Raw genomic sequence first — 140,351 nt, 5'->3', positions numbered from 1 at the left:
TTATTTTTTGGAAGAAACTTCTCCTTGCATTTTATAGATGTTCTTTAACTAAAGTATGATTTTTTAAATGGTTTGGTTTTTTTAATCGTGGCTTTCTTGGCCACTTGGTATTTGAAGAATGATTAATCCGTGGGGTTTATTTTTGTTGTTCTGCAGCGGATATAATTTCTACAGTAGAATTTAACCATTCTGGAGAGTTGTTAGCAACAGGAGACAAGGGAGGGAGAGTTGTCATCTTTCAACAGGAGCAGGAGGTGAGTGCTGTCTAATTTTGTCTAATTACATGTTCTTTCTATTCCCTTTTTAAAGACAAGGAGCGTGTTTTTATAGATTCTACACAAAGTGCATGCCTGTGTGGTGTGATTACAATATTGAAATTTAATGAGAACTTTGTGACACTGATAGAAATCATTTGAAACACTCTTTGGCTATGGTCTGAGGAATGTTGACAGTGAAAACCAAAAAGGGGTAGGACACAAATGACTCTTGAGGGAGCTGAAGTTTATTTTTTTACAATGGCTCTGCCTGGCTGTGATGGTGATTGCAGATTTCACTGTAGCTGGGGATATTAAAAGTTGCCCTTAAGCAAATGTGTGACTGTGACCTCAGATGTCCTTTTGCACTCTGGTATCAGTCAGGTCAAACACAGAATCCTCATACAGAGGTGACTGTTCTCCTGTGTCCCCCCGTTGTCCCCCCGTTGTCCCCCTCTCCTGTTCTCCTCGGTTTTTGGTCTTTAGGCTCTCCCCCCGTGTCAGCTGAGCTGCAGTCCCTGATCTGAACTGAGGCCGTAGCTGGAAGTTGCTGTGGTTAGAATGTGTTTCAGGGAGGTGTCCCCTCACTACCTGGAGATATCACTAATTTTTATTTATTCTTTACTTCAATTTCCATTTTAAAACTCCCAAAGCTCAGGAATTCTGGTTCCCAGAGCAGGGGCAGGTCCGTGGGCGAGGCACTGTCCCTGTGCCAGCAGCTCCCCTCGGTCAGTGGGGACATCTAGTGGGGCTACCTGGCACCACCTCCTTGTGGCTTTTTATTGTTTTCTTCTTATTTCTTTATTACTTTAAATTCTTGCGTTGTAGCTTGATGCTTGTAAGAATCCTCTTGTGAAGTTTAAAGTTGCAGCAGTTCTTTGCCTGCTCTCAGCTGAGCTGTGTTTAAATGGCTCCTTGGTTTTTGGAGCATAATCCAAGCTGACATCCTCGGGAGCTGGGATCCAGGGGCAGGAGGAACCACCTGGGCTGTCAGATGAAATTCCACAGAATTGTTTTGGGCATTTTTTTGGCTTCTCTGTTTTTAGAGAATGATTTGTGTTTAGGGACTTAATTCCCTGATGCACTGGTAGTTGGTTGTTCCAACAGAGCAGGTTTTATACGTGAAAAGTGTATAAAATAGGAGTTTTATTTGGAATTCTGTGCCCCCTTGTGCCACACTGCACTGGAGAGTTTTACAGGAAGAGAAACACCGAGAGGGGCTGTGTGAGGAGCTGTGCAAGCCTGGGTGGCTTCACCCACTGCCAAACTGCTGCCACCTCCGGGCTGGGATGTGGCAGCCGGTGACATCAGCTCAGTGCCAGGCAGGAAGTGAATCCTGCAGCTCACAGAAACTGAGGAGGAATTTGCGTAGGCACGGTGCAATTACCTAAATTGGAATTTAACATCAGGCACTGGGGCCAACACCTCTCCTTGTTTGGAATATATTTTTTTTTTCCTTTGAGCACCATGAAGCTGAGAGTTTAAATTTTGATTTTATCCCGAGGATGGATTTCACATATTACTGGGTTTGTGTATTATTCTGGTCCTGTGGAGTTTTGCTAGAATGCACACATAGAATATTTAAACCTCAGTCGTTATGGTAAGTCTGGAATTGAAGGAAAATTCCCTGGATTTCCTAAGGCATTGCCTACAGCAGAATAAATTTCCTTTCCAACCTGTTCCATGCAGTGATTTCTTAGTCCTGACTGAGGCTTAGAGCAAAGTCCCTTCCACTCTCCAGGGTGGGAAAAGCAGTGCAAAGAAAGGAACAGTGTGGTACAGAATTCTGGTGCCAAATGGGATTTCTAAGCCTTTTTGCCCCCTTATCCCTTCCCCGCCCCCAGCTTATTTTCAAGTGGCAGAATTCCTGCCAGCTCTCAGGGTATGAAGCACAAGAAAATGATGCAAGGAATGTGACAAATGTGGGCCAGCAGGGCTTGGATCAGATGTGTTTTGGTGAGGTCCTGGGGGATGAAATGAGCCCGTGGACATGAGGCAGCAGAGAAGGAAGCAGCAGAGTCCCCAGCCAGGAACTTATCACACCAAAGGCATCTGATGGTGCAATCTCTGGGGTGGGTGGGACAGGAATAAACCACAAAATTCACCTTGAAACCTCTTCAGGTGAACGTTTGCACTTCAGGTAAACAGTTTTGTGCACTCAGTGGATGAAATTCAAGGTTCAGTCCATGCAGTGCAGTATTTTGGTGCCTTAGACACAGCTTTCACAAGGAGGAGCTGTGCAGGTTTTCCAGTTTTGCAAACATTTCCACCTGGCCAGGTAACTGCAGGGGTGACTCTAATGCCAGAGCTGTGTTCAGCAGAGGTGAGGAGATTTTTGCCCTTGTAGAATGAAGAGGAAAAAGCTGCTTAAGCACTTCAGAAGCTCTCAGGGGACTTGGAGATTATAAGGCACAATAGTGGAGCTGCTGGTGTAAATTTAGAGGTGCCATGTGGGATTTCCATGGTGTGCCTGGAAAGCTGAATGTACTCACAGAGTAGATTTGCCATTTGTGTGTCTGTGTTGGAGGGAAAGGAATATTCTCTTTAAACAGCAAAGGTGGAAAAATTAATGATGAAAGAAGTTGTGGGTTGGGTTTTTTTGATAAAATATTTAGGTGAAATACTAGTTTGCTCATCAGTAATATTAAATCTTGTTGGAGATGTTACTCACATTCAGAGGAGAGTTTCTGGAAACTTCAGCTGCTGCATAAACTGTCACTTCTCTGATGTTTTCTTAGCCAAAAGAGTAGAAACTAATAAATTTCTTACAACAGAGATGATGCTCATCTCATTTGGTTGACAGGCTCATGAAAATCAAGCAGGTTGTACCTCAATGTACATTGATCATTTAATTCTCTTTTCAGAACAAAACCCAGTCTCACAGTAGAGGAGAATACAATGTTTACAGTACCTTTCAAAGCCATGAACCAGAGTTTGACTACTTGAAAAGTTTAGAAATTGAAGAGAAGATCAACAAAATTAGGTGGTTACCCCAGAAAAATGCTGCTCAGTTTTTATTGTCTACAAATGGTAAGTTTATTTTATAAGTTTATTGTTATGTAGGATTGCTATTAGGATTTGGTGTAATCCTCTCCAAAAGGCTGGAATCAAGCAGGGTTTAACTGCAGGGATCTGGGGACGTGGTTCTGGTGGCTTTCTTGGGCACAGGGTGGTTTATTTGAGATTTAGTTACTTTATAGCCCAGAGACCTTCATGTGTGTGAGTCCTGTCTTAGAGCTCACATTAATCATTCATAGCAATCTCTGTCCTAACTGAAACTTGCTCCAAGTCTTATAAAAAGAACAAACTGTGGAGGAGGTTTTTTAATGCTTTTTATCTCGTCTTGTTTCCCCCCAGCAGCATTTTTGTCTTTTTTGGTGCACGTGGGCGGCCTTGTCTTGTTCGAAGGCATCAGCAGCGATGACTGGTGTCTCTCCACAGCTCCCATTTTAAACCGTGCCTGTTTCATTGCAGATAAAACAATAAAATTATGGAAAATCAGCGAAAGGGACAAAAGACCCGAGGGTTATAACTTAAAGGAGGAGGATGGACGGTATAGGGATCCTACTACAGTTACAACACTACGGGTGAGTAGCTCCCAATCTCAATTTCTCCTCTCCAAGCCCATGGCTCCAGGAGGAGCTGCCCCATCACATCTTTAATTTCACGTTCCCTGCGATGCCCCTTGGCAGAAACGCTGATTTTGAAGCTGTTCCTTGCAGCACAGGCGTTAAAAGGCTGTGCTGAGCCACTGATTTTGAAGCTGTTCCATCCAGCCCAGATGCTGAAGGGTTTGTGGCACTCTGCCCCTCACTCCTGTGTGTGCTGCAGGTGCCAGTGTTCAGGCCCATGGACCTGATGGTGGAGGCCAGCCCACGGAGGATATTTGCCAACGCCCACACGTATCACATCAACTCCATCTCCATCAACAGCGACTACGAGACCTACCTGTCTGCAGACGACCTGCGCATCAACCTGTGGCACCTGGAGATCACAGACAGGAGCTTCAGTATCCTTCTGCCATCGTTCCCTGGGCTGGGGACAGGGAAAGTGGAGGGTTTGATTTCCTTTCTTCAGAAATCTTTATATATATATAAAGAGAATTAATCTCCATCAATCCTGGTTAATAGTAATTAGTAATTACTAGTCTGCCTAGTAATTGTAAGGGCTGTTACTTCTGAAGAAGGAGTGGTCTGGAAAGGAAATAAAAGCTCGTCCAGGTGGGCAGGATACCTTCCACTACCCCAGATTGCTCCAGCCTGGCCTTGGACACTTCCAGGGATGGAGCAGCTACAGCTCCTTAATGTGTCAAATTTTTAATACAAAATAGCATTTTATAATATAGCAATATAATTAAAATTGAGGAAAAACAAAGTTCTATATAGAAAACTTGGGCGATAATTTGTGGGATAGAATTAATTTCTGCTGGAGTGGAGCAAAAGTGAAGCAGGTTTTTTGCTGATATGAAACTGATACAGAATGTGATGTCACCACCTTGCTTTGTAGACAAATTGTGTGGCTTAGTTTTAACTCTTACCTGGGTCATGCCTGGGTCCCACAAGCCTGGAGCAGCATTTCTGAAAGCGTCTAAAACTGCAAAAAAACTGCAAAAAAACAAACCCCACTTCCCTGGAGGCGATTCCCTAACGAGCTGCTGCAGATATTGTAGATATCAAGCCTGCCAACATGGAGGAGCTGACAGAGGTGATCACGGCTGCAGAGTTCCACCCCAACAGCTGCAGCACGTTCGTGTACAGCAGCAGCAAGGGCACCATCCGCCTGTGCGACATGCGCGCCTCTGCCCTGTGTGACAGACACTCAAAGTGTGAGTGCTGCACCCCTGGGCCACTGCTTGCTGTTGGCTTCCATCAAACACTGAATTTGAGCAGGATTCCGTTGGTATAATGAAAGATCTAAAGCAAAAAATCTAAATAAACCTTGAAATTATAGTTATTTTCTGGAGTAAAAATAGTGATTAAAGTGAGCAGCTTCTGTTTTGACACCAGGAATGGCCTTTTGCAGACTTCAGGTGGTTGAAGGCCATTTGGTCTGTTCTTGGTGCTGGAAATCTTGCATGTGTGAACCAAAACTTCACATATTAGCAAATAATTCATTTATTAAGAAGCTGGCCTTGGCTTGCTACAACAACAAGAGAGTATGGCAACTGTACTGCAATTGTTTCTCCTTTAAAGTTATTTTATGTAACACATGGAGGAAAGCTTATTGAGACAATGTTGAAGCAATTCAGGTGTATCCTTGTATCAGAGACACAAACTTACCTCTTGAAATTCCTGTGTGATTTTCCCGCAGTGTTTGAAGAACCAGAAGATCCTAGCAACAGATCGTTTTTCTCTGAAATCATCTCTTCCATATCTGATGTCAAATTTAGCCATAGTGGTCGATATATGATGACTAGAGATTATCTGTCAGTGAAGATCTGGGATTTAAATATGGAAAATAGACCTGTGGAAACATACCAGGTACTGAGGGTTGGAAATCAAAAAAACCTGGGCAGAGGCTGAGTTTTAGTGATGCTCTTGATGTGGCAGTTCCAGTTTTGTCTGTAAATTCAGGCAGAGCATCCCTGGGGTTTGGGGATTCCTCACTCCTGCTGAAAGATCATGGTGTTTGCAGGGTGGTGGCAGAACCCAAACCCTCATTTGGGGCTGAAAATCCTCCCTCTTAGCCAGTGGGAATTTGGGAGGTGCAGAGGTGATCTCCAGCCACGAGAACCCTGACAAGCCTTTCTTTGGCTGTCTTTATGTTCTCTGTTATTTCCTGAGGAAAACAGGAGGTGAAACATTTCCTTGCCATGAAATATTTTTAACTGCCACTGAAAATTGCTGTTTTCTTTCTAAGAAAGAGCCTTGTGAGGTTCCCTGCTTTTGGAGCAGTCAGGGGAGGCTGTTTCACAGGGGTGTGGGTCTAATGCTCACTCAGTTTCTTGATCCCTCTTTTCCAGGTGCACGAATACCTCAGAAGTAAACTCTGCTCGCTGTATGAGAACGATTGCATTTTTGACAAGTTCGAATGCTGTTGGAATGGGTCAGACAGGCAAGTGGAGTTCTTATCCCTATGCACTTCAGAGCTTTCCAAGTTATTCTGAAAATAAGCAGGCCTCAAATACCTGGTTTTGGACAACTTTGCAGTACTTCAGTAGACTTTAATGTGCATTATTAGCTCTGTAATTTCAAATTTGTAATTAAAATCTGCACCAGAGCTCTGGGGGAAACCTTCCAGGAATGTTCCTTTTTCCAGTGATTTGCCATGGTAGTGACCTGCCAGCAACACCACCTAGGACAGCTTTTGCTCCTGCACTAATTATGTCATTAATTGCTTATTTGCTGCATTTAAAGCAGCCCATTGGTTCCCTGTCAGTACTCTGACATGTGCTTTTTTATTTATTTTTTTTTTACTTTGGCATCTGTCTGTTCAAATATTTTTTGAGGCAAAGGAAGGGCAGGGAAACTTTGTGTTTTTCTTACTGAACAGCTGGTGCAGAATCAGGAGCTATAAGGGATTTTCACAAACCAGATGTGCTGCTTAGTACCTAAACTCACACAATTTGTGTGTCACTAAAATCACATTGCTAAAAATCCGGAGTGTTTGGGGTTTATTGGATCTCTCCTGTGTGTGTGTGTGTGAAAAGCAAATTAAATAACGACATTCGAGGTGCTTGGATAACAAAATACCTCAAAGGGAAAGAAAGAAAGAAAGGGTATTTTGGGGAGGTTTTAAATGGATAAAAATCGCAGGACCTGCTTCCCTGTAGCTGTAGCAGGTGTGGGTGAAGCCACCTCCTCTCCACGTGCCTGACCTGACTCAGGCCCCTCCGAAGGAACAGAAACCCCTCACTGACACTTCTCTCCCTCCCCCTGTGCGCAGCATTGTCATGACAGGATCCTACAACAACTTCTTCAGGATGTTTGACAGGAACAGCAAGCGGGACATCACCCTGGAGGCGTCGCGGGAGAACAACAAACCGCGCACGGTGCTGAAGCCGCGCAAGGTCTGCGCCAGCGGCAAGAGGAAGAAGGACGAGATCAGCGTCGACAGCTTGGACTTCAACAAGAAGATCCTGCACACGGCCTGGCACCCCAAGGAGAACATCATCGCTGTAGCCACCACAAACAACTTGTATATATTTCAAGACAAGATGAATTAGGGTTTGGCATTCCTAAGCGAAGAAGTCACTTCCTGCATAGTTGAAATAGTTGAATCTAGCATTTGTACCTGTAACGAAAAGCGAGTGAGAGGTCCATTATGGCACCCCTTTCCAGTGTTTAAAAATGTGCCATATGACAACACACTTTTATAGCTCCATGGAGAAGGCTCTGTGGCTCTGTTGTCTCCATGCCTGCTAGCCATTTAGGTGAGGATAGGGCACTTTTTAATTTAAATGACTACTTGCACCATCTTGCCTAATGGACTAGACTGGACTGTCTCAACATCAGTTTACTCCACTTTTTATGCCTTCCATTGTGATGACGTCAGACACAGGGAAAGCCTTCAATCATGCTATGGGATTTAATTGTGTAACCTCATTACTGTATCATTCGTGGCCCCCTTTTTTTATTAAATACAGCTCATTCTTGCTGTGGCTTGTAGCATTCCTCCTCCTTCTGGCCTCCTGGACTCCCCCTTCCCCCTTCGTCCCCCTCCACCTCGCCTCGGTGGTGGTGTATGGAAAAAGAATAAACAAAATAAAGCACATAAAATGGGTCCGTTTGGGGTCAGTGGTAAAGGGGGTCTGTGTTGCAACAAATGTTTTAATAAACAGTTGACTTGTAATCACTCCTTGCCATGTCTGGCACCAAAAAAAAAAGAGAAAATAAGGAAAAAAAAACAAACTACTGAATAAAAGTGACAAAGAATGGAGAATCTGTTTTCTTTTTTTTTTTTTTTAAATCTACCTCTTTATACAAATACTCTGTGTTTTACCTTAGATGCATGAAAATAAAATGATGTTTTTTGTAATGATTTTAACCAGTATTAATTATTTTTCACGGGAATGATGAGGGAGGGATTTCACAGGTACCTGCATTCACTCCAGCCATGTGTGACCACTTCCACCTCGGCACCACGACTTGTTCAGGTTTTGAGCAGTCACTGCCCGTGTCCTTGAATGCTCCTCTTTTTAACCTGTTGCTTTCAATCAGAAAGGGAATAGAATCTCCAGGTTTTAAATTCCATTTTATGGGACTGATGTCTTAATGTTTGGTTTCATCCTGGTTTTTCCAATGCCTTGTTTTAGGATAAAATGCCTTGAATGCCTTGTTTAGAGCACCGAGTCCCCGTGGCTTTGTGAGAAGTTGTCTGAGCTCCTGTGTGGTGTTCTGTAGTAGCAGCACCATGGTTCCATAGCTATGACTGCACTGCATCCTGCTGCTCTATTTCCTGTATTTATTGCTAACTGGAAATGTAGTTTTGAACCATGCAAGTGTTTTCTTCTGGCTTTTGGCTTTGCAAAAGTTCCTGCACCTACAGAAATGTTCACTGGGTGCAAGGAGCCAAACGTGTGGAGTACAGAAGCTGCATGAAATAAATGTTCATAGTGACGTGAGAGATTTCAACTCTTCAGCACATAAGGCTTATCCAAAGATGAACTAGATACTGATGCTTTATAAGGCTCATGAGTTTTTACTTCCAGATATTTTTGCTAAGTGTGCTTTTAGGTTTTGCTCTTCCTTCATGGAAATGTTCAGTGAAGTTTGAATTCATGGTGAATTTACCTTGACTGGGAGAATTTTCACTTTTGAGTTGCCTGTATTTAATGATTTCTGTGGCTTAGAGGTAGTTATTAAAATGGCATTATGATTTGATCAACTGAGATACTGTTTCTGCTGTAAAATTTGGGCTGAGTTAGAGGTTGTTAACAAGACTACTCTTGCAATCACTCTTCCGTTTTTTTAAGTCCTTGTGCAGTGGTTTGAAATTGTAAAAAATTCTAATATTTATTAATCCACTTCTCTCAAATACAGTATTTGTCTTGTACTGTGCATGCCTGACCATGAGCCTTTGTAAGGATTTTACCTTTTTTATTTTTTCACCTGTTAGCCTTGTAAAACAAACGAACTGCCCCGGGGACAGCAGCTCTTTTCCAGTGGGTGAATAAACCAGCGGGCCCTACTCCTGCTAGCAGCATGTGACTGATTTTACTGCAGCACCCAGGCTTTCCACCGGTTCAAGAAACAACTCGTTGAGTAACGTTAATCACATGTACAGCTCTTTCCAGGGCCGAGGTTATTCTTTACTCGCCGCGAGGGCACAGAGGTGATGAAATGCTTGTTTTGTGTAGGTTTGCCGATGCTGCGTGGGGGAGATGAGGGGCAGGGCGCTGAGGCTGCTGCTCCTGTGCCCCCCAAATCCCAGGGATGCGCTGGAGGTGCTGGGCACAGCCACAGCCAGAGCTGAGCACAGGAAGGTGGCACAGAGCGAGCGGTGCAATCCCCCAGAGCAATACTCCAGCACAGCCTCGGATCTCAGCTGGGCCTGCTGGGATGGCCTAGAGCTCGCCTTGGGAGAGGGTTTGGGGTTTTTGGGATCCTTGAGATGTCATCTGAAGTTTGACTTGTCCTCACCAAACCCAGCTCCTGCCTGTGCTGTCACACTGTCCATTAGAGAACTCTCTAAGCACACTGTTCACTGATACATGCTGTAAATCGTCTATTTTATTAATAAAAGTCCGCAGAGAATATGCTTTGTCAGGATGCTTTTTATGCTCTTTCCTGCCCCTCCCCTCTTGTGCTTTTGCAGGGATTTTTGGATGGGTGCTCTCTTCCCTGTGCCTGGGGAGCAGCGTCCCAGCAGGATCGTGCTGGTCACTGCCTTCAGCTGCTCCACTCACGCAGCCTCCTCCCAGTAAAACCAGTACAGATCTGCCTTTCCCAGTCCCTGAATGCCAGGCTAAACACCGGGAGAGCGTTCTGTTCCCTGCACTGCTGTCCCAAAGCCACTGAGGGGGACTGAAATGCCCCCAGCCGCCACTTAGGCAGGTTGTGTCTGCGATGTGCCAACTGCGGTGTCACTCCTGCCACCAGTCCGTGCTCAGGGTGAGGTGTTCATCCAGCTGCCAGTGCCTGGGGCAGGAGAGCCCTGTGCTCCAGTCTTTGTCACCTCCCTGTGCTCCAGTCTTTGTCACCTCCCTGTGCTCCAGTCCTTTGTCACCTCCCTGTGCTCCAGTCCTTTGTCACTCCCCTGCTAGGGCCTGGCTGCTGCCCGGAAAACGCGCTGGATATGCAGCAGCACCTGCTCCCCTACTGCTCCTCTGTTCAGGGAGGACAGGATCATTTCTTGCTGATAACAGATCCTTTTATTATCAGCCTGATTGGGAAAAGCTCAGGAAGTGCTGACACACAGAAACCTGTGGGGTTTCCCCTCCTGGAGAGGGGCTGTGGATGATGGAATACCAATATTTTAACAGAGATTTTTTATTGTCGTCTTCTTGGGCACAGCAGAGCTGGGAAGCAATTTCCTTTGTGCTGCTCTTCCCCTCGGGCTGTGGAGGTGTAAAACATCCTGGCTGACATCAAAACCTCCTTTTATTGAATAAAAGGTGCCTCCTTTTGCCCTTTCCCACGGAATTGGCTGTTGTAAAGGACTTGGATCGAGAAGCACTGGGAGTGAGGCTGCTCTGTCTGGAGCTGTTTGTTTGCCCGCAGCAAACATCTCATTTAACTCGGTTTGGGCTTGTAAAGAGAAGCGACGGTATAAAAACAAAATTAAGCGTTTGTTTCACAGCTGAGAGAATAAAAACTGTGAATTCCATTTCTCTACGCAGTGAATTTTACCCTCCGATTTTAACGATCTCAACCTTTGCAAACAGGAGAACCTGGCTGGTTTCAATAATGCTGTTCCGAGCCGGGGCTCTCCACTAGGAGGCAAAACGCAGCTGGAAAGAGGTGGAGGCTTGGGAACCACGAGGGGTCACGGCAGGTGCGGTCACTGTCCCTCGAAGTCACCTCCGGAACGAACAGCAAGCGGCTGTTGCTAAATATGAAACCACACAAGCGTTTCCAGGGTGGATTATTGCAGGACAAGGAGTTCAGGGTGGGGTGCTGGGGGTGCTGGGTGTGTCCAGCTCAGGAAAGGGCTCTTTTTCAGCTCTGGGGGACAGAAATACTAAACAAAGAAAATAAAAGTAATCGTGGCTGGATTTAGACTTGGGAATCGCGGGATGGTTTGGGTTGGAAGGGACCTTAAAGCCCGTCCAGTGCCACCCCTGCCATGGCAGGGACACCTCCACTGTCCCTGGGTGCCCCAAGCCCTGTCCAACCCAGCCTGGGACACTTCAGGGCAAACCCAGCTCTTCTGAACTTGTTTCAAACGTTTAGAACACCTCAGAACCATGAGATAAACCACTGGGATTATCTTGGCACAGGTCTTGTTAATTGTTTGATTTCAATTGACTTAAAGGCATTGTTGTTGTTGTTGTTGTTGTTGGGGTTTTTTTGGTTTTTTTTTCCTAGAAGAAAAACCTTTGTATGGCACTCCAGCCCAAAAAGCTTTTCCCAGGAATTTGTGGCCATTGTTTCTCTTCTATTAACATGTGGTTTTGTGTCTGTCCAACCCCGCCATTGTCACAGCATTTTCCATGCCGGGATTCAAATTACAAACATTAATTACATCATTCAAATGCCTTAAGGAACCTGTGTAGTGGTTGGAGCACGGGGCTCAAAGTCAGCCCTTGTGAATGCTATTTCTGGCTCTGCATTGACTCACTCTATAATCTTGATCAATTTATTTCTGACTCAGAAATGTTAATTGTCCCACTTGACTGATAAATATTCATGCCACAAGTGTTGTGGCAAGCGCTTCCTGAATGAGGGTGGTGACAAATGCTCACGTTAGGCTGTGATTTGAGGGTTGCAAAGGAGGATTGGGTTACCCAGGCGGGGTTTTTTATTCAGAATCACAAGTAGCTCATTGTTCTGACTCCAATCTCCAATGTTTCTGCAGCCCCTCCACCTGTAAACAGATGTTTTATCAAATTAATTAAATTGCTGCTTTCTTTTTACTAATGTGGCTAATTCTCTTCCGGAATCCAGATTTTCCACAGGGTTCGATGTTTGGTCATGCAAGGCCTGCAGTCAAACTGAGGAGAAATGTTGGTGTTACAATTTGGATCTCAAATATCCAATATTAGTATAGATGAATAGAAAACAAAAAATATTTAAAACAGGCATTGTAGTATGTAGGGATGATTGTGCCACTTGTGCATGCAAGCTTTTTTTTCTAGCTTAAAATAGTTCTGGCACAGAAATTAAGTGATTTCTTCACATTTGTCATGGGGAGTAAACAGAACACACTGCAGTTGTGTCTGTGTGGTTTCACTCTGCTGGTGTTGCTGGTACTGAGCTCCTACGGCGAGCACAGTAATGAAAAAACACAATTTATATTCTCATGGCTGTTGATGGGAGGGCCTCATGGTGTAAAAGGCTCCTTTACAGCTTTTGGGAAGCAAAATGCTCATAAAAATAGATTTATGTGTGACGGAGATGAGGCTGAAGTCACAAAACTCCACCAAAAAGAGTCCAGGCCTCCAGATAAACCCTAAAGTTGAAGCGATGTCCAAACAGAACGAAGGTAACAAGATGAGAAGGAGCTCAGGGGGACCCTGTGGCTCTGCACAGTCCCTGACAGGAGGGGACAGCCGGGGGGATTTGGGATCTGCTCCAGGAACAGGGACAGGAGGAGAGGGAACGGCCCCAGGCTGGGCCAGGGGAGGGGCAGGGGGGACAGCAGCAGGAATTTCTCCATGGAAAGGGAGCTCAGGGATGGGAACTGCCGAGGGAGGTTTCGATCCCCATCCCTGGAGGTGTCCAAGCGATTCCTGGAGGTGTCCAAGGGATTCCTGGAGGTGTCCAAGGAGTTCTGAGCTGGGGACAAGGCGGGCATCGCTCGCCGGTGGGGCTCGGTGGTCTGGGGGGGCTTTCCCAGCGTGACCGACCCTGACCCTGCCATTCCCATTCCCATTCCCATTCCCATTCCCATTCCCATTCCCATTCCCATTCCCATTCCCATTCCCATTCCCTTTCCCTGTCCCCGCTCCCCTCACGCCGCCGCCGCTCCCTCTGCGCCCGCCCTGCGCACGCGCGGGACGTGCGCGAGCGCGGGTCGCGCCATGGAGGCGGAGGGCGGGAGCGGCGCGCGCCGCGCCTGCGCAGCGCCGGGGGTGGGGTTTGGGGGGGGACGCGGGGCGGGGCGGCCGGGCCCGAAACGGAGTCCGGGTTTGTTGTTGTTGCCCCAGCGGCTCCTCAGTCGCCTCAGCCGCGCCGCCGCCGCCATGTCCAGCCCTCAGGAGCTGCCGCAGCACAACAACAACAACAACCCGCCGGCGGACGGGACGCACGGCGAGCCCGGCCTCAACAGTGAGTGCGGCCGCGGGGGCGCGGGCGGGGAATGGCGCGGGGGGCCCTGAGGGGCCCTGAGGGCCGCGACCCCCGCGCGCCGTTCCGGGCCGCCATTGGCGGAGGACGCGCCGCGCGAGCCGCCGGGGGCCAATGGGCGGCGGCGGAGCGGGTATAAATGGCCCGGCAGCGGCTGTGGGGGGCACAGGGCCCGCGGCGGAGCTCGGGAGGGGCCGGGACCGGACAACAGCGCGGCCCCGGGCAGCGGCGGGGACCGGGGAACAGCGCGGCCCCGGAGCCCCGGGCAGCGGCGGGGACCGGGGAACAGCGCGGCCCCGGAGCCCCGGGCAGCGGCGGGGACCGGGGAACAGCGCGGCCCCGGGCAGCGGCGGGGACCGGGGAACAGCGCGGCCCCGGGCAGCGGCGGGGACCGGAGAACAGCGCGGCCCCGGGCAGCGGCGGGGACCGAGGAACAGCGCGGCCCCGGAGCCCCGGGCAGCGGCGGGGACCGGGGAACAGCGCGGCCCCGGGCAGCGGCGGGGACCGGAGAACAGCGCGGCCCCGGAGCCCCGGGCAGCGGCCCGGCACCGCCGGGGTGGATAAAACGGGCTCCGGCTGCTGTGCCCGGCGGGACCCGCCCCGCCGCCTCTCGCGGGGGCTGAGGGCCGTCGGGTCCCCCGAGGAGCGGCCCGAGCGCGTTGCGTGGTTACACGGAGTTTACCCGAGCAGCGACGATGGGGATACAGCGGGGTAGGGGGAGGAGCGTGGCTGTGGGAATGAGTTTATTCAGTGGCTGAGTCAATAGCACTGACGTGAGCTATTTCCCTCTATATCCGGCATCTCTGTCAGCTGCTTTGCTGCATCCTTTTGTTCGTGGGATAACACTAGTGAGGCACATCATGTAGGCTCTGGTACTTACTTGGCAAATGCTTTCCCTTCGGTATAAACACCTCCTTCGGTGTGTCCTTTCATCTCTAAATTTTAAGGCTAGAAGAGGTGAATAAATTGCATCAATGATTAACTGTAACCCCCGTGGTTTACGATGAAGTTTTGCTGACCACAAAATCAACTCTTCGTTGTTTTTCCACAACTCCATGGGAATTGTATGAAAGAAAGAATAAACTGTGCCCATTTCATCACGCTGCTATTGTGTTGTGGTAACATCGTGTGATAACCGTGGCACCTTAAACAATGCTACCTGAGCCAATAATTCTGACAAATTATTCAGGCCTGTTACACTTAAATAACAATTAGGCTGTCGAAGTTGCGACACGCCGGGCGCCTGGCTCGGTGCTCACTTCAGAAACGACCACATTTGCTGCCTGTGTGTTTTATTTCTCATTTTTTCGGTGTGGTCACCCTGTGGGGCTCTTTAATCTGCTGAGAGCTCTAAGCCGGGCATGGCTCTGCCCACGTACAGAGGCTCACCCAGCTCAGAGATTGCTGCAGGAGCTGAGCACAAGGCAGGAGAGGAAATGTTGGACACTCTGCGAACAAAACAAATGCACCCCGTCAGCTCCACGCATTCAGATGTTCAGCCCCTGCACAATGCTTTGGTGCATTTTCTGCCGCTCTCTCAGCTTTTCACTGAGCTTTTCAGGCTAATGAGCTCAGACACCCATTCATGGTGCTCTGTGGGTCGTTTGTGCGTGTTTAGGGCCTTTTATTCAAAGATCCCTTAGCACTTGGAGGGCAGAAGAGCTGGGAATAAAACTGGTAACCTGTGCTTTGTTGCGTTCACAGAGATAAAAAACCCCCAAGTTGCTTGCTTTGGGAATTCTAGATGTTTCCTGTATTTTAATTATTATAGAGCTCTGTTACATATTGACAAAAAGAAATCCCATCTTAGGCAAGAGCCCATCTAGCTCTGTCATGGAAAATCTGCTTAATAATTACCATTGTGGGAATCTGCTTGGCTTTCTTTTCCTTTCTTTTTTTTTTTTTTTTTCTTTTTTTAAATTAATATTGTACTTCATTGTAAAAGTGATATTTATTAGTTTATTCAGGTTGATCATGCCTCAGACTACTTCTGAGCTACTACTTTGGAGTATTTTTATATCTATAAAGTGCATACAGGTATTTTTATTTATGTATTGCCTTTGACATCTTCACTTCATGCACCCAGCTGAAATCAGAGGGAATAAACAAAGTGAGACCCATCTTCCCCAACATGTTTAGCTCCTGTTAAAACAGCCCACCAAGTTATGGAAAAACAGATTTAAAGTCAGTGCATATAAATTCATAGTGAAATAATTAGCCATAGAGCAAAGCCAAAATTCAGACAATTTTGGGACAAAACACCATTCATATGAACAGTTGTTTGGGGTTCTTTTCTTTTTGTTTTATGTGATTTGTGAAGGGAGGAGATGCTGCCACATTTCTCAATTCTACCACTCTTAATTCCACCACTCTTCATTCCGCCACATTTCCTATTTTACTGTCAAGTAGAAACATGGTACAAGTAAAAGTTTTCAGGCAGGTGATTAATGTAACTTCCTTAGTTCTCAGAAAAGCTCAGGGCAAACCCCACTCTCTGTCATTTGGGCAGTTTATTCCATCCATTCCTGTCCATCTCTTTAAAGCAGCAGAGATTTGTGTCCCAGGCTGGCTGTGGGAGTGGGAGCGTGCTGGAGCCTGAGCAGGTTCTGCTCCCTCGAATTTTGAGTCACTCCCCGTGAGCTCAGCTGGGAACGTGCTGCTCCTCATGTCAGCTCCTGCTCGGCTCCCGGGGACTCTTTACTCACAGCACAGTTTGGGATTTCCTCTTGCCACGGCCACAGCATGTTTTAGATAAACACGGAGTTTGGCAACCTGAGGGGAATCAATCAAAATTAAACCAAAATTGGATTTGTGGCAGTGGGTTTAGAGCTGTGTCACACTGAGGGGGTCTGGTCACCCTCTGGGTGTTGCAGTATCACAGGAACACACAAATCCCCTCACACCTTTGCCCTCTGCTGATGTTTTGAATCATAGGTGGCTTTGCAAATCCTGGTTTTCCAATAGCCACAAGTGGTTGTTGGGGAATATAAAGCTTTTTTTACCTAACTTTTCACCACTTGCTAACTGCATTTGCCACCTGCTTTTTTGCAGGTGTGGCCTGTTGCTGCTGCAAGGCAGAACAACCTCCCTGCTGAAGCTCTTGGAGTTTGGCACTTTTATTTAGGCATTCAGACACCAGCAATCATCACCAGTCTAGAATAACACGGCCTCTGTCTGATGCTGACTGAGCAAAGCTGCCTCTCCCCAGTTAACACTTGATTATCTGAGTGTGCAGTGCTGAGCTGGTGCCTGGGCACTCCCAAAATTCCCTCTGTGAATTCCCTGTTTGTCTGGGAATCATCAGACATCACTGCCGTGGCATCATGAATAATTGGTGCTGAAGGTGAATTCTTCACCAAATCAAACTTGAAAAGAGGCTCATTATCAAACTTCCCTTCCTGTGTCACTGATGGGGCTCCCAGAGACAGAACCATGCTACAAAAAATAAGTGCAAGCCCTCCCAGGTGCATTTCAGAAATCAAAAATCAATGTTAAAATGTAGAATTCGGACAAATAATGCTCAAAAAGTAGTGTCAGATGTGGTGTTTGTAGCTTCAGGCTTGCTTTTCTTACTTGGATATTTTTACCTCAGGGGGGAACATATCCAAACTTTAAAAAATAGTCAGCTAAATACAAAAAAAATCCTGAAAACTTCAGCCTTCTGCAGGTGGAATAAACTAAATTACACAGGAATTGTGGTGCCAAATACCTCTAAAACCTGTTTGTTTCCAATTGAAACATATCACTAAAGAATGTATCAGTACATACACTCTCATATTTATTTAATCTACACATAAAATACAAGAGAAATACCTTTAAAAATAAAAATCCTCACTTTAACTACCCAGTGTGTGAACTTTTTAGCAGCTGCTCTTGTCATCCATGCTACACTCTTTGTTGAATCTTAGTGCAATGGGTAAAACTACCAAAAATGGGGAAAAAGCAATAAATTGGAACTTGATGGGAAATGTTTGTGAATGGGAGCTGAGAATGGCAGCCTGCCTGATTTATAGAAAAATCAGGGCTTGATCCAAGGCCTTTGGAAGCAAAGGAAAGGAGAATATAAAGAATAAAGGGGGGAGTTTTGTAGTAAGGGGCAGCGGGATGAAAATTCTGTTTGAGAAAGGAAAGTAGAACACAGAGTGACATTTAATGGAATGATCCATCGTTAATTAAATCTCCAAACTGCAGAAAGAGATGAAAGCATTAATAACTGGGGAGAAAGGGGACATTTTCTTGACCAGCTCCAGAGTGAGGGGGAGCAGCAGCGCAGCTTCCAGGGGTGTTGTGATGGAAGAGGAACCCCGCTGCTGTCTGTGCCGTGTTTGTGCCTCCCCAGGGCAGCGGGTGTTATCCGTGTTATCTGCACCCAGCACTGTCGGGGCTCCCCTCTGCTCCCCTCGATAACCGGGGGTGTGTTCTGTGTCCCCAGGCTGTGTTCTGTGTCCCCAGGCTGTGTTCCATGTCCCCAGGCTGTGTTCCGTGTCCCCTGGACATGTGTTCCGTGTCCCCAGGCTGTGTTCCGTGTCCCCTGGACATGTGTTCCGTGTCCCCAGGCTGTGTTCCGTGTCCCCTGGACATGTGTTCCGTGTCCCCAGGCTGTGTTCCGTGTCCCCTGGACATGTGTTCTGTGTCCCCAGGGATGTGTTCCATGTCCCGGGGCTGTGTTCCGTGTCCCCAGGCTGTGTTCCGTGTCCCCGGGGCTGTGTTCCGTGTCCTGGAGTGTGTGTTCCGTGTCCCCTGGACATGTGTTCCGTGTCCCCAGGGCTGTGTTCCGTGTCCCCAGGCTGTGTTCCGTGTCCCCAGGGCTGTGTTCTGTGTCCCCAGGGCTGTGTTCCGTGTCCCCAGGCTGTGTTCTGTGTCCCCAGGGCTGTGTTCCGTGTCCCCCGGGATGTGTTCTGTGTCCCTGGGCGTGTGTTCCGTGTCCCCCGGGATGTGTTCTGTGTCCCTGGGCGTGTGTTCCGTGTCCCCCGGGATGTGTTCTGTGTCCCTGGGCGTGTGTTCTGTGTCCCGGGGGTGTGTTCCGTGTCCCCGGGGGTGACATCTGGGCTGCCCCGCAGGTTCCTGGGTGGAGCTGCAGATGAACGGCAACGGCAACGGGAACGGCAACGACGGCGGCAAGAACGGCGGGCTGGAGCACGTCCCGTCCTCGTCCTCCATCCACAACGGGGACATGGAGAAAATCCTGCTGGACGCCCAGCACGAGTCGGGACAGAGCAGCTCCAGAGGCAGCTCCCACTGTGACAGGTACGGAGTGCTGGATGTTCTGCCCCTTTTTTGGGAAGCTCCAGAGGGAGCTCCCACTGCGACAGGTAAAGCAAAGCAGTGCTGCCTGCTCTGCCCCTTTTTTTGGGAAGCTCCCACTGTGACAGGTAAAGCAGTGCTGGCTGCTCTGCCCCTTTTTTTGGAAGCTTTTTCTCGGGGGAGCAGAGTCTGCTGTGCTCCGGTGTTTGGAGCTGTGTGATGCTTCCACTTGTAACAATCCAAAACCACACGTAATTCACAATACTGGCAGTGTTCCCTGCAAGAGCAAAGGGATTTGCAGCTTTTCTGCAGCAGATGAACTCTTGGGCAGTGCTTTCGTTGCTTTAGGGAGCAACTGTCAACACTGTCGAGAAAGGTAGGATTATAAATTTTAAAAAAATGAAAAGATGAGGGGGTTGGGAAGACTTTCTGCTGCTGGTATTTGGGATTTGAAGGGTGGTGCAGTCTGTAACTCGGCTGAATAATGTCTAGAAATGCATGAGTAAATGATTCAGCTGAGATTTATCTACACTGATGATTCTTTATCTGACAGAATGACCTAATGAAATCAATTTTTCTTCAGCCCGTCACCTCAAGATGATGGACAGATAACTTTTGATGTGGAAATGCACACAAGTAAAGACAGTAGTTCTCAGGTATTTTCTTCCTTAACTTTTAAAATTTGTAACTTGTGGATATTTGATCTAGGCTTGAGGAGTGTCAAAAGGCTTCAATTCTGTATTAATTGAAATTTGATTTAGAGATGAGTAGTTTTGGAGTGAGTCTCTGTGTGTACAGCTGAGAAATGCCTCTTCTTTAGCAGTCCTGTTCCTGTGTCACCCTGCTGGCTCTGGGCTCAAAGCTGGGTGTGAAATGTTGATATTTCTCAGGAGATCTCAGTGATTGCTGTGCAGACACTCACACGACTGAGGAATCTCCAAACACCAACTGAGAGGAGACCAATGCTCAGCTCTTAATTCCATCATCCCGTAGAATTTGCTGTCTTCAGCAGTACAAATAACAAGCATTCGTGGAAGAGTGAAAGTTTTAATTTAATTTTGTCAAAGACCTGGAACTGTTGCAGTTGTGCCCTGAGAGCCAGAGGGGTCTGAATGAAGGTGTTGGTGAGCTCTGCACCTCATTTGTGACTGAGCTCTTTGATCTTTCTGTGCTTCTCAAGGTTGGAAGTGGTTTATCTTATTTTCATAAGAGTTACTCAGGAGACTCTTGTATTGTTTTAATACAAAGTAGGAATTAAAGTCAGTGGTGTTCTCTTCCTAATTTATTTCTTTTCTTACATGGCAACATTTGCATCTATTGATGTGAAGTTAAATCTTTATATTCAATTAGAGTGAGTGCTTGCCTTTCCCTCCTGCATCTGGGATTCACCCAGTAGAAGCTACTGGTTGCAAGTAATAAAAATTTTAAATAACTAATAACACCTTTAAAAAGTCAAAATACTGGTTTTGGAACCTTTTTATTTGACTTCCCACGTTTTTAGTCATGTTCTGTGGGCTTTAAATGGAATGCCATCAACCTAATGGGGTTTTTTTTCCATTTGTAAATATTTTTTTGCACAGTTCTGGTTTATTACATTTAGGATTAAAATAATCCTTTGTTTTAGTTATTTAAAAAAAACAAACAGCATGCAATGATGTGGAAATCCTGGATATAGTCATAGAATTTGTGGTTTCCTGACTTCTGCTGGCAAAATCAAATCTCTTTGAAATAATCAGCAGTCCAAGAACACTTGCTGGTTTATCAGGTGCCACCATTTGGTGCTTATCGTGTCACCACTGTTGTCACTCTCAATTTAACACCCTGAGCAGTTGCTAATTGAGTGTTACAAGGTTTGTCCCCTGTGTGTTCCAGTCCGAAGAAGAAGCAGCAGAAGGAGAGAAAGAATTGGAAATTTTGAAGAAAAGTGCAGACTGGGTGTCAGACTGGTCAAGTAGGCCTGAAAACATTCCTCCCAAGTGAGTCCAACTCTGCTTTTTTTAATGAATATTAATGTATTTTAATGACTAGATGAAGGAAAGGATCACAATCTCACAATCAAAATAAGCTCATCTTGGGAAGAGATTGATTTCTCTGTGGGGAGGCTAAAAAGGTCAAAACAACGAAGGTATGAAAATCCAAATAGCAACAGAATGACTTGAAGTGATACAAAGGCACAGCAAGCTGATTGCAAGATTTCTTGACAAAATTAATGGGAGAGCTGGGTTTGTGGAGCTGGGATTTACGGGATTTAGTCTTGGCTTAGTGAATGGAACAGTGCTGAGCAAGTCTCCTAAATTCTCTGTCCCTTTTTTCTTTCTATGTAAAATATGTAATGTTCATCCACAGAAGGGGAAACCTCGAGATCCTTGAGTGCAAAGCATTTTTATTAAAGCAGAGGATGCTGTCTAAATGTGGCAGACTTCTGTATCTGTGTTTGGAACAGAAAAATGAGGCCTCTTGCTAACAAATCCTGAAATTCCCTCTCTCTGCAGCTCCTGCTCGCTTTGTGTCTGTTCTGTCTAAGTGGTCTCTCCACAATCCCTCCTCTTATCACCTTTGGTTCCTTACTCTGTGTAAGGGATCTTGGACTTTGATCTCTAGCTCTTTCTACTTAAAAAAAAAAATAAAATGTTCCTACAGAGATCTGTGTGTTTGTATGCAAAAAAAAAAAAAGAAAAAACGGCAAAGAAACAAAAAAGTCTTGTTGAATTTTTCCCCCTCCCTCCCCCTCTTCTTGCAGGGAATTCCATTTCAGACATCCCAAACGTTCAGTGTCTCTAAGTATGAGAAAAAGTGGAGCAATGAAAAAAGGTGGCATTTTCTCAGCAGAGTTTCTAAAGGTTTTCATTCCATCTCTGTTCATATCTCATGTTTTGGCTCTGGGACTAGGGTAAGTATTAACCTAATTCTCACTTCAGCTTTTGCTTTTGCGCTTTGCTTGAATGTCAGGGCCTGCTGAAAAGAGCTTTTTGTAGAAAAATGATTTTTGTCCCTCACCCAAATTTGGTATATTTTTACAAAAGCATGAAAACTTTGCAACAATTAAAACTTTACAGTCTTTAATGTGCTTTATTTCTAGAATGAATCAAGTTATATTGAATATCCATGCATGAGTTTGCAAATAACCTTTGCAGTTGTAACATGTGCAGTTTGATCAGGTTCCTTCTATTTAAATTCTTTAGGTTCTAAAGGGGAAAATTAGAATAGATGAAAAATAACTTTTACTGACCAGTATGAAACTCCACTGTACAGATGATGATGCTGAGGGGGTGTGTGTGGCACAGACTGTCATTTCCAGTTGAATGCTGCATTGTGATGTATTGAAAGTCAAGGTTTGAGTATTTAGAGAAATGAAATATTGGATATGTCCTGAAGGATCAGCTGTGCCTGTGCTCAGCAGTGTTTTCATTGCCTCTGTAATCCCACATAATCTCTCATTTTGCCTAAATCCTTACATTCTGTTTATCCACCTGATGTTCTTCTGGGATGGGGCATGGGCTCAAAACATGGTTTTATTGAGCTTTGTGTTTGCTTTTGTGGATACAATTCGAATATCTCTTTAAATTTCTGCAGACCATCTGATAAATTAGGATAGATGTGCTCAAAACACAATTTTATTTAGTTTTGTGTTTGATTTTGTGGTGCACTTCGAGTGTCTCTTTAAATTCCTGCAAACCATCTGATAAATTAGGATAGATGTGCTCACAACATGGTTTTATTTACCTTTGTGTTTGGTTTTGTGGGTGCACTTCAAGTGTCTCTTTTAAATTCCTGCAAACCATCTGATAAATTAGGATAGAATATGTGAGGATGCACCGTGAGATGTTCGTACCACAGGGAGATCCTGCATTCCTGCAGTGATTTAAATCTTGCTGTGCTCAGTGTTTGCACAGATCCTCGATGCTCAGGGGTTTAGGGCTCCCTGTCCATGGGTGTTTGTTTTACCCCAGGTTTCTGCAGTGTTGCTCCTCAGATGTCACAATCCAGGACATCCCTGGAGGGTTTGGGGACAGGACAGGGGGTCTGGGGTCTGTCCCAGGGGCTCAGGCAGCCTCACACAGAGCCCAGGAGGGCACTGCCTCTGATCCCTGCCATGGCAGTGAATGCCCACAGGGTGTGAAGAATCACAAGCTGAGAGAATTCAAAATAAGCAGGAGTTAGTTTATCACAGAGTGTAAATGGAGAATTTAGGATTTTTAGTGTATGGGCTTGAAGAGGCAGGATGGAGGAATTGGGGAGTGGTCCTGCCCTCCTTGTTCTTGTTCTCATCCCCATTTTCTGCTGAGCTGTGTCACAAGGATTGGTTTAAAGTAGAAATGCCAGGTTAACACAGGCAGTGAGGATTGGTAAGATTCTGTAAATACTCAAAACACAAAAGCTTTAGGACTGGGGTTTTCAGGTGAGCCTGGGACTGCAGGAAAACCCAATTTGGGTGAGCACTGATCCCTCCAGCCTCACCCAAACCTCCCTGGACGTGATTTTACAGCAGAGAAGTGAAGCCTGTGGATGGATTCAGCCTTGAGAGAGGGGTGGGGGCAGCGGGAAGCAGGGAGTGCTCTGTGCCATCCCACACCCTTCTCCTTTTTATTTCAGCATCTACATCGGGAAACGCCTGACCACACCCTCAGCCAGCACCTACTGAGGCTCGGAGTGCAAACCTGGACCCCTGACCCGTGCAGGTGTTGCTGTCTCATCCAGTACATTTGACTTGAGACCATTTTAAGCATGACCCTGACTCCACCCTCCCCTTCCGTCTCCAGGTTTTTGCTAACTCTGGAATTCAGTATTGTGTTGGAACTCTGGTGAGGTGTTTGGCTATCCACATTCTTTCCCTCTCTCCCATTTTCCCCCGTCTCCTGGGCCTGCAAGACACGGCAGAGTTGCTGGGTGGAGTTTACAACTTGTCTCTATGTTGCAAGGGCTTCTCTCAATGCAAAATGCCACCAGCAAGTTTAATTTTAGCAGTGATGCTGTTGCCTCCTTAGTGCAACCTGACTTCAGTTGCAGTTCAGTGCATGGTGTAAGTGTTGACTGCATGGTGGTGATAAAACAGTGTCTTGAAAAGGAAATCGCTGGAGTGGAAGAGAGTTTTTCTTTTGTAAAAATTTTTTAAAAATTCCATTTATTTATGGAATAAACTAAGAAATCGCTGGCAATAAAGATCCAGTTTAAATCAGCTTTTGGGGGGAATTTGCTCGGCCCCTTTCATTGGCTAACAAACACCATTTGAATTACAGGACGCAAAGACTGCATAAATTTTAAAGTAGGATAACTAAATCCATCAGCATATTTTAATACTAGGCAATTGTTGTAATCTTGTCTTTTCTATGAAGTCAGCTCCTTATTCCTTGTAGGAAAACCTGTCTGATACTTAGGAAACATTAGAAAAATCGCATTGTTTGCATGTGAAGAAGCTTTTTTTTTTTCTTTACCCATTTTCTTAAGGGAAAATTTTCGACGTGAAATTTTCCTTTTGAAAGTAGTTCTGAATTAAGGAAAAAACCCCAACAGCTGTAGTGTAGGTAGGCTGTGTGTAAAAGGAGATTATTCTGTTTGTGGTGGAACCATTGACAGCTCCAAGGATCCGGCAGGAAAAGCGTTTTTCTCATCCTCGGGGGGGACAATCTTGCAGGTGCAAAAAGGTTCAGGAGTTTTAAAAGCTCTGCAAAAATGAATTTTCAATATTCCTCTCTCTTATTGTTTACTGTACAATCTCCTTTTTGGGGATACTTGGAACCTGCAAGTCACTTGTGATGTCTCATGTTAGGGGTAGATTTCTCACTGATGTTGTTGAATTTTATCTTAGGGAACATTAAAGCCTTGTCCTCCTTCAGTGACACTTCTTTTCAAAATGTGAAGCTTTAGTACCAAATTGTTACAAAGCATCGGGACGGTCACGTCCTCAAATAGATTTTATTGGATTTCAGAACATGTAGCATGAACTCTGAAGGATAGAATACTCTTTTTATATATATATATATATGAATATATATATAAAAATATGATATAGACTTTAATACTAAGTATTTAGGGAACCAATGCTAATTTTAAGACTAGCAAAAATCTCGTTTAAATAAAAACTTTAGTAGGCTGACTTGTAGAAAATAAGAAAACCTCGTCAGCCATTTGGAGAAAACAGCTACCTATAATTATTTGCTTGCATCAGACTTTATAAAGTTAATTATTTGATAGAGCAATGATTGATGCATAGAAGCTAAATCCCAGCTGAGATTTGGGTTAAAAAAAAACTTTAGTTAGTTCCCAGGAAGTGAAAAAGTTAAGTATGGACCCACTGCTACACTGTATTTATTTTCATTCTCTACTCCTGAATGCTGTCAGAGAATGCTTCAGGGTGGACAACAAATCCTCTTGAGCAATCTGCTTTATTTTCTTCTTTTAGTTGTGAATCCTTAGTGGCACTGGAGCTGCCCAAAGTGCGGGTTTGTTTTGGGGCTGGATATTGGGTTTCACCAGAGGTGGGGGTGGGTGGAGGGTGTTTTAGAGAGCACCAAAATCTTCATTTTACAGCCCTAAAATCCGAGGGGACAGGAGAAAGGCTGGACCGCTCTGAGTTCTGACACAGCACCTTGTTTTGTATGAAATGGAGGAGCGGAAAAAGAGATTTTTTCCTAAGTAGGGAACACTTTTTAAAGAGCAAAACCCAATAAATCACCCGTTTCTAAATAAAAAGGTGATTTTTCAGAATATCTGATCAATAACAGTGCAAGCTTGTGGCTGGAGCATGAAGAGCACTGGTGGGATTTGAAATAAAACCTGTGAAAAAGCCCCGTGGTCGCTGTAACACTGGCTGGGATCAATGCAATATTTATTGCAACCCTCTTCTAAGCATTGCAGGAAAATCTGCAGCTTCCAGTTTTACAATGAACAGCAACGGAGTGTTGGATCATTCCAAAAGGGGTTTCAGTTCCTGAGAGTGGAAGTTTTGTTAAGATAAATGTTGTTTAAAAAAAAGCTTTATACCTGTTTACAGTTTTGGAAAAAAAAAAAAAGGAAAACAAAACAAAAAAAAAAGTAGGCTTTGTTTTTCTTACACTTCAGTGAAAACTGGCCTAGGCTATTTGTAAATAGGATCAAGAAAAAAAAATGCATAAACTCGCACATTCAAGATGCAGGCTGACCTAACTGCACAAATACAGATTTACTGACCGTTTTCAAAAGTGAAAGATTGTTCAAAATTCAAATTTTTTAATTGACCTTTGTCGAGAAAGATTGGAGTTAACTGAGCCAAAGTGATTATGCATTCTTCATAAATTAGTTAGCACTTTGTACCATTATATACAGTTTACATGTATAAGTTGTAGCTTACAAACATTTTGTGCCATTAAAGCTCTCACAAAAGTGGTTGTCTGAAATCTCTTCGTGCTGCGCCTTTCTTTGCTTTCTCCTCTCTCCCTTTTTTTACAGGTCTGCTTTTTAAAATGTTTTATGGAACTCTTGTTCTGGGTGACACGAACATTGAAGCTGCTGTTTATAGACTGGAATAATTTCTTTTTTTTTTTGGAAAGATCACTTGGGTTTGTTTTTATTTTGTTTTTTAGTGACCTGGGATCATCCGCTTCATTTCCTGAAGCGCTTAATAAAAGTATTTCCCCTGCTTGGCCTCGTGTACCTTCTCCAAATCCTCCAGTACCTTGTCCAGGAGAACTCTGAAAGGAAAATAATGTGGTGGCATTTGAAATGTAAAATAGAATCACTGAGATTTTGTATGATTGGTCAACTCTATTGTATTCCTTGTATTTCTCTTCTGTTCCCTAATTGTGTTTAATTTGCAGATTAAAGAGGAAGGGAGATAAACCCTGATTGTTAATCTGCCTCCATGTTCTTGGTGCAAGAGCAGGGATTATTTCTATTTGTCCTGAGGAGAGTTGTTCATTCTGATTTCTGGTACCACCCAATTGAGTTATTCTTTTCTATATTTTTAATCTGTAAATCCAGAACTTTGTGGAAATGGGAGTTTCTTTTTTCAGAGGAATAAGAGATAATTACAAACCCTATTTTCAGAAAGTTTCTGGGACTCACAGTGAAACTTGGGCCTGAACTTTTGAATTGCTTCAAAACCTTTTTAGTCATAATGCAAAAATAAATACGAGATCATCTTGCACAAGGCAGCACTTTCTTTGCTTTGGGATTATTCTGGTATAAATCACATTTGGATGGAGTTGGGGACTGTCTTCACGTTTCTTTTCATTCTTGTCCAAGAATTTCAGATTCTGGGAGTGTTTCTTCTTCCTTGACCTGTGTTTGAGTTCGGTGCTGGGACATTGTGTCCTCCTTACCCTGGATTCAGGCTTCACTGTACACATATGAAAAGCTTAGAATTTGAATTCTTTAATGGCAAAATTCACTGTAAAACGTTATTTATACTTTTGTGTGTGTGCATACCTGTGAAAATCCCATCTGCAAGTGAAGCCCTGTTTCCCTGGGGGTGTTTGTGGGATCTTTGCCTTGAGTTTGTGATTTGTGAAGACTCCTTCGAGTTTTGTGCCTTGAAAACCAAAATAAACCACCAGGATTCCTGAGCTAGACCCTGTAGTTCAACCAGCACTGTCAAAACAAAACAAAAACCTGCAGGTACTCCTGAAAAACCTCTTCCCCATGAAGAAGGGAAAGCTCAATTAATTTCCATTTCATTAGGCCCCTCTTTGTGAGCTGAGCTGACTCAGGGGGAGAGCGAAGGGCTCTTTTCCAGGGAGGAAAGTGAACATGACTGAACTCTGTGAGCCAGTGGAAAAAGGCAGTTTTCTATTTTAAACTGTTTCCTAACACTTTTCTGATAAGACTCAGAAGTTTGTTTAGAGGTTTCTTTTTTTTTTAGTGGCGCAGTTTGCATAATTGCTGTTTGTTGTCTGAAGATAAATCAGTGAATTTTAAGGCCCAGAAAATGCCTTATTCTGGTGTTTATAAAAAAAGAGAATAGTCCTACAGCTGTTGAAGTAATAGTGTATTAAATGTATAATTTAGGGTTATAAAAGGACACATCCTTGCAGAGCTGTGTGTGTGGAGTTGTGCTGAACCCACACCTTGAGCTGTTCCAAGCTTTAACTTCCACCTCAGTTTGGAGTTTAAATTTCAGCCCCTGGATCCTGGAATGCCTTTCTATGGAGCCTCTGACTCTCAGATGCATTTTCCTGTGTCTTCTAAGTAAGTGTTTTAATGAAAAACTGTTTTAAGACCGGTCTTACAGCCTTTTAATTCTGGCATGTAACCTGCATCTAAACACAGGCTGGGGTTGATTACAGAACTGTCATTTATCAATAGAAATAACTTCAAACTGCCAAATTTTGGGTGAAACATATTCCTCGCTCCTCTTTCCCTTATAAAAAATAAGAATTCCTCATTTATTTCCGCAGTGCCACGTGAGCTTTTGACCTAACAGGATGTAAACAGCGCCTGGTGGAATTTCAGCCACAAACTGCACCCCTGCCTCTTCCAGCTCGTTCCGTGAGCAGCACCAGGCAGCTCCTTGTCCTTTAGGGAGCTTGGTGGCACCATCCTCATTTTACAGCTGGAAAAACAAAAACTCCTCCTTGCTGCTGAAATCCTCTCTGCTCTTGCATTATTTCCATTCCTGAGCGTGCAGGTCGCTGCTGGGGTGTTCCATCCTGCTCCTCTGCATCCCTGTGCTCTCCCACTCCTCCCCTCCTGTTTTCCCTCTCTGCTCCATTCTGCTCAAACACCTCGAGCCTCCTGGAGGCCCCAGTGTTCAGTTTTGGTGACTGAACACTGCCCTGGTTTGTGTTTGGTGACCCCAGCTCTGGCACGGGGGGTTTTGGTGACTGAACACTGCCCTGGTTTGTGTTTGCTGGCCCCAGTGTTCAGTTTTTGTGACTGAACACTGCCCTGGTTTGTGTTTGCTGGGCGCAGCTCTGCCATGGGGGTTTTGGTGACTGAACACTGCCCTGGTTTGTGTTTGCTGGCCCCAGTGTTCAGTTTTTGTGACTGAGCACTGCCCTGGTTTGTGTTTGCTGGCCCCAGCTCTGGCACAGGGGTTTTTTGGTGACTGAACACTGCCCTGGTTTGTGTTTGCTGGCCCCAGCTCTGGCACAGGGGGGGTTTTGGTGACTGAACACTGCCCTGGTTTGTGTTTGCTGGCCCCAGCTCCTTCAGGTGGGGCTGTGGGTGCTAGGAGAGCTCCAGGTCTCCCTCGCTGTTATCTCAGGGCTGCTGTGTGACACTGGAGCTGGCACAGCACAGGGGTGGCCACTGCTCTGCTTCCACCTCCAAGGAGGGAGTATCTAAATGAATTTGCAATTTCACCAGGAACTGCAGTGCCAGGACAAGTGGGTGCAAACAGAAAAAGGGGAGATTTATGTGAGATATGCAGAGAAAATTGTTCCTGTCGGGGAGGGAGGCTCTGTCTCAGGGTGCCCAGAGGATCCCTGGAAGTGCCCAAGGCCGGGCTGGATGTGCTTGGAGCACCCTGGGGTGGTGGGAGACGTCCCTGCCATGACAGGGGGTGGAATGGGAAGGGCTTTAAGGTCCCTTCCAACCCAAACCATTCCAGGATTCTATGAAATGATCTGTCTCATTTATAGGTAGGAGGGGGATGCACACTAAATCAGAATTCAGCTCCAAATCTGGAACCATTCTGGATCTTTCTGTCTGAGAATTCCTCCTGAGGCTCTGGAGGATCCTTTGTGCCCAGTGTTTACTCCCAGTGGTGCTGGATAAGATAGAATTAAATTAATTGTGCTCTCAGCACAATTTCCTGCAGAGGGGAGGTCAGAAGGAGCTGGGCAGGGTCTGTCTGTGCTGCCCAGGCCTGGCAAGGACACAGCATTTCTGCTCTGGAGGCAGCTCCAGTCAGAGGATTCTTTGTAAAAACACAGATACTTTTATAAACACTGATAAGATGGGAACAAAGTTCCTGTCAGAGTCGGAATTGGATACACTGAGGTGGATTTTTCAGCTTCATCTTTGCACAGTCAGAATTAAAGCCCTGTAGTGTGTGAGGGCTGGCCAGAGCTGAAGCAGTGCTCAGATATTCTTTTCTTGCAAAGAATGGGACATAAAAATCTCTTTGTCCTCACAAGACTTTTAGGTGCTGCGAGTTAGTTGGGTTTGAAGCTGTGCCTGGAGTACAAGAATCTCCTTTAGGAGAGCCTGGCTGCTCTCCTCACATGAAAAGGCAGGAGACGCCCCAGACTTGCTCCCACAATTACCAATTGTCGCTTCATTTCGGAGTGAGCAGCAGGCAATTACAGCTGCTGCTTTCAGAGCGCTGTCTGACAGGTAGGAGAGGGCTCTGGGCTTCCTACAAATTGCTTTAATGGCTTCAGCTCACAAACAGCTTTATGTGCCCATTTCCTCCTCCTAGCAGCTGCAGTGAGCATCTCTGGTGTAAAATACACCGGGTGCACTTGCAGGCACTGCAGCGTGCCCCAGTCTGGTGCTGGGCTTTGTTTCTGCGTGCTGAAAATCAGATCTTGTCTAGTTCAATTCCCAGGTACCAGGGAAAGGCAGAACATAAAATCCCAGAATCACTGAGGATGGAAAAACCCTCCAAGAGCATCACGTCCCTGCTGTGTCCCCACCTTGTCCCAAGGTGCCACCTCCAGGGATGGGGATCAAACCTCCCCGGGCAGTTCCAGTCCCTGGCCACCCTTTCCAGGATGAAATTCCTGCTGCTGTCCCCCCTGAGCCTCCCCTGGAGCAGCCCGAGGCTGTTTGAGCCCCACCTTTAATTTCTCTGCTGTCTTTTCCCAGTCTCGCAGGCCTGGCTGGGCTCTGTGGCTGGAGCTGAATCGCTTTCACTGCATTTGGCACAGAAACCCCAAAACTGCATTGCTGAAACCCAAATCGGCTGCACTGTTGGAACGAGTTAAAATCGAGGAGGAGGAGGAAGCTCCTTCCTCCCACTGAAATCCCTGAACAATACACGAAATCCCTGACCAAGAACTTCCACCAGGCGCTGTTTACATCACATTTGCTCAGAAGCTCATGTGGCACTGCGGAAATAAATGAGGAATTATTATTTTCTCCAGCAGTAGCAGGAAGCTCCAATGCCAATCACTGCCAGTAGTCTGCTACTCACAGATACCGGGCTTTTTGCCGTGCAAAAGGTTGTTTTCTGCCGTGTAAAAGGTGTTTTTTTGCCGTGTAAAATGTTCTCTTTTTTTTTTTTTTGCCGTGCAAAATGTTGGTTTTTGCCGAGCAAAAGGTGGCTTTTTGCCGTGCAAAATGTTCTTTTTTGCCGTGCAGAAGGTGGTTTTGCCCCGGCCGTGCTCCGTGCGGGTGTTTTATGCCCGTGCAGCGGGAAGGGCAGAGAGGAGGAGCGGCGGGATGGGAAGGAGCGCTCCTTCCTCGGGTGGAACATCCTCCCATAGGCTCCGGCGCTGGGTGACAGCGACAGCCCTCCGCAATTGGCTGCTCCTGCGGTGGCACCATCCGTGATGTCACCTTGGCAGCCTCCTCCGGGCTCTCTCCGGGGGCTTTTCTTTCCCGGCACAGCCGTGAGAGAGGAAAAAGAGAGGAGAGAGCGATGCTGAAGCGATGCTGAAGCGCTGCCTCCCCATCCCCGCCTGAGAAATCCCCGCTGCTCCTCCCAGCGCCAGCGGAGCTGCTGGGAAATCAGGGGAGCTGAAATTGAATTTCAGCTTTGTGCACCGGAGTTATCCCGGGGTTTGTGGGGAATCCGGAGCTGCTGGAAATCAGGGGAGCTGAAATTGAATTTCAGCTTTGTGCACCGGAGTTATCCCGGGGTTTGTGGGGAATCCGGAGCTGCTGGAAATCAGGGGAGCTGAAATTGAATTTCAGCCTTGTGCACCGGAGTTATCCCGGGGTTTGTGGGGAATCCGGAGCTGCTGAAGGCGTGGGGAAGGGAGATGCAGTGGCGCGGCAAGGATCGGCTCAGTTGGGAGCGTTTAGGAATAAATCATGGGATAAATGTAAGAAAAGAATGAGAAAAGGCACGACAGAAAGGATTTCCTTACTCTCGGACTGGGATTTGTGATACTGAATGCTCCAAACTTGGGGTTTTTTGCCCCAAAGCACTCGTGTGTTGTTGCTGCTGTACACACCTAGCTGAGCATCTCATTTGCATAATTTGTATAATTGGCACAGCCAAAACCACACAGCCTGCACAGCTTCCCCTTTTTCTTACCAGTTTCTTTTGCTCTCCACCCCTTTCTGCTGAATTTGATCTTCTCCAAGTGTTCAGGATTTTATTTATTTTTTTAATTGGGCTAGAAATAGGAATTGTGTGTTTGTTTTCCAGCAGGTGCCTTCGTGCCACTGAAAGTCTTTGCGACTCAGTCCTCATCTCAAATGGAAATATTAAAGGTGTTAATGACCTCAGTTAAAAGCAAAGGATTTCTATAATCCTTTCATGTGATGATCCCAAATACCGAGGATATTCTTTCCAAATTCTCAGCCAGTGGAGATAATTTTAGTGGCAGCCAATTAATTACATGTTAATGTGTGCTCCCTGACCTGTTCTGGTGTGATTCGGTTTGCATGATGTGCTATGTCTGTCTTAGCTTATAAAACCAGATTTAATGACCCATGAAGCAATTACTGAATTGTTATTCCTATAGAAGAATATTCCTGTGAGACTCAAATTTGTGTGGAGCTCCAGGATTTGTGATGGGCTGGTTTTCTGGGCCATATCTTAGGGAAATAATGAGGTGATGGTCGTTAATCTTAAATTACTGAAGTGCCTGTGTCAGCATGCTGAGTCAGTGAGGATATTTTTAATCTCTGCTTTGGATCAAATGAGTATTTCACATTTATCTCCAGTACAACACTGTGTTTGTTCATGGGATCAGGCAAGGAGAATCCTGCACGAGCTGTGCCATGAGGGTCAGGATCTGGAAATCCATTGCCTCCTTTCTGCAGGGAGTTGATAATGTGGGGCCTCACTGGAGAGCAGTGGGTCTGTGATATATTAATAACCAATTATTAAGCAATTGTGCCCAAATTCTGCTGCACAGGATTGGTGGAGCCTGGGACATCCCTGTGCACGGGCTGTGAGGGATTCCAAGCGGGATGAGCCATTCTCCCATGTCCTGATCCCTTCTCTCTCAGTGCACACACAGAGCCTGGTATAAAATCTGTCCCAAAATGTTCTTATCAGCAAGGAAATGGGAATTGTTTTCCAGGCACAATCCCTTGGGATTCCCAGGCCTCCCGTGGAGAGTGATGAAAACCTTGCTGGTATCGCGAGCAGCAGGGCAGTGAGCCAGAAACCAGCGATGATCTCTGGAGGTCAGGCAGAGCTGGCAGAATGTGGGTTGGACAGGATAATTTAAACCTCCTGAAGGCTTTTTCCAGCACACCAGAAAATACCTTCATGTTTGGACTTGAGGAGAAGTGGGGCTTGATGAACCTTTGCATGCACTGGGCTGCTCTCTTCCTTAGAGTTTCCATCTTATTCAACCAGCAGCTGCTTTTCCCTTTTCCTGAAGGGAGTTTTTATGGGTTTAAGGTCCCTTCCCACCCAAACCATTCCAGGATTCCATGAAGTGATCTGTCAAGTTTATGGGTAAGAGGGGGATGCACTCTATATCAGTATTCAGCTCCAAGCCTGGAACCATTCTGGATTTTTCTGTTTGAGAATTCCTCCTGAAGGCCTGGAGGATCCTTTGTGACCATTTTCAGCTGTTCAAATCTGCCCACATTTATTTGCTTCTCCCATCTCTGCCTGGATTTGCTGCCAGCCTGGCACTCCAGATTTTGGATGGATGAATTGTCTCACTCAGGAGAGGTGAACTTCCCCCTGTCTGGGCTGTGACACCTCTGTGCTGTCACAGGGCTCCCTGTGACCCTGTCCTGGAGCTGGGTCACCCCCCAGGCTCCTCCAGGGGTCCTGAAGGAGCAGTGGATGTGTGAAATACAAAGTTGTGTTTCGTGTCAGGGAAATAAAGAGAATCTGTGTAATTGTAATTGTAGAACACAGCCGTGGGACGGTTGTAAAAATAAGTTCTAATAAACAACAGAGGAAAGCATGGAAGAAGGTTTTTGAACAAACTTTGCTTGCAATTACCTCTTATAAATCTCCAGCTATTCTGTAAGAAGAGTCTTTGAATTATAACTTTAGAAGCTTGTTTTGTATTAAAGGATTTGGAACTGTAGTTTTAGAATGTAAAAAGGCTTTCTCACAAACTGGTAAAAAAAAAAATCCTGGATATGGAAGAAAAGATTTCAGCTTGCTGATTTATGGTTCTTGAAAAAAAGGAAACTGGACATCACTATCAAAGACTGATAGACCTGGAAAAGAGAAGCTGGACCCCCCATCTGGAAGCTGGGCCCAACTACCTGGGATACAAATCCTGGATGTACATCCTGGAATATTGAAATTTAAAATAGACCACAATAGAGTACAGGAATCAAACAGGAACCAAACATCACCATGATAGATTTACAATTTCTAGGTATTGAATAGTGACATTAAAAATTGGAAATAGAAACTGCTGAGAAAGCTTATGAATATGTATGATATTGCAAATAAAATCCCAGCAAGTCCAGCAATAGGTGTGCAGTCAGAAGGGAAAATTCTTCCACTGTACCCAGGGTGCTCTTTGCTCATACTTTACCATGCTAATTAATCAATTATTAAATTGAATTGCTGCTTGAAATATTGGCCATGTCAAGTGTCTCATTTCTGGCAGATTCTTTCCAGCATCTGTCAGAAAATGACTGGTTTAAAGCACAGGGAGGAGAGGCTGAGGCTCCTGGACAGGCTGCGTGGGAGCCCCAGCAAGCCCAGTTTGTTCCTCACCCTTCACTGGGAGCTCAAATTCAGCAGCACAAGCAAAGGAATATCCCAAGCTGGGAGGACCCACAGGGATCACCGAGTGCAGCCCTGGCCCTGCACACACTCAGGATTATTTGGATTATTTGGATTATTGAGACAGAGGCACTGAGAGATGTGCTGAAGGATGATTTATTGCTCCTCTCTTCTGCAGCCTCACACAAGGGTGAGAACATCACAGCACAAGTCAGAGGTCGGTAATCCCAAGGTTCCGATGCCTTTGAAAGATTTATTAGCCAATAAACTGCTGCCACAAAGCTTGTTAGTGTCTTTAACCCACTCATTAATTATTTTGTTTTACACCTTTTGTTTCACACCTTTACAGACTGTCTCAACCAACGACATAACAACACACAAACCTGCACCTGCACTACACCTTAAAACTTCTTATTAAACCTTTATAACTACTTCTATGTCTTAAACTTTAAACTCTAAAACTTTCCGCTACCTAGCTTGGTAGGTAACATTTCTAGGTAACATTAACATTTCTGCTTAAACTACAAATCCACATTCTTGCTTCTGGTCTCTAAAGCCTTTTCCAAGGTCTCAGATTGAACCCTGTATTAATTTCTAGTATTAATTTCTATGTCTGGGTCTGAGAATTTTCTGTGCCTTGATTTCCCACGTGGGACCGTGGCCTTGCAGTGCCCAGCCCTAATCCAGGGGTGGAGATTCCCTGCCCCGAGCACCCCTTTGCCTTTTGTTCCTCACCTCCCCTCCCTAGCAACTGCTCGCAGGGATTTTCCCCCACCCCATGTGTGTTCTGACGGATAATTAACCTTTCTGCAGCTTGATTAACCACGAGCTGCTGCAGCCCTTCCTGATAAAGCAGCAACTTCCCTGGAAAACCACACTTTTCTCTCATCCCAGCCTGATTTTTAAAACAATTTGATCAATGGACGCTGATTCTTTATCACATGAGCTTTGTGTGTGCTGATTCTGGGCAACGTGAAGAAAAGACAAACATTTGGCTTGTGACTAGTGGCAATTTATAATTTTTAAAAGCTTTTTTTAGAAAAAAAATCACCTATAACTCAGGTAAAACTGAAAACTGACACTGGGTTTTTTCAGAGCTGTGGAGATATTTTACTGTTCCTATTAGGAATGCTTTGAGGGAAGTCTGCAGTTCTGGGGGTGTTTTTTTTCCTTTTCCTGAGATGGGGGGATACTTTGAGATAAAAGAAAATTTCTCTCAGTGGATGGACTATATTGTGTTTCACTTTGAGGATAGGAAGAAGGAGATTTGGCTCAAGATGAAGGGGCATAAAATGAGTAAAATCTGAATCTCTTTTCATGGTCATTGGAGCAAAGAGGAAGGTGGGACACACGTTTGTAGCATTAGGCTCAGACAGGGAAATAAGGACTAGGATTTGGCCTAAAGATGCTTCTGTAAAGCATTTAATCACAGCAGTCTGGACAGCCTCGTGTGGTACTCATTAGATCCTGCTTTCTCTAGCTGTGCTTTTCCTCTATAAACACTGTATGGTGGGATAACACAGAATTTATAAGTCCATTTATGCATAAATTGAATATAAACTTTGTCCCAGGTGTCTGTGCTGAGTTTTAGTCTCTTGCAGGGTGCTGGAAGATGTTTAAATGTTTTGTCTCTGCCTCTGTTTGATTTTCCCTGGCCAGGGAGCCATCACCCAAAATGTTTGTTTTGCCAAAGGTGTCCCCGTTGCTTTCCCTGGGTTATTTATCCTCCCACCTCTGCCGCTCCGGGCTTTGTTCCAGGAGGTTTGTGGAGTCCCCTGGGTTTAACCAAGGAGCAGATTTTTGTGTCTGTGCTCTCTCCCAGGGCCTTTCCAGCAGCTCCAGCCTCAGCAGCATTCTCAGATTTCCTGCCCCGAGCTTGCTGTGGGCTGTTCCTTCCCTGGCTGCCTGCTGGAACAGCTCTGCCTCAGACAGGGAATTCCCCAAGGTTTTTTAGGGAAATTGCAGGTCTGTTCTGATAGACTGGAATCTGTGATGCCCCTGGGTCTGCTGAGGAAGGGGAGCTCCTTGAGGTGGCAGTGCCAGGGCTGGAGCTTCCCTGCTCTGTCTCAGCAGAGCAATCCAGGCTCTGCCCTCACCTCTCAGGGTTTAAATTCCTGCAGCTGAGCCCTCTCTGTGGTTTCTTCTTCCCTCTTTCAGGGTCTCTGTCTGACAAATCGTGAATGGTTTAGGTTGGGAAGGTCCCTAAATCCCACCCAGTGCCACCCCTGCCATGCCCAGGGACAGCTCCCACTGCTCCTGGGTGCTCCAGCCTGGCCTTGGGCACTGCCAGGGATCCAGGGGCAGCCACAGCAAATCTGGGAATTCCATCCCAGCCCCTCCCCACCCTCACAGGGAGGAATTTCTTCCCAATATCCCACCTAACCCTGCCCTCTGCCAGTTTGAAGCCATTGCCCCTTGTCCTGGGACTCCATCCCTTGGGAATTGTCTCTCTCCATTTTCCTGTCAGCCCCTTTAGGTCCCAATTAATTCACCCTGAAGCTCCTTTTCTCCAGGCTGGACAACCCCAATTCTCTCAACCTTTCCTCACAGCAGAGCTGCTCCATCCCTCCAATAGGAGGACGAGCAAATAAAGACAAATAAAAAACCAAAACCTTCTTCCTTTTCCCTGGATCTCCCCTCTGTTTCCTTGCCGTGGAACGTGGCTCTGTTGAGACACTGGAATTTGGAGGCACAACCTGCTGGAGGCAGCACACCAAGAGTTTGGGCCTCATTAATTGCTGAGCACTTTTGAAAGCCTTGCTCTCAACCCTTCAGGGTTTTTCCTGCCAGGATGGGCACCCGGCCAGTGGATTTCTATTGTGCCCCCTCCCTTTGACACCAGGATCTCCAGGAGAGCCCCTCCTGACCGTGCTGGTGAGTGCTGGGCTGCTCCCAGCTGGAATTTCTGGGATCTGTGCTGCTCCAGCAGTCCCAGGATGAAGCAGCAGCTGCAGGAAGGGCTGGCAGAGCCTTCATCCCCAACCCTGGTGAGGATGGGGATCCACCCAGCCTGGAATGCGGGGCTGTGGCACCGCCCGCTGCTCCCTGACCGGGCTTGTGCCAGGGCTGGGCTCCTCCCGACTTCATCCGTGCTTAGGTGCTCGTTCAGGGGTGAAGGATGATTCTTTTTTCAGAGCCCAATGGAATTATTGAAGGTTTCAGAGCCTCCCCATCTCCTGGTGGGGCTGAGCTGGCAGGGCTGGTCCGGCTCAGAGCCTCTGCCAGGGGAAGGAGGGCACTGCAGAATGACTCAGTCTGGGTGAATTGTTCTGGCAGGGCCTGACCCCGATGTATTCAGGTTTATTCAGGCATAGCTGAACGAAATGGAATGGTCTGGAGCTCTGTGGTGTTCTTTGCCTGAATTACAGTGAAGTTTCTGTCACTGGAGGTCTGATATTTAAATCCCTTCTGTTCCTTTATCCAAGGCTGACTCCCTTCCTTCCTCCCAGGTGTTGAGGTTGGAAGGCCACAGAGGTGCAGTTTTACCTTTCCACCAAAAAAATAAAATTAAAACATGGAAGAATCCTGCATCCGCAAAGATCCCAGGCAAAGCACAGGTGCCTTCAGCTGTTCACTGTGGAGCTCAGCAGAGAACATCCACTCCCAAACTCTTCTGGAAATATCTTATGAGGGGTGTAGAAGCCTTGGCAAGATAATTTCGGAGGTTTCTTAGGATTTCTCCTTTTCTTTCCCCACTAGAAATGAAGCATTTGTCACTAAGGTGGAAGAAATCCTTTTCCCCTCACAGAAAGGCCCCTGCAGGAGCATTAGTCCTTTTCTTAGTTCTGCAATAGAGGAAGACTCTTCTTTCCTCAGCTGTGAGGAGGAAACAGAGAAGTGTTTGCAGCAGTTCCTCTTTTGGGATGACTTCCAAGGCTTTTACTGCCGTGCTGCCGTGACAGAGGGGCAGCCTGAGTTAAAGAGGGAACATAAAACAAGGCCAGAAGCTTCAGTGGACTAAAATAGGAGGAGAGACTCGGCATCTGCCAAGGTCAGCACAGCAGCAGGAGGCAGTCTGAGGAAAGAGAGGAGAGAGGAAAGAGCTGCTGGCTCTTTCTCTGAGGAAAGAGGAGCAGCAGACACTCCTGGAGCTCTGTCAGCAACGGCTGCTCCAGGAACTGGAGCAAATGAGGCTCCAGGGGATGAGTTTGGAGCTCAGGGGGTGAGTTTGGAGCTGTGGGGATGTCACCCCCAGGGCCCTGGGTCTGCACTGCCCACGGGGAGCACAGACAGTCAAAGCGTGGGTGGCAAAGTGGTGGTGGCACAGCAGGGCTCAGAGCAGAGTGTCCCCAGTCAGTGGGGATGAAGAGCAGAGGGCAGGCCCTGGCACGGGGTGCCCAGAGGAGCTGGGGCTGCCCCTGGGTCCCTGTGAGTGCCCAGGGCCAGGTTTGAGCACCCCAGGACAGTGGGAGGTGTCCCAGTGTTGGAGTTCTCTTTTCTGTCTTGCTCCAAGGTCAGGGTGAATAAAACTCAGCAGACGTTGAAGTCTCACTCTGAAATTTATTATCCTTATCTATTACAAGCTCATGAGATGTGAGTTCTCTCTAACAGACTGAGAAAGTGAACCTAAAATGTGTCTACTCAAGGTTATTTAATCCTTAATCATCTAATAAGAAGTTGACATCTATATTATTTATGTTTCTAACCCAATTGTGATCACCCAAAACCTGCAGTGCAGACTTCTTCCACCCAATAACAGAAAACCACCCAGATTCGTGAAGAAGAAGGAAGAAAAAGGTGCAAAAAAGACAATTAATCCACCCCCAAAGTTCTCCATCTTGGCTCCCATATATCACCATACACTAAAATCCCAAATCTGAGTTTTTAACCCTGTGGGATCACACAATACCCTCCAAACTCCATCCCCATGACCCCAGTACTATCCCTCCTTTTTGGAAGCCTGTTTTAAGGCCTCAGGTCAAAGCAGAGTCCAAAATTCTCAGCATCTGGAGTTCCCACAGCTGCCCATGGCAGGGGGTGGCACTGGATGATTTTAGGGTCCCTTCCCACCCACCATGACTGCATCCTCCAGCCTGGAGACCTGAGAGCAGCTTGGCAAGGGACAAGTGCCACATCCAGTTTTTATTTAAACACGTCCAGGGATGGTGACTCCACCATGTCCCTGGGCAGACATTCCAGTACTTTATTGCTCTTTCTGTGAAAAACTTTTTCCTCATATCCAACCTGTATTTCCCTTGGTGCAGCTCGAGGCTGTGTCCTCTCCTTCTGCCAGTGCTGCCTGGAGAAAGAGCCCAGCCCCACCTGACACAGCCACATTTCAGGGAGCTGTAGAGAGCAATAGAGAGGACTCCCAACCCTTCCTGCAGCTTTAATTTAAACTTTACAAGCATTTTTCATTTGTTCCCATCACCACGTCAGAGTCAAAGCCCCAATAACTCCCCAGCAGGGTCCTGGCAGCCCCGGTGCAGCTCAGCTCCTGCAGGTTGCAGGATGGGGAGCCTTGGGAATCCAAAGGGGTTTTGTGTGGCTCTGAGGGTGCTTTGCAGCCCCTGTGCCAACCCAACTGCCTCTTGTGCTTGTCCCTGATTGCCCCAGTTAATGAGTTTTTAGTGCGCTGAACCCTACTTAATACATTGCTTAATAAAATGAGAGTAATTAATCAATTATCCAAGAGGGCCCAGCTTTTGATCGTTCTTACGCACTCGCCACTGCAGCCAGGGTCCTGTGCCCACCCTCCTCAGGGTCACAAAGATCCCGTTTTTTGTGGGAATACACAGGACAGAGAGTAAAACAGACCTAATTAGCATAGCTGGTTCCTTAACGAAGACGCCATGGCAGGAACAAACAGAGCTTTGAAGATTACAGAGGATGGGATTAAACCTGAGTATGGGAAGAGAAGAGATTCAATCAAAACTTCTGCAAGCAAAAAAGATGTTGTAAAATGTATGAGTTGTCTGTATGATCTTTAACCTGATTATTGTAGTGGAAAATTATTAACATTCCTGAAATGGTTTATAAGCTTTTGGAAAATCAGAGTAAAATCAAATTCTGATCACCGAATCAGTCTTCCCATCTCTCTATCAATCATCAATAGTTTTTGATGATGTCCTGGACACAGTGAGGGGCTGTCTCGGCTTGGAAAGACAGGGATCTGTCAGGGAAAACTGGAGTTTCTCTTGGAATGGAGATTGTGAAAACCCCTCCTTCCAAATTATTATAATTTTGCAATTAGGAGCTTTCAGGCAAAAATATGGGAATAGGACTAACAGTTCTTTACTAGGAATATTAGAAATGCAAATGCAATAATTTAAAAAAACCAAAAAAACAAAAACAAAAAAAAACCAAGCAAGCAAACAAACAAAAGTCCTAGAAAACCCTGACAGAGTCAGGAATACGACCTGACACCCTGTTCAGGGTGTTAGGAGCAGCCCAGATAAATCCTGTTATAAAAAGGCTGAACGAATTGTAAATAAAACCTTCTGATTTTCTCCTGCCTTCTGGCTGGACTCAAGCATCTTTATTTCGTGTCACACAGTCACAGAGAGCCATTGCCTTAATGCAGTGCTGAAAGGTGATTTTGCTGCTCAGGGTGATGGATACAGCCCAGGAACAGGGGTAGAAAATGGTGGCTATTTATAGACATCTCCTCGAGATGTATGAACTGCAGGATGAAAGGTTTTCCCAGCAGCAGAGCTGAGTGTGAGAATTGCTGACAGCCTGGGGCAGGGCCTGTGGAGGGGCAGGAAAGACGGATCCAGCAATTACCATCAAGGCAAAATCTGCTGACAAATTGGTCCCCTTTTTTCCTTTCAGTTAGGAGTGACAAATGGTTTAATTTATATGACTTCCTGCATTAAACAACGGCGTGGCCAACTGCCTGGAGATCCATCTACGGATGGATTTTAATGTGTTTCTTTTTGAGAGGTTCCCAGTGAATTTTGCTTTTGGTTCTAGTCTGTTAGGTCCCTGCAATGTGGCGTTTGCAAGGAGGAAGGATTACAGTGCAATTAAAATTCCTTGTCCTTTTTCTTTCTCCTTGCTGGCACTCCTGTGTGAGGAGCTGATTGTTTCTGTCTGGAGGATCCAATTAAGATTCAACACTGAAAGCCAACTCCACATAGGTGGAGCAGGAGTGCTGCAGGATCTCATTTATTTCACACTCTTAAATAATATTCACTTGATATGACAATTAGAAATATCATAAACACAGATAGGGGAATAGATTGGAACAGATTGGAATAACTCTTTGGTTTACAGTGCTGAAAATGCTGCCTGTACTTTCCAAAAATGGGATTAACCAAATCTAACTTGCTCTCCACGCAGAAGAATGCAGAGACCTTTCTCAGTAAGTATTAACATTTTAGTGGGCTCTGATTCAATTCTCCCAGACAGCGCTGAAAATTTTAATCAGGTGTTATTTTTAACTGTGGCTACAGAAAATAGCTGATTTCTAGGAACAGGAGGATGGTGAGCAGAAACTGTGAGCGCTGCTTTTGTTGGATTTGGCTTCGTCTTCTCCTTTGGATTTACACACCCAAGTTTTTCTCAGCGTGTCTGTCCATCAGAGGCAGCCCCTGATGAATCTCTGGGAGTGATTTTGGTCTGTGCTGTGCTGGTGGGTGCTCAGCACCCTGAACCCACCCTGGTGTGGGTCCCAAACACCCCCCACCCCTTGCTGGAGACCTGCTGGTGACCCTCCAATCTGACACTCCTGAAAATCCTGTTCTTCCCCCTCTGCACAGTGGGCACAAAGGGGGTTCTTTCCTCCCTGGCCTTCTTTGGACTGTGGAGATTTGGGTTTTGGGGCAACCAAGAGCTTTGGGCACAGGCAGCACCAGGGATGCCCCAGTTTTGGTTCTGTCTCACCTCAATGTCTGTCTGTCTGTCTTTTAGTTCTGTCTCACCACCAATGGGCAGCAGAGTTGTGTCAGCTCCAGCTCCTCGGGACATAGGCTGAGCCTAAAGTGCTCTGAACCCTCCTGACAGAGCAGGGCATCCTCTGCTGCTGCTTCTGTTGTTTCTGACATTTTGTACAACACTTCACAAGGGATGCACACCCAAGGGCATTTCCCTCAGTCTGGTTTTGGTTTTTTTTTAAATTTCTTTAATTGATTTCTTTAAGCCCAGCTGTCTGAGAGAGGAGATTCCTCAGTAACAAGGAAAACAGGAGAAATCCAAGGCAGATTTCAGGAGAGGCTTGGCAGTGGGTAACCAAGGCAACGTGGCCTCTTTTGAAATCAGTGCTTGCAGCAGCCCCCCTCGTCTGGTGAGCAGAATGGTCAGCACTGAAATTTGGGGAACACAAGGTGAAATACCTGAGGCAGACCAGATCATCAGGCAGGGTGTCAGCGGTGCTGTGGGGAAGTTGGATCAGGTGGGGATGGATGGTCTTTGCTGCTGGGCCCTCACAAGGGGTGGAAGAGGCTGGTTCTGCTAATCCAGAAATGAAAATAGAGATTGCAAGGGTTTTTTTTTGCAAAAGTGGCCCAGCCTGCTCTGTTTTTACACTGAGAATCTGTGGCAGAACTCAGACAGCAACTGTTTATTAATAGAGGGGTGGAAACGTAGCCCAGAGCCTTCCCTGAATGGGAAAATTCCTCTGGGGCTGATTTTAATCGCTCGATTGGACATGGGGATAAACAGGACGGAGACACAAGGAGTGGTTTAAGCCATTTTTGTGTTCCCATCATCTGTTAAAAGCCCCGGGGGTGAACAGGTATTGTGGCTGCTTTAATTTACATTCACACCGTGATGCTCTTTGGCTGATCACGTCTTTCTTTTTGCTGAATATCCCTTCAGCACCTCCCCTGGTCAGCACAGACGTTGTGATTTTAGGGAACGATCTGTGGAGCAGGGAGAGGATCTTGGATGGATGAATCTGAACTAGAGCTCAGCTTTGGGGCTTCTGAGAGCTGCAGGGGGCTGCTCTGTGTCCCAGCCAGCCCTTCTGGATCAGATTCCCCAGGGTTCTGTGTGGGGACAACGGGACCTGCTGGGACCTGGGCTCAGTTCTGCCCCAGCCCTTGTGGGAGTGGTGAGCCCTGGAGCTGAACCAGCAGCTCTGAATTCATTCCACACCAGCCCCATCCAGGGGCTGCTGAAGTTGTGTCAAACCCACACTTTGTGCCACATTCAGGAGCCTCATGGCCAGGTTTGGAGCTGGTCCTGGGCACCTGAGGGTCCCTGGTCACACCCTGGCCACAGGGATCACACCCCGCCACCAGCACGGCTTTCACCTGCTGGAAATGGAGAAATCCACAGCTGAATTATGAACTATAAACCATAAACCAGCTGGACACAGACAAACTGCCTGCAAAAAGGCATTAGGGGAGGGCCCTGTGCCCACAGATGGTTTTACTGCCCAGTGCTTTTTGTCATATAAATAAATAGAGCCCAATCCTTTTCTTGTGCAACCAGGGGTGACTTTCTGGCCTCTTCAGCACCTGGAGAGTGAGAGCGTGGTTTGTTGTGCTTTGTCTTCATCTGAGCCTCGTTTCAAGCTAAAATCCAGTGATCTCCGGTGAGAATCCCTCGCAGGGGAGGGATGAGGGTGTGCGGAGCTGGCGGGACAGGGATGCAGAGCCGCGGTGTCTGCGGGCGCTCTCCATCCCCGAGAGCCGCATTCTGCTGCCATTGCTATAGTAACTTTCTGCCTCCTGATTTTGTTATGAATGGCGGTGGGAGCGGCTCCGTGCGGCTCCAGCTGATGCCCCGCTGTTCCGAACATCCCCACTGCTCGCTTGCCTTTTTTAACTCCCGAGTGCCCGGCGCGTTTTAGCCGGGGGCTCCTTTGTCAGCCTGAGCTTCCTTCCTTTGTCTCTGCCACAATGAACCGTGTGGCACACAAAGAATGGGAATTGGGAGCTCTGGATCTTCATGGGGACACAAAGAGGGGAATTGGGGAGCTCTGGATCTTCATGGGCACACAAAGAGGGGAATTGGGGAGCTCTGGATCTTCATGGACACACGAAGAGGGGAAACTGGGGAGTTCTGTCCACTTGGACCTTCATGAGCACACAAAAAGGGGGAAATTGGGAGCTCTGGATCTTCATGGGCACACAAAGAGGGGAACTGGGGAGTTCTGGATCTTCATGGACACACAAAGAGGGGAATTGGGAGCTCTGGATCTTCATGGGCACACAAAGAGGGAGAATTTAGCACTTCTGTCCATTTGGACCAACTTCCCAACTTAATTATTCCCAGAGACAGGGGTGCCTGGTTCCTCGCAGCACCCTGCAGCTTATCCTCAGCCAGAGCACCTTTCCTATCACACGTGGTCATTTATTCCCCTCGGCTGCTGGTGAAACACTCTTCAAGATTTGCCCTAACTCAGTTTCTGCTGCTCTTCATTAAAGTCAGAGAGTGGGGATGTATTTTGGGCTCAGGGAACGTGTCCTGCATTGAGTTGAATGAGAGAGATACACTGAAAATGATGTGATTTAAAATCCTGCTCCACCAGATTGACTGGACTTCCATGGATTTTCTGATGTTGATGGTGTTTCAGGTAATTCTGTTGGTGCTGAGCTGTGTACATGTTCTTATTACTAAATAACTGTTTGCCTTAACATTATTATTTCTTAAACCTGATTTTTGAGATGCTGATTAATTAGTGCCTAATGCAGTAGACATCTTAAGTAATTAATTTTGTCTTTATGTAATTTTGTCTTTAATCCCTATATCTAATTTTCTAATCATTAAAGAATTCATGAATTAAAAGATCGATGTATCCATTTACTCAAGATATCAAAATATTGATAAAATATTTATTCAAATTATCTTTGCAGGTAATTAAGTGATTCTTCAACTGCAGCTCTTAATTTTGAAGTCAGAACTTTCTCTGCAAACATTTCCTTTGATCCTACAAAAGTCCAACTCAACCTGCTTGGCCTCCAGAGATGTTCCCTAGCAGATGGAAACCTGAAACTTCAGGTTTTGATTCACTCAGTTTTATTTAACAAATTGTTTAGTGTTGACTTCAGACCTTTAAAATGAAATCCCAGCACACCAGGTCAGGAAAGGCTGCTTTGCACGGAATGTAAGAGAAATTCTGCACCAGAAATTCTGCACCAGAAATTCTGTACCAGAAATTCTCCTGGTGCTGCTCCCCTCCATGAGTTAGTGATACCCTGTGTTTTCACTCCAACAGGGGGTTTGGGGTGATTTTAAACAAATATCTCCATGTATAAAGCACTTACTGAAGGGAATGCAACTCGTACTCTTTTTGAGACACTGGTACCAAGTTTATGGGATGCTGAAGCAGCATCCTGGGTGCTCCCATCCTCCCTGTGGCCCATTCCAAGTGCTCCAACTCGGCAGCAAGGGAGTCACAGGGATGTCTGTTTTGTCAGGAGTCCCTTCCCAAAAGGTTATGGAGAGGAAATGCAGGAGTTAACTCTCTGGGTGGTCTGTGAGGCAAACAGATTTATGAAATAAAAGCTTGTAATGCACTTTAATCAGATTAGATTTATTTAATAAGTGCATCGTGAGGATGCTGGCTCATGGCAGCAGCCACAGCAACGCCCCAGACTTTGCGCAGAGCAGCACAAAGAGATCTGAGGCTTCAGGGCTGTCGGTTCAGTCCCTTTTCTTACCCCTGATGCCTGGAAATAGGGGCTGGAAGCTGAGGGCAGAGCGGTGGTGGAGGAGGATCCCCAGACAGGGCTGGCTGCACACAACAAGAGCCTGGCCCCGTGTCTTGCTCTGTCCCAGGCTGCCGCTGTGGCTGGAGGTGAATTTAAATTTCTATGCCTCATTTCCCTTGTGTACAGTGAGGCCAAGAACGCCGCCTTTGTCTGTGGGGCTGTTTAAAATGTAATGAGATGAGATTTTCAGAAATGACAAATGGTTTTCGGGGCCGCGCGCCGGTGCTGGGATGGAGGCTCTGCAGAGGGGCCTGGGCTCTGCTGCTGGGGTCTGCAGGCTGTGCCAGCAAAACGAGGAACCCGAGCAGTGCAGGGACAGCCCAGGGAACGCCACTGCTGGAAACTGAAGCTTGAAGCCTCTTCGCAGTTTTAAATTAAAATTCAGCGACACCAACGTGTCTTTCTGGTTAGCACCGGCTCTCCCAGACACCACATCCCAATAAAAGGAGAGGCAGTTTTGCTGAATGGGAGGTGCTGTAAGGATTGCTGGGGAAGGGCAGGGACAGCAGAGAGAAATTCCAGAGGGGCTGAAGGGAAAGGTGAAGCTGGGCTTCACCCCAATGCTCTTGCAGTGTGTTAATGCCAGAAGAAATTGTTTCTCATGAGCCTGGGCTCCTCCTCATGTTGAATTTACAGCTGATTTTTATTTTCAGTGCTGTTGTACCCCGTCTCAGAGGAACCCAGGGAGCTGCAGCACACAGAGTCAAGCTGGTGCAGCACTCACAGGCCAAGCTGTGCTTTGTGACCCTTGCTGTTATTTTTGACACGATTATTTATTAACATTGCACTTGGAGAGTGTGAGAAGCCCCACGGATCACAGCTCTGGCACTTCTGCAATGGGAAATTCTTATCTGGGGAGGTGGGGAGCAGTCAGGAGATCCCAGTGACAGCACAAGAACTGATATTCACTCATCCCTCTTTGCTTTTTGAGAGCTCCCTGCCTTGGAAAGGCAGATTTTAATCTGTGTTCCCATAGTAAAGGTTCCCATTATGCATTCTGGGTCCTTTTGCTGGTAAAATTTTGGATAATTTCCAGTCCCCAAATCCACGGCTGTTTCCTGCCCAGTCCCAGCTCCACACCAATGTCAGTGGTGGTGAGCCAGGAGCTGCCACATTCTCAGAGAGGAAATGTTAATATTTAATGCTTTTTGTGGTTAGATGGGTGAGTTCTCTTAATGACACTGTCTGGAAGAGGCACATCTCAGCCAGCAGCTGTAATTCAGCTGTGGTGGGGCTTCCAAGTGTCACAGCACACTTCTGGATCTCAAGGAAATCAACAAGTTTGGAAATTCTGTCTGAAATGCTGAACACTTCAGAGAGATTCCTGTTGCTGCTGTCCATGATCATCCTGGGAATAGCTGAGAAAAATCTGATTTTAGGGCAGGCTGGTGCCTGGGTTGGTGAGGAGAGATTTTGACAGCAATGAGGGTCTCCACTCCCTTGGAAGTCACTGGGAACTCATTTCCATTTGGGCCTTTGGAAAATCCTCTGGTAATTAACTCAATATTTGCACTACTGGCTGTGGGCAGGCTGTTTGCACGGACTAAAATTGTTTGCATGGCCTAAAACCCACTGGCAACAAAATCTGAGTGGCAGGAATTTGCTGGGGCTACTTTATGTTAGCTGAGGTCACTGAGGAAAAAACCACGGAGGAAAAGTGAGGCATAGGAGAAATAGAAATAAAAAGGACCAGAGAAGAAAAAAAATAATGATCTTTGTCTCAGCATTTGAATGGAGTGTATTCATTTATCAAAAGACTTTCTGCTGGTCTTTAATGTTCCTGAAATAATGTGTCTGGTCTTTGAGTGCTCACCGCCAAGAAAATCTGTCAGCCACTCCAGCAATTATCATATCCCAAAGGGAAGTTGGTTAATGATTTCTCCGTGGACAGCTTGGTCTTTCAGTTTTTGTGCTCTGCCAGAACAATTTCCAACCCAATGAAGCATTTTAGGATTCGGTTGGACTCTTAATACTCAAGGAATATTCTGGAAACTGCAGTTATTCACTGTCACCTCTTGATCCTGAGCCTGTGCCTTGGAAAATTCAAATGCCAGGGTGGGATGTGGGGAGCAGCAACACCCAGAGAGAGGGAAGGAGGCTTTCCAAGCCTCTGGCCAGGCAGGGAAATTAAGATTATTGCAGTGGCACATGCAACAAGTTGATGCTTTAAGGGCTGCACAATTCTGTGAGCAGTGCTGGTTGCAGAGCTCAGCACAGCCTGAGCAGATCCTTGCCCTGAGCTCCCCTAAAATGTTGTTGATTAAAATTCAAGCTTTGTTCAGCTTCTCTTTGAGAATCAGAGTGGTTTGGGTGGGAAGGGACCTTGCAGATCATCCCCTGCAGAGATCCAGGCTGGAAATCCCAAAGCCATCCCTTAAATTGGCACAGTGGCCTGTGCCAGGCTTTCTTTGCCCATTTTCACTGCAGAATTGACCCCGTGGAGCTCTGCTTCTGCAAAAATACCCAAATTTCACTGGGATCCTGCCTTGCTTGATGAATCTTGCACCTTCTGGAAGCATTAATAATTAATTAGTTGCAATAGGAAGAGCAGATTTGGAAGTAGTTGCTGTCGTTTAGTTTAATAATGGCAATTTAATGGCAGAATATACTGCTGCAAATTCTGACTGGTTTCTTAATTGTTAAATAATGAAGAAAATTCTGGATTTGCAGAAATTATCTCACCTAAGGATGGAATGCAAATAAAGCAACATGGAGCTTATATTGCCTTGTTTCTAATCCAAATCAAGTTTGATTGTTCAGCCTTGGAAGGGTGAAAATGAAATGGAATAAAGCACCATGAGACATTTCCTTCATGATCAGTGGAATCAGAGAATCCCAGGACAGTTTGGGTGGGAAGGGACCTTAAATCCCACCCAACCCCACCCCCTGCCATGGGCAGGGACACTTTGCACTGTTCCTGCCTGGATCCCTGTAGGACACGAACAAAAGATGAGAGACTCCAAGTATTTCAGAAGGCAAAAGACATTAAAAAATCTTGAATTTTTTTTATTTTATAAGGTGTTCCAATACAAACTTAACACGATGGGTGAACAGGACTGACACGTCTCCACTGCCATTGGTTAAATTAGAGAAATGGCCAAAATGTTTTTTCTCAGAGAACCAGAAAGGCAAACACCAGCTGGAGAAAGATTGTTTTGGGAAAGGATGGTTGTTCTGCCAAGATTGTCTTGGGAAGAAGCTTTCCTAAGAAACTTTTGCCTTGGGAAATGAGTTATCAGCTACCAGCAGGCGAAAATCTCTAAGGCCCAAAAATATCCCTGCACAATTTTCCTGGCAGATCCTTCCCACCCCTCCACGGAGCCCGTGGCCATCTGAGCATCTCCCAGGGATGAACCAGCTGCACCCCAGGCTGTCCCTGAGAGCCGCTGCCCTCAGCTCAGCAAACTGCAGAACGTGTCCACACCACCACTCCAGGGCTTTCCTCCCTCTGCTGCCTCAATGTGGCAATTAATATTTATAAACCCTGAATAAAACAGCGCTGCTGTGTACCTGAGAGCCCATCTGCAGGGCTGCAGCCCCCAGCCCCGCACCTGGGATCAGCGTGGCTGAAACCCTCCCTGCTCCTCGGGGAGGATCCCAGGAGGGGAAGGAGCTGGGGCTGTTTCCCTGGAGAGCCCCCGGCTTTGGATTCCTCCCTCCTTCATTAGTTGCCAGAGCACATCATCCTCATCCTTCAGGGCCAAGCTGCTGGCTTTTATTATTTTTTTTTTTCCCTTTTAGTCTGGAGTCTTTTATCACTGTGCATTTATTACCGGGCTTTGCTCAGTTGTGACCTTGGCTTTGGTGGTTTTCCACCTTTTGGTTACAAATGCCTTGATTTGGGTGTGGCTTGCAGGCAGAGATGGATCTGGGATTATTAATTTTCAATACATTTATTACTTTTAGTGGGTTTTTGGGTTTTGTTTGGTTTTTTGTTTGTTTGTTTGTTTGTTTGTTTGTTTTTTGAATCTTGCAAAGGTGTACGGTAGCCATTCGGACACAGATGCCTCTCAATTAACAATTAATGTATGCATGTGCAAAGATGCCAACCAATGAATAATGCATGGCAGTAAGTAGCCTGGCCACTGGGCTCGGCCAGCACAAATATTGCATATAGATCATCCCGAGGGCCCTAAATCACATGAAAAAATGTATTATCAGATGGAGACAGCCACAATAGGTGTGAGTCCTCACCTGTGTGACCAGCCTGGCTCTGCTCCGGGTCCCCAGAGTGTCCCAGGCTCCCAGGGTGGGGTGGACTCAGCCCCTCGGGAATGACCCCAGCCCTCCTGCCGGCCCTGGAGGGGCTCGTTGAGGTGCAACCCGCGGGGAGTGAGTCCCAGAGGATGCTCCGGACACGGGCAGGGAGAGCCGGGCGGGCTCGGAGCCGCCCCGAGCCGGGCGCGGGTGGTGCTGAAGGGACAGCGCCGGTGGCCGGGCCGGGACCAGCCGGGGCCTCGTCTCTCCAGTGACCTCACCCCCTCTCCCTTGCCCCCACCCTCTCTCTTCCCCATCTTCCCCTCTCCCTTGCCCCCATCTCTCCTCTTCCCCATCTCTGCTCCGCACCTCTTCTCTCCCTCCATCTCCGCTCTGCTCCCCAGCCTCGCTCTGACCCCACCTGCTCTCCATCCCCCATTTCCCCTTTGCCCCCATCTCCTCTCTGCCCCCACCTCTCCTCGCCCCCATCTCCCCTTTGCCCCTCTCCTCTTTGCCCCCATCTCCCCCCTGCCCCTATCTCCCTCCTGTCCCCATCTCCCCTATCTCCCCTACCTCCTCCCATCTCCCCATCTCCCCCATCTCCCCCCCGCCCCCCCGTCCCCCAGGTCCCCTCGGCCCCGCCGCAGGGTCACTGTCACCCCGGGCAGGACCACGCGGGGCTGTTCTGTCTCCTCCTCTCCGAAGCTGCCCTCAGCCTTTGGCTGCCTCTCCCGATCTCCCGCAGGGAGGGACCGGGGTCTCCTGGCACTGCAGAGGCTTAATTGGCTCGCAAGGTCACGAATTTCGGCTCCTGGAGGTAAGTCCCGGTCTCCAGCTCGTTTTGCCTCTCTCCCCCTGTTCCCACATCCCTCTCCCACCCGTCTGTCTCTCTCCAGTGCCATCCACCAGCCCTTTTCCCATTGATCAGGGAAGGATTTCTGGCTGTCTCCGCGGCGCCCGGAGCCCCCGGCCGCTGAGTCAGCGCTGCGCTCCCGCAGCCCCCCTGCCCCAGCCGCGCTCCAGCCCTGCGGGAGAGCCGGGAACAATGGCATTCCCGGAGCCCTCCACCTCCCCAGGCTGCGGAGGCAGGGGCAGGGCTGGGGGAGGCAGGCAGGGGCAGGGGCAGCGCCCCTTTCTGCCCTGCCCGGGGGAGCGGGCGGCCGGGAGGAGGTGCCCGGAGCCCACCGGGCTGCTGGAACAGCGAGCTCCGCACGCCGGGGAAGGGGAGGGGGAGAGGGTGGGTGTGATGGGGGCTGCTGCTCCAACCTGATCGAGTCCATTTGCCAGTTCACCACTCGCATCACTTCCGGAGCAGTCCTCAGTTTCTGCTGCAGAGTGAGCTTTTTTTTTTTTTTAATTTTTTTTTTAATTTTTTTTTTCTCCTCTCTGTCTCTCTCTCTCCTTTTCCCTCCCTCCCCATCTGGATGCCGGGAACTTGAAGCCTCCTCCCTTTATTGCAGCAGGATCTGCCCCATCCTCGCCTCAACTTTGCGCTGCATCAGAGAGAGGCAGCGAGCCACAGGCTGGCTGGTGCCGATGGGGGCAGGGGACCCGCGGGGCACAGCCCTTTGCAGCTGATGTTGCCGGATCTCTAGGACCCAGATCCGTCCCTTTCCCATCGCTTTCCCTTTTTTCTCCCCCCACCTCCTCTCTCCGTGTGTGTGTGTGAGTGTGTGCGTGCAGCATCCTCCCGCTCACCGCTGTTGTTCTCCCCCCCGAGCAGGGAGCCCGCCCCAGCCATGGCCGAGAGGAAGCAGAACGGGCGGCAGGGAGAGGAGGAAGAAGTGCCAGCCTTCTTCAAAAACCTGGGCTCGGGCAGTCCCAAGCCCCGGCAGAAATTCTGCGGCATGTTCTGCCCGGTGGAAGGCTCCCTGGAGAACAAGACCATCGACTTCGACTCGCTCTCGGTGGGCCGCGGGTGTAACAAAGTGGTGGCCAAGCAGAAGGACGTGGCCCACCTGGGCCCGGATGCTCCGTCCGTCTACTCCAAGCAGAGCGGGAAGGGAAGGGAACCATCTGTTGAATTCGGGAGAAAGGTGGAGATCAGGAGTGCCACGGGGAAGGAGGCGCTGCAGAACCTGAATGACAAGGTGGGTGCTTATATAGACAGATATATTTATATATATATGTGTGTATATAGCGGGGGGTGAACCCGAGCACGCGATAGGCTGCAGAGGGGACGGGTCCTCTCCGCCTGCAGCCCCTCGGGTTTGTGTCCCCCGCATCCCTGTGGCATCCCCGGGCAGCAGCAGCTCCGGCAGAGCTGTCCGAGTGCTCCCCGCAGGTGTGAGGGAGGGGGGCACAAGAAGAAAGAAGAACCCCCCCAAACCCCCACACCCCCAAACCCCCCGCCCTGCCCTCCCGCCCGGGGAGAAACAGCGACTTTTTTTGTTTCTTTGGTGATTCCCCCAGCACGAAGGTAGGGAAATGCCCCACCCAGGCAGGGAATGCAGCTCACGGAACAGAAACGCGATTGTGAGCGAAGGAGCAGCACTGAGCCTCCACCTACCGCGATCAAAGCCCTGCAGGCTCCTTCCAGGGGGGCTCCTACCCCTGCACCCCTGCCGGAGTCACCCCTGGGAGCTGCAGTTCAATTTTTCGGCAGGGCTGCTGGCCACAGTGGGGATTTTTTGACTCGGGAAGATCTGGGACTTTCACAGGAATGTGGCATCCTCGCAGCAAGCCAGAACTCCTCCCAGGATTTAGGACTGCTGCAGATACTTCTGGTTTTCTGGATTTGTCAGGGTGTAATAAAGCCCACGCTCTTCCAGAGGCAAAACCCACTGAACCCAGGGATCTGCCTGACCATGCCCATCTCTGTTCCTCACCAGATCGATTTAAAGCAGCTTTACTGAGCTGTGAGGCAGGAAATGCTCGGTGCACACCTCTGACAATGCTGGCAGAGGCTGGAAGAGCAGGAATGAATGAATGAATGGAGCACTGCTGAACTCCTGGCACAGTGCAGGAGTTTCTCTGAGCAGTCTCCTGGTGGGTGTGGAGCAGCCCTTTCTTCTGGAAGCTCTTCCTGGGATGTCCCTCCTGCTTTTTAATTCTGATATTCTGTGTACGCCGGGCAGAAATCTGCCTGGAATTCACAATTTGGGCTCGTTCACCACGTTCTCCTGCTTTGAGGGACGTGAAGTATAACTGGAGGTACTATAAAAATATAAATTAATGAAGTGTAGCAGTTCTAAAATACAAACTCGAGGCTCATCCTCCCTACACCTGCAGTCACCTAAGGGCTCCATCCAGCCACGTTTCCACTCGTGAGCCACAGCAAGGGCTCACAAAGGCAGGCACAGATTTTCAGAATTCCCACGCACCAGCCCCAGTGAGGAGGAGGAGGAGGAGGAGGAGGAGGAGGATGTACTCCACGCTGCTCCAAACCTGCCTTCCCAAACCCAAACAAAACATTTGCCACTACAGATGCCTGAGGTTTGCTCTGATCGTGCTGGGGTGTCTACTAATGGAGTAACTTTCCATGATTAATTAGTCTTGTTGGACAAATCAAGGTGCAATTCAAGATCAAAGGGCTTTTTCATCTTGGGGACTCAAGGGTTCTGCAATTCATGACATTTTAAGAGCTAATTTTGGACAATTTGATGTCCTGTGGGACTTAAGTACAAGCAGGATATACATTAACTCTGAAAAGATCAATTATTTTCTGGTTAAATGGTACCAGCATAATAAAAAATCAAATACAACATTGTGCAAACTCAGAATCCACTGAGAGTATTAATATAATATTTTTAAAAGTGCATTTTTTGGTTCTATTTTTATGATTATTTTCTAAATGTTAACCGAGGGGATGAAATAATGGGATGGTACAAAACATTTGAAGTACAAAACATTTGTTTCTCGTTAGCTTCACCTAACAGTGATGCCAATGGATGGTGTTGTGAGGGGTGGTAAGCACTGAGTCTCTTGGGATAAATGTCATGCTGTGGATTGGGAATTTATTGCAGGAATGTTTTAGCTTTGGTTTTCCAGCTGGCTGCACCCATGGCTTGAATCAATGGTTAAACCCTCAGCAAGTAAAATTGGCTTTATGGGTTTAAAACTCAGTCATCCTTTCTGTCACTTACAGAAAGATCTTGCCTTAATCCCCTTGGAAATAGCTAACAAAGCAACGTGGACAAGCTATTTTTTATATTTTTTTCTCTCAGGTCTCAGCTGTCAAGAGGATAAAAAAGGGGATGTAATTATTCCACATTAAATTGCAATATAATGTTCTGTGGGGCAAGATAAGGGCAATCAAATCTCTCTGTGTCTGTCGTGCCTGGGACATTCTGTAGCCATCTCTCACGTGTTGCCCCTGGGCTGTGCTGCCTCATAATTCAGGGTCCAGATCATCTCTGGAGGCACCAGCAAGGCTCAGCCTCAGCTCCAGCAGTGTTTTTGCAGCTCTGTCTCTGGTGGCCAATTCAACAGGTCTGCAGCTCAGCCCTGAGCCAAGCTCTGCTGCTGGCAGCTGCCAGGCCTTGGAGAGCTGGCTCTGCTTCTTCTTCCCCTCTGAACTTTCTCATCTGCCCTGTCTGGGCTGTTCCTGTCTCTGGAGGTGCTGGTTCAGTGTCTGGGCCCCGACCCCCACACTGGGATGTGCCCAGAACGTCATCCTCACCCATGGGATTCCTTAAACGAGGCAAGAGCTCCTGGGGCTCTCAGGAGCTGCTGTGCCCCTGCAAGGTCATTTCCTGCTGTGGGATTTACCCTCAGGATGATCCAGGTGGGAAAAGCCCTCTGAGACCCTCAGGTGTGACCTGTGCCAGATGCCCACCTTGTCACTGAGTGCCACCTCCAGGAGTTCCCTCGACACCTCCAGGGATGGGGATCCAAACCTCCCTGGGCAGTTCCAATCCCTGAGCCCCCTTTCCATGGAGAAATTCCTGCTGCTGTCCCCCCTGAGCCTCCCCTGGCCCAGCCTGAGGCCGTTCCCTCTCCTCCTGTCCCTGTTCCTGGAGCAGATCCCAAATCCCCCTGGCTGTCCCCTCCTGTCAGGGACTGTGCAGGGCCACAGGGTCCCCCTGAGCCTCCTTTGCTCCAGGCTCAGCCCCTTCCCAGCTCCCTCAGGAATTCTCCAGCCCCTTCCCAGCTCCCTCAGGAATTCTCCAGCCCCTTCCCAGCTCCCTCAGCCCCTCCTGGTCCCCAAACCCTTTCCCAGCTCCGTTTTCTACCAGCTCTGCTCTGTGGTCAGTGCAGAAGGCTCCAGGTCCCACAGCAGGCTCTGCTGGAATGGCATTCCAGGCAATATTCTCCTTTTCCTTTCATGACCAGTTTTGGGAGAGGGGCTCTCATCTGGGGTTTGAAACCTTTGGCCATTGCTTGCTTGAGCTGGGTCGTTTCTCCTGGTGCATTTCTCAGATTTCCCATCTCTGTAATTGCTGTTCCTTCTGTCTTTCTCACCTGCTGCCATTTTTGGGACAGAGACTGTACTTTAGGGAACATCTACAGAGAAAAGCAAGGTTTAATTGCAAGAGAGACCACAAGGGCTTTAATCTGAGGGAGCCTGAGTTGCTTCTCACACCCTCCAACACCAGCACAAGGCCTGGGATCCTGGATCCCTCCTTCATTTGCCATCTTGTTGTTACTCCAGTGGTTCAGGTGTTTCCCCTGTGCACCTTTACATTCCTTTTTTGCCTCCCTTCAAACATTTCCTGGCCCTTTGGGAAGCGCAGAGCACTGTGTGTAAACTGCTGCTCTGAACCAACCAAGCCTATCGTAACAAATAACAACAAGGAGCAAACAGACAGTAGGAAAATGTTTTTTTATTTTAAAATTGATAGGAGACGACTCACTTGCCAAACACTGTCATGAAGCTTGTGACATGACTGGACTTCTTCCTAAAACCTCAAAGCTCCCAGGATCATGGTTGTTCATTCCTGGAGAGAAATAATGAATAACAGGATGTTGTTGAGAGCTCAAATAATCACAGACTCTGGAACATTAATGGGACTGTTGTCTAAAACAAAGGACCTGTTCCAGACAGCTGGAAATGCAGTCCTGAGTTTAACTGGTTACAATGCTTGCAATTTTTCTAGCTTTGTTTCTACAATCATTGCTTGCAAAATAATCAGAAGGGAGGATGAGTTGTGTGCTCTTCCAATGGGTCAGGATGGTTTGTGGGGAAAAAAACACCCTAACAGTGAGAAGCAAAAATGCCAAAGTCCTTTTAACTTTTTAAAGCCATCATTCTGCACAGCTGCTGCTCCACTGGGTGTCTTGTGGAGTGCAGAATTTACTCAAGCCACGCTTCCATGCAGGAATGAGCAAAGGGTTTTGATATGGGGCCGATGTGGTTTTTGGGTTAAAGATTTGGTGGCAAAATTTAAACCCTTGGACTTGGATCTGGCTGCTCAGCTTGGTTAAACCTCAGGTTAAGAGGTTTTATCTCCAGGGTAGATGCGATTAGTGGCACGTGGGAGTGGCAGTTGGCTGTGCCACCCTTGTGCCACCACCCTGGACATCGTTTACCAGGCCCCATCTGGTTTTGGCAGGTGCTGAGCAGTCATTTGGGGTCTGCCTGAGGTTTTTTACCTGCAGGGCCGTGTCTGACTCCCTGTGTCACCCATCTGTCCTGTGGCACATCAAACCTGGGTGTATCTCCTGGGATGATGTTGTAAAATCAAGAAATGATGTTCTCAACAAAGTTCAAGTAGGGTTAGGGGCATGTGTTCCTCTGAACCCTCTTGGCTTATAAAACAACAGCATTTGGGAGCAGAAAACCACCAAACCCCAAACCTCTTTGCATTTCTGTGGGATTATCAGTGTCCTGTTCTGTGATCCCCTGCCGGAGAGCAGGAACGAATCTCAGGGTGGGAGAACAGAGGCCAAAATTCCATTTTTTTCCCTGAGTCATGATCATCCTGCACCTCAGAGGACGGCAAAGCCAGCTGGCACCAGGACAGTGGTACCTGAGAGCCTGATGCTTTGCCCTGTAGGTTTTTGGGGAAGGAGAAGGGATTATAACGGTAAAAAAATTATAATTATAATGGTAAAAAACGGTACAACCAACCATTTCTTAGCCCCTACCCATGGTTCCCACAGGCCTGGAGGTGCCAGAGGATGAAAGGGAGAGGCAGTGATAGCGAGGCCTGAATGTCCCATGCCTTTGTTCCAGAAATTCTGCATTTAGCTGTGGTGCAGGATGTGTTTGGAGAGAATAGCACTTTTATTTTTCTGTGAATTGTACAACCCCTGACAGAGCAATCCCTGTCTAGAACCCTGAAGAGAGCCTGGCTCATTCCCGGGTACACAACGTGGTGGAATTAACTCTGCTGGGATTGTTTAAGGACAATTCACATCGTGGAGCTCAGGACATTTCCTCTAAAAAACACACCCCAACTCTAACAACCTTCTTCAAATGCTATTTTTGAGCCTGCTGAAGGGTTCTCTGGATATAAAAAGAAAGGAAATCAATGGGAAGGTTAATTTTAATTTGCACATCAAATGTACATTTTGATTGACCTGTTTGTGTGGCTAGAAAGTGAATCTTACCCTCATCAAATCTGAGAGTCTGTATGAAAAAAAATAATCAGGCTGTTTCTCTGAGAAGTTGTATGATTTTTACCTCCTCATAGTAACATATTTGACCCTCATGGTCATTTCTATGCCATGACTCTTAATTTTAATTTTTTCCTGTAAGATAATAGAACAAGAGATGCCCGTTGTCAAGTACAGCTCCCCTCAATAATTTAATTTATGGTGATTAATAAAGGACAGTTCTCCCATCATCTTTTGGGAAGGACAGATGTAACTCCTCCTGCCATGTATCAGACTGGATTTAATTCTCCCTGCACTTCCTGGGATGCAGGAGGTTCCTGGATCTGTGGAAAACTCCTTCAAAACCATTGAGAGTCTGAGCTGATGCCACAAATTGGCATTGGCAGGATCAGCACAGAAAATTGGGGCCTCATGGGTGAACTCCTGAAAGCTCTTCTGGCCCAGTTTATTTAAATCCATCTCTCATCTCTCTTTTCACTCTGTTTTCAAATGGATATTTCCATTTGCAGGGTTTTCTATTTCATGGCAAAATGCCATTGTGGCCACACCTTTAAGTATTCAGTAGGAGCAGAAGCAATTTGGGTGTAGCAGAAATTCCGTGGGCTTTGTTGCCGTTACACTAAAATTCCACAGAGGAAGAAACTCTTCTTAATTTTTCTTTTCCCAACCATCCAGCAACTCCACAGTGGGAATAAAATTCTTTTCCAACTGCTTTGTGGTAGTTCACAGAATCTGTGAGTTAAGATTTGGAGCTGATGTAAATTGATTTCCAGGGATGCTTGTGCTGATTTATCTCAGCATAGATTTATTTGGATTATTTTAGCATAGATTATCACTGCACAGAGATTCTCATATTCCTGTGCCATTTTCCCTCTAGACCTTTGCAGGATATAAATTTAGGCATGGATACATTTTCTTTAACATGAAATTAGTTTTTGCTGCCAAGAGCCTCACGAGAAGCGCTGGGCAGGAAGGGCTGATGATGATCCTGGCCAATATTCCCAACTACCTGAAGCCTGAGGATGGGTCAGGGACACTCTTGCCCTTCCCTTTATTAGCATTAATTAGGCACTGCTCATTAATGTGACACCTCTAATTTTAGCCTGTGTGTGCATCAGAATTATCCAGAAATCCCAGCACTTCCCACAATATCCTGGCACTGCTGTAGGGGCTGGATCCAGCCCTGCCAGAATTTAGGGAGAAAGTTCAATTCTCTTCTTCTAACAAGGGACCCAACTCCTGCCCCTGACATTTCATAAATTGTTACTTTTCTTCATTTAACTTGTGTGGGAATTTGTGCAGAAACCAGAGATTGATCAGAGGAATTACTCAGAGAATCACGGAATGGTTTGGGTTGGAAAGAACCTCAAAGCTCATCCAGTTCCAACCCCCTGCCATGGGCAGGGACATCTCCCACTGGACCAGATTGCTCCAAGCTCCATCAGAACCAAGCAGAAAGATGCACCTCAGTGATTCCAGGTCGTTCCCCACTTGTTCTCATCCCAACATTGTCCATCAGCTCTTCTCCTCCCCTCACATGAGACTGTACACCAGGCAATTTCCATTCCTCACTGCTGTTTAGCAAGGCTAAATAAGCCAGTTTGTAACTACAGTAATTTTAAAATGACATCTTTTGACAACCTTTTAGCTCACTGCTAAAAGCAAAGCAGATTTGGGAATATTGGTGTGGTGCAATGGAGCCAAGGGACACGTTTGGGAGCTCAGCTCTGGTCCTAAATCATGGAAATTTAAAAAATTTGGTGCTGCATCTTCAACAACTGTGGTTTGCCAGCCCTTTAATCTCTGAATTTATTTTGTTCTGTACTACTTAGGTTCTTGCAGCAAGGTGATGAGAAAGACAAGCTAAGTGTCACCTGAAGATTGTTATTGTTTTCTGACCCTAGCCACTGCTGGATCCAAGTTCTGGAATATTTCATTATGGGATACTCAACCTTCAAGGACTGCTGCTCTGAATTAAGCCCATGTGCAGTAGGAAGCCTTTTTAAAATAATAAAAAATCTGAAGTGGGGGTGTTTGGGCAGCTGAGCTGGGCTCTGGGTGTGTTGGTGATCCACTGCCCAAGGCTGGGGTGCCACCTCCCCACCTTGGGCAGTGTGTGATTCCTTCCCACCTGCAAAAAAAGGGCATGGAGCCATTCAGATATGAAACTGAGGAGGAAAACGAGCATCAAAGAGAAAAAAAAAAAAAAAAAAAAAAAAAAAAAAAAGGAACAGTAGCACTGTCTAAATTTAGAGACCTGATTCTTGCTGCCATGTTCTGAGTAAAAATATGCTTAGGTTTTCAAAACTTCTTCAAGCACACATCAGAGGCTCAGGATAACCCATTCAGGGTTATCTATTCTAATCATTAAATCAAAATAAACCCTACAGGCTGACAAATTAATCATTTTGTCACTGTCATAATGAGCCACTTCTTCATTTGTTGCTAATTGGATATTAACTGATTGACATATCAGCTCTTTAAGTGTTGTGTGACATCCTACCTACACCCAGGAAAAACTCCTTCACTCTCTTCCTTACAGCTTCCTGTGAAGAAATGAACATAAAAGGTCCTGACAGGAGTCTGTTTGAACAGATGTTGTCCTTATAATGATTTACTGCTCTCCTAGACCAAAGGTTTCATTTCTCACTGGCTGTGCACTGTGTCTTTGGGTATGTGGAGATCACAATTTCGTGGCAGGCAAAGATGCAGTTTGTGTGATGTGAAATTCATCATGAGTGAGGGAAGAAGGTAAGTCCTTGATCATTAATTACCAGTGATAACCTTCAAGCAGAAGTGAGTTTGTGGCATGGAGCTCTCCCAAAAGTCTGTTGTACCTTACCCCAGCAGAGCTGATGCCAGAGGAACCTGCCTGGCCACGGATCCTGGGACAAGTGCCCTGTGAACAATGAGGAGATATTTATGCCATTTAATGCATTTCTTTCCTTGAAGTACCAGCTTTATGGGGTTCAGGGACTGAGAAATCTGACACCAAAGTGTGACAGGAACACGGAACACGGAGTTGGCAGCACTGGAGTAGTAAGGAATGGCCCGAGGGAGCGGAGAGGACCCCCACGCCCGGGTGCGTAGCTCTGAGCCCACATTTCCCTGGCACTAAAGCTCCAGGTTAGTGACCACAGGTGGCTGCGGGGGGTGGATCCGGGCTGGATTTTCTGGATGAAGTGTGGGAGAAGGCAGACTGGGAAAAGAAAGGGTCAGGAGCGGCTTCAAATCTTCATTTCTCCCCTCCAATTTGCGAACTGGGAGAGCCGGGAAGGGTGGGGTTGGACAAAGATGGAAAGCAGCGAGTTCCCCACTGGGCATCCTCCGCTCTTCTCATGCGGTGCTCGGATGGGGGGATGCCGGCAGCCCCGGGAATGGAGGATCGTTCCCTCTTTTACAGAGCGGAGCAGCCCCGGCGGGGAATGCCTGGGGGTGTCCGCAGCCCCGGGAACGGGGGGTCGTTCCAGCTCCTCCCGGGATGGGTTGCGGACCCTGCGGGGAATGCCTGGGAGTGTCCGCAGCCGGGAACAGCGGGGTCATTCCCTCTCCTACCGGGGGATGTAGCCTCAGGGAGAGATGCACGAGGGTGTCCGCAGCCCCGGGAATAGCGGGCTCGTTCCCTCTCTCACAGAAGGGAGCAGCCCCGGCGGGGGATGCCTGGGGGTGCTCGCACACCCGGGAATAGCGGGCTCGTTCCCGCTCCTCCCGGGGGTGCAGCCCCGGCGGGGGATGCACGGGGATGTCAGCACACCCAGGGAAGGAGGGATCATTCCCGCTCTCCCGGGGGATCTGGCAGCCCCGGCGGGGAATGACCCGGGCTGTTCGCAGCCTCCGTCCGGCTCAGCCCCGCGGCTGCCCCGCCCAGCGCCGCAGCCTCACTAACCCGGGGCCCCCGGGAAGCGTTCCGCTGGGAGCGGGGGCCGGGCGGGCGGTGCCTGGCGTGTCCCGATGTGTTCCGGTCGGTGGATCCCGCGGGATATCCCGACATATCCCGACACATCCCCGTCTGTCCCGACATCTCCCGGTCCGCGTCCCCGCTCCCCGCCGCCGGGACCGCGCAGCCCCTCGCCCCGCTCATTTGCATACCGGCCCGGCCCCCGCTCTCCCATTGGCCAGAGCCCGCCGTGATTTGCATCCTGGCGGGCGCTCAGCCAATGGCGCGGCTCGCAGGGCGGGCGGGGCCCGGCAGCCGCTGGCGCCGCATGCGCAGCTCGAGGCCGCTCGAGGCTGGGCCGGGCTTGGCTGGGCTGGGCTGGGCCGGGCTTGGCTGGGCAGGGCTGGGCCGGGCTTTGCCGGGGCTGGGCCGGGCTGGGCCGGGCTCCGGGCACAGGGAAGAAAGGGAGACGCTCGGGGCTGGCTGCTTCTCCCGTTCCTGCCATTGCGGAGAGCACGGATCGCGCCGCGCCGCGCCCCCCCCGCTCCCCTTCCCTGGGATCGCAGTGATTTGGCCTCGGGGGATTTATTTTTGTCCTGTTTTTTTTTTTTTTCCCCTTATTTTTTCCTTTTTTTTTTTTTTTTTCCCATCTACGCACTGGTGAAGGGGTGGTCGCGGAGCGGTTGCTGCGCGGGAGACAATAGCGGTGCAGCCGCCGCCGCACTTCTCTTTATATATATAAAATATATATATATATATATATAACATTACTGAATAAATACATCGGGGCTTGATTTCCCAAGATGTCTTATCAGGGGAAGAAAAACATTCCTCGGATCACGGTGAGTGCAGCGCAGGGGCAGAGCGGCGGGGAAGGGGGAGGGGAGCGCGGGGATGGAGCCCTTTGTGTGCCGGAGCCGTGCGGGGCTGGGGCAGGATAATGGGATCAGGGATAATGCGGCGCTTCCTGTGCTGCAGCGCCGGGGGGGCCGCGGCCGAGCCGAGCCGGGCCGAGCCAAGCCAGCCCCGGCCGGGGGCGGATTCAGCGGCATCGCCCCGCGGCAGCGCGGCGGAACATCGGGGAGCCCCGGGCGGGGGATCGGGCTGTGCCCGGGGAGGGGTCCCTGATCCGGGGCTGTGCCCGGGGAGGGGTCCCTGATCCGGGGCTGTGCCCGGGGAGGGGTCCCTGATCCGGGGCTGTGCCCGGGGAGGGGTCCCTGATCCGGGGCTGTGCCCGGGGAGGGGTCCCTGCCCTGGGGAGGGACTCTCCTAGCCCTGGGGCTGTGCTCAGGGAGGGGGTCCCTGCCCTGGGGAGGGGTCCCTGCTCCGGGGCAGTGCCCAGAGGGTCTCTCCCAGCCCCGGGGCAGTGCCCTGGGGAGGGGTCCCAGCCCCGGGGCAGTGCCCTGGGGAGGGGTCCCAGCCCTCGGGAGGGGCTCGCTGCCTGCCCGGGGGCTCCATCCCTGCCCGCCCCAGCCCGGCGAAGGGCGGCTCCGGGCAGGGGGGCTCAGCCCGAGACCCCAATCCCCCCGTGGGGCCGGCGCTGGGGATTCTCCAGGATTTTCGCCTTTCCTTGTCCGGGAAGCTTCTGGCAAGGCGCAGCTCTCGGTGCCATCCTGGGGGAGCGGGCAGGGCGCCGTTATATAAACGCCTCCCTCGGTCTCCTTGTTGTGGGAGCCGATTTAGGGCAGGTATCGCAGATCCAAGGGGACCAACTCTGGGTTACGTAAGATATCCTCGACTAACGGGCTGCTGGAGCCGCTTATTTATTGTTATTTTTTATTTTGGACACACGAGTTTTTCATCCTTGGCTGCGGTTCCTCACCTTCCCCATGGACACACCCATCCCCGTCCTCCTTCCTCATCCTCGGGGGCAGGAAAAGGAGCTCTCAAACGGGGCTTGGACGTGTCGGGGTTGGGCAGGAGCCGCTGGCTGGCACAATTGCAGTGCTTAAGGAAGGCAGGGGATGTGCAAAAATGGTTATTGATAAATAGAGCATCCTTCTTTCTTTTTTTTTTTTTTTTTAATTATTTTTTCTCTGCCAAGGGGAGTCAGTTTCCCTCCGGGAGCCCGATGATAAAGAGTTTAAAAAGCTGTTTAAAGGGCGATGGAGGTTCCTGCTGAATCCCTGTCACAGGCCAGGAGTAGCATGACGCATTTTTCTTCAGGCTGAGCGCTCTGATTTATGTTCTGTGCGCCCAATCCTCCTGCAGAGGGGTAGGAAAAATCAGATTCTGCTGCTGTGCGAACCTGGGATTATCAACCGCGGCTAACGCTGGCAAAAGGAGGATAATGGACGTGTGGCTGCCCTGATTTTGCTGCTGAACAGACACAGATTCGGTGGCAGACCCTCGCAGGGATGCGAGCTGCGTGTGCTTTTGTCTCCAGGGTGGCTGAGCTGAGTGGGAGGATTCGTCCTGAGCCCTCTCAGGAGCCCAGCAGCAGCCCTGGGTACTGCCAGGAGCATCATTAAAACGCTCCAGGCTGCGGTTTTGTGGCCGCTTTACATTTATTTTTTTCCCTTCTGCTGCCCTTTTTGATGGCCAGGGTGTGAGGATTTGTGCTGTTGGTGACATCCGTGGCCAGACTTTGCCATTTTCATGGCACCAGGAGCCTGCACTGGAGGTGGGCAGCAGCACTGCAGTCTTTTTGGAGATGATAAATGTGTAGGACACTTTGCTGGAGAGGCTGGTGCTGAAAGACAAGTGGGTTTTTCACACCCCACTAATGAATTCACTCGGGCTTATTGGCATTTGCAGCAGCTCTTAAATTTAAATGTTGGGGGGTTTCTTTGTGTTTGAAATCGGTGGCGTTATCCAGGGGAGCTCTCCATTGCAGCAGCAGGAGGAGAGACAAATGAGAAGGGGAGATGGACTTGCCATCCTAGATGTTAAATGTGGATATAATGGTATCAATCAGTATCTGATGCAATTCACGGAGCCCTTTTGGTGTTAAAAGAGCTGTGCCGGTTGAGAATTGGGTGCTCCAACTCTTCAGCTTTATTATGAGGAATTTGGGAAAATGTTCCTTCTGTTCGACCAGTGGAGTTGGCACCTCAAAATCAGGGCTCTGAGCACCCCTGTCACTATTTTATATCTATTTTTCTGTAAGTACTTACATATATTTTTCTCTAAGTCCGTGCCATCTCTGAGTTAAAAATCCAGCTTTTGATTTCCCCAGCCTTTGGCCGTGCTGCTGTCACTTTGTTCTCCTCCAAAGGTGTTTTTGTGAGGAGGGGAAAAAAGAATCAGAGTAAGTACAAGCACAGATCCGAGGGCCAAAGGTGTGGCTTAAACCAAAGACTCACAGCATGTATGAGCTTTGCTGTAAATATTCATCTGTAAAAATGCATCTGTGATGTGGGGAATGAAGGAACCAGGGGGATGTAGCAGCCACTTTTAACTCTCCTCCCCATCAGGAGCTCTGCAGTGGGTTTCACTCTTATTTATGACTCCTGCAACAAAAAAAACCCCAAAACCCAACGTTTGTTTTGGACCTAAAATCTTGCAGAAGCAAACTGTAACCTGGGCTGGGATAAAATCACGCTGCCTGGTAGCTGCCTTTTTCATAATTACCTTCCTGTTCCTGCCAAACTCTCTTCTAATTTGAGGCTAAATTTTAATAACCTCTTTGTACATCCTTCCCTAAACCCTCATTTGCTAAACTCGTGTGTGTTTCCATCTGCTTCTGCAGTGGTGCCCTGCATCCCCTGCACTGAAACATCTCCGAATTGGACCAGAGGAGTTTGTTTTTGTTGTGTAACCCCTGGTAACAGACTTTTGGGCCATTTCCCTGACAGCAGTTGAGTCAACGTTGAGCCAAGCAGTGACTCCACTGTGTGGGTGCACGTAGGAAATTCTGCGTACGACCAAGGCAGGAAAAAATAAGATCTGTGCTTCTAACACATCCCTGCAGGTGTTAGATTTAGAGCTGCTGCTGCAGGTGATGGTGGCAGGCTTCAGGCAGAGCAGACTGGAACCCACTTCTTTTCCTCGTTCTGATTTTTTTTTTTATTTTTATATTTATTTTTTGATCATCAGTGATGAAAGGCCTCACGGATGAAATAAAGCATTTTATCTCTCCAGTTGAAAGTGCAGCAGTTGACTGGTGTTTTGATGTGTGCTGGTGAATAATGCAGAGCTCGTTGCCTTCCCCTCCTCTTTCATCTCTGGAGTGACACTGTCAGGTCTCCCAGTGAATAATTGTGTCTTGTGCTTTTTTTGTTGTAGAGCGATCGTCTTTTGATCAAAGGTGGTAAAATAGTTAATGACGACCAGTCCTTCTATGCAGACATTTACATGGAGGATGGGTTGATAAAGTAAGTGAAGCCTCGTTGGTGGGATTGGGGATGTACAGAAATGCACTGCAGCTTGGCTGGAGTGGCTTCATCTCAAAAATTGCAGTGAAAAATGAATATTTCCGTGTCTGTCCTGGTGTTGGATAAATAAACAAGCGGGTCCAAACCCTGCTGGCTCCAAGGGGGGACTTACATGTGCTTAATTTCAGCCATGTGAGCAGCCCCATGCTGAGATGACACATGTGGTTGGAGTTATCCGTGCTGCAAAGTTTCATTGAGTTATGACTTGAGATATTTTGAGTCCAGAGTTCAGCATCCTGACACACTTAATTCTGTTTTAGGCTTGGAGGCTGGACTTAGGTGACCTCTGGAAGTCTCTTGCAGCACTGACTCCTCTGGGTCTGTGATGCCAGGATCACTCCAAGCCCCCCTCAAGTGGAAAAAGGGCCCTGTAGTGGAAGAGGCTCAGACCTCTTTTGGTGTTTTCAGGCCCGAAATGTGTTCCTGGCACATAAAATGTGGGACAGATTTCTTAGGAAAATTACTCCTAGGAAAAAACAGACAAGCCAGAGGTTACAAACAAGGAATTTTCCTGTTCTGGCTAAACAGCCAGCACATGTGCTTTTTAAATCAAGGTTAAAAGTTAAAGGAGCCAGCCAGAGACAGCTAATTAATTGCATCCACTGCTGCAATGCTAAAAATAATTCTGTGAAGAGCTGGACTGGAGAGACCTCTGAGGGTCTCACCAGGAATTTGGTAACCAATACCTGCTTGAATTTCTGTTTGTGTAGGGGCTCTAACACTTACACACGAGAGGATGGTAGAAAATACAGAAGCAAAAATTCTTCCAGTACTCCCAAACCAATGGTAACATCAAAAGTTACCATTAGTTTGGGTGCTTAAAGAAGTCCAGCCTCAGTAATGCTGTATTTAGTGCAGTGATCATCCATGACCTGCACAGCCCCTTCCAGAGAGGCTCCTTCTTTTCCTCCCTTTAATGCTGCCCCAAAATCCTGAAGGAATTGCACACTTTACTCACCATCATGCCACTGCTTCCACAGGAAGAATAAAAAGAATAAAAAAAAATAATAACCCCCCCCCTCAGCCCTGTTTGTGCTGATCCTGTGCCCTGCTTGGTATGGAAAAAAAGGCAGCTGGGCTAAGTGGCACAGGGGTGTTTGTTTACAGCTGCTCACCTGGCTGTGCCTCACCTGCTCCTCCAAACCTTTTTTTGTGCAGGCAAATAGGAGAGAACCTGATCGTGCCAGGGGGAGTGAAGACCATCGAGGCCCACGGCAGGATGGTGATTCCTGGCGGCATCGACGTCCACACGCGCTTCCAGATGCCCGAGCAGGGGATGACATCTGCTGATGATTTCTTCCAAGGGACCAAGGCTGCCCTGGCTGGGGGCACCACCATGATCAGTGAGTGCCTGCTTTCCTCTCTCAGCTCAGCTGGGCTTGTTCTCTTTTTCCCAGATCGGAGCAGGGGCTGTGGGAATCACTTTGTTCTGCCTCTGTGGGTGATGGCTGGCGAGGTGGCTGGGAAGAGCTGGTGGGAATAGGGCTGGAAAAGCAGGATTTCCCCATCATTTCGTTTGTCTCCTCTTGCTGGTGGTGTGATTTCAGCAGATTTTTGGGTCTGTTCTTGCTGGAAACAGTGTCATTGTGACCTCTGGCTCCGGAGGAGGAGCAGATCCCCCACGTTCCTGTGCCTTGGTCCCTTTGTGGAGAGATCTCTGTTGTATTTCTCACACACAGAAACCTGATGCCAGTATTTGGTGTGTCTGAAAACTGGGCCACTTCCTTCAGGATCTGCTTTAGCCACCAGGATTTTTGTTAAAGTAGCTCATTTTGTGCTCATCTCCTCCTTTGGAGAACAAGAGGAGTTGTGAAGTGAAAATACCCCAAAATAAAAAAGGCAGACAGACTGATTATTGTGTTTGCAGCAGGATTAGACACTCCTGGTGTTGCCTTCTGCCTCTGGAATGCCTCAGGAATGACTTCCAGGCTCTCTGTCCCTGCTTATGTTGGCCACAGGATCTTAAAACTCCACAAGCAAGTCATAACCTTGTAACCTCGTTTGAGCCAGAGGAGAAAAAACAAACTCCTGTGTTTCAGGACAGCTGATCAAGTGTAAAAATCTACCTTGGTGTTCCAAGCTCTTCTGCTGCGTGTGGAAATGAGGGATAAAGGTGTGAAGTGATCTAAAATGTGAGCAGCTCCCAGCCTTTCATGTACTGTCAGGTGCTGCCATTGCACAGGAGGGGAGTTCAGGTGCAGAGGAACAAAAGAAGCTGGTTCAGAACAGTTTTAGTGACTATTGTCCAGTATAAATGGGTATAAAGAGATCTTAGGCACAGCCAGGAGCCAGCTTAACTCAGTTCAAACCAAGCTCTGCCAGGACTGGAACATCCTCATCTCCCAGAGCTTGGCTGTGAGCAAACCCAGCCTGGGGGTCTGGCAGGAGGCTGGAAGTCGTTCTTGGTCTGATGCTTCAAAAAATGATCTTTAAATAACCCAGAAAATGATTTTTCATGGGATTATCACCTCAGAGCGTGAGGTTTGTGTCTGAAGATGGCCTCACCCACTCAGGTTGTGGCTGCGGATGCACCCAGCCCTCCCTCACATCTCTGCTGTCCATTCACATCAGTGGCACTGAAATGGTTTTTTATTTTCAGCCTCAGCTCATTGACTTGGTTTCATTGGTTGCTCCTTTGTTAGGAACACACCTGGTTCACACTTGAATTGTCATTTTGCTCTTCCTTGTTAAGTTGAATTAGATCAAAATAACATTCTCTGTCATCTGCATGTGACCTTTCAGCAGCACTGTTCCCCTCAGTGGCACTTCTTGAAAGTAGAAATTGGTTTGGCTTTTTTTTTTTTTTTTTGGAGCAGCCCTTTGCTTTGGTTGCCTGATTTTACCTCTGCAGAACCTCCTGCTTCAGAAATCCTTTATGTGTGTAAATATTTATTGCCTTTATGGGTATAGTACCTGAATACCTCACAAACAGCACGGGAACACTTTTCTGAGCTAGGGAAATGGGAGGAGAACACCCCATGCTGCAATTTCTCCTTTTACAGCTGTGAAAATGAGCATAATTTGCATTATGACCTTGGGCAAACCATTTAGAGGAGGCTGCTGATTAAACTTGACCATCCTGAATATCTCATATTAAGACACCAAAATACAAAATCATCTCTGAACAACAACAAAAACACTTCCTAAGACCTCAAAAAAACCTTCCTAAGACCTCAGCAAGGACTAATTGGACTAAATGGAATGATGGAGAGACATTCCTGATGGGTGAGAATCAGCAGCTGGAGCAGTGGAAAGCAGGAGGAATAATCCAGAGTGAACTTCAAAGCTTTGGAGCCTCTGCCCTGTGTCAGCTCAGCTGTTTCTGAGCAAATTTACAGCATTTGCAGGAGTTTTTCCAGGGTGAGCACTCCTCTTGGTGGGTGGCCCTTGGCTTTTCTCGGAGCAGGTGGGAGCTGTGGTGGATGGCAGATTTTTTTTTCCCCTCTTGTGATAAACAGGACAATATTTAGTGAGCTGGATTGGTGGTATCACCAAATGACACTCTTATCTCGTTGTGTGTTTTAAATGCTGGGGTTTTGCAGAGGGAATCTGCTCCTCCCCTGGGCTTGCACCCAGCTGTGCCTCTGTTCTTTGGGCTTTTATTTGTAGGAAAAACACCTCTTTTTGGATGTGAGATTTGTGGGGAAAAACCCACCCAATTTCCTCATTAGTGCTTTAAGCAGGCTTTGTATGATTTATTTACAAATACCTTTACTCCATCTGTTTCTCTGCTTTATGCCTGACCCTCACTGTGGGCACACAAAAGGCTTCCTCAGCTTCATGCTTCAATTTGTTTCACATTTTCGTGCAGGAGGGGCACTTTAAGGCTGTTTATTTTATAATCATTTTAGGGAAATATTTATCTTGCATGCAGTTTTCAGTGAAATTGAACCAAGAACCTTGGATAGGTTTCCATTGATGGCTGGTTTATAAAAACTGTGGGTGAAATTCTGATTTTTGGTGAGCTTTGGCATCGATCTGCAGTGCCAGGGATTCACCTGGGGGGATCTGCTGCATTTTCAGCTCGGATCAAATTCAGTGTTGACCCTTTAATTCTCCAAGGGAAGCACAGCAGTGTAACCTTGTTATTTCCAAGCCCTGTCCTTGTTTGCTTGTTCCCCTCTAAATTCATCCCTGGGTGCTGGTGTCAGATGGAACAATTGTGAGTTTTGTGTGGCACCAGGGGAGATTTATCCTGCTGGGAAGCAGATCTAGCTCTAATCCAGGATTTCCCAGCCTGTCAGGGAGAAGGGGCTGGGGGTGAGGATCCAAATCTGCCCTTTTGTCTCTCTCTCCTTTGCTCTCCTCAGCCCTGCCTAGGTTGCTCCACTCAGGGCTGATTTCTTTTTCTGCTGCCTCCCCTGAGGCCATCCGAGCAGGAATTCCAGCTATGATCCTTCTGTCTCTCCCCTCTGCAGTGCCAAAGGCAAGGCTCCAGCTGACTTTTCCTAATGGAGGAACAAACACAGAGTTGGTTTTGCCTGAAATGATGTCTTGTGATATCTTTGTTTTTCTGCAGTGACAATTTGCACGGTCCCATTCTCCGTCCCCACCTTAAAACAATATTGGTGTGGGTATGTCAGCTGAGCAGCCCTCCCTGTGGGTTTTAGGATAACATTGCTCCAGGAAAAAAAAAAACAAAAAAACAACCCAAAACAACTTGGATTCTTGCCCTTTTGAAATGTCAGAATGCAGTGTTTGGGCATTAAGTTGAAAGGAGAATTCCAGAATGCTCCACAGAGAATTTTGAGGGAGAGAGGAGTGTCAGATATGCTCCAACCTGTTCTGGTTGCTGCCCTAAAATCCTCTGTATTCCATGGAAAGAGAACAGTCCTCCCAGAGCTTTGGAAAAGGATTCTGTCTGAAGTTGCCCTTTACAAGAGGCTAAAATTTGGCTGAGCTAAAAGATGGCATTTTTCATGGCTCACAAATCGTCCTGAGCTGGAAGGGACCCCCAAGGAGCATCAGAACCCAACACCTGGCTCTGCACCTAATTCTGAGCTCCTGTTTTCCCAACCTGAGCTACTTCAACACCCCAGGACACAACCCTGGAGCCGGCAGAGGAGGAAGAATCCCTGCCAGCCCTGTTGATGGTTTGGCTGCTGATGAGCTGTGATGGGTGAAATCCCCATCAGCATCGGTGGGAAAGCTCCCCCTGCTTTGAGCAGGGCAGGATTGGCTCTGTCTGCTCCCAGCCCTGCAGAAGGGATGGAGAAGTTAAGCTCTGTGTGTTTGCTGCCTCTCTGATCCCTGTTTCACGTCCCACTGAGAGCTCCATCCATCCATCCCAGCTCCCACACACGCATTTGAGCCCCTCCTCCCAAATTCTCCTTCTCTGCTGTCCCTGGGTGAAATCTCTTGCTGACATTGCCTCTCCTGACTCAGTCAACCGCTGTTATAATCACAGAGGGAAATTACAGTGAGAGAAATGATAGTTTTTCCTGGCCTGGTGGCTTGGAAGGCAGCAGCCTTTTGAACTGGAGCAGCAGTTACCCTAATGACACGGGCAGGGAAGGCTGGGGAGGGCAGCCTGTGGAGCTTGGGAAGCTCAGGAGATGAAGGGGAGCTGCTCTTGGCTCCCTAATTCCTCACCCTGCTATTAAAGAGCTCCCTGGGCAGCGTGGCAGGGGTTTGAGCAGGGTTTGAGCTCTCACACTCCAAGGGAGGTGGCACCAGGTCATCCTGAAGATCACCATCCTTCTGGAAGGAGATGTTTCCAGTCAGGAATGATTCCTCACCTCTTGATCTGAGTGTGACAGAGAACGGAGATCAGACTCTGTGGCAGTCTCAGCCTAAAGTGGGTCTCAGTTTAGTCTCAGATTAAACAGGGTGAGGGTGTGGGGTGGTGTTTAAACCCGCCAGATTAGATCCTGACTGGGTGCATTTATTTTATATTACCAGTGCATTTATTTTATATTACCAGTGCATTTATTTTATATTACCAGCCCTGTGCTGGACTCTAAATGGTGAGAGGAGGAGGAGGAGGGAGGCAGAGACAGAAGGAGGTGACAGCAGTGGTCAGGCAGGGACTTGTGGCCGAGCTGGAATTACAAAACCAAATGTTCTGCATCCAAGAGCAGCGACCACAGAGCTGCAGTGTCTGCCCGGGTCCCTCCTGTGTGCACACAGCCCTGCATTGTTCCACAGGCAGCAGCCACTGCTTTGTTTCTCTTTGCACCCAGACATGAAAGAGGAACTGTGAGCTGAGGCCAGCCCTGCAGCCCTGCAGCTCCTTTCTCTTCCTGGCAGCAGCTCTTCTGCCCCAGAGAAATGTTTTTTTCTCTAGAAACCTGGTGGAAATGGCCACGTCACTGGGGATTTCTGGGAGTGGGGATCATTGCTGTGTGTGACTGGAAGAGTGGCATTGCCACGCTGGTGCAGAGTCCCTCCTGCCCTGTCCCTCCTCTCTGCAGCTCCCCTTGGTCCTTTTTACACCCCCAAACCCAGCCTTGGCCCTGATTCACCCCTAAATCTCTTTTCTTCACCAGCTCCCAGCCTCCTGCTGCTGCGTTTGCACCTTTCCTTCAGGGCAGGCTTAAAGCCCTTGATGAGAAAGTGGGGCTGGGAGCAGAGCTGGGCACTTCCCTGGTGTGAGCTCCTCTTGCCGAGCTTTTAAACCCCTCTAAGTCCATTAGGCTGTGCCTGCAGGGGGTTGTGCAGCCTCTGTGCCGGGCTTTGCTCTGCTCCCAGCACCCCGGCAGGGCTGGATGGGATCCTGGCATGTCCCAAGGCCTTGCTGGCCCTGGCCAGAGAGCACAGGAGGAGGCAGCAGTGCAGACCCCAGAGGTGCTGTGTGTTTCTCTGTGTGCTGAGGGGGTTTTTTTTGTCCTGCAGCTGTTGTTTGCCAGCTCTCTGTGCTGGGAGAGCAGCTCCTGTGGGCTCAGGAGCTGTGTGGCCGTGCCTGGGCTGTGGGGAGGTGTTTGATGCTGCCTGGCACACTCAGCTGGGCTGGCACCCCCTCAGTGCTGGAGGGGAAATCACTGCCCCTGTGGGACCTCTGCAGTCCAGCCTGGCTTGGGTTGAGTCCATCAGATTTTTTTTTCCCTTTCCCATCTTTTCCTTCCCCAGAGCTGCTGGGGATCCTGCCCCTTGCTCCTCTGCCACCCCTCCACCATCCCTCTCCCACCCTTCTTTCTTTCTTTCTCCCACCCTTCTTTCTTTCTTTCTTTCTCTCCCCCACCTTTCTTTCTCTCCCCCACCTTTCTTTCTCTCCCCCACCTTTCTTTCTCTCCCCCACCTTTCTTTCTCTCCCCCACCTTTCTTTCTCTCCCCCACCTTTCTTTCTCTCCCCCACCCCTCTCTCCCCCATCCCTCTGCCTCCTCTCCCTCTTGGGATCAGTGATTTTTTTACAGAGCAGTTTTCTCTGTTTGTTTTGCCCCTTCTGCTCCAGCCCCACCCTGAGCAGGAGGGAGGGGATGGGAGCAGCTCCACACGTGCTGGAGTGGCAGCAGCTCTGACACTGCAGATGTGACTGACCTAGATTTCTTTTCCATGCATCCAAAAAGAAGGATTTATTTCAGGAGGAATTAACCCCTGTTGTCTTTTAATGAAATTGCACTTACTGCCTCTTACTCCATTCAGTGCTGGGGCTCAGTAGTGCTGCTTTCCCACTGAGTGGGGGAGAGTTCTTTTGTTTGAAGAGCTGCTTTGAAGTGCTTTTCTTACAGAAATACAGAATGCTTTGGGTTGGAAGGGACCTTAAAGATTGTCTTGTTCCAGTCTCTGCCATGGGCAGGGCACCTTCCACTATCCCAGGTTGTTCCAAGCCCTGTCCAGCCTGGCCTTGTTCACTTCCAGGGATGGGCAAGCTGAGCCAGACCCTCGTAATAAAGAATTTCTTCCTAATTCCTCATTTAAACGTGCTCTCCTTCAGCTTCAGCTTGTCCTGTGACTACATGCCCTTGTGAAAAGTCCCAAAAAAACCCAAATTCTTTCTTTCTGTGTCCAGTGCTCTCACCCCTGAGTCCCAGGCCTTAGAGATGACACAGAACAGCCAGTGGATCTCTCTGATGTGCTCTGAACCTGTTCATGTGCTTGAATCAATCAGGAGATTTTTTTCCTTATAACAATAAGGAAATAACAAGACCCAGCCTCTTCCATCCATGGAAGATGTACATGCTGTTTTCCTGGGGACAGGTGTAAAATCAGCCTCGTATCATAGATAAAAAAGGATTATTTTTATGAAGATGTGGGCAACACTGGAAGCAAGGAGATAATCCCTGTCCCTCCCACTTGGCATCTGCAGATCCAGAGGAAAGGCTTTTGGCTCCTCCAGCTCTGCTGCTGGATGGACAAAAAAACCTTAAAAACTAAAATAAAATCACCCACCTTGCTTCATATAACATCATTAGCTGCCTGTGATGGGTTTTCAGGGCACGTGTGCTAAACCTGGTTAGATAAAGTGTTTTAATCACCTTCAGTCTTGACAAGGTCTTCAAAGAAAGCAGCAGGAGTTGGTGCCTCCTGCTCTTTTCTGGGCAGGGGATTTTTGCCTCCCCACCAGTGCTCAAGCCCTTGGCTGCTTTTGCCTTCCTGTGAGCTTGACTCAGCAGAAAACGCCCTGCTCAGGCAGGACCTTTCAGCTGTGCAGCTCAGGCAGGTCCTTTCAGCTCTACAGCTCAGGCAGGTCCTTTCAGCTCTACAGCTCAGACAGGACCTTTCAGCTCTGCAGCTCAGGCAGGTCCTTTCAGCTCTGCAGCTCAGGCAGGTCCTTTCAGCTGTGCACGTTGGGAATTCTCTCTGTGTGCCATGGGAGGGAAGCAAGTGGAGCCTGAAAAGGCAAAGGCTGAAGCAACTGCAGCATTCCCCACTTGGGATGGGTTTGGAGTGGGATTTGATGTCTTGGATCAGCAGAGCCTTTTTCCTCTCTTTCCTTCAGCCCCTGTGCCTTCAGAGTTCATAGATCCCATCTGTTTCCTAGAAACTGGATTTTTTTTTTTCTTTTTTAATCTTTCTGGTGAGAGGGAGAAGATGTTTGAGGAATACAAATGAGCTCCTCCTGTCTGGCACACTTTAATCCTACTCAGGAGCTGCCAGTTGTGAGCAGCTTGGGGCTGTGCCTGCATCTTTTCACTCCCATGGAAGCCCTGTGTATTTCCAAGGAATGCAGGGATGGACTTTTAGGAATTATGGCTTTGGGAAAACTCCTTTCTTCCCTTGGTACCCTGCAGTTGGTGTTGGGACCCTTTCTGTGACAATGGGAATGTCATTCCATTTCTCTGTGCTGGCTGGAATGGGAAATGGCTTTGTTGCTGAGGGGTTGTGGTTTTAATTCAAATTAATTACACTCACCTAGAGCCTCGTATCATAGGTAAAAAGGGATTATTTTAATGAAGAGCTACCTGAGAAGCTGATGTGGGCACACTGGGAGCAAGGAGATAATCCCTGTCCTCGCACTTGGCATCAGAGGAAAGTGCTTTTGGCTTTCTTTTTTAAAAAAAGAAGGAACTTGGGGATTTCACACGCAAATATGAACTGGGAAATGCTTTGGTTGGGTTTTCAGAGCCCACCAAAAAGGGCTCTGAAGCTTTTGGAAGCTTCTCTTTCAGCCTCTTGTCCGGGTGTGTTTTCACCACACTCCTTTTGTCCCGAGCAGCAGCTCCATGTGTGCAGCGTGGGGATTTTTGGGATGATGCTGATGTTTGACATTTGAATGAAATCCCCTGGCAGCAGGAGCTGGGGAAGGAGGTCCTGGAGAACCCTCCCAAATTCCTGCCCAGCCCTGAGTTGGTGCAGGGAAGGGGGGAAGCTCCCAAATTCAGCACACTGAGTGGTTTGTGCCTCAAATTTTGGGTTCTTCGTGGGCCTGGCGAGATTCCAGACTCCTTGAAAAGCCAGGCAGGGCTGTGCCACAGGATTCCCTGTTCAAATACTCCAATATTGCTTCAAAAAATCCCATCCGGAGTGGATGATAATCAGTTCATGATTCTTCCCAGCAGGGTTTTCTTTACTTCAGATGAGATTTCTCAGGATTTTATCAGTGTCCCAAGAGAAGAGTTTGGCTGCTGATGGGACTGAAAAGGACTTTTCAGCCTGATGGGCAGAGAGTCTTTTTCCACTGTGAAAGGAGGAAGTTTTGGAGAGTCTTTGTAGCACAGCTGAGAGAAATAGAGATGTGCAGGGTGTTCTTAGAAGTAGAATTCTTCTACTTAGAATTGGCTTAGAATTAGGCCATGGGAGCAGGAGCAGAGCTCGGGACTCTGCAGCAGTCAGTCCTTCTGCAATGCCAACACTGCAGTAAAGGGGGACAACCCCCCCTGAGCCATCCTGCCCTGATCCAGGGGCAATCCTGGCTCTTCATGGAATCCCAGGATGGCTTTGGGGTTGGAAGGGCTTTTAATCCCATCCAGTGTCACCCCTGCCCTGGGGACACCTCCCACTGTCCCAGGGTGCTCCAAACCCAGTCCAACCTGGGATGAAACAACCACAACTTCTCTGGTCAACCTGTGCCAAGGCCTCCCCCTGTTATAGGAAAGAATTTCCTTCTAATTCCATGTTTGAGAGGAAATGAAGCTGAGGTGTAGAAAGCAACAGTTTCCCCTAAAGACTGGGTGCATGGAAAGAAAACAAACCCAAAGTTAGATCTTGTGTTGTGTGTGGTGGAGTTTCCCAAACTTTGCCACAGCCTGGGTGTCTCCCTTTGGGTGGGCAGCCCAGCAGTGAAGCTTTGTGCCCCAAACTTTGGGTTTTTCACACATTTAGGAGCTTGTGAGGCCGGGCAGGACTGGCTCAGAGCTGGAGGAGGAAAGTCAGCAGCAGGGGATGGTGCCACAGGAGTCTCTGTTTAAACTGGGGATAATCTAGTTAGGACCTCCTACAGCTTAATGATTTTAGCTAATTGGCAGGCAGCACCAGTGCCCCAGAGTGGAGAGAACAGCAGAGGGGCAGGTGGGGTCTGGAAATGTTGGTGTGAGGGGCAGAGGTGCTGCTTGATCCTTGTCCTTTAGTGGGAAATGGGTTCTGCTGCACCCCCAGGCCCCATCCCACCAAGTTTTCTCCAGGAACACGTGGAAATTCGGGTCTGGTTCAGCCCTCACTTCCTTGCCTGCAGCTGTGAGAGTGGTTAGGGGTTGGAGCAGGATGGGGACTCCCAGGGTTGTGGGTTTGCTGATGTTCCTCCTCAGAACATGATGTCACCTTGCCACAGCCACGAGGGGAGGAAGTGTCTGGTGCTCACCCAGCCAGGGGAGATGTTTCTTTGACAAATACAGGGTTTTTCTTTCCCCCATTTCTCTCACAAGCTGTATTGATAAAAAGTGCTTGTATAGAATCAGAGCTCTTCACATTTAGTTTATTTTTCTGGGGGGAAAAATCCATCTTTTCTTATCCCAAAAATAAAAGGCCTCTCAGAACCATCACAAATTTCCATTGTAAGAACTGGCACCATGCACTGGTGTTCCTCTTTATCTCCAACACCCCTGAGACAACCCCAGGCCATGAAATGAAAGTGAGAATCCAAAACTTGGTGATAAGGATGCAAATCCAGAACTGCTCCAGCTTCCCAGCAGTGGAAAAAGCCTGAGGGGCAGGACACATCTCCAGTGACCTGAGAGGGGCAGAGCTGCTCACAGCACATAATTTTTGTCCTCCTGTGCCTGAGCAGCTCTTGGCCCTTGGGTGTGTTGGTAATTCTTGTGTTTTGTCTTGACTTGAAAGCCGTGGCTGCAAACCACGGAGGTTTTTCTCCATCCCAGTCCCTCCAGGTTTACAGACCAGTTCATATGGAAGCCTTTGAAGTCCTGTGTGCTCTTTTCACGGCCTTCAAGTAATGTGGAATAATGCCTAAAAGAAAGAATAAATCTTGGAACCACTTAAATGTGTCTTTTGAACTTGGTTCCCTTCCCTCTTTGCTGTGGTGACCTCCTGAGATACAAGAAATGCACAATAAACCTGGACTGGGAGGTGATGGAGCCTTTTTTTTTTTTTGATCTGACCTTAACAGGCTTCCATTCCAGCTGCTGGGGAGGGTCATTAATTTTAATTATTGTTTGAATTCTTTACGTTTGTGTCCAGCCAGCCTCAAACTGTTCATTGTAGTTTGGATGCAATCAGCCAAAAGGGGGAATAAAATCTCTGCGTGACATCAATGAGGGAATAAGGGAACGTTGCAGTCTGAAAATGTAATCAGGGATGTGTCTGATTCTTCTGAGCCTGGGCCAGCTTCTGATTTCTGTGCATCAGGTCTTGTAAACTGGGTCTGAGCTGACAGAAAACAGCTTCTGAGGTCATTTGGGCTGCCTTTCTCTGGAGTTTGGCTGTGCAGGAGGACAGCCCAACACCCAAACTCCTTGGGTAGCTGTGTTAGCACCATCAGTGCTGGGATTCTTCAGAATAATCTCTTTATTCTGGTGTCTTTCCTCGGAGGGATGAGAACAGAATAAAAAACACTGTGGGAATAAATGCCCACAAATGCACAGAGCTGAAATCTGGGTGCTGCAGCCAGGATGTGGAGAAAAATCCTTCCTGTGGTTTCTCATCAGGTGCACAGAGCAGTTTCCTTCAAAGGCATTTTGTTGCTGTCCTTCCTTTTCCCAGATCAAACCCGTGGTTTGGAGGAAGAATTGGGATGGAATCAGAAAAAAAAGGAGGTGTGAGGCTCTTCTGGACTGCTTAATTTGGGATTTTTGAGCTCAGAGAAAGGCTGAGGTCTCTGGATGGGTGCAGGGCTGCTGAGCTGGAAATTTAATACTTAAATCAGAATTTTTGCTGCTGAAAACACCTTTGTTACTGGATGAGGCAGCCTTTAGTAGCTCAATTCCTTGACACATAAAAGGGTCACGATACATAAAGGTAGAAGGGATTGTGATATTTTCACCAGCTGAGAATTTGAAGCCTCTGGATGAAATAAGGTCTGTGATTATGGGATAATCTTCTGTGGGTCACTCGAGGGCCTGACTTCCAGCTCACAGAGATTGATTTTATTCCTCCTGCTTTCACAGAATTCCTCCCATTTCCACACCAGTGCCAGGAGAATATTCCTGCAGCCACAGGCTGACAACTCCAGACTTCTAAGCAGGGACCTGTGCAATTAGCAGGGCTGAATTTAATTACAGCCTCTCCATAAAATGGCTTGTGACAGAGAGTACAACTCAATAAATTCACCAGATTTCATCACACGCAGTTGCTGTGGGGATTAAGCAGTATTAAACAGGCAGATGTGTTTGTAGTGATCAAGCTGCTGTTTGGAGTTTTGGGTAGGGGAGATCTGCCTGCTAACAGTTAAGCTTGAATATTAAGGATTTTCACCTTATAAACTCCTCTTAAACAATAGGCACAGTTAATGGTGCTAGGAGCAGGAAATAATGTGTAAAATGCAGCCTGTAATAGCAACTGGAACCCTGAATACATGGCTTTTTATTGCATACACAATTTTGGTAACATCTGACCCTAATTTGTCTTTATATTGTCCCTTTCAAACAGTTTTTCTCCTTCCTGGTAGTGGCATTCACGAGCTGAAGCCTCAGAAAAATTTCATGCATGCTTTGGATGACACTTAATTAAACCAGTTGGAAAAAAAAAATCCTTTCCAGGGGAAAGCTGGAAGCAAATGCTATTAATAGAAGCTCCAGGAAGGGGTTGTTTGCAAGCCAAGGCCTGTTCAACTGAGGCAGGATGCAAAAAAAAGAGAGAAAAAAAATGCACATGCCACAATGCCAGGAAGCCATAAAACCCATTAATCCCCACCCATGAGCACATCCATCCCAAAAAGCAGAGTTTTGTTTTTAAGGCAAGGCAAAAGGGCTGCGTGCAGCTCTCCCTCTGAAGCAATAATTGCTCTGGAGCTTAGCAAGGGGTCAAAAATATAAAGGCATTGCTTTTCATCTGCTTTTTAAAATTTATTTGAGAGGGATTCCATGTGCCAGAAGGAGATCCTAAAGGATATTTCAGGTCTCAGAGCATCCTGCAGCCTCCTTTGCTGGGTCCCTTCTTGCTCGGGGTGCAGAGGAGCACAAAGCCCCTGAGTTTGGAAAAGGGAGCCAAGATGTGATGCAACATTTCCTAAAGCCACCATTTAAAGCTGAGTTTGGCACCATTTTCGGTGGTTTTAAAGTCTGGGAGCAGCTGGATGAAGACAAGGAGATGTTTCAGGCCAGCCTGAGCTGTGGCTCAGTTTTTAGGCTGCCCCTGCTGGAATCAGTTGTTGGATTTGATCTGGGGTTGGATTTGATCTTTGTGAGTCCCTTCCAGCCCAGGGCATCCCATGATTCTGTGAATTGTGGAAAAAAAAGCAGTAATGATGATCTGAACTGCAAAATCACTTGTGTGTGTTTGGGATTGTGCTGGAATCTGATTTTATTACGGGATTGATGTTAATTTATGATAAGAAGCTGTTAATAATTGGTGATGCCAGTGCTGCTGGCACTTCTCCCCCTGTGCGGATTTCTCCAAGCTTTATTTTCCCCATCCTTGGTGCATTCCATCCATTCCCCTTAAGATTTTGTCTTCCTTTTTCATTCCCCATGAAATCCAGAATATTCCAGCACGGCCCTGGAGCACAGGGATCACCCAGTGCTGCTGTCTCACCTCAGCTCCTCGCCTGCCTTTAATCCTGAGTTTAATAAAGCTCAGGATGCTGAACTGAGCCTGGCAGGCAGCAGAACAGCCCTGGTGAACACTGAGGAGCAGGAGCACCTCGTGAGCCTTTGTGTGATGACAGGAGAGGCAAAGCAGGCAGGGGAAGGGTAATTAAGAGTCTGGGTGATTAGGGCTTGGAGCATGTGGGTGCTCAAATCCCTTCAGAGGGAGGTGAGAGATTGGGTTGTCTGGGGGAAACACTGTGCAGGTGTTTTGGAATCCTGTCAGTGCTTAATAATCAAAAAAATAGATTATTTTTAATGTATAAAATAGTTTTTCTCATTTTTTTTCTTTTAAATTCCTTTGCTGGTGTAACAGCCTTGTTTGCCCTCAGCCCTGGGCTGCTGCAATTTGGGTTTTGCAGCTTAAAGATAATCTAGAGAATGTTTTCTGCTCATAAATCAGTGTAACGCTGAGCTTGGCTTTGCCCTGTGCCTTGCTGAGAGCGTGTTAAATAAAGAGAAACATTAGAATTAAGCCTGAATTCACTCAGATTCAGGGAGCCACTACAAGGCCCACAAAGCTATTTAATTCCTCCTTTGAAGATGTCAGCACTGATGAAGTGATGCTTAAATTATCTTTTCCTTTCCTTTTTTTTTTTAAACGTTTCCCCCTCTCCGTTTTGTGTCTGTTTTTGGAACAAGCTTTGAGTTTAAAAATGAGCTGGCAACTTCCTTCTCAGACCTCAAGAAGCTGAATTCATTTGCACAGCAAAAAAAAAAAAAAGAAAAGAAAAAAAGGAAAAAAAAAAAAAAGAAAAATTAATGACAGGAAGAAAACATCTGGGCTGGGGAACACAAGGCTGTGAGGATGGTGGGTATAAAGGGGTGACAACAGATTTTGTCACCAGAGTTTGTCCCTAGGGGTCACCCTGGGAGCTGGGGCTGTGGGAACGTGCTGGGATGGAGCCTCCATCAGCTGCCTGTGCTGCCCTGGAGCACAGGGAGATGAAAGAAAAAGCTTTTTTTTTGTTTTGCTCTGAGCTCTTGAGGGCAGGAGGAAGCTTCTCTGAGCTGCATGTGGGCTGTCTCCAGGGGCAGAAGCAGTTTCAGAGCTCAGTCCTTTCAAGAGCAGGTGAAGAAGAGTCAGCCTGGGCTCCTCTCCTCTCCTGGATCTGGGCTCATTTTTACATTTTTGGTCCTCCCCAAACCCCACCCTGGCATGGAGGGGTGCAGGCCATGATCTTGCAAAGTGTTTGTCTCCTCGCATGGCACAGAGAGGATGGGAGAGTCAGGAGACTGCCCCTTGTAGAACTGCCCCAAACCAGGATTTGGGATCACATCCACCTTCCCCATGCCTCTTGTTAACACCCACTGCTCCTGCTGCTGGTTCTGCTACTTGGAAAAACGGTCCCAAACCAGGATTTGGGATCACATCCACCTTCTCCTTGCCTCTTGTGCAGGCCCCACTGCTGCTGCTGCCTCTGCAGAGCTTCCATCCTGCCCCAGGGTCAGGTACAGGGTCCTCCCTGAAACTCCTGGGGGCAGTGAGGTGGTGATGAAGCTCTGACCCCAGACACCAGAGCCATTCCTGGGCAATGAGATGGTGATGGAGCTCTGATCCCAGGGGCTCCAGAGCCATTCCCGGGGGTTCCAGAGCCATTCCCGGGGTCTCAGGGCTCTGAGCACTCTCTGTTAACCCCTTGGTGCATCCAGGCACGATTTCCCAGTGCCCACAGGCCACCCATCACCTTGGGGCTACCAGACCTCTGAGGTCACCTTTAGTCTCCAGTGGAGATGGATTTATTCCTGTGATGTGTTAGAGATTAAATGGACTTTTTTTTTTTTTTTTTTTGGCTTTTTAATGAGACATTTGTGTAAACCTGGGCTTTCTCCGTGTCCCATTGGAAATGCAAAGGAAATGTTATTTTTCTCCTCGTTGCTCATTCCACTTAAGCTAAAGATTAACTTTGGCAGAGCAACAGGGGCTCTGTAGTGGCCAAGAAACAACTTAGGCTGGAAGGCAGCAGAAGGTTTCTGACCACTGGGGAGGAGCAGATCATGGAACAGAACTGGGATGATTTTTTATATTAAAAAAAAAAAAAAGGTCACTTTATTGCCTGGTTATATTTGAGCTGCTTTTCCCAGTGGTGGTGAAAAGCACATCCTTGATGTGGTGCCAGATAGGAGGCACATTCCCAAGTTCCCATTTTCCCATTTTCCATTTTCCCTCATGGCCTGGATTTTTGTGCTGGGAACAGAGGCACCACCAGAAGCACAGAGCTGATCAAAGCTGCAGCAGGCAGGGCGTGCACCCCGTGTCCTTTCCTCGCTGTGATGCTTCCAAGGCTTTTGGAAAAGCACAAATACCCCGAGCTCTGCACAGGGGAGAGGCTGGGCAGAGTTCTGGGGTGGTTTGGGGGGAGCTCTGGGCTTTTTGCAGTGTGTGCATGTACTGGTTTGACAGCAAAACCAGTGGGACTCCAAGTCAGAAATACAATTTAATAGAGAGAGCAAACAACAAGAAAGGTAAAAATAAAATAAAATGAATGCAATAGTACAAAGGAGCACTGACAGTGTCAGAATGCAAACCTGACACCCTGTTGGTCAGGGTGTTGGGAGCAGCCTGCAGTGAGTCCTCCTGAAGTGACAGATGTGGCTCCACAGAAAATCCAGTGGGAACGGCTCCCGTGGTGTTTGGGATTGCAGGTTTTATCCCACTGGAAAGGCTTTGGCTCCTCCTGCTGGGTGGAGCATCCCACAATGGGATGAGGTGATGTTATCAGTCATGGGAGAGCCTTCAATGGCCCATTCACAGGGGATGTCCCTGGGAGGAGGATGGGTGAAGGAAGAGATAAGGAGGCCCTGCCTTATCTGGTGTTATCAGGTGTCCCATTAACAGAAGGCAAGTGCCCTCTTTCCACCCCTGGAGTTACAAGAGATAAGGAACAATATCTCCCAACTGGCTTCAATAGATGAAAATAGATTTCACATTTTTGGTTACATTTCTCAACCCAGGACAGTGCACAGCTCAGGCAGCTGAGATGTCTCTGCTGATGGAGGGGCTGGGGCTCAGGAGAGCTGGGCTGCCTTTCCCAGTGGGAATCTTGTTCTTCAGGCAGTGCAAAAGCAGCAAATCTGTGCCTGTGTGGGGGTGAAGCAAAGCTTTGTTCTGCCCTGGAGGTGAGTGGAGCCCACGGGCTCTGCCTCTCATCCCAGCTGTGACTTAGAGCAGCCCTGATCCTCACATAAAGTAAAAAATAAACCGCTGGGGTTTCTCTGCTGATAATTGAAGCAACTTTTTTATTATTTTTCTGTGTGTTTTAATGCAGAATCAAGCCAGACCCTCTCCTCTTCCTCGCCCAGTTTGTGACCCCTGAAACCCCACAGGCTTTTCCTTCTCTCTCAGTTCGGTGCTGCAGATGCTGACTTCCTTCTTTTATTCCTGTGTCTTTTGAAGCTCTCAGAGACTCCATGTGCTCAAATAAGAACCAGGAACACTGAACCTTCAGATCCAGGCCCCCTGTGTCCCCCTTTGAGGCCGTCCTGCAGCTGCAGCTGCCTGGGAATCCAGCTGCTGCTGGGTTTGGTGTGAGCATCAAACCGAGCAGGTGCCAGAGGCAGCAGCACCTTCTCAGTGTCAGGCAGAGCTCTCCAACCACAAATTGTTGCTCCTGCTTCCTCCAGTCCTCTGGAAGGTGCTCCTGGTTGGGCTGGGTTGTAGTAAACAGGTTGTAGTAACAGGTTGTAGTAACAGGTTGTAGTAACAACTCATCTTCCTTCAGCTGCTGCTCCATAACCGACCTCACCGCCTGCATTTTTAGAAATCTTCCACTCAGAAACATTTTAAGGGGAAAAGAGGACGCCCTGATTTTGCAGCAGCCTCTGCCCAGCCGTGCTGGCTGCCCTGGGCACCCAGGAAAGCTGCAGCAGGATTTACCAGTGCTGTGGTTGTCGTTCCCAGTTGACCACGTGGTCCCCGAGCCCGGCACCAGTTTGCTGACAGCGTTCGACCAGTGGCGAGAGTGGGCAGACAGCAAATCCTGCTGCGACTACTCCCTGCACGTGGACATCACTGAGTGGCACAAAGGTGTCCAGGAGGAGATGGAAGCTCTGGTGAAAGACCATGGTAAGCTCAGGGAAGCCTTGCCCCTCCTTGTTTTTTGGGATCTCCTGTTGTTCAGGGCAGTCTCTCGTGCAGTGTTTTCCTTTTCTAGCCCAATAAAGCTGTTCTGGGCACCCATTCTGGGAGGTTTGGGGGATTGCAGAGGGCTCAGGGCTTGGGGCACACTGGGGTTGCAGCACTGATTTTCCAGGGGTGAATCTCGCATTTTCCCAGCTCCTGTGTCCATGAACCCTTCAGGTGCCCCTGGTGATCCCTGCAGCCACCAAAGTGCTGTGAACAAAGCAAAGAGGAGCCCCAGGAGGCCCAAACCCAGCTCTGGCTGCTGAGAGTGAAGAGCTGAGTAAAATCACCTCATGGGTTTTCCCCCTCTTGAATTCCTTGGTGTTTCATCCTCAGGCTGGAATAATTTTCCATCCTGTTTGTAGTTTCAAACCCCAGCATTCTCTGCCCTAATGGGAGCTTCCCCCACGTGCTGGGTGAATTTTTACTGGTTCCAAAGGCTGGAGAGGGAAAAGGCAGCTTAGGATCAGTGGGTCAGTGTGGCCATGTCACAAACACAGATTTCTCACTGTTCTCTCTGCAGGGTGAGAGGGATCAGCTGAGCAGTCCCTGCTTTTGTAGGAAATGCATCTTTGCTTTTATTTTGTTGTTACAGTGCTGAATCCATGGAATTCTTGCTGGGGGCTGATTTAGGGGTTGTGTTCCATGGCTTTACCTGCAGTGTTGCTCTCTCTCCCCCAGGTGTGAATTCCTTCTTGGTGTACATGGCTTTCAAAGATCGCTTTCAACTCAGCGATTCTCAGGTAGGAGGGAAAGCTTTGTGTTCAGTTTGTCACAAATAAGTGATTAAATTTAATATCCTGGGATCTGACACTCTCTCCTGGCTCCAATCTTTATGTGTGTAACAGGACCTAAGACTGGCAACAGCACCCACAGCTCTGGTTTGAAGATTATAATTTGAATTAAAAATAAAACCCAACCAACAGCAAACCCTGAAAAGCTTGGCTGAGGTGGGAAGCAATGGTAAAACTCTCATTTTGAGAGGTCAGAGGTTTTATTTCAGCTCCTTTGGGGTAGAGGCAGTGGCAGTTCTATGAATTGCTGCTTTATGCCTCTGCACAGGGCAGGCCAGGGAGATCTCTGGGCTAATCTTAATTATTCTGTTCAGAAGCTACAACTGATCCTGGTCCAGCGGTGGTAAAATCACTGAGACCTTAGAAAGGAGTTGATTGTTAAATTCTGGCGGGCACATGGAGCTGTTCAGAGGGGCAGTGGATGTTTCTGAGGGTGTGGGAGGAGAGGAATGCCCGGGGGTGTTGGTGTGAGTTATCTCTGAGGGCTCTCCTGTGGATGAGGGAGCACTGCTGGCGCCACTTTTGGGGGTCACTGGAGCTGAGCCCTCTCTGAGTGCTTGCTGGAGTGGGAAATCAAACTGCTCCTGCCTCCAGATATTGGATTTCCGTGGAGAACCTGCCCCCAGCACTCACATATCAGGGATGTTTTTCATGCCAGGCGCCAGTAAATAAGACATCAAACAGGTAAAACTCTGCAAGGCCTTTAAAATCATCCAGCTGTGGGCCTTGAGTTGGTTTTGTTTCTTTCTCCCCTGCTCCAAACCTGCCACTGGACAATCCTCCTTTGCCACATCAGCAGCATCCAGCTGTAGAATTGGGAAAATTCAGTGGCAGGCATGAAAATGGTTTAATTTACATCCCTCCAGCAAACCACATCTTATTGCTTAATGCTTCTCTTTCTCTTTGCCCTTCTGCAAAATTCTGTTTTCTGAGGGGATCTGTTCTGGTTTCTTACCTTCTTTTCTTTGTGTTAGAGCTGGGATTAACACACAGGAGTCACAGTTTGTGTTCAGACTCGGTGTTTATTAATTCTTGTCTATTTACAGCCTCACAAGCTATGAGCTCTAACTAGCAAGAAAATGGAGGTGTTTCTGACTCTTTCCAAGGTTATTTAAGCTCTAATCACCCAATTACACCTATATTGTTTATATTTTTAACCCAATAATGACCACCCAAGGTCTACAATGCAGACTTTTTTCACCCAGTTAGAAAAAACCACTCAAAACCATGAAGAAGGTGACGAAGAAGGACTTAGACAATGCCTTCAATCCTCCATATTGCCCTATATATTTTACTAGATACTAAAATCTTAAATCTAAGTTTTTCACCCTGTGAGCTCACACACTTCTACTCAAACCACACCCCACAACCCCAAGGTCACTCAGCTTCAGAAGCCTGTTCTTTCAGAGCAGCAAGCCTGACATTTGCATTTTCCATAAGCCCAGCAGCTCTAGGGCTGTGGCCCTGGCAGACACCTGCAGCCAGGTGTGTTCCTGCAGTGATTTATTCATTCATTGTTTGTTATTTACCCCCCAGATTTACGAGGTGCTGAGCGTCATCCGCGACATCGGCGCCACGGCCCAAGTGCACGCTGAGAACGGTGACATCATTGCTGAGGTATGAATGCTCTCGAGTTATTGCCTTTAAATGCTGGCAGGGTTTGAATTCTGCCTCCTTCTGCGCAAGCTGAAAGCCAGCCAGGCTTCTGAGGGCACGGCGTGGCTGTGAGGAGGGTGTGAGCGGGGCTGTGCAGCGCTCAGATGCTCTGGATTGATGCTCTGATGCTGATAAAAAGGGATTTTGTGGCAGCTTTCTGTTCAGGGTGGATCAGCATCTCTCCTCAAAAGGGAAGAGCTGGGTGTGACTGTCACTGTGTGCAACAAAATAAGAATAAAATGATTTCTGCAGGAAATCAGAGGAGGGGGAGTGGGAGGGGATGTGGCTCCGTACAGAACGTGGGGTGCTGATATTTGGGGGCTCTTCATCCTTCAGACAGCAGCGAGGGAGAAATGTTAATAATGTATCCAGTTCCATCTTATCTCCAGCTCGTTTTGCATGCTGTGTCTCAAGCACCCAGAGGATTTCTGTGTTCTCTGGCTGGGCAAGAGCCCACCCCAGTCCTTGAGCCCAGTTGCAGGATGATTTTTTGTTTCTGTGAGTTATCGTTCTGCCACATGTTAGAGATGATTTTATAGACACAAATGAGTGCTGAAAGTCAAGGGGCTACGAATCCAGTGGGAAGCAAATCCAAATAAAATGTTTCCTTGACCTCCTGTGAACAAATCTCAAGGTTTTGGGAGCTCTGGTTATCCTCAGCAAGGGGGGTTGGACAGGATTCTTTTGCAGGGCCCTTATGCAAAGCCCCGTGTGGTTTTTAGCCAGCACAGATGCTCAGGATCTCACTCCTGCTCCTTTCCAACAGCTGTGTATGCTGCAAGAAAATCTCCCTGTTGCTTTAAATCTCATCCCTGCTCCTTTTCTTTGGCTTAGGAGCAGCAGAGGATCCTGGAGCTGGGGATCACTGGCCCTGAGGGACATGTGTTGAGCAGACCTGAAGAGGTGAGGACTCCCTGTCTTTGCATTTTCCCCCTCTCCCTAATTTATAACATCTCTGCATTGCCATCAAGCGCTTCATGTTGGGATGGATGTGGCTGGAAACAGGATTTTTCTGCATTTGGGGTTATGTTGGTGGAATTGTGCTCCTGTCCTTTCTAGATTCAGTGTCTTGGGCTTTTGCTCATCATTTTATCAGATTTCCAGTGAATTAGCAGAATTTTTTGATATATGCCCAAATCCTGACATTGTTTTAGGTACTTCCATAGCTCCCGTTACTGTGACATTTGATATTTTGATGGAATTTTACCAAAGGGCCGGGGGTTTTTACAGCAATGGATTAAATGCTTTGCTGAAGGCACAGAAAATACGCACCAGAGAGGGGAGGTCATGCTCAGCACTTTCATATTGTTACCCTTCATATTTCCCCATGGATTTCTCCAGGGATGAGCACCCCAATCCCTCTAAGCCTTTGAAATCAATCCCAGAAGTCTGAAAGAGCCTTCAAACTTTGCCTTTGAGGTTGCGTTCTTCACTCAGAGCCCTTCACTGTCTCTGAGCTGGACACCTCACTGGGCCATTCCAGACTGGTGGGGTTCACCTGTTCTGCACAGGCAGCTCCTTTTCCTCCAGGAAAAAGATCTCCGGCTCCTTTTCCTCCAGCTCAGTTCCCCCAGGATCCCAGGGCTTTGCTGCCTGCCACATGTGGCAGCTTTGGGATCATCCACACGTGCCCCTCATGCTCCCTTGCCTTTTCCTCCTCTTGCTTCAGACCAGCAGCAGCCAGAGATGTTTCAGTAGGAGCATAAATCATTCTGGGGAAAAAAAACCCCAAAATGCTCCACTTGGACAGTGAGTGAATCCTCAGAGAATCTGTGTGTGGCTCCCAGAGCTGGGATTCTTTGCTTCCTGAGATTGAAATTCCTCAGCAAACACTTTGCACTGAGCTTTCCAGTCACCCATCCAATCCGTGTTCTTTTTAATTGGTTTTTTTTTTTTGGCCTGCATCAGGAGAGTGGGAACAGATGCTGCTGTGACACTTTAAATGTTGAGTTTGTGTTGTTTTCAAAGGAAGGCTGCTCTTACCTTAAAGGATCTGGACATCAAAGCAGCCAAGCTGTGTCTGGCTGTTCAGGAGCTGGAGGAGCTGTGGGACTCCCAGGCAGCCCTTAATAAAACTGCTGTTTATTGAATAGATGAAATTACAGCAGTCTTGGGTCGTGGGTGAGAAGAACCAGCTTAAAGTTGCCAGTCCCAACTGAAATCATGCCTCAGAGACCCTTAGGTTCTGGTTACAATACATTTTATCTTTTTCTGTGCTGAATATGTTAATCTACGACATCCAACCAGTAAAAGACACAAAATTATAGAATCTACATGCAGCCTATCAGAAGTACTACACAGCCATACTGTGTTACATTTTAAACCCTAAAAGCTGCTTTCTAGACCCCTTTTTTTCTTCTCTCCCAAACTGGCAGGGTCTCCCTGACCCTTGGACTCTTGGATCCCTTCTGTTTGCCAAGAACATTGTTCAATCCACAATTTGGGATTTTCCCTTCAGCCCACTCAAGCACTCAGTCTTTCCAGCTGTTCAGTCACTGTCTGGCTTGGCATCTTACACATCAAAACCTGCCTTCATTTCTATTTCACTTAGATTTCACATCCTCAAAACTCTTTTGCCAAGCAATCGCGTTTATAAGACTTTTCCTGTTTCATCCTTCAGGGAGCAGGAGCTGTGTGGTTCCCAGGCGTGGGTGGGAGGTTCCTCTGTGCAGGGCTGGGGTGCAGGGAGGGAAAAGGCAGCCTGAGGATGAGGATGATGAGATGAGGCTCAGTGCAGCCTCTCCCCGCCCTCACACGGGGCAGCCTCTGCAGCTGAGCTCAGCTGGGCTCTGCCCAGGCTCGGGGAACGTTTGCTCCAACATTCCCCTCCTTGAAAGTCATAGGAAACAGAGCAGGAAACGATGTCATCTGCTCCCCTCCCTCCCTGTCTGCAGCAGGAGTGGCTCTGGGCTTTGAAAACATCCAGCTCCCCTCGGGCTGGCTGCTGAGAGAGGCCACATTCCAAGGGTGGCAGCAGATCCCTGATTCCTGTTGACTCCAGCAGAAGGGGATGTTTGTTGTGTCCCTCTGGGGTGCTAGAATTGGCTTTTCCTGCTGTCCCTGAGGGAGTGCAAAGCCCACCCTGAGCGTGGTTGGCATCTGACAGGAGAGCTCCTTAATTCAAACCTCCCATCTAAAGCAAACCAGCAGGAGTTGCTGAGCAAGCCTGAAACGTTTATTAACTCAAAAACTCCTACTCATTTCAGGGAGAATGACATCAGAGTGAAGCATTCAGGGGCTGGCCACGTGCCCTTGGAGTGCACACCTGAATTCCCAGGCTGGCAGGAGGCTCAGATTGAGGCTGAAGTTTCCCTGCTGCCTCGGGGGTTTAGCTTTGCTCACCTGGGCTGAGTGTTCAGCACTTTATTCCAGCCAGAAAACAGGGCCTGAGTTAAGGCAGCATCATCCCAAGTCAGCCTCACCCATCACTTTGTGGAAAACTCTTCCCCCTCACAGCTCAGTTCATTCTGTGATGACTTTTCACAACGATCTGTCTCTTTTTTTTGTTTTGTTTTTATTTCAGCCACAAAAATGCTGGAAGCACAAGCAGGCCAAGTGCTCCAGGAAATGTCTGTCTTTTTTTTGTTGTTGTTTTGTTTCCTTTTTTTTTTCCAAGAGAACTGCTGTGCTAGGGCTTCTAATGGATCCTGGTAATTGCAAACATTCCCCTCTGGACTACTTGTCGGGTTATTGTTATTTGCCTGTCACCATAGCATCTGGGCACAAGGCAGGAATTCAGCAGCCTTGTTCAGAAAATACTCTCCTGCTGCTTCACAGTTGCTCAAACTCCTTCTGCCCAAAACTCTGCTGGGGTGGGGGTGTTGATTTATCCCTGCTTTGCCTGCAGGGAAACTGAGGCACAGCGTGGGGATGTGGTTCCCAGGTGCTGCAGAGGCAGAGCCAGGCACAGACCTGCTCCAGTGGGGTTTGCAGAGGGAGGCCACGGCCTGGCAGCTCTGCTCTGAGTCCTCCTCTTGTCTCCCAGAAGGGACAATTGGGTTTTTCTTGGCTCTTCCTTTCAGCCCTTGGGAGCGCTGCTGGCTGGGGCACTTTGGGTCCAACATCCTGCAACAAAACCCTCCCTCACTGCCTTTCCCATTTGTCTAGACCAGCAAATACCCCTTTGTGAGCATCCCCTGCCTGGGGCTGTAACCCTTTGGGCCCCAGAGATCACCCTGCTGGCTCTGGAGGGGCTGATTTGCTGACAAAACTCTCCTGGCTGTCGTTTTCCTGGAGCATTCTGGCTGCAAACAGGGCAGGGGTGTGAGTGGTGGCGTGGCTGGCATGGGCAGAGCTGTTCAGGACGCTTGGACACCAGCCTGGCCACGGTTCCCTGAGCTGCTGCTTCTTTTCCTCCAGCACAGTGCTGAGAGCCAGCAGCCACAGAATCCCAGCGTGGTTTGGGTTGGAAGGGACCTCAAAGCCCGCTCAGACCCATCCTGCCTGCTCAGACCCATCCTGCAGGGACACCTTCCACTACTCCAGGGTGCTCCAAGCCCCCTCCAGCCTGGCCCCGGACAGGGATGAGACACAACCTGTGTGGGCAGTGTGTCCTGGGACAGGCAGTGATGGATTGGTGGCACTTGGGCAGTGCAGAGCAGATTTCCACAAGTGCTGAGCGTGTGCCAACCCCAGCAGAGTCCGCGGGAGATGTTCTTGGAGCCTCTGGGTGAGGCTCTGGATTTGCTCTGGGTTTGTTCCCTCTGTTTTTGCTTGGAAAATGTCTGTGCAGGCGCTGTGAGCATCACCCAATCCGTCCTCTGCATCCTCTGATTTGTGTGAGCCATAAAATCAGAGTGATGCCTCAGTAACCCTCACTTTGGCTGAGGTTCATTCTGTGCTCATGCAAGGAAAAGCAGCTGATTTATGGGCTGCTTCACACTCTGTCAGATCCCGAGCCAGAGATTGCAGTGGAGGGTACAATTTAGGAGCTCGTTTGCAAACGTGGCTTCCCAGAGTTTGTGGTGCAGCATCTCCCTTGTGCGTGGGCTGGAGCAGGAGCAGTTCTGTTGAGTCAACATTTAGTTGCTTATTTTTAAGTCTAGGTTCAAGAAGGGGTTTGATCACTGTGACCCTGAGCACCTGGAGCGTTGCTCAGTTCAGGCAGAGGCTCTGAAGCAGCCTGGGAGGAAGGGTGGTGATGAGAGGGGAGTGCAGCTCGATGTCACTGAATTGCTGTGGTGACACCGTGCATTTTCAGGCTCAGGGCTGGGAAATGCCTCCTCCCTCCCTGTCTGCTGGGGCTCCTGAGGGTGTCTGGGGTGCTGCTGGGTGTCCCTGACCTGCTGCTGCCTCTGTTCCTCAGGTGGAGGCAGAGGCTGTGAACAGGGCGATAACCATCGCCAACCAGACCAACTGCCCCCTGTACATCACCAAGGTGATGAGCAAAAGTGCTGCTGATGTCATTGCTCAAGCCAGGAAAAAGGGTAAGTGATTTCCTCCCTAGCTCGTGCATTCCAGCTCCGGCCAACTTCAGCTTCATCCGCACAGGAGAGGTTTCTTTTTCCAGTGGTGTTGTCCAGGCTCTTCTTAAAAAGGATCCCAAGCAACTCCCTCTGCCTCATCTCCCACAGACAAGGATCCAGGGGTTGTGTCAGAGGCAGGAGCTGCTTGTTCTGCTCAGTCCTGAGCTTGTCTGTCCACACTCATCCTCCCCCAGCGAGCCACGTGCCTTCATGACATCCCAGAGTCCTTCCATGGAGTGAATCCCCCTGGAGACTGCAGCTGGCTGCTCCTTCCAGCTGCTCTGGCTTTCCCTTGGTGCTTTCTGCTGAGCTTCCTGGGCTCAGCAGTGATTCCTGACGGAGTTCTGGGCTCACAAGCCCCGTGGCATTTAGCTGGAGTAGCCCAAGAGGCCCAGCAGCTCCAGCCTGCCTGCTGTGCTTGCTGCTTGTGGGATAGGTGCTCTCCCCGTGCTGGAGCTCAGCCTGACATCCTGCAGGGATGGGAATCAGCAGCCTGGGTTGGCTCTGGGAGCTGTGACTGCCTCTGATAACTCTGCTGGGGGATGCTGCAAGGAACAAGGCTCAGCCCTGCTGTGGCTGCTGCTGCCTGTGCCTCCCCTCTCTGACTGAGGCTTGTGAGGGAGCTGAGCTGCTCTGAGGGATGCAGGAGCTTCCCCCAAACCCTTTCCCTGCTGCCTGGCCCTCCAAGGAGCCAGGATTGCCCCCAGAGTCGGTGCTGTCTGCTGCTTTATCCTGTGACTAAACCCTTCTCCTCTATTTAAAGCTGCTCAGGTTGGCTGAGTAACCAGGAGGGATGATTTACCCCCTTCTTTCCCCACAAGGCTTGGATTTAATTTCCTGCAGCCTAAATAAGCCCGGATGGGTATACAGATGACATCACTTTCCATCTGGGTGTTTGGTGTGAGAAGAGCAGATTTCCAGCAAACAGACTGGTGTTAGTGCATCAGCTCAGGAGTGTTTTGGTCCCACGATTCCTGGTTAAGGAATTGGTGAGGGAGACTGATTTTCGAGGCTGTTTGTGGAAGGCTGTTCATTTTCCAGGCTGTTTTTGGAAGGCTGTTCATTTTCGAGGCCGGTTTTTGGAAGGCTGTTCATTTTTGTGTCTGTTTTTGGAAGGCTGTTCATTTTCGAGGCTGTTTTTGGAAGGCTGTTCATTTTCGAGGCTGTTTGTGGAAGGCTGTTCATTTTCCAGGCTGTTTTTGGAAGGCTGTTCATTTTCAAGGCTGTTTTTGGAAGGCTGTTCATTTTCGAGGCTGTTTTTGGAAGGCTGTTCATTTTTGAGGCCTTGTTTTGGAAGGCTGTTCATTTTCAAGGAAAGCTGCTTGATTTTCAAGGCTGTTCACCCTGAAGGAAGAGACACTGACCTAATAATGTTGGCTGCACGTTGCATCTCCCCAGAAAAGATCTTGATGTCGTGGTGCAGCTGAATCCTGAGAGCCAGGGAAGCCTCTCTTCCCTTTTCCACATAAAATACTGAAGGCAAGAGCCCCACAAAGGTGGAGCATCAACAGAAACACCTTCCTGCTACTCTCAGTGTCCTGAGAGCACCAGCTGTGAGTGGAGTGGGGTGTTGGGGTGAGGGACCACACACTGGGATCACAGCAAGCCATAAAACACAGCTTGGCTTGGCTGGGTGTTACCCTGCCTGTGCAAGGTGCTGGGGCTGTCCCAGAGGATTGATCCACTCCACTCAGCCTCCTGAGCCAGCCAGAACACGCAGGTTTAATTCAAAATGCATTTTCTCCTTATAAGGAGAGTTTGGGGTATAAATGGTGCCCCATCCTCTGTTCCTTTATCCACATAACTCAAGTTAAATGCTGTGCAGTAACCCAAGAGGGCCACACACACTGGGCTTGCCCTCCCAAACAACAGAGGAAACAACCAAAGACCAGCCAAGGCAGAGACAAACCAGGATTGATTTGCTGAATGGAAAAGAAGGGACGTTATTTAAAGCCAGATGTTCCCAGTGGCTTTTGGATGGAGGAGATTCCCTGCAGACTGTGCTGCTGGCAGATCTGGGACCCAAAAACATCCCTCCCTGCAGAACAATGCCCCCAGTGTGCTGAGCACGAGAGGCCTCCCCTCAACAGGCAGCGTGTGTTTGGCCTTGTTGTGATTTCAGAGCCCTATTTGTGGCCAGTGATGTCAGGGAGCCTCTTCCTCTGCTCCTGGAAAGCCTCTGGCAAAGGCTGCTCTGCCCCTCCTGTGTCAGCAGGGTCCTGGGAGCAGCATGGAGCCAGTTCATCCTCATCCTGTCTGCGCTGGTGGGGACAGCTCTTCCCAGCTGTCTGGAGACCCCAGAGACAGAGCAGTAACTCTGGGAGTACAGTGAAAGAATTATTCTGTATTTTCACTCTGCATGGTGAGGTGTGAGCCCCTCTGACCAGCTCTGGCTGTCCCTCTGCCCATCTTTCCTGACTGAAATATTTAGGATTGTCACCTCAACCACTCACACCTTTGGCAGGCAGATCCCAGCCCCTGCAGTGCCTGAGCAGATTTTGGTGAGGTTGCATTTGGTGAGCAGATCCCTGGGGCTGCCAGCTGGTGCTGCTTTTGAAGTTGCAGCATCTGCTGGGTGTGCAGATGGTGCTGGTGCATTCCAGCCTGCAGAGTATCCTGGCCTGGAAGATCTGCTGTTCCTTCATGTGGTTCCAAAAATGTGAGTGAGGAGGAAGCATGCACTGGTGGTGGGCACAGTCAGGAGGTGCAGTTCCATCTCCCAGTTCTGCCACAGATTTGCTGTGTGCCTTGAGGGGATCACAGAGTTCCCCCGAGCTGCATTTGTGAACCAGGAACTCTGATTTTTCCCCTGTGATGGGCTTTCTTTGTGAAAACAGAAAAATTTTCCTGGTGGGAGTTTTCTCCTACCTGGTCTATGCACAGACCCTGCTCCAAGAAACCTTGTGAGGAGGTCTTTAATTCATACTAATTGATAAAAACTCCTTTTCTTTTCATCCTTTTTCTTTCACATCTCTTCTAGATCAGACTGAATCTCCTCGTGCCCTCAGAGTTGCCCTCAGCCTCTTCCACAAAGTTTTGACCTAGGATAAATAAATAATAAAACGAATATAAACAACAAAACAAATCTTTACAGTAACCACTTCAAGGACAATTAATCAGTGCCAACCTCTGCAGTTGTATAAAGGATTGTGCACATTTTGCTGCTCCCAGCTCTGGGCTTTAGCAATATCTTTATTTAATGCTTCAGAGGAAGCAGCAGGCAGTCCTGCAGAGTGTGTCCTTTCCCAGGAGGACGCTTCCTGCCAGGAGGCCAGGCTGGAAGTGCAAATTCCCTGGTGTTCACGGAGGGTTTGTGTGTGTCCCTGCCCCACAGGCACCGTGGTGTACGGAGAGCCCATCACAGCCAGCCTGGGCACCGATGGATCCCATTACTGGAGCAAGAACTGGGCAAAGGCAGCAGCTTTTGTGACATCCCCACCGCTGAGCCCTGACCCGACCACTCCTGACTTTCTCAACTCGCTGCTGTCCTGGTGAGTAGAGCTCTCTGTGGATTCATCATGACAAAATGGGTGATAAAATAAGGGACTGCCAGCAAGCAAAAAGCTGTGTCACCTTCAGGAGCATCCAAGAAAATACCTGAAATGCCTTTTGTTTCTCTTCCAGTGGAGATCTGCAAGTGACTGGCAGTGCCCACTGCACCTTTAACACTGCTCAGAAAGCTGTGGGGAAGGACAACTTCACCCTGATCCCCGAGGGAACCAATGGCACCGAGGAGAGGATGTCCATCATCTGGGATAAGGCTGTGGTAGGTCACATGTCACCATGAGATCTCCTAGTTTTAGATCGTTCATATTAAAATAGAAGTTTTTCACCTTCTCATGCTCTGTCATGTGAACAGGGGATTGTGTTTATAAATATTCCCATTGTTTTCACATTCTTCTCCAAGGAGAGGAGAGATTGTGACAACCCCTTTGACCAACGTGGTTGAGAGGTGGGGATTCCACTCTCCAATCTGTGGTCACCTTTCAAATAGTATTTAAGAGCAGGTAATTAAAAAAAGGGGGACTTTTTGTCTGCTCTGCTTTCTCACACAACTCCCAAGGCTCTGTGTGGTCATTTTGAGCGTGGTGAGCAGTGACAGTCACACTTGTCAGGGGTTTACATTTCAGCTGGGCATTCAGGGGGGAAGGAGCTGCAGGAATGTGTTCTTTTCTCATCGTGTTCCTCCCACTTGGTTTTTTCCGTGGGATCCTTGGGAATCTGCTGCAGCCCCAGCTCTGCTGGCTGGTGCAGTGACTCCAGTGCTGTCCCCACAGGTGACTGGCAAGATGGATGAGAACCAGTTTGTGGCCGTGACCAGCACGAACGCAGCCAAAATCTTCAACCTGTACCCGCGGAAGGGCCGCATCGCCGTGGGCTCCGACGCCGACCTGGTCATCTGGGACCCCGACAGCGTCAAGACAATCTCTGCCAAGACTCACAACATCGTAAGGCTGTTCCTACCATCCCCTGCTCCCTTTCCCCCTCTCTCCTTCGGTGCCAGGCTGTGCTGCCAGCAGCAGGAGCTGGTGGCAGCTCAGGGCTCGTTTTCCCCGTGCCGCTCTGGGAGAGCAGGATGAGTCCAGCTGAAGTCACATGGATTCCCCCCAGAGCAGGGAGTGTGCCTGCTCTTCCTGAGTGTTGGATCTGAGCACACAGAAAGCTCTTTAAATCCTCTAAAATATCCAAAGGTCTCTCAGGACAACGGGGTGTTTATGACATCCAGGCTTGCCAGTGGTGGGAATGGGAACTGCCCCTTTTCACTGAAGTGTTATCAGCTCTTGGACACTTTTTCTGCAAATCTGGCCCAGATCCAGGGTTTGAGTGGATTTACACCACCTCCTGATCTGGCTCATGTGTGTGGAGTCAGGATTTTCCTGGTGGTCATCCCCACATTAGCTGGCACCAAACCAACCAGACCTTCCCCTTAGCTCTTGTGCAGCTTTGTGGTGGCTGGGACACTTTGGGACACTTTGGGACACTTCTGCTGAGCCCCACGCCTTTCACCTGGCCCCTGCAGTGACCAGGCTGTCCCAGCCTGTGGGAATCTGCAAATGGTTCCAGTGCAGGGGCCTGGTTGGAGTCTCCCTGTGACATTTGAGCCCTTTCTCAGAGAAAGCAGCCACTGTTTGCATTTGTTGACAGCTTGTTTTGCTGCTGGCCATGAACCTATGGAATCTGTCCCTGGAAAAAAAACTGCTTGTTCTTTTTTTCCCTTGAATGCTTTCATTCACTCTGGAGCTGAAGGAGCAAAATTTTCTTCCACACTTGGATCCCTGAGCACATTCACAAAGAAACTTCCTTTTTTTTTAAAAAAAAAGGTTTGGTTCACTTCCCTGTGACTTAACTCTTTGTCAGAATTGGTCACAGATGGCCTGGCTTCATCCTGCCTCTGCCAGAGGAATTCCAGGAGTCTGGTCACTTCAGTCACCTCAGAGGTGCTTCCAGACTCCTTCCAGTCTGGAGAGGAATGACTTAAGAAGAGGAAATTCAGGGACTCGCTGCTTTTAGGTGCCAGATTTCATGGTGTGAGCCTGGGCTTGTGCTTCTGAACGGCTCAGAGAGCTGAAGTAGTCTGGGTGGAGTGCTTGAAGGTCATTGCTGTTCAGTGGCTGTTGTCTTTGGGAAATGAGCTGGGCTCTTTCCATCTCCTGACACACAACTCACAGAATTTCTCTCTTGTGGATATGCCCCAGTGAAATCAGGATTGGCTCCGTGATTTTGCCGTGGATCTGGGCAAGGCAAAGGAGAGCCAGCTCCATCCAGAAGTATTTTTGTCTGCTGAGACCTGCAGATCCCCTGAAACCCTGGCACTGTAAGAGGCCTCAGCACTCAGCTTTGCACCCTTAAGCTGTGCCAAGGGCATGGAGGGTGAGGGGCTCTCATTCCCAAGCGTCTGACAGGCTGAGCAATCTCAGCTTTTTTGCTTAAAAACATCTCTGAGCTCCTCCCCTGCCGTCACTTCCCCTGTTGCTGTCCCACCTGGAGCTACCTCAGCAGGAATTTATCCATGGAAAGGGTGGTTGGACATTGGAAGGGGCTGCCCAGGGAGGTTTGGAGGTGTCCAAGGATGGAGGCCTGGACGTGGCACTCAGTGATGAGGTGGGGATCAGGCACAGCTCAGACTCAGTGACCTGGGAACTCTTTTCCAGCCTTAATGATTCTGGAATGCCGGATTATTTTGTGTCTCACACTGCACAATGTCTGGATTTAGAGGAGAATTACAAGTGATGCCCTTTGAGTCCAGGCATCCTGGTTTGGCAAAGCAGAAAACAAAAGGCCCTTGACAGTCAGGCACAGGGACACCCTCTGATTATGTGGCCTTGGATGATTGTTACTTTTTGAAATGTTGGAGCAGCTTACAGATATTTTCCAAGAGTTCACACTGCTCTTGCCACTCTCTGGCAAGGAGACACCAGGAGCTGGAGAGGGAGGTGGTGTTGTTCTTGGAAGCAGCCTGAGCCAGAAGCTCCTGACCCAGCCTCCTTTGCCACCACAGGTTTTTTTTCAGGCTGGACCCTGTTCAGACTCGGTTTAACCACTGCTCTGGCTAATTGCAAAGCTGCACTCAGGCCTGCCCATACTTATAACACACTTCAAGGGCAAACTCCATCATTAAATTGGTAAAAAAGACCTGCATTTGACTCAGAGATGGTCACTAGAGTAACAGTCCCCAAATAACATCGTTGCAGTGCATCTCATTCCAGGATTTCACATTTGCAGTGATTTCTTTCAAACTTGCTTTTTTTTCCACGGTGTAATGTTTCCAATCCTCTTAATTGAGGATGAGCAATCCCATTAGAATAAAATAAGATTCTCCTGGTCCCATCAACCAAAACACTAGTTTGAAATACACATTTTTCAGAATTAGTATTTTTACTAGGAAACTCACATAAAGCTTTCTGTGACTCCTAAATCTGCCCCCAGCTCAGCAGAGATAGGTGCCTAAATGTATTTAAACAGGGAAGCTCTGAGATATTCTCATTTGAAACTGTTTTCCCTCTTGCTCAGAGAAGCTGTGGCTGCTCCATCCCTGGAAGTGGCCAAGGCCAGGCTGGACAGGGCTTGGGCCAACCTGGGATAGTGGAAGGTGTCCCATGGCAGGGGCTGGAATGGGATCACAGCCCAAACCATTCTGGCATTCTTTATAAACCTTATTTCAATGAAATTTTGCATTTATATTATTCTTTATGAACCTTATTTCAATGAAATTTTGCATTAATGGGATTCTTTATGAACCTTATTTCAATGAAATTTTACATTAATAAACCCCTAAACTTAGATAATTAAGAGTTGCCTTTATTAAATCCCAGCAAATAGAGCTCAGGTAAACACTGCTGAGTTTGCTTCCATCTGCCCTTAAAATTTTGGCAATTAGCACGGCCAGTGGCTGCTGACCCAAGCCCAGCAGGCTCTGCTGGGTGAATCCATTTGCTTTATTCACGTGCCGTTTCTGCCCGTTGCAGTCTCTGGAGTACAACATCTTCGAGGGCATGGAGTGCCGTGGCTCTCCCCTGGTGGTGATCAGCCAGGGCAAGATCGTGCTGGAGGATGGGAACCTGCACGTCACGGAGGGCTCGGGGAGGTACATCCCCAGGAAACCCTTCCCTGACTTCGTTTACAAGCGCATCAAAGCCAGGAGCAGGGTGAGTGTCAACGCTTGGCTGCACTTTTGTTCTGTCCCTCTGGCAACTCCAAGTTCAAGTGGCTGGAAAGCAGATGCTGTCCCCTGGCTCATTGCGTTCCTCTTTGGTTTTTGCTGCTCACTGAAGTCGTTACAGGGATGTGTTTTGGGTTTTATTTCTCGGGTCTTTAATTTTTCTCTGTCCGAGGAGAGGCGAACAGAAAACGTGTCCAGGAAGCCTCCAGTCTGGTCAAACTACCCTAGGAACCCACCACGTTTCTCCTGTCACAGGAGAAGTTATCATGAGCATTTCTATATCATAGGAAAAGTTATTGTGAGCATTTCTGTATCACAGGAGAAGTTATCGTGAGCATTTCTATATCAAAGCTCTCAGCAGCAATTTGGAATTGTAATTTATTGTCACAGATATGTTATGCTGCTTTCCCTTCTGCCAGATAGGATCAGATGCTCTTGTCTGGTGACTGGTGAGTCACAGGCACGGCCCACAGACTGCTTAAAAGGGACAATGTGCTGTTTTCAAGAGGCTAAAATAGTTGGAAAGTGATTCTGTAAAATGCACCCATTCGAAACTGAACCTGTCTTTTGATATGTCTGAATTTGCCTGACAGGGGAGATGACACTGAACTCAGTTGCTGAGAACTGAAGAAGTTTATTTATAGATGAAATAATTTCTGGGGAGAAATTATTCTGCTCTTTGAAGTGTTGCCCTCTCCTGGACAACTCCTGAGCTGTGTTGGTTCTGCTGGCCACAAGGGATCCTCCCACTCCTTGCAAATCATCTTTCTTTGATTATTCTTTTGAAGAAATTGCAAGTTATACAAATTACAACCTGGCATAATTTAGCCCCGTGGAGAACAGATCCCTCCCTGGTTTCTGCTGTGTCCTCCCACAGAAATGCGTGTCTGACCTATAAATCCAATTGGGCATCATCTCAACTGGAATAATTTCATTTATCCCCATCTGCAGCTCCAGGGCTGGCGGCTGAAGCCAGCCTGGCTCCTCTGGGCTGCCCTGCCCCTCTCAGCACTGCTTGGCTTTTTGGGGATGAGTAAGAAAAGGGGCATTTGAGGCCTGCCAGGAGCCTTTAATCGGGCTGCAGGTAGGCTGGGATCATGAAAGGACAGCGCCTGTGGGGCAGGGGACAGACTGGCTGGAGCCACGGCCCATTCCATGGCAGTGCTAATTAGCTGTGCTAATTGTCCTGTCCTGCACAAAAACCCAGGAGCGTGCCCCACAGCAGAGGGGATGCAGCAGGGGGGTTTTTGGGGTGCACAGCACCCAGGGAGCCCTGGGGGGATGCAGCAGTGGGGTTTTTGGGGTGCACAGCACCCAAGGAGCCCCACAGGATGCAGCAGGGGGGTTTTTGGGGTGCACAGCACCCAAGGAGCCCCACAGGATGCAGCAGGGGGGTTTTTGGGGTGCACAACAGACAAGGAGCTTTGGGGCACCCATGGGATGCAGCAGAGGGGTTTTTGGGGGTGCAGAGCACCCAAGGAGCCCTGGGGGGATGCAGCAGGGGGGTTTTTGGGGTGCACAGCACCCAAGGAGCTCCGGGGCACCCATGGGATGCAGCAGGGGGGTTTTTGGGGGTGCACAGCAGCCAAGGAGCCCTGGGGGGATGCAGCAGTGGGGTTTTTGGGGGTGCACAGCAGCCAAGGAGCCCTGGGGGGATGCAGCAGGGGGGTTTTTGGGGTGCACAGCAGCCAAGGAGCCCTGGGGCACCCACGGGCTCAGAGTCCCTCCACGGTGGAAGGTCTGAGCTGCACAAGCACTGGTTTGAACTGGTAGGAAAAGAGGGCAAGTTTACCTCGTTTGCTGCAAAACTGGTTGGGCAGAGACACAGACATATTTTATATAGAAATAAAATGTTTCTGTTTTATGGATATAAAATAGAAATAGATGTAGATGCAATACAGATACATATATAAACATATAGATGGATTGATATAATACAATACAATATAATATAATATAATATAATATAATATAATATAATATAATATAATATAATATAATATAATATAATATAATATAATATAATATAATATAAATATATGGATATGAATATAAAATAGATACAGATACAGAACTAGGTATTAAGTAGAAATAGACATGGTATAGATATTGGTATAATACAGATATAAAGATAGAGATGATATAAATGTAATATAAATATAAACAGATATAGTTACAATACAGATATAAATACATTTTATTCATACATATTTATATTATATGGATATGGACATATCCATATAATTACATACATGTGTCTCTTTTAGGGCAGTGTTGTGTCTCTTTTAGGACACTGTTGTGTTGTTTTAGAGCAGTGTTGTGTCTGTTTTAGGACACTGTTGTGTTGTTTTAGAGCAGTGTTGTGTCTGTTTTAGGACACTGTTGTGTTGTTTTAGAGCAGTGTTGTGTCTGTTTTAGGACACTGTTGTGTTGTTTTAGAGCAGTGTTGTGTCTGTTTTAGGACACTGTTGTATCTGGTTTAAGGCAGTGTTGTGGCTGATTTAAGGCAGTGCTCTGGCTCTTTTTGGTCACTGTTTTGGCTCTTTCAAGGCTGTGTTTTAAGGCAGTGCTACCCTCTCTCCCTGCAGCTGGCCGAGCTGCGGGGCGTGCCCCGAGGTCTCTACGACGGCCCGGTCTGCGAGGTGTCGGTGACACCCAAAACTGTCACACCAGCGTCCTCAGCCAAGACCTCCCCTGCCAAACAGCAGGCACCCCCCGTGAGGAACCTGCACCAGTCTGGGTTCAGCTTGTCTGGTAGGTGATTTTGGGAAGGATTTATTGCTGGGGGATTGGCTGTGCTGCTGGTTTGTGCTCCCTTGTTCTGCTGGGCTGGGCTGGGATGGGATGGGATGGGATGGGATGGGATGGGATGGGATGGGATGGGATGGGATGGGATGGGATGGGATGGGATGGGATGGGATGGGATGGGATGGGATGGGATGGGATGGGATGGGATGGGATGGGATGGAATGGGATGGGATGGGATGGGATGGGATGGGATGGAATGGGATGGGATGGGATGGGATGGGATGGGATGGGATGGGATGGGATGGGATGGGATGGGATGGGATGGGATGGGGTGGGATGGGATGGGATGGGATGGGATGGGATGGAATGGGATGGGATGGGATGGGATGGGATGGGATGGGATGGGGTGGGATGGGATGGGATGGGATGGGATGGGAGGTTTGAGTGGGAGGTTTTTCCCTTTAGGGAGGGAGAAGAGTAGTACAGGAGCTGTCTTAAATCCCTGCCTCTTCTCTGAATCTCACGTGGACGCTGAATGTTCTGGGCTCAGTCCTCAGCTGGGTGTCTGGAGAGGGCAGATCAGGGAATCCTGGAATGGTTTGGGTGGGAAGAGACCTTAAAGCCCATCCAGTGCCATCCCTGCCATGTCCAAGGACAGCTCCCACTGTCCCAGGGTGCTCCAGCCTGGCCTTGGGCACTTCCAGGGATGGAGCAGCCACAGCTCCTCTGGGAATTCCATCCCAGCCCCTCCCCACCCCCGCAGGGAGGAATTTCCTCCCAATATCTCATCTAATCCTGCCCTCCTTTAGCTGAAGACCATTCCAAATGTGTTTAGAAGTGGGAATTTTCTGGTTTTAAGAGGCTGTAGCAAAACCCCCGTTTTTTTTAAGATGGCACAAACTCCAGGAGAGCTTTGCCAGCTGAGAGCAGCTGTGGATCTGGGATGTGGAAGATTTGATTTCTCAGCTGGTGCTCCATGCGAGAAGGGCAGACTATAGGAAGGGATGGGGAGGTGGCTAAGGGACAATCACTCATCCAGCTCTTACCTGTGCAGGGCTGGGTGCTTCAGGTGCTCAGGGCAGAGAAATTATTAATGCAGAACAGGTTTCAGCACAATTAAGGGGCCAGTGAAGGCTTTTCTTCCAAATACAAAATGATTTAGGCTGGAAGAGCAAATCCAGCCATCAAGGCAGCCCCAAAGTGCCACAGCCAGGTGGGTTTGAAGGCCTGGCAGAGCTGGTGACCCCCTCCTCTCTGTCCCCTCTCTCCCACAGGGGCACAGATCGACGACAACATCCCGCGCCGCACGACCCAGCGCATCGTGGCCCCGCCGGGCGGCCGTGCCAACATCACCAGCTTGGGCTAAGGACGGAGCCCTGCCGTGCCCACCGGGTACACCTGGGGGGACTGGGGCACCTGGAGACCCTTCCTGATTCTTTTAGAGCCTGTGACAGTTACTGCGGGCACCCAGCGTGGGTGGGGGCTGAAGTCAAAGCGCCTCTTTCAGTCCCCTCAGGTTCCCTCCTCATCTTCACCACCCCCTCGCACTTCCACCCCTCCCTCCCCTCAGCCCCTTACACATTTAAAGAAATAAACCCTGTTTTGACACCTCTGACATGAAAAGAGTAAATGTAAAGAGGGTGTTTGAGATATGTGGTCTCTGTCCTATTCAGCATCTTTCTTTTAATAAAGGAAGGATAAAGTGAATTTCCCGGGAGCTGCCTTTAAGACACACACACACAGACACACACACACAAAAAAAGAAAGAAATAAAAATAAACGTACAAGAGAAGCTTTTTTTTAAATGTCAAGCAGAAGAGTAGTTGAAGGGTTTTAAACTGGATATTCTGTAGGGTTCTGTGTTCCAATAGAATTAGCTAGGCAAGCACGGAGGGAGAGGAATCCTGTCTGTGGCCTTTTTCCACCACCGGCTCTGAGGTTATTGGATGCTGCCAGGAGGGAGGAACAGGACCCAGCACTAGGAATGACAGAGATCCTCACCCCAGCCACAATCCTTGGGGACTTCCTTCTGTCGAGTTGGTTTTACCTTGCTTTCTGTTTTTTCTTCTGGATTTTGCTGCAAATCAGGTCCTTGAGGAAACTTTTTTGTTGTTGTTTAAATGTTTGTGTGTGTGTGTTTTTAATACGTTTGTATCGTTGTGTTTATGAAGCCTTATCTGAGAACTGGGAATCTCCCTGTTCTTCCCAAACCTCATCCAAGCCACAGACTCCCGCCAGTGTCACTGCCACTGCCACCCTGGCACTTCACGTGTCCCTTTAGTTGCATTTTCCAGCCATTTCTTGACAGGTAGCTGCAGTAAGGGTGTGGAGCACGGGATCTTCAGTCCATCAGGGCTTGAGTTGGTGCAAACAGAGGAGCTGGACACCATCTGAGCTGCTGGGATGGAAAATCTGGAAGAGTTGGTAGCACTTAGTTTTCCTTCTGTCCCTGAAGGTGGGTACGGACAGGCAGGGCGCCGTGGGCAGAGAGCACAGAGTTGCTTGGAAGGTTTCTGTAGCAGAACCCCCCGTCCCTGGCCATTGAGGAGAGGTTATTTAAAGCTTTGAGGGTTTATCTTTAGTCGGGGAGCGTGTGCTGAGCATCTGTGGCAATTCCAGCCCAGGCCCAGCTGCTGGAGCTGGGAGCAGGCTGGGTCCTGGCAGCTGAGAATCTCTTGTACGAATGTCACAGCTGCCCAGCCCTGCAGGAATCCTGCACATCCCCCTGGGGACCCCACCCGGCCTTTTTGAGACACCTTTTTGAGGCGTGCTGAGGGTTTGAGACATCAGTGGTGCTTAAAGGAGCGGAGGAGCCCCAGCCTTGGGGCAGCCAGCGGGGCCTGGGTGTTTGACCACGCTCTGGGATTGAAGTCTGGGAGCTCTGGGACTGGAGGCTTCTTGTTTTTGGGACATGGAGGATAAACCTGCACCACCAGAGCCCGGCTTAGGCGTGGCTGGGGGCTCAGCAGTCCCAAGGACTGAGCACAGAGAGCTTTTATGACCACGGCGTTGCCTGCACTGTCTGCCCTGGCACTCGGCTGCATCCTCTGCTCCCTCCTCTCTTTGTGCTTTGCCACCTCCATCAACCTTGTTTTTTCATAGCTGTGTTTTCTTCAATGGTGTTTACAGGTTCTTTTAGGAAAAAAAACCTATATAAATATATATATATGAAGGCTTTCAAGAACAAGTACCAAATTTGTTGTTATGAAGTATCAACGCTGGGATTTGCAAAGTGTCTGGAACCTTCTTAGCTACCCAAACCCTCCCAGCTGTAGCACCTAAATTCTTTAGGCCCCTTTGAACACAAAAACTTTGCCATATTCCTCCACGCATTTTGCATTTAGGTTCAGTTCCTGGGTCTTTTTAGTTTTGCATTAAGAGTTTGCACTTTGTTTGTTAAGTAATCCGTGAACTTAATATATATTGCAGCTATTTTCATTTTTTTTGTTGTTTTTTTCTTCGTCACCTGTATGTTAAAATCAATTTGAACGAGTTGGGGAGAAAAAAAAAAAAAGAATTGTGGATCCGTTTCAATTCTACGAAACACTTGCGGCTCTTCAGTATTCACTTAAGTCTTCCTTTTTTTTTTTTTTCCTTCACTGACTCATGATAACTTGTTGAGTTTTAATTTGTTCTTGAAAAAGGAAAGAAAAAAAATCACAAAAAAAAGATTTTTGCAGGCTATGTGAGCATGTTTTTTCTGTGAGAGCTCGTCCGCTTTGTGTCTGTTTAATGAATGTCATATGTAAATGCTTAAAAAAAAAAGACGATGACTTAATTAATTAATTAACCGCAGTGACTTGAAGCTCTAAAAAAATAATAAAAGAAAAAAAGTAGGATTTAATACTAGCTGGATTTAACCCTTGGATTTGTGATTGTGAACCATGAGTGGAGGAGCTGTAAGTGCTAAAGCTGATAATGTGTGTAGACAAAGAGGAGTCCTGATATTTGACTATTGTCTCAATGGCAAAAAAAACCACCCCCCTCCCATCCCACCCCCCGAGTCTTGTGTTTTATTCCTTCAGAACTCTGTGTTATATTACCATGGGAACTCCTAATAAAGACAAAATGTTGTTGTTTCAGTGGGTTGCACCTGTGTCTCGAGGCGCTGCGTGTTGTGTGTGGCTGCATTTTGGGCTGTCACCTTCAGCAGGGACAAACAGCCCTGAGAACGGGGCTGGGGATGAACCGGGGGGCAGAGCTGGAGGGGAACCCCGCTGGTGATGCTGAAGAGGAGCTGATGGGCCACAGAATCATTTCCTTCCTCTGATGGGCCACAGAATCATTTCCTCTGGAGAAAAGCAAGCTGAGAGCGAGGGCACTTTTGGAACAGCATTTGGCAAAGCAGAGAGGGTGTCCTGAAAAATCCTGGCTCTGCATTGCACTGCTGGGATGTGAGCAGAAGCCCCTGAGAGCTGGCACAGCTCTCAGCCCCTCGGTGTGGTTCTGCACGGACCCTCTGCCAGGCAGGGAATGGGAAAGAGGCACAGTCGTAAATTGGAGCACAGGCAGCAACTCAATGGGGAGAGGTGGGGCTGGCTGGAACAGCTCCAGTGGAATTTGAGGTGGTGATGTTTGGGTTTTACAGGAAAAACACCTGTGGAACTTCAGGTGGTAATGTTTAGGATTCAGGGGGAAACCACCTGTGGAACTGCAGGTGGTGATGTTTGGGATTTACAGGAAAAACTGCAGTGGAACTTCAGATGGTCATGGCTGGGATTGACAGGGAAAACTCCAGTGGAGTTTGGGGTGATGGTGTTTGGGATATACAGGAACAACACCAGTGGAACTTTGGGTGGTGATGTTTGGGATTTAGAGGAAAAACTCCAGTGGAACTCGGGGTGGTGCCTGGGTTTCACTGTCACAGGAAGAAGTGTCCCTGTCATCTGCTCAGCGTTGGTGCTGCCTCCCCACAGCCACCGGCTCAGCCCTCTGGGGGATCTTCCCCAAAATCTGAGCACAGCAGAAGTTTGTGACTGCCCTTGTGAGGAGTGTGAGCTCTCGTTCCTCATCTGAACAACCCCAAATGTTGGAATGCTCTGTGAAATTCACAGAGCTGCATTTAAACCTGCATCCCACAGAGCGAGAAGTTTATTTAAGATGGTTTTTCCTTATGATCTGCTGAGGTGTCAGTGGTCATCCCCTGGTAAGGACACCTCTGTTAACACGAAGATCCTGCCTCTGGCACCACTGCCATGCAGTTATTTGGCTTCTGGCACCCTAAATCAAACCTCAGCATCTGTGCAATAAGGGTTGGTGGGGAGCTGCAGATAAGATTTATCAGCTAATCCCAAGAATAATTCCCCAGTGAAAGAAAGATGCCTTCAGCCTGGAGCACTGGGGCTCAGTTAACACCTGCAGAGCCTCCAGTTGGTTTTATTCTATCATTAATTTTTGTCCTCCAGCACCTGAATTGGAACGACAGAAACTTCTTCCAGAGGAAATAAACATTGGGGGCTCAGGGAAGGTGTTAGAACCGGCAGAGCAGGGGAGGTTTTGAGGTCAGGAGGAATTGCCAGCAGGCAGATCTGAACCCAACGTGTGCTGAGGGACGGGGAGAAAGCTCAGGAGGAGACTTGGGTCAGTGGCACAGAAGCACAGGAATGGCTGCGTTTGGTCAGCCCCTTAATACGGGCAATTCCTGGTCTGGCAGCCCACAGCTCGTTAATTGGGGCTAATTGGGCTCTCTGCCGGCCCATTAGTTAGATTTTTAATCTGAGTATTTTGTGGCTGAAAAGAGAAGGAATAAGGTGGGTGATGAACGTGACTCTGGCCTAGAAGAGGAGCTGGCAGCTCCTGGGGAGAGGGGATGATCCGAGATGGGGCCAGCGCAGCCTGATTATTCCCGGGGGGGCAGAGCAATAAATGTCACTGTGCTGTAGAAGCTTCAGAATCCCTTTTCCTCCTTTTTTCAGCCCCAGATTTGCCAGTTTTGCTCGGTGCCATTAGGTGGCAGCAGGACATGGGGAAATGTGAAGGCTCAGCTCCCTCGAGGCACGTGGATCATCCCGGGAATGATTTAGGGTGTCATAAATGAGGAACATGCACAGGGCTTGTGATTACTGTGACGTGACACACACGTACCCCCTGTCGAACGTATCTATATATATTATATCTATATATATAAAAATATATTTATATTTATATTTATATATTTATATTTATATATTATTATATATATTGTGAATATATATTCATATATATATTCACTATATATATAGAAAAATATTGTGAAATATATATTTTATATATTATTATATAATATACATTACATATTTTTATATTTATAATATATAAATATAGAATAAATAAAAATAAAAAATAAAAATAAAAATATTCCTATAATAGATATAAATTAAATTATTGGAGGGTATTTCAATGTTAAACAGATATGACTCACCTGTGTTCTCCTCTTGTTAAAGCCTGACAAGGCTCATGTCTCAAATCAGGTACAGAGCAAGTTATAAACTTTACCCATCAATTTATTTCATCAAAGAACTCTCAGGCGTTCAAGAGAGCTGGAGTAGGACTTTTGACAAGGGCCTGGAGTGCCAGGACACAGGGAATGGCTTCGCACTGGGAAAGGGGAGATTTAAATGGGATATTGGGAAGGAATTCCTGGCTGGGAGCGCAGAATCTCTGGATGGGTTTAAAAACAGTCTGGATGTGGCACTCATGGTTTAGTTGAGGTGTTGGGTTGGACTCGGTGATCTTGGAGGTCTCTTCCAACCCTGTGAATTCTGTGAATTTTGTGAATTCTGTGTATTCTGTGAATTTTGTGATTCTGTGAGTTCTGTGAATTTTGTGATTCTGTGAATTCAGTGAATTCAGTGAATTCTGTGCATTCTCCTCTGCAGTGAACACCCCCAGCTCTCCCAGCCCGGCTCCAGAGCAGAGCAGGATCTGCTCATTAAGTCCGATATTTGCTCCTCTCATTTCCACAGGAGGGCACCAGACACCCGCGTTTAAATCGAGTTTTTATTCCCTTCCTGAGGCTCTCGGTCTCCCTCCTGTTCACATCACCCCGGCTCTAAAGCAGCTTTTCCTGATATTTGATTTCCCAACAGCCAGCAGAGGGAAAGAGCCCCTCATCCCTGGCTGGAGACACCTCCCTGTGCGCCCATCCTGGCCTGAAAACTCACCCAAAATACTTAAATCAGTGAGAGGATTTCCATCCATTTCAGAAGTCCTTGGATTGGGTCCTAGAGTTCTTTAAAAAACCATAAAGCAAAGCCAGCAAGATGTTTTGTATAAACTTAGAAACAAGTTTTTATAAACTGCAAAAAGCCCCTGGCATCTACACGCTTTGGGTTTTTGCTGCAATCTGTCACTTGGCTATTAAATGGGCCTTTTTTATTTATAATAAATTTATTTTCTAAATGCCCCTGTTATTAACCACGGCAACAGAGGGGAGATAATCCAAACCCCTGCAACTTTTGTTTTAAATCTTCTTTGACGAGCTGTTGCAGCCTGGTGCTGTAACGGGGCTGGCAAAGCTCCTTAATGCTCCCATCCAAAGGCCTGCAAGACATTTTAGGGCAAAATTTAATTAAATGCGTAGGCTGGTGCTGCGTTTTAGCCCACCTGGAACTGCACCAGTTTTGACTCCTGGGGAAAAACTCAGGAGTGTTCCAGGGGTGTTGGATGGGAGGGAAACGCTGCACCAGCCAGAGAATCTGGGATTGTGCCCAAATAAATTTCACTCCTCTAAATTATTGCTCCTGGGGAGGTTTAACAGGAAAACTGGACGGGAGGTGGGCTCAGCAGTGTTGTTGTCACTGCTCCCCTCTCCTCCCACAGCTCAGGAATAGTATCAATGATATTTTTGCAGCAAGCAGAAATTTGCTGAAAAAAAAAACCCTCAATAGCACAAGGCAAATCAGCAGCTGAATGAAAAACTGGATTTTTTCTTCTCCTGTAATTGCCAGCACAGTGTCACTGGTGTTGTTTGGAGTGTTTGAACCTCAATAAAGCTCCTCAATACTGCTTTGACCTTGGCCTGCAGCTCCATTAGCAAAAGAAAAGATAAGATTTTTATCCTGCAGGGGCAGTGATTAAAACTGTCATAGAATTTCTCTGGAGGTCTGAATCTTGATGAGAAAAAACCTCAATAATCCAAAAGTCTTGAGAGCAGAATCTGTCTGGAAGATGAAGCAGTGCCATGATCAGCAGGTGCCCATGGGAGGACCAAGAATCAAGTCTGAGAAGCCAGAAATGGGTAAATTAATGCCAAAAAAAAAAAAAAAACCAAAAAACAAAAAACCAACCAAAAACCCCCAACAACAACAACAAAACCCCACCAAAACAAACAAACCCAAAAAACCACAATAAGAATTTGATGAATTCATGTCCTTGTAGTGAAATTAAACAAATGCCCGTTATAATTTTTTTCCCTGCCACACATCAGTTTTTCAAAACCATTGCTGGTGTTTTATGAGACAGCATTCCTGGGACAGCTGGGATAAGTCACAGCCATTGCACAGAGGGGAGCTTGGGCACAGTGAAAAATTTCAGTGAAAAGTGAAATTTTAAGGCAAAAAATTCACTCCCCTGTTAGGAAAACAGAATCCTTACCCAAAATGCCAGAAAATGTGACTCCTCCCTCTCCTCACCCGGCAGGACGTAGCAAAGGAGGGGGACCTGAAATACCAGGAAGGACCTACAGCCACAATACCAAGACATTTGATGATGATGATGATGATGATGGTTATGTGTAATCTTAGCTGAATTGGATTTAAATTATAAAGTCAAACAAAAAAAATGCACATTTTTATTTAAAAATTCTTCTTTTATCTGACAGAAAATCTGGCATTCTGACACTACAAGTCCTTCCTTAGAGTTGAAATAGGTTTTGTGGCCATCTGTAAGTTCAGGAGGAAATTTTTTAGGGGAAGGTCTGTGCCCGTTAAAGACCAAATCCTGGTCCTTTGCTGAAGCTCCCAGACTCTACTGCAGCACAGAATTACTCAGGATAAATGCACATTTTAATCCAGAAGGAGAACAGACCTGTGGAAGAAGCAGAAGGGGAACTGAGGTTTTATTTATTTATTTATTTATTTATTTATTTATTTATTTATTTATTTAATTAATTAATTTAAAGTTTTCTCCCTGGATGAAGTTTCCCAGGGTTTCACTGGGGGCAGCCACAGCCTTGCAGGTTCCTGGTGCATCAGCTGGTTTTGAAATCCGTCTTTTCCTTCCCTGTGTCTCAGCTCTCCCTTTATAAATCAGGAAATAATAACTCAGCACTTGTCTTCCCCATTTACATTCCTGGGTGGACGGGGATTGTTCTCCTGGCGTTTGTTTATAAGGAACACAGAAAAATGGGCTGGATTTCATCTGGGACCTGATGTTTTACTGTAAGCAAAGTGGAGGAGCAAAGACCTGGGGCCCAAATGAAATTGTTCAAAGTTTTTTAAATGAACTTTGTAAAGAAGAAATAAGAGTTTAATTCTTTTATTCACTTTGCACTTTGCTCCTACTAAACCCCACCAAAGCCAGAAGTATTGGGAGGAATGTCTACCTGATCCTGTGCCTGAAATGTTTGAAAGGGGGAAGACAAATATGAATAAATTGGAGAAAAAAACAACCAAGCAGACTTGCAGCTCACATATCCCAAAGTGCACACTCCCCCCAATAATTTATTTGTTCACCTTAGCAAGATTTCATATACATTCAGTATTTTGTCCAGGGAAATGAACTGTTCAAACATGACAAAGCTGGAAAATAGCACATAGAAAATTCAATGACACAGGAATGCCACATCCAGAAAATGCAGTGTCTGTTTCCAGAGGAATCTTTGAAGACCAGTTAAACTTGTACAACATGCAGGCAAAAGGAAAAAAACCCAAACCCCACAAAAAACCAAACTTCTTTTGCAACCAAAGACTGGCAAAGCAAAAACAAACAAACATAAAAAAAGACCAAACCAGCTTTATACAATTCCCACAGTGGTACTGTCAGAAAGAATTGAGCATTCAGTGAAATTCAGGGAGGTTTTCTCTCACTGGCTGGGTGGATTTGCTTTTAAAGTGGAAATCTGCTGAAATGCTGGGCAGGTTTGTGTTTTTCTGCTTCAGCAAAAGATTTACAAGGGCCGAGTTTTGGCAGCTGATAAAAGAAATTTGGATGGATGCAAGAAAAGTCTCATCCTTTGATGAGAGGCTGAGCACTATAAAATGATGTTTACTTTCACCATTAACAAGTGGAGGTTTTTGACTCTGAAAAAGAGATCTTGGTGTCACTGTGAGGATAAAGGAGAGGCTGCTCCTCGTCCTGGGATTGAGCTCAGAGCTGCACTGAGACAGAAACGCTCCTGAAGTTGAGCTCTGAGCCCTCTGTGTGTCATTTCTGGTGTGATTGGTGCCATCCCCAGCTCTCCTCCTCAGCAATCCATTTCCCCTCAGCTCACATTTGCTGTTTTCTCCTCCTCTGTCAGCATGAGGAAATCTGCAGAGGAGAAGGAATGACATTTCACCCCAGCCTCTGAGACAAATGCTGAGACTGGATTAGCTGTATTAAAATATATATTAATATATTTGGATTAGCTGTATTAATATATATATAATTAAAATAATAACACATATATTAATATCTGGATTAGCTGTATTAACATATAAATTAGTATCTAGATTAGCTGTATTAAAATATAACTCAGGACGAGTTATGTCAAATGCTCCACCTCCTCGTGGGAAATCAGAGATTCAATCACACCTATCAAGCTGAGGGGAAGATATTTCCTGTATTCTGTGTTTTCCTGCACCAGAAGCTGCCCCTGTGGTGTCTTGTGGTTTTTGCAACACTTTTGTCATGTACAAAATACCTTCACAGGTATTTGAGTGTGTGAGGGGTGCAGGCAGGGAGCAGATGCTGCTCTCTCAGGACCTGCTGGATTTTTTTTCCTCTTCTGGCAAAGAACAACCCTGGTGCAGGTCCCAGATTTGCCTGGAGCAACACTTGGAAGCCCAACTGACTTTTCTCTTTAGCTCTGCTGTCGGAAGGGATCATCCAGGAATAATTGGTGTCAACAGCCTCTCCCCTCGAGTTCATTTTCAACATCGTCTTGCTTGTCCAAACCATATTAAGACAGGAAAGAGGATCAAGGTACCTCTGGGTAAAATGTGGATTTAATTACCCAGCCTGGGACAGCTGAAATGAATCACTGATTTGCTCTGTGCCTCAGCAGCTTTATTTTTAAATGAAGTTCCTAATAAAACCCCACTGAGACGTGAGCAACAGTAGCTCAGGGCCAGCAGGCACACCTAGAACTGGGCACTTCAGGAAAACAATGAGAACTTTTTTAAACTGACTTCCATCAGTATAAGGTGCTGCAGCCTGTCAGTGTTGACATTCAGAAAATTGAAGAAGTCAGGCAGGGAAATTTTGTGAAGAAATCCATTTGCTTACTCCAAGTAGAGAAGTAAGAAATATTCCTGGCTTAATCTTTCTTCTTTTCAGAACTATGGATTTTCAGGACATTAAGGCCTGGCAAAGGAGAATATTCTTTTACACAATGCACAATTTATCCTTGGAGCTGGCGGAGCAAAATAAAGAATATAAAAATGGGAAGACATTTATTTGGACAGTGGGCAGAACTTAAATATTTGGGATTGGAATAATCTTGCAAAGTACACGAAGCCTCAAAAACATCAGACAGTAGGATCTGAACTGAGTGTGGAGCCTGGACTCCTGAACTTTCCCTGCCCTGGGATGAGGAGGGGTGGGTGATCTGCTTCACCTCAAATTCAGGGTTATCTCTGTGGTTTTCCAGCTCTCTGCAGCAGAAATTGCTCCACCCAGCATGGAAATCCTGGCTGTCAGTGCTGACAGAGATCCCTGACCCAGGGGACGGTGGTGTCAGAGCAGGACACGTCCCCTGCCAGCTCAGTGCGGGTCACTGCCTGAGGGGCAGCTCCTGGCACTCCACTGTCCCCACACCCCGCCCGGCCACGCTCTGGTCTCTGCCCTGAGCTCCTGCCAGCTCTCACAGGGCAGGATCCCGATGCTGGGGAGGTTTTATGAGTGATGATGGACGTGCGGCCTCTGGGAAACCTCCTGTCCTGTTTGTGCTTTCAGACAGACAGACAGACTCAGCCTCTGTGGCTGCAGCTCTTCCACCAGTGCCAAGTTCACTTTAAATAACAGAAAAAACCCCAGGCTGCCTAAATCTGCACTCCTTTTTTTTTTTCCTGTTTCCTAGAGCTCCTTCTATGGTTTTTGAGACTTTTCAGTCCAAATATCCACCGAGATGACAAGTGGCAATGACCCCTCTTGCAGCAAGGGAATGGGGCAGTCTTCCTGCAGAAATTCTCTGAGGGAGCCAAACCAATGCTGGGTTTGTTTTTGCAGGCAGACCTGGCAGCAGCAGAGGTGTGGCTGGGACCAGGCTCACCTGAAGCTGAGGGCTGGGAGCTTTTCAGAGTCACTGGACACAGAGAGGTCCTTTAGCATCTGTTTGGTGACGACAAAAAAAAAAAAAAAAAAAAAAAAAAAAAAAGAGACCAAAACTTCATTATTCCAACCCTCTGCCACGCAGAACTCTGCTGCCTCCATCCTGACACTGCCAGCAGCAGGCTGACTTATTTATCTTCATCTTACAGGGTCAGATGATATTGCTGCACTAGGATTGCTCTGGAATTAATCCAGTTGTGGCAGCCTCCGTGTGTAGCTCCACAACAACTCCTTGCCTGACTCCATGAAACCTCAATAAATCTGCAACTACTGCAGCAAAACCTGTGTAAATCTCCCAGCTCCAAAGCAGAGATGGCAAAAAGGACCTTACTGGTTATAAAACAAGTGTTGGTCACAGAATAAGACAGGGTTGGGCACCAAGGGTGTGCAGTGAAGGCTTCAAATCTTGCCAGTCTTGCTCAGTTTAAAGGGGTGTTTTTGAAAAATGTTGCAAAGTTCAGGTTTTGTCCAAATGCACGTCCCACGAATCTGAACCCTGTGAGACTGGAAACCTCGGCCATGAGGCTCACGTGACTTTCTTATGAGATTTCCAGCTTCTCTCCTTCTGCTCTTGGCTTGAAGCACCATGAGAATATTTTCTTACATGCCATTTCCACATTTTAGCTTCAAATTCTAGGCCTGGAGAACCTGAAGAGTGAGGTGGATTTCTTATTTGAGCTAAAGCTGAGATCATGCCACAGATTTTTGTCCTGTGAGTGCATCAATAAAAGACACAGGAGAGAAATCCTCTTGACATTGGGGACTTAACACTGAGTGAGAGATAAATAAATAAGGATTTCTCATCAACACCACCAAGGTGTTGTTTCAAGGCCCTGTCCTGTGATAACGACCCTTATCTCAAGCCCTTTCCCTTTTCCAGGCAGTGGATTCTCAGCACAGGAGCTGACACAGACAAGAGCAGGGGCTCGAGGGTTGTCTCAAGGAGCTGAATCCTTTCTTGGCAGGCTCAGGAGGAGCTATGTCAAGAGCTGCTTATTTCTAATATTATACAGAGAATTCCTCCCACTATTCCTTCCAGATGCTGGCCGTCTCATTTATTTATTTGTCTGGATTAGCTGTATTAAAATATAACATGCTTCCAAATGCTCCGCTCCCCAATTCCCGAGGGACGGCCCTTTCTCGTGGGGATGGATGTCCTTAAGCCTTTTAACGTGCTTAACTCCCCCTGCTCAGAACAAGGGGAAAGTTCCTGACTCCAGAGTACCCAGGATCTCACAGAAAGCTTTGAGCACTTGGTATTGAAGGAGCGGGGAAAAGGAATGCAGCAAAACACTGGGCAGGGAGACGAGAAAAATCTGCAGCTTTTCCAGTGGCTGTGGCACTGACCTGGCTATCGAGCACCTGAGCAAGGGATTGCTGAGCATTTCAGCAGGTTCCTGATGGGCTCAGAAGATGAAAAAAAAATTTAAAAAAGGTGAATGCAAGTGAGCTCTCTGAGCCTTGTTTGAGGAGGACTTACCTAGTTTTGAGTTTTATTAGACCCGCATCAAGGCGCAGGGATGGTCTGAACAAACCAGGGGCACATGCAAACATTCATTTGGTTTGGTGTGGAGATTAGAGAGGCTGATTGTACAAAAAGGGAAAGTTCTCCTTGGTCTCTGAGGCTCGGTGGAGTCACTTGGATCAAGTTTTCCTTGGCAATGGAGTTGACTGAAATCCACAGCTGAGGTTTGGCTTTATGGGGAGGGGTGGGATCACAAAATGGCTCTGAAGGTGGAGCTGTCAGAGAGGGTGTAGGCTGCAATCAGCACAGGGTCTTTGTGGTTCTCTCCTCCTCCTCCAGTGCCCCTCAATGAGAGCAATGGGAACTTTGAAAGAGAGGTATAAAGCCTCTAAATGCCACGAAAACGCCTGGCAGCTGCCGGACCCTCAGAACGCCACTGAAGCCATGCACTGTCCTTGGGGGGCTCCATTCACGCCCCCACCCCTCACAGACATCCTTCCTCCAAAGACCTGGCCCCATTTCACCTGTCCACATCTGGATCCCTTCAGCTACCACCACCCCTACTCCCACTCCCCGGCGAGAACTCGCGGCGTCCCGCGAGGCCGCCAGCCTCGTTACACGTCCTCCCCGCTCTCCCCCAGGGACAGCGAGTGGATCTTGACTGGTGGCACCTTGCAGTTCTCGTGGGCCAGGCTCCCTGCAGCACCTGCGCAGCAGCACTCCTGCAGGAACCCTTTGCTCTTGGCCTTGGCAGCCGTGCAGTCCTTGGAGACGGCGCTTCTGGCGGGCGCGGCGGAGAAGATCTTCCACTCACAGACCCCGTCCGCCTTGGAGATCTTGTAGAAGGTTTCTCCCGATCCCACGGGGATCCTGACCACCCCCCTGCCACTCTCCATGCTCTGGCCAGCGGGGTGGTTGAGGTTGAAGCTGGGGGTTTGCTTCTTTGTTGGCTGCTTCCTCAGGAGGCACTGAGCTTTCAGGACGTTCTGGAACGCTTTCTTGAACTCTTGACTTGAGCATGGATAGATGATGGGGTTGATGCAGCTGTTTAAATATCCCAGCCAAAATGTTATTTTAAAAAGTGTGTCCGGGGGTTTGATTGCAGGAAAGAAAGAACCTAAAATGGAAAATACGCGGAGTGTTAGGGCAGAGGCAGTGAGGAATTGCAGGTAACCAAAGAAACTAAAACACTGGAAAAAATAAATAGGATTCTGTTCTGTCTTGAAAAGATTACGACTGGAAACACAATTCCTGCAGGAACAAGTGTGTCAGGATCTGTGGTGTTCCATCAGAAATCAATTACATGGATGTTCCATCAGAAATCAATTCAAGAGAGCTGTTTTATAATTGCAAACATTATATTCCCATTTACAGCTCGAGAGGCAGCCAGAGGGCTGATCCCAGGGACAGAGAAAAAATTCCTTCCTCAGGGACTCCTAATTCAAGAATAATTACCCAAATGACAGCAGCATCTCGGAGGTCATCACGAGGGGCTTCAGATGGCAGGAAAATCACACCATTTCAGAAGGGTTAGAGAAAAGAGGGATTAGAGCTGACTCTGTTACAGCTAAAAGTCTTTGGAATGATGAAGTGTTGGATATTCCCTGAAACCTTTGGAAAATCTAATTATCCATGTTCTGCCTCTTGGAATGCAGCTAGAATTGAAAGAATTTAAAGGAAAGGTTCCTTCTCATATCAAGGAGTACTGGGGAGGGTCTCACAAGCAGCCATGAGAGGTGTATATCTATATCATCTATATCTATCTATATTTATATCTATATCTATATCTATATCTATCATCTCTTTATTCCTATTTCTATCTCTATTTCTAATTATATTTACATTATCTGTATTTATATTTATAATATTTATATTTATATTTATATTTATATTTATATTTATATTTATATTTATATTTATATTTATATTTATATTTATATTTATATTTATGCACACATACTCTGATATATACTTACAATGTTACCTCCTATAGATGATTCAAAGAGCAAGAACTTCGATGGCTCCTTAGTAAGGAAAGCACTTTGGCATTTCTTTTTCTACAGAATTTTGAGTTATCTGCTGATTTGACACCAAGCATGGGTGTCTGGCTGCCCCAGGCTGCCCCAGGTAGAGCAGTTTCACTATAACTTTCAGTATCAACCAGATTTTAAGACCAAAAAGGTTTTCCTAAGGAAAGTAAACTCTGTTTTGCAGTGCAGCACAGGCAAGCACGCGTATCCACAACCTCAAAATTTCTCTCAGCAAATTAACGCTTCTCTCCTTTAGTGAAAACCAACCAAATAACATTCTCAAATAACTTTCTGGCTGAAGTCATTGGCAGATGAGAAAAAGTAAGGAAAAGCTTCTAAATACCCAAATCACGCTCAGTTTTTTGGTTTATTTCCTCATTTAAATGCGGTGGATCTGCTGCATTCCCATTTTGTGGCAAAACAAAAGGTGAGCCAAACCCCGGCTTGGGGAATCAGCTGTGTGAGGCCAAGTGTAAAAACGGGTAAACAATAACAATTCCTGTTTGCTGCAGCTCCTCGCTCCCTCCGGTTGGAATGCAGGGGCTGAGCCAAAGCCTGATAAAAATAGAAAACAGCCCGTGTCAGAGCCTGTCCCTTGCTCTTTTTTTGGGGTGGGATCTGCATGTTAATTTATTAATGTAGCCTTTTTTGGTTCATCAGTGGAGAGACTCGTCGTTGCCTTGGAATAACAAGCAGTGAAAGAAAATGAAGGAGCTTTAAGACCACAGGCACTTTGCTGTCTACAGACCCCAGTCTGCACTGGTTTTCAGAGAATCATGGAATGGTTTGGGTTGGAAACATCAAAAGTCACCCAATTCCAACCTTCTGCCATGGCAGGGACACCTCCCACTGTCCCAGGCTGCTCCAGCCTGGCCTTGGGCACGGCGAGGGATGGAGAAGCCACAGCTCCTCTGGGAATTCCATCCCAGCCCCTCCTCACCCTCACAGGGAGGAATTTCTTCCCAATATTTAATTTAAATGTACCTTCCTTCACCTCAGAGCCGTTCTCCCCTGGTAAAAACTCCCTCTCCAGCCTCCCTGCAGGGTGTGTTTGACACTCAGGGGTCACAGAATTCTCTGTCCTTCTATTGCAGCCACCTCTGCAGCCCAGAAATATTCCATAATCTTCCTTATTGGCTACCTGAGTTTCTAGGAAAAGGGGAAAAATATCTTATTTTCCAAATCCTTGTGGAAGAGTGTTCCTCTCCACAGAATCCTAAGAACGTGTCCCTTTCTTCCAATTTCTTTTTCTGTAGAATTATAAGCTATCTGCTGATTTAAAATCTTGGGAATGTTTTTTGTGATGCCAAACCTTTGGTTTTATTTAAAAAATAAAGGTTTAATAAGCCTTTAATATTCAGTGATGTTGTTATCAATCTCAGTGGCTGATGGATCTGGTAATGAGCAAGAAGCATTTTCAGACCTGGTGACAAAGGGGTTTATTCAAGGCTGGGCCCTCAGAATGGACAGCTCAGGTCAGATGAACTCAAAGCAGAAATAAAACAAAGATTTTGTGGGTTTTTTTTAAACCAATGACCATAATTAATCATGAGATTAAACAAGAAAGGTGAATTATCTCTTTTTTAGGGTGAGTGCAGGAAGGGCAGGGATGAGCATTCCCATGCAATTCTCGACCTTTTGGTGACTGCCAGTCCAAGTTTGGACACTTGGGCACCATCAGACAGGGCTGAGAAAACAGAATTATTGCACCTGATTCTAAGAGCAAATTTTCCCAGTCCTCTCATTCCAGACCAGGTGGGGTCCCAGGTGCCACCCAGGTGTCCTCCAGCAGAGCTGGAAGGTGAAGAGCAGCTAAGATATTAAGTTTTCACCCTTGAAATTAATTCTCTGTGCCATTCACTGGCCTTAATATCTTCCTTTGCACACTGTCAGGAATTAAATGGTAAATAGTGGCAAAGCTGATTAAAGTTTAAAGGTTTCACCTTACTCTGTCTCCCTGCAGTCTGTGCTGGAGGAAGAGTAAAGAAAGCTTCAAGAGGTGTTTTAATGCATTTTGAATCATGGATTGAGTAAATGATGCTGGAATTCCTGCTTTGTTTTCAAAAGGTTGAGGACGCCCAAGTGTCAGTAGCACAATGCAATTGCTTCTTGTAAAATGAAATAAAATAAAATGTACTGTGAGCCTCCTGAGATCTTTTGCCATCAAGTATTTCATCACTCATCCCTGGAAATGTCAGGGCTGCATTTTCTTCCCTCATCATTTATTTTCCTGTTTTTTCGGCTGGAAGTTTCTTCAGCTCCGAGAGATAAGTTTGCCACGTCCCTCCTGGTGAGTAAGTGCCAATTCACTCTCAAAGATGTAATTTGACTTTGTCATTTTGTCACCAGAGCTGCCTGATTATGGGTTGTTTAAAAACCAGCCCAGTCGTTCTGCTGATGGACAGCAGAGAGGGGTTTGGAACCTGCCAGACTGTAAAAACTTGTGTTGTTTACTCTGCATTGTGGCTGCCAGCACCAGGGGAATCAGATCCTGTGTATTTTGTGACCCTTGAACACTTTGTGGTGTTAAAAACCATCTCAGCTGCAAACCCATCTCAGCTATAAATCCATCTCTGCTACAAACCTATCTTTGCTACAAACCTCTCTTTGCTACAAATCCATCACTGCTACGAATCCATCTCTGCTACAAATCCATCTCTGCTACTGAATCTTGCAGCTCATTTTAGGTTTGCTGCTTTTTTTTCCCCCTCTTTTATTTTGTGTGCTTAAACGTGGTGGCTGAAGCAGAGCACAGGGGTCAGGTGGGGGTGATGCTGCTTCAGCGTGTGGGGAAGGTCAGGGTTGTGTCCACAGAGAATCCCAGGATGGTTTGTTAGAAAGGACCTTAAATCCTATCCAATAAATCATTGAATCAAATCCTTAAATCAGAGCCACCCCTGCCACGGGCAGAGACAAAACAACTGGCCCAGGTTGCTCCAATCCCCTTCCAACATGGGATGGAGCAGCCACAGCTGCTCTGGGAATTCCATCCCAGCCCCTCCCCACCCTCCCAGGGAACATTTCCTTCCCAAAATCCCATCCATCCCTGCCCCCTGGCAGTCTGAAGCAATTCCCCCTTGTTCTGTAATTCCCTTGTCCCAAATCCCTCTCCAGCTCTCAGAGCCCCTTCAGATTGAGGACAGGAAAAGTGCTCTGGGAAGCAAAGCTCAAAACTCAGGTCCTGGGATCTGCCTTGAAGCAGTAAATCCAGAGGGCAGCAGCTCTTCCTGAGCCATAAAAACCCAGAGGATGAAGCACAGAGGAGCACTGATATCCCAAAGGGAATTAACTCTGTTCCAGGGCCTCCCTGCATCTCTCATAGCTCTACAAACGTTGATAAATTTGCTACAGTTTGTGTTCCCAAGCCCAGTGTTAGCTGTGAACTTTATTCCCTAAGACAAGCGTTCCATACCGCATCTCAGGTCATGGCAAAACCCACCCTCTGGAAAGTGTATTTATAAATATAAGTATATATATATATATATAAAATATATATATGTTACAGCAGACATTCAACAGCTGTCCCCTGTGCACACACGACCTCTCCCAACATGTCCCATGTGCTCTCACTGCTCCCTTATGGGAAGTATTTTTTTTTATGGAATAAAAAATGGTATCAAGGAACCCTTGGACAGCAGGAAACGACCCTGGACTCTGCCCAATCCAATTAACACAACCAGTGCAGGAAAAGCAGGGATGTGAGGAAGTCTTGCACTTTCCAGATGTGCCTCCCCAGGGCCTGGAATATTATGGCTGTTCCAGAGGGAAAATGAAAGGGACTTTGTGCTTGCCTGTCCCTGATCCATAATAAACAGCCACAGAAGGGGGAATGGGTTTGTTTTCCCTCCCCAAGCCCTGAATTCAGCTCTCTGCAGCACCAGGAGGGTGTCTGGGCCCAGGTGAGAGGTGGAAAGCTCAGGCAGCAGGAATGGGTCAGTGTGGGAACACTGCTCTGATATTTGGATTATTTCAGACCTAATTTATGCTCTGTTTCATATTGTACCCACTTAGGATGGATGATATTTCTGGCAAATGTCTCAGCAAGCAACTATTTCCAGATTCGCTGCGGGCAGCTGCAGATTTAGAAAGCTGATTAAAAACCATGGGAAGGTAAACTGAGGTTTTGTTACCCGTGTAAAACCCAAGCAGTCACATTGTTTCACCAATCAATGCAATTGTCACTCCAGTTACACTTCCCAGGCTGTTACTGCAGTGGAAAGGGTCTGGATCCCATTGCTGACACTGATATTTGATATTTACCCTGATGGCTTCACTCTTGAGGTCGTTCACTCACAATAAAATTATAATTTTCCTTTAAAAATAAATTAAAAAAAAATGATAATAAGAATTAAAAAAACCAAAAAACCAACAAAACAACCAACAAAAAAAACCCCCAGAGAATAGTTTGAGAAGCTGTCTCATGTGTTTGTTGCCTGTCATGATTTTGGAATCCTTGGAGCTGGAAACAGGGAATTATCTCCTTCAGCAAGAGCCACGTGTGTCTCCCGTTATCCAAATTGCAGACAAATCCTGACATTTGAGGTGGGAGGATCACTCACCACGGCCTTTCCATCCCTCCCCAACTCTGAATTGTGCTGAGGCATTTGAGAGTGAGGGAAAATGACTCTCCTGCCTCCTGAGAGTGGTGGCTGCAGGACGAGGGGAGTTCTGAGCCAAGGACGTGGTTCCTATGACAGGTGACACTCACAGGACACCACAGGAGTGGCTCCTGAAGAAGAGCACAGCTAATCCACCTTCCTTTCCCTCTTTTTTTAGGATAAATGGTTTTTTACATTGATTCCTCCCCTCCCCTGCTGTGTTCTGAGTCACTGGGACACATTTCAGGATTTGGGAATGGCTTAGAGTGTCAGCCTGGGGATGTCCATGGGATTTTTGGCATTAGCTGAGTTATCAACCCAGACTAACAGCGCCTGTCCAGCCTGGAATGATGAAAAATCCCCTGTGATTAGCAAAAAACCTAAAAAAACCTTGCCATGGAAATGTCTTGGCTGTTTATCTTCATGACTGAAGTTCTCCCCATTCAATGGTTGTGCTCCGTGACTCAAGGAGGGCAAACATCCTTCCTCTCCCTGAGCAAGGCTCCAGAGAAAGAGCTGGGGCTTTATTCTGGTTTTTCCCCCACTTTTATATCTTTCCCCCTCTCTTTCTCACTGAGAAACAGTGAAATATTAAAGTGGGGAGCTTCTGTTGGTGTGTGCTGCTGCTCTGAGACTTGTGGCCCTCTGAGAGGTCACGTTGTGTCAACAGCAGAGATGGAAAAATGCGCTTTATTTTTCTGGTTTATGTCTAATGAAAGTTTGAGTGGTTCTCTTTTACTCCAGTTTAAAAAAAAATCACCACAAAATAGTAAATAGAAACCAGCTGCAGACAGGATTAGAGGATTCCCTTGACAGTGTTTGTGTCAGTTCACAAGACTAATTGACTCCTCAACCACAAACACAAACACCCTCCAGCAGATCCTCCTTTTCTGCTTTCTTAATCACAAGAATGATTGACAAATACTAAAACCCTTCCTCTCTCTTGCCCAGTTTTGGATTTTCTTTTTTCCCCTGTGGCCTCCTAGCTCAGCCTTTCCCTTCTGATTTCTTCCAGCTTCAGAAAGCAACACCTAGACCCAGAGCTGAGCCACAGAAAGTAGACCACAAGCAAAGCTCCAAATTTATTCTCTTCCGAGTGTTTGCTAAGATAAATCATCAGTCCCAGGCCAGGACCATTTTTTGCAACACTTCCAACCCTTTTTTCCATCAGTTCTGTGCATATTTCTCCTCCAAACAACCTCCAAGCTCTGTCTTTTACGTTGCTGGAAAGAAACCTTTTGAAGAATTCCCAGAACAACACAGAAACGTCTCCCAGTTACAGGAAAGGGTCTGTTCTGTCACTTGGAACATGAAATTTTTCATCACTGGGGACTTTCACTAATTTCTGGGCTCTGCCAGCTCTGCTTGGTTCTGTTCACAGTGATGAAAACCTGACTTTTTCCAGGGAAAACCAAAGCCCTGACTACCCTGTGTGTTACAGAAGTTTTGTGAGCAGTGAGTTCACACTCCGGCATGCAGCTCCAATCCAGCACTTCCCAGATTGATCAAGGGAAAAAAATTCTGAATTTTTGGGTTTTTCACATTAGAAACAGGGTTTTGTGTGTCTTGATAAATCTTGGTAAAACCAGAAGAGGTTATTTGAGAAAGAACAGTTATTTATCAGTTTAAAAAAACAGGGTTTTTTTTTTTTTAAGAAAAGGGAAAACAAAAAGCCTCAAATCTTTCTTTTTATGTTTGGGTAAGGCTGCTTTACCTTTTCATAATTGTCCATATTGTTGTCTTACACTAAACCTTCCATAAAATCTGACTTTGTTTTTCCTGTACAGCATAAGCCTTTTCCATAAGAAAACCCCTGAAACTGAGCAAGTCACAGATTTTAGTTTCCATCTTTGAAAAACCCAATATTTAATGGCAGAGCCCAACTCAGTGTGACGAGCCATGTCCCTCACCCTCAGCTATAGGTATGAAATTAGTATTCTGCTTTTACACCCTGCAACTGCATCAAAGGTAACTGAGCAAGGTTTAATTAAAATTCTAATTGCTTCTTTATATTCCAGCAAAGCAGAACAAATCCCCGGCTCTGCTCCTCTTTGGAATGACAACTGGAGAATAAATATTCATCTCCAGTATGGTGGCTGAGCCCGTGTTTGGCCAGTGGGCTCAACGAGTTCCCAGAAAAGAGGCAAACCAGAGCAGTATAAAATTAGTTTGGAAGGACCCTCACTGTTGTCTCCTGACTGGTCATATGAAAAAATTGGATTAAAAGATTAATCTTTGTTTGGAGTTATGGTATCTCACAGGATGAACTTCCTGATAGGAAGATGATTTTTTTTTCCTTAGAGTGGGAATCATCAGTGCAGAGCGCTCCAGGAGATCTGAGAACAGCTACTTCTACCCTGAATGTATTTATATCCTGACCTTTTATAGGTTTAAGTCATCTGGCTGCAAACATAAGCACACAAACCCCTAAAGATCCTGTTCCTATAGCAGAGACAGTCACAAATATCTGCTCTAGTTCACAAAGAGGATTTTCTCTGTGGAAAAAGTACAAGATTGCTCCCCTGGTTTTCTCAAATTTTTGAGAATTTTGTTTCTCATCACCAGAGGTGTTTGGTCTCATTTGAGATTCAGTTTTTTTCACGCTCCCTGCTTTGTGGTGGTGAGCGCTTTGGTTTTTGACAGCTTTTGCAGGATGAAATTGTTCCCTCTGAGCTCTTCTGACCACCATCACCACACCCAGCCACGAGCACGGCCCTCCCTGCCCGGAAAGGCTCCGGAAGACACACAGGGGTCGGCTCTACTCACCAAGAGGCATTACTACAAAAAACGGGAGCCAGCATAGAACGAAGCATCCCACAACTATTCCCAGGGTCTTGGCAGCTTTCTTTTCCCTGGAGAACTTGAGCAGACGCACGGAGAAGTGGTGCTTGCTCTTGGGGTTGGGCGCGGAGCTGCCGGCGCCGGGCGCGTTCTTGCGGTGGATTCGCAGCGTCACCTCCTCGGAGTGGGACCTCTCGGTCTTCATGCCCGAGCTCAGCCCTTGGTTCTCCCTTTTGGCCACCACGTAGACCCGGCAGTACATCACCAGGATGATGATGAGGGGCAGGTAGAAGGAGCCCAGCGCCGAGAACAAGACGTAGCCGGGCTCCTCGGTGATCTGGCAGATGGTCTCGTCCTCCGGCGCCGGCTCCTTCCAGCCGAAGAGGGGCCCAATGGAGATGACCAGGGACAGTGCCCAGACACACAGCAGGGCCAGCAGGCCCCTCCTCTCTGTCACGATGCTTGGGTACCTCAGGGGGTAGCTCACCCCGATGTAGCGGTCGATGGAGATGATGCAGAGGCTCATGATGGAGGCCGTGCAGCACAGCACGTCGACGGCCGCCCAGATGTTGCAGAAGATCCTCCCGAACACCCAGTAGCCCAAAATCTCCATGGTGGCTGAGAAGGGCAGCACGGTGGAGGTCAGGAGGAGGTCGGCCACAGCCAGGTTGATGATGTAATAGTGGGTGACACTCTGGAGGTGCCGGTGGCAGGCTACGGACAGGATAACCAGGATATTGCCCAAAACCCCAAAAACGATCAGCCCCCCTAGAATAACGCCCAGTAAGATGGCCTTGGAAATGTTTACGGGCTCCACGGAGTGTGTGCAGTTGGAGCACTCGGAGGAGTTTCCAGCGAGGAAAGCCATGGCTGGTAATGTCCATGTGAGGCTGCTGAACCTCGCCCCCTTTCCAGGCAGGAGCAGTGGCAAGATCAGTTCTTGGAAGGTCCTATAGGCAACATTTGCCTGGCCTTGCTGGGGAAAAGAGTTTTGAAGAATGTCTTAGACCTGCAGCACCAGCAGCAACGAGAAAGATCCAGAAACATGTTAGAAAAACCTACCTTTGCTCCTAAGCTTTCACCAGAATAGCACGGTTGATACTCACCAGTTCCAAGCCAAATTTAACTCCTGCATTTTCCTTGGGGCTACACAAACCTGAGGCTGTTGATCCCAATTTCCAGGGATATGTGATGAGAAATGCTGGAGCTGCGGGTCAACATCATTTCTGTCTCTTGGGGAAGATTCTGCACTTAAGGAAAGTAAAATATTCCAAAGGGTCTCCAATTTAGCTTCTCCTGAGAGGAAATCAGTGATGCTTTTAATTGCCTGGTGTTAGCCCTGACTCTGCCTTAAAACTGGCTTAGAAACCTGACTGGGTGGAGGCTGCTGCTGTGTCTGCTCAGCAGTTTTGTTTGAGATGCCCATCGCTGCCCATCCTCGGGGTCCAGGTCAGTCAGAGCTCTCCACACACGCAGAACTCATCAGTTGGGGTCGTGGGCTGCCAATTAAAGCTCATTTACATCAGCTCCTGGCTCGCTCTGAGGGGAAGAGTGGAGCTTGCAGGGCCGTGCTCTTGTGCTCTCTGCAGATCCTGGAGAAGACAAAAACACGAACAATGCCAGTCCCAGAAGCCACGCTGCCTGCGAGGGTTCCCATATAAGAATAGAGCAGGAGGCTATTTTAGGGTGCTTTCCTCAGGCTGGCTCCAGCCAGTGGAACCAACCTCCTCCAGCCCAGCATTGTTTGACAGCGACTGAGAGACCCAAGTGGGTTTTTTTCTGCCTGAATTTTCCCTTCTTTGTGGGGATAGGCATCAATCCTAATTGTCAGCTCATCTGCAGAGACCAGTTCTAGGAGAGACAGAAGCCTGCAGGACACTCAAGGACTATACAAACTGTGCAGCAGATTTAGAAGTCCAGTATTCAATCTCAGGTTTCTTTAAGCAAGATCTTTCCCCACTGAATTGTTGGTCCAGCTGAGCTGCTCATTTTGAAAATCTGAAGGGAAAAGCAACCCCAAAGCCAAGCAGAAGCAAGGAGCGAGCCTCCTAGTGAGTGACACAACATTTCAGAGTGTCTGCAAGCCAAGCTCAGCCTTTGCTGACTAAATATGGAGAAAAGGTACCTCAGATAGAAAAGTGAGGATTAGTCTGGGAACCGAGACCTGGGGGGCACGGAGAGGAGAGCTGCAAGTGGCAGCTGCAAAACCTTTCCCAACACCTCTATGTGGACATGGAATTCCCATCCCAAATATCCATCAGAGGTGAAAAACCACCACAAAGGCTGTGGCTGTAAAACCCCAGATGTGGAAGGACTCTCTGGGTGTCCTTTGGGATGAGTCCCTCAGGCCAGCAGCAACAACTGTCCCATTTCCAAACGTCCACGCTGAACTTTCCTTTTCAAAAGCATTTCAAACTCTGAAGCCCCGAAATTCCCAGTCCAGAGGCAGCGAGGAGGGGGGAAGGGGGAGATGGATAGGGATCACACTGTGGGAATTTTGCTTCAGCGCACTCAAATGAAATTGGATCTTTTATTTTCTTTGCCGCCAGATGGGACAAGTTGAGTAATAATCCCAAGGAAGAAAAGGACAGATTATCTAAACACATCCATGAAAAGTGAGCGTTGCATCGAGCATCTCTCAGCATTATAATTGTGATCATTACAGGGTTAAAAAGGAGGTCATTATAAGGCTGAGACAAAATGAAGAAATTATTAATTTGATTTTTAAGCACATGAAGAAAAACTTCCCAGCAAGTCAAGGAGATGCAGCAGAAAGGACTGACAGAGGTTTCCATGCCCAAAACCAAATAATGCCCATCCTGTGGGGACAGCTGATGCCGGGAAGGGCAGACCCCAGGCTCCTGCCCCACACTCACCTGCTCAGTCCCCAGAAGGCAGCGCAGCCCCTCGCAGCATCTGGGAAGGGGTTCCCGGCACAGCAGGCTCCTCTTCCACGCAGGGATGGGGCTCTGCCTGCAAACCCTCTGCTTTCCTCGCTTTGTTCTCCCGGTGGAATTCCAGCTGGCTCCCCGTGTCCCGCGGCTGTGGGGGGCTGGCTCCAGGCTCCCCGGGGGGATCTGTGCCCGTTCAGGGCTCAGCTCCACGCTGGGCAGGAGCAGCAGGAGCTGCGCTGCTCTGCTGATGTAGCACAGCGGCAGCCTCACCACTACCGTAATTCACTCCCATATTGCCCAGAAAGAAAGAGCACTCTCAAATGAGGGTTTAAATATTTTATTTATTTTATTTTATTTTATTTTATTTTATTTTATTTTATTTTATTTTATTTTATTTTATTTCATTTCATTTCATTTCATTTCATTTCATTTCATTTTTCCACTCGGGCTCACAATTCCTGCAGAGACCGGAGAGTGGAAGGCAGATAACAAGCTCCTGTTTATGAGATAACATGGGATTTTTGGGGATCTAAAAAGAGAATTTCCTGCAGGAAAGATGGAACAAGGAGAGGAAAGTAGTACAATACTGTCCAGGGATTCTGCACAGTGGGACAGAGCCCAGCTGGCTGGAGATGGGGGAACTGTCCCCTGTCCCCTGGTGTTCACAGGGTCACAGAATGGTTTGGGTTAGAAGTGACATTTTAAATCATCTAACAACATTTAAAATCATCTAACAACATTTAAAATCATCTTGTTCCAACCCAAAGTTTCGTCCCACCCGAAATGGTTTCCTAGACAGGGTCAGGTCTCTGAGCCATGAGGGAACAAAGTCCTGGATGAGCTCCTTGTTCTGTCTCTGATCTTTGGCAGGTCCATTTCTGGGTGTGTCTTTATCTGTGACACGGAGGAAACAATGCTTTTGTCTCCTTTCTCTTATTCATTTGGATTTTAATCCTTCTGAGTAAGGTTTGTGCCTGACTCTGCCCAGGTGGCATCCACGAACCAGCCCCTGTGCTTTCTGTGTTGTTAATTATACTAATTAGCACCAGAGGATCACTAGGGAGAGCTCCAGGCCATCCACAGCTGCTCAGCTGTTCCTGAGCTAAAAGAATGTTAAAATCAGGGCCTTAAACCCTGACTTTGGGGCGGCAGTTGTGTTTTCATTACAAACATCTCATCAAAAGGTCCGAATGCAATTTGTGTGTTTGATGGCATTTGATGAAGTGCCATTGGTAATCTGCTCAGCTCAGTGCCAGACCACGCAGGCAGCTGGACCAGGAGTGGGGGAACTTCTCTGAGGTGCTCCAGGCCTTGAAATCATTATTTACTTGCCGAGAAAGCAGTGAAAAGGGTTTTTTTTTTGATGAATCTTCCCTCACATTTTAGCAAGGGTTCGACTTCTGTTTGGATAAGAAAGAAGACCCACCCAAAGGCAAGAGATGTTAAATGTTGTCTATTAAACTCAAAGCTGGACTCATTCCACTGACTTTTAGGACTAGGACAGCCTGAAGCTTTTAGCACGGCTGAGTTGAAGGTAAACTGGAAAATTCTGAGTGTTTAGAAAGGAAAAAAGCCCAGCCTAGCATAGGGACTCAGAGTGAGCACTCAAAATGTGGGTAAAAAACAAAATGTTGGGCACAAAAAAAAAAAGGCTGAGATTTTCAAACAAGGTAGATCTGCCTGTGATCTCATACTTAATTATGAATAATTATTAAGATGTCCAAATATTAGAGGTTTCTTCATCTTGGGATTCAGAGGGACTTTTTCACCCTGTTCCTAAATCTCTTAAGCACAGGCTGGTTAAACAAGATCCACGCTTTTGCAGAAATCAAGGCAGCCTCATTAAAACTCAGGGTACCTTCTTAATTCTCCACAGATGAGGATTTGGACCACTGGATTTTGTGTACAGCTGCATGTCTGAAAGCTGCCTAATTACTGAGAGGAGCTGTTAAATGTTCATTTCCATATAACTCACAATAAATTTCCTTGGTTGATTTATTACCTGGATGATCTGATAAACTCTGACCACGTGTGGAGGACAGGGCTCTTTTGGAGCTTCTGAAAGACTGATTTTACCTAGTGCTGAAATAAATATACCCAGAGATGAGAGCTTGCCTCAGTTTTCATCCCTCCTATGCTTTGCTGCATCCTTTCCCATCCTGGCACTGCTGCTTCCCTCGAGGGAGAGTTCACACCACTGTCCTGAGCTTCAGCTGGACATTGATCTTTAATATGTAAAATACCTGGGGAAAATTGAAGTTGTGAATGAATCCTGCCTTTCTTGGACTCCTTTAAACCCTCCCTTCACTCTTTTGTCTGCTCCCTGCCCGACTGTGAGAAGCCACAAGATCCAACGCCCTGGAACACCTCAAATCCCACTGATTTAATTTCATCACCAAAGCATCTCCCTCCATCTCCCTTTTCCATTCCAACTTTTGGCAAGGCAGAGCCCCCCTTGGGGCCAGAGCTCTGGCTGTGAGTCCCGATCCACCCAGCTCTTTGTGGAGTTCACAGTCCATGTAACAGAAATAAACCCGGAGTTCTGCTTTATCTTTCCTGGATCTGAGCTAGATTTAGATCTGGTCCTGTGCCTCAGCACTCACCACAGGCCTGTAAGGTTTCCTTGCCATCCAGGGCACACAGTGCAGTAAATCTCTTAGGGAAACGTGGCTCTGAAAAATCCCAGGGAAGAAATTCTGGCTTTATTCATGTTCCAGAGGGGCTGGGAGCTGCTGTGAGTGTGTTGTCCCCTGCTTTGGATTGTCCAGGCTCAGAACTCTCCTGCCACACGACTTTGAGTATAATTCTGTCATCTCTGCACTTGTCTCCCGTGCTCCAACTGCAGCTTGTGTTTAAATAACCCTCCAAGCAGCCCAGCCATGGTGATGCTACATTTGACAGATGGAGCCTCTCATCTCCAAGGAGCTGTGGCTCTTGGGGACTGTAAATGCAGGGCTCGTGTCACCCACTGCCACCCCCGGGCAGCAAGGGCTAGGAAAAGAATAGTTTAGGGAAAGGATTGGGAAGGAATGTGCTTTTAGTGATGGATCAGTGTTTCCATAGCCACGTGTTTACCATTATTTGCTTATCACCACATCTTGTCTGAGATCCCCTTGGAAGGAAAGGGGCCCGAGCCGATGACAGCAGGAGTCAGAGGCTTGGCAAGGAGTGTGGCAGCGGAGTCCTCTTGGCTCTGAGTGCCAGGGAGCAGCACTGGAACGGCCAGGGGGGAGATCCAAAGCCCCCCAAAGTCAGAGGCAGCAGCTGGAGCTCCAGAAACGCATCTGCTGAGCTCACTGGGCCCTTTCTCTGTGGACAGGCACTGCCACTCCAGGACAAACCAGGCTGATTTAGGAGCCTGCAGGCAGCACAGGATGTTCCAGACCCTGAGACACTTGTGGAACGAGCCCACAAATCTACACAAGATCAGGCAGCCAACACCATACCTGTGATGGAGCTGCTGCTTTAACCTTTCCCAGCCCAACCTGCTGCCCTGGCAGCCTCCTGCCCAGTGATGGGTTTGGCCAGACAGGGGATGAGTCCTGTCACTCCTATCTCCCTCTCCCTCCTGCTCTGTGGTGTCTTGAGGATGACCCCTTCAGCCCAGCCCTGAACAGAACAGAGCATTCTTTGCTCCTAATTAAGATATTAATTGTCATAACACCAACAAAGAGCTGGGCTTTATCTTTTCTCTCCTGGTGGGTCTTTCCCTCAAGAGCCTCAGATCATGAAAGGAGCTGACAGCTTCCATGCACCTTGTACTGCAAGCAACACCGTTTTCCATTTCTTCTTTAATTTGCACTAATTGCCCTAAATTAAGGCTGTCTGTAGAAATGTACACAGTTTGTGTATTTGATGGGATGCCAGCAGACATAGGTGCTTGAGAGACACCAGACAGATTTTTATTCCCTTAAAGGAACAAGCTGGAGCTTTCTTCCGAAGGACGTGAGGATTTTAATGATATGTTTTCTTCTGTCTCTTTTTGATTTTTTTTTTCCTCTTTCCTGGCTCCCTGATGGTTATTACTAAAATATACACACCAATAACTCCCTTCCTCTGAGCCAGGCTCTCAAGGCTGCAGAATGCAATTACCACAAATTAACGTCTCACGAAAAAACAAAGAGACAACAAAAAGCTCAAAGAATCCAAACAAACCCTCCCCAATAGCTTGGAATTTAAAACTCCACTTAAAACACCAAACAGACAAGGGTGGTAATGAGATTTGCAAAGCAAAATGGTTTTGCATGCTAAAGACTTCGACTGAACACCACCAGGGGAAGGGATTCTCTGCGCCGCTCAGGTGAGACCTCACCTGCAGAGCTGGGCTGCAGCATCAGGAGGAGGTGGAGCTGCTGGAGAGAGTCCAGAGGAGGTCATGGAGATAGATGCTCCAAGAGCTGGAGCCAGGCTGGGAGAGCTGGGAATGTTCACCTGGAGAAGGGAAAGGCTCCAGGGAGAGCTTCCAGCACATTCCAGGGCCTGAAAGGGCTCCAGGAGAGCTGGAGAGGGACTGAGGACAAGGGATGGAGGGACAGTGTTCCTCTGGTTTTTTGGAGATTTTTTAAAGCTTTCTACTTGTTCATAAGATGGTGTCAGTTCTTTAGTTTCTGTACAATATTAAGGGTCAGTTTTTCACTTTCTCACCCTTTGGAACATAAACAACCTTTCTTGGTTTTCTTCACTGTCCTCTGTTTACATATTTCTAGCCTGAAAATAATGTTGGTTGACAGCTGGTCTGGCCAGTGGGGTGAAGGGGTGGTAATCCCAGGAGCTAATCCATAACCAGACCCACAAATGTATAAAAATGGAAGAAATAAACAGACTCGCCCTCTTTTTGGGGAGCAGCTTTTCACTGCAGCCCTCCTGCCTCCGTGGTGTTGTTTTGCGTGCTGATCCAACAGGACAGGACATAGGGAATGGCTTCCCTCTGGGAAAGGGGAGATTTAAATGGGATATTGGGAGGGAATTCCTGGCTGGGAGGGTGGTTATAAATGCTAATTGAAAATGGGAAGGGCATTGCAGACTGTTCCATGTGTATGCATGGGTTTCTGTCTACAGGAACAGAGGGTTTCGTGGCTGGGCCAGCAGTGTTCAGGTTCTGATTTCCTGGCAATGCAGATTCAGCCTCAGGAGATGCCTCCTGGGTTCTGTTCCCAGTTCCCCAGCTGACATTTATGTCTTCTGTGCTTTAAGATAGTCAGAATTTATTGTTAATGCCAACACTCTTTTTTAGCACTGCATGGTTGTTATTGTTCAATAAACACCTCCTTATTTCAGAGTTGTAAGATGTCAGCGATTCCCTTGATACCTTTTACCTTCTCCCCATGGCCTGTGGTATTTTTCACAGCCCTTACATGTGTATATATATTTTTTAAGGTGTTGTGGTTTTTTTTGTTTTTTTTTTTTTTTTAATGAAGTGGTTTCTGAGTTTTAGTGCAGTGAGGAACTGGTTTAGGCCACGTGGCAAATTGATTTGTAGAGATGTTCCATGGTCCTTTGTGAGCTGACACGTGGTTGTTGACGTTCACACAGGACTGGCCTGTGATTTAGGTGCTCTTGATCACTCTTGGAAAGATGACCAAAATACCAGGAGTCATTATAGCTGTTGTATAGCCTTTTCTCTGGTTTATTCTGGTCACTAGAGAGGGCCACTTCAAAGGCAGACGAGTCCTAATCATACCCTTGTCAGAAAATCCTCCTTCCCTGGAGCTTCAAAAGCCACACACATGGAAATATGGATTTCTCAGGCTGTTCTCTGCCTTGAAACTGGTTCCCACCAGTGCTCCCAGTCTGGCTGGAGTCAGTGCCAGTGTTTTGGTCTGTATGTACCAAAGAACGGGCCCAAACCAAAGGTATTCCCTCCAAAAATCAGTCAGACAAACAATACACACAATTCCTGTGACTCAACTTGAGACAAGCCCAAATCAAGTGCTGAGTTTTGCAATTAAACCCTGTCCTAAAGCCAGTGTTTTGGTCTCTATGTACCAAAGAACAGACCCAAACCAAAGATATTCTCTTTAAAAATCATTCAGACAGACAATACACAGAATTCTCATGACTGAGCTTAAGACAATTGCTGGGTTTTGCAATTTAACCCTGTCCTAAAGCCAGTGTGACACAAGGAGGGGAAGGAAGTGGTGACATCTCTTATTTTTAATCCTGGTTCTAGGCACAGTACTAAGTACCTGGAGGAAAGGACTAACTGCCCACTTATTTAAGTTCTTGTCTCATAACCAAAAAACCCCAAGAACGGTGATCCAGCAGAGGTTTGAGCTTCCAAAATGTCTGTGTGGATTTGCTGAGCCTCTCAAGGGAGTGTTGCTCCCTTTGCTGCTTTTTTGACTGATTTTTTAGGCTGAGGAGATGAAAAATGCTCCTTTTGTCTAATATTTAATCTGGTTTTTTTAGGATTAACATTACCACCGCTACTACAACTACACCTACACCTACACCTACACCTACACCTACACCTACAACTACAACTACAACTACAACTATTACTACTGCTACTACTACTAGTACAATGGAGTTCCCAGTATCCAGGGACACTTTCTAAACCTTATCTCCAATAAGCTGGGGCTCGAACACTGATTTATTTTAGCAAAGAGATAGGGGAGAAAGGAGAAGCAGATAAATGAACAATTAAATTAATTAATTAATTAATCAATTAATAAGCCTGTTCATTAATTCATCAGGTAAAGAACCAGTGGTATCTCACCATGTGCTTTTCTGCATCTGAACTTCCTTACAAAACCAAGACTCAGGGTAATAAAAAAGGCTGCTCTGATTTCCCAGTGTGAGCACAGATCAAGCAGTATTGCCTTTGGAAACATAAAAACTCATGTTAAATAATTTGATTTCAAATGAAAAGAGCTGCATAACTTTATTTTCCTCCTTTTGTTCAGCATGACAAGAGAGACCGTCTCAGTGAAGTGAGGTTTAAATGTTTTGCTGATGGGGGGACCAGAAATGAATTGTTGTTCTGTGCATTTTTCCTTCCCACTGAGCATGCCAGGACAGAAAATCACAAGTCATCAGAGCTGGCCAGAAGTACAGCAATCCTCTCAGAAATTGGGTGTCTGCAGTGATGCACGGTCCGCAAGAAAAATTAAAGGAAAGAAAATCAAAAAGCAGAACACCAGGCAACAAATAATGAATCTTTTTGCAATTCCAAGCCTGCATGAAGGGTAATGTAAGACAACTCAGAGACAAGGAGGAGAAGCAGGAAGCTTTTAAGAAAGGAATCAGTCACTGAACTGGAAAGATGGGCAGCACCCTAATGTTCCATCCAGGGAAATTCAGCGAGGAAAGCTCTTGCTGGAGCAGTTCACACCTCAGTGAGTCAGTGACAGGAAACCTCCCTGTTTCCACGAGTGCAGAGCCATCCCTGACAGGAGGAAAGATACCCCCACCTCTGCTGCCTCCCAGAAGCTTCTTTTATCCTTAAGGAATGCTCTGGGTTATTGAAGGCTTTGTTGGCACCTGGCCACTGCTAAGGAGTGGCAGGAGAAGCAGGAATTCTCTCTTTAGAGACCTCAAATTGGCCTCAAGTGCCCTGCCTGACCTTTGGTTAAAATAATATTCTTATCAAAATCACAGAATCGTTGAGGGTTGAAAAGACCCCTGGGACCAAAGCCCACCGTGTCCCCAGAGCTCTGAGTGCCACATCCACGAGTTCCTGGGACACCTCCAGGGATGAGGAGCCCCAACCTCCCTGGACAGCCCCTTCCAAGAGCCCTTTCCTGCTGAGGGAGGGTAAATCCCCTTTCTTATCACCACTGAACCTCCAGATTTCATCTTCACCCCACACTGGAGCAGAAGGAAAACCCTTCTCCAACAGAGAGACAAATCAATCCTCCAGCTCTGGGTTTGCACCACTGTTCCCATGCAGGCCCAGCTTTGCTCGTCTCCTTTACTCCAGATCCAAAAACACAACGCCAAAAGGCTCTGGGCAAAAGCTTCTGCTTTTGACAAAAAAACTTTTCAAACAAGCACAGGAATTGACTTTGCAAATTTCATTGAGCTGAAAACGTTCTGGGAGCTGTAACTCACTCCCCCCTTCCATCCCCCTTTGGAGCATCACTGCCACACAGTGCACTGCATGAACTCAGGACTAATTCTAAGCAGATGGACCTGATTTCAGTTGCTTTTTTTAATTTTTCTTTTTTTTCTTTTTCTTTTTTTTTTTGCCAGCTCCTCCATTCCAGTGCTAGCAGGAAAGCCAACATCCTCCTTCCACTTCTATACAAGGCAAACCAAAGCGTTTCTGCTGGGGCATTTCTTTTTTGGCCCCTGGAAACGAAATGGATGCTTTCAACCCTCTCAGCCTTCACTTTAGGTCTGGTTCCCAAGCTTTTCTCTCATTGAACAAACAGTGGATTCCTATTTCCATGCTGCAAAAAGGGTTCCTGGCACTCACTGCCTTCTGTAGGGTTGAGTTTTAAAGGGCAGACAGGTCTGGGAAGTTCCTACTGCTCTGAGCTGAGAGGTCAAAGCACAGACAGCAGTGTGGATGCAGACATTTGTGTTAGAAAGGAGGTTTTCCAGGGAAAATGCCAGGTTGGGGACGTTAAAACAACAACAATGATGCCAACAAAATCAATAGAATGCAGTTTCAAAGCGGAGAAGAACATGATTATTTCAAACACTGCTTGGGCTGCTGAGAAGTTAACACAGCTGAAACAAAAAATGAAATTTTTAGTGCAATGAAAGGAAATCTTTCAGCTCATGCTGCTTATTTTCTTCTATGACTGATTCCATCCAACTCCTCAAGTTTGGGGGTGTTTTGCCCACCTGGCTCTGGCGTTTGTGGTGTGCAAGTTGCACACACGGAGGAAGAGCAAACACCTCCTCCTGCTCCCTGCCCTGGGGGCAGAAAAGGGGGTACAGCTGCCCCCAAAGCATCCCAGCCTTGATGCCACCCCTTTTCTTCTCCCTCCTCGAGATGTCTGCATTGGGGACACTTCTGCTGTGTCATGGTTTGTATTACTTTAATTTTCTGAGCATGGTATAAGTAGAAAAACCAGCTGCTTCAGCCCAGAAAATGTATCCTGCTCTTTGGGCTGGAATTTTCCACTTGTGCCCCAGCACCAGGACAGGAGTGGACATCATCCCAAACCTGCTGGGCTTTCACTGCTCACTTGTTTATACCCAAATTCTCTCAATTCATTATTCTTCTTTGCAAAAATTGCAGACTTTCTGGAATTACATCTTGGAAGTCTCTGATTTATAAGCAGAGGTCCAGTTTCTGAGGAGGGGTCAAAGATCCAGGGAACTGATGCTGAAATGCACAGTTACCTTAATTTTAGCTCATATTTTAAAACACTAAAAGTCACACCCATCGCTCACCTCTCTTGCACCTTGCAGGAAAATAACAAATGTCATAAATGCTGGAGGCATCCCAGACTCCTCAATATTAAGCTAAACAGCCCCTCTGAAATAAAATTTGTCTGGGGGCGGGGGGAAGCCCTGAGACAGACAGATGAAATAATGTCTTCCATGAGCACAGGACTGACCCCAGACATCCCCAACAACCTCCTGCTCTGTCCTCTTGGCTTTTCCCTTCTTGTTGGTGCCACATGTCTGAGCCAGCTGTAAAACTTGTGCTGCTTTGGGCTCTCATCAAGGCTCAGGGCTGGTCTGTGCAGAGTGATGACCCTGCCACAGTCCAAGGTGGTGCCTTTAAATCCAGTCCTGGTGACCCCTGGCAAGGTACAAGGGACACTTGCTGCTGGAATTACTCCTTGGGTACGTTCCTGTATTTATTTCTCCCCATATGCCGCAGCACATTTCACAAATATGACATTTATTTGAGGTAACAAATAGTGCAGGAGCTCGGGAAGAGGAGGATGAATCATCAAATGAATCATGGAGTGGTTTGGGTAGGAAACGACCTCCAGGATGATCCATTCCCACCCCCTGCCATGGCAGGGACACCTCCCACAGCCCCAGGGTGTTCCAGCCTGGCCTTGGGTATTTCCAGGGATCCAGGGGCAGCCACAGCTCCTCTGGCAATTCCATCCCAGCCCCTCCCCACCATCCCAGCCAGGAATCCCTTCCCAAAATCTCATCCAGTCCTGCCCTCTGGCAGTGGGGAGTGGGGTCTCTAATTCCCTTATTTCCAGCCCCTCTCCAACCCTCCTGGAGCCCCTCTAGGCCCTGCAAGGGGAAGTTTCTGTCAGTGTTTGCTCTCCCAGGCTGAGGATTTGCTTATTCCATGCAATGTGGTACATTGGGAATGTCTTTGTTTTAAACAATGTTGATGCCTCGCATTTAGCTCCATTCCAAGCCTTTAAAACCAGCTGCTCATTTGTGGTCAGCTTAAATTTCACTGTAACTCCATTAGGAAAAGGAAAAGGAAAAAAAACAAAAAAAGCACAGAATGAGAAATAATTAAAACCCTTCTAATATGCTAAAGAGGGAGCGGAATATCACTGTGAGCTCTTCCAGGTTGCAGATTAACTTTATTTTTGCTGCAAATGAGAAGCCTGTCTTTAACAAACTCATTAGAGGTGCTGGTGATCCCTGAATTCCCTCGTGCAGTGGCTGTGGCAAACACGGAGCTCTGACTCCTCAGTCGATCCCCACTGCCTGAAAACCACCCAAAATCCAGCAAAGCTGCAGCAGAATAAGAAAATCAGGTGGATTTATTTTTGTCCAAAGAACAATCCTGATGGTTTCATCATTAAAAACAGGACAGCTGCTGGTTTTGTTCATAAAAACCCCAGATGGAGAACATCTCCCAGCTCTGCTTGCAGCATTATTCCCTTTGGTTTAATCTTGATTTTGCTGATGGTCGTAAAGCATTTGGGGGAGGCAAGAATTCAATGACTCCCATCCGAAACAGGGCATTTCTCTTTGTTCCCAGCTAGGAATAAATAGAAATAAATATAAAAATAAATAAAGAAATATTAAAAATTAAAT

At 47.6% G+C, this 140,351-nt stretch overlaps 4 protein-coding genes across 9 annotated transcripts in view; 3 read left to right on the top strand and 1 right to left on the bottom strand.

Moving 5' to 3' along the window:
* Positions 1-8,235, top strand: part of PPP2R2A (protein phosphatase 2 regulatory subunit Balpha) — a 36,322-nt gene extending 28,087 nt beyond the window's left edge. For both annotated transcript variants that reach the window (XM_063420028.1, XM_063420029.1), the window contains exons 3-10: positions 157-254; positions 3,119-3,284; positions 3,729-3,841; positions 4,086-4,263; positions 4,915-5,079; positions 5,565-5,734; positions 6,217-6,308; positions 7,140-8,235. In XM_063420028.1, coding sequence (XP_063276098.1) covers positions 157-254; positions 3,119-3,284; positions 3,729-3,841; positions 4,086-4,263; positions 4,915-5,079; positions 5,565-5,734; positions 6,217-6,308; positions 7,140-7,419 — 1,262 coding nt within the window. In that variant the 3' untranslated portion in view covers positions 7,420-8,235. The remainder of the gene's footprint in view (positions 1-156; positions 255-3,118; positions 3,285-3,728; positions 3,842-4,085; positions 4,264-4,914; positions 5,080-5,564; positions 5,735-6,216; positions 6,309-7,139) is intronic.
* Positions 8,236-13,442: 5,207 nt separating this feature from the next.
* Positions 13,443-26,714, top strand: BNIP3L (BCL2 interacting protein 3 like). Of its 3 annotated transcripts, none has more exons than XM_063419985.1 (7): positions 13,443-13,624; positions 18,703-18,870; positions 18,936-18,954; positions 19,470-19,542; positions 20,759-20,862; positions 21,627-21,776; positions 23,480-26,714. In XM_063419985.1, the coding sequence occupies exons 1-7, from the start codon at positions 13,540-13,542 to the stop codon at positions 23,526-23,528; spliced, it is 648 nt and encodes a 215-aa protein (XP_063276055.1). In that variant the 5' UTR covers positions 13,443-13,539; the 3' UTR covers positions 23,529-26,714. The 3 variants fall into 3 exon arrangements, with proteins under 3 accessions (XP_063276055.1, XP_063276054.1, XP_063276053.1); XM_063419984.1 differs by lacking the exon at positions 18,936-18,954 and having other exon boundaries at positions 18,703-18,889; positions 23,480-23,565; positions 26,446-26,714; XM_063419983.1 differs by lacking the exon at positions 18,936-18,954 and having other exon boundaries at positions 18,703-18,889.
* Positions 26,715-52,158: 25,444 nt separating this feature from the next.
* On the top strand, positions 52,159-107,292 carry DPYSL2 (dihydropyrimidinase like 2). Of its 2 annotated transcripts, none has more exons than XM_063419990.1 (14): positions 52,159-52,524; positions 66,039-66,127; positions 67,346-67,530; positions 84,666-84,830; positions 85,569-85,630; positions 87,218-87,298; positions 88,172-88,240; positions 92,643-92,763; positions 96,137-96,293; positions 96,427-96,568; positions 97,080-97,250; positions 100,269-100,448; positions 103,051-103,216; positions 104,485-107,292. In XM_063419990.1, the coding sequence occupies exons 1-14, from the start codon at positions 52,174-52,176 to the stop codon at positions 104,574-104,576; spliced, it is 2,031 nt and encodes a 676-aa protein (XP_063276060.1). In that variant the 5' UTR covers positions 52,159-52,173; the 3' UTR covers positions 104,577-107,292. The 2 variants fall into 2 exon arrangements, with proteins under 2 accessions (XP_063276060.1, XP_063276061.1); XM_063419991.1 differs by lacking the exon at positions 52,159-52,524 and adding an exon at positions 62,463-62,653.
* Positions 107,293-112,613: 5,321 nt separating this feature from the next.
* Positions 112,614-131,187, bottom strand: ADRA1A (adrenoceptor alpha 1A). 2 transcript variants are annotated; one of them, XM_063420107.1, is made up of 4 exons: positions 129,411-131,187; positions 127,641-128,126; positions 126,520-127,543; positions 112,614-118,242 (listed from the first exon to the last, which is right to left on the bottom strand). In XM_063420107.1, exons 3-4 carry the CDS (start codon positions 127,400-127,402, stop codon positions 117,740-117,742), a joined length of 1,386 nt encoding a protein of 461 aa, XP_063276177.1. In that variant the 5' UTR covers positions 127,403-127,543; positions 127,641-128,126; positions 129,411-131,187; the 3' UTR covers positions 112,614-117,739. The 2 variants fall into 2 exon arrangements, with proteins under 2 accessions (XP_063276177.1, XP_063276176.1); XM_063420106.1 differs by having other exon boundaries at positions 126,520-128,126.
* Positions 131,188-140,351: the final 9,164 nt, after the last annotated feature.

This window comes from Prinia subflava, chromosome 29 (assembly GCF_021018805.1).
Source record: "Prinia subflava isolate CZ2003 ecotype Zambia chromosome 29, Cam_Psub_1.2, whole genome shotgun sequence".
NCBI classification, from domain to species: Eukaryota; Metazoa; Chordata; class Aves; order Passeriformes; family Cisticolidae; genus Prinia; species Prinia subflava.
This window is presented reverse-complemented; position numbering and strand designations above follow the sequence as displayed.

What these genes read in the sequence shown, in the direction of transcription:
- BNIP3L (XM_063419985.1), top strand. Translation starts at nt 13,540, where the DNA reads ATGTCCAGCCCTCAGGAGCTGCCGCAGCACAACAACAACAACAACCCG. An exon ending in CGGCGAGCCCGGCCTCAACA is followed by an intron (nt 13,625 to 18,702) that starts GTGAGTGCGGCC and finishes GCTGCCCCGCAG; the next exon opens with GTTCCTGGGTGGAGCTGCAG. An exon ending in GTTTTGGCTCTGGGACTAGG is followed by an intron (nt 21,777 to 23,479) that starts GTAAGTATTAAC and finishes TTTTTATTTCAG; the next exon opens with CATCTACATCGGGAAACGCC.
- DPYSL2 (XM_063419990.1), top strand. Translation starts at nt 52,174, where the DNA reads ATGGCCGAGAGGAAGCAGAACGGGCGGCAGGGAGAGGAGGAAGAAGTG. An exon ending in ATGGAGGATGGGTTGATAAA is followed by an intron (nt 66,128 to 67,345) that starts GTAAGTGAAGCC and finishes TTTTTTGTGCAG; the next exon opens with GCAAATAGGAGAGAACCTGA. An exon ending in CTGCCAAGACTCACAACATC is followed by an intron (nt 97,251 to 100,268) that starts GTAAGGCTGTTC and finishes TGCCCGTTGCAG; the next exon opens with TCTCTGGAGTACAACATCTT.
- ADRA1A (XM_063420106.1), bottom strand. Translation starts at nt 127,402, where the DNA reads ATGGCTTTCCTCGCTGGAAACTCCTCCGAGTGCTCCAACTGCACACAC. An exon ending in TTTTGTAGTAATGCCTCTTG is followed by an intron (nt 118,243 to 126,519) that starts GTGAGTAGAGCC and finishes TTTCCATTTTAG; the next exon opens with GTTCTTTCTTTCCTGCAATC.